We start from the raw sequence: 144,179 nt of genomic DNA, 5'->3' as shown, positions 1-144,179 counted from the left end.
TTCTTCTGGAAAGGTCAGTTGATGCCTCTATTTCACTGAACATGGGAGCTTAAGTGCTGGAATTAATGCATCTTAGGAGCAACTGTCCTGAAAGAGGGCCTGTCAAAGCTGGAACAGCATAAAACAAGGGGATTTATCTGTTTTCAGTCTGCTACACAGAATCATAGCATCATAGAGTGGCTTGTGTTGGAAGGGACCATGCAGCTTTTGCAGTCACTACTATAATGCCCTTTTGTAAATCCCTTAGTAATAGCACACTGCATTTAGGGTACCACTTCTCAATGCCTAATATGGGGGCAAAGAGGCTTTTTATTTTTCAGCTACAGAAGTGAGCAAAGATATTATGGTGCTACAGAGCAGCTCACATAGTGTCTCCCCACTTTATTCTTACAGCAGTATCCTGTATTTCTGGATATAAATAAAGCTTTTATTCTGATATTTCTTTTCTGAATTTTTGAAACACATTTTCAACCTTGGATATGCATTTCTTTACAGAAATGGACTTTTCTCACCCAGTGATGGTCTTATATTATGCCATTAGCTTTTTGCTGCTATTAACAGCATCAAAATTTAGCAAACACCCTCCAGGTTTGCCAGCAATGGTGTGTTCAAATTGTGCTCTATGGCCATTATGGGTTTGCACACTTAAGAGGCTGTAGTTTTAACATGTAGCCAATGATGATGATGATGATGAGCAGCTGAGGGAACTGCGGCTGTTTAATCTGAAGAAGGATGAGGACAGATCTTCTCTTAGGGAAGAAAATTACCCTAAAGGAGGTGGGGTTCAGTCACTTCTACCTAGTAACAAGTGACAGCAAGAGAGGAACTAGCCTTGGATTGCAGCAGGGGAGGTTTAAGTTGGGTATTAGCAGAAACCCCATGACTGAAAGGATTATAAAATGGTCTTGTGAATGGTCTTCACAAAGACCTGGTTGAATCCCCATCCCTGGAGGTGTTTTAAAGACATAGAGATAGGGTGCTGAGGGACATGGTTTAGCACCAACCTTCACAGAATTAGATAATGGTTGGACTTGATTAACTTAAAGCTCCAGTGTTCCTATTAACTATAAAAAAGATCCTAGGCTTTTAAAACTGCTTGAAAAGTTTAAGGTAAAAGTGACAAAGAGGCTGTTTATCAAGAAGAGTGGGTAATCTGAATTCCTTGGGATTTCTCTCCCAAGGAAGACATGGAGATCAGGCTGTGCTCCATCCGCAGTGCCCTGCTCACAAACCAAGGATCTCAGCATGCAGGAGGAAGAATGCATTGATTGCTTTTCACGAGTGATGACAAGAAGAACAAGAGCTGGATCTTTACCAATATTTGAAATTAGAGAAGCTTCTCCCTTTCGATGTCACTTATGAAAATGCCTTCTCACCAGAGGAAAGCCTAGAAAGAGGTAAATGAAAATCCCAGTCATTTCAAAGCAAGGTAAGTTTTAATTGTTCTGAGAAAGTAAAAGCAGAAGTCAGTTAACAAAGAGGGAATGTATATTCTTCTTTTTTGAATCTAGCTTGTATTAGCCCACAGACAAATTCTTAAGCCAAGATATGTTAAGGTCAGAGAGAGACTTAAGATATGACCAAGGCTCTGTCTGAAACTCAGAGGCAAACTTAAGAGTGATTTGGGACAAATGAGAAAAAATTATAAACAGAAGAACTCAAAATGAGTCAGAGGACAGAAAAGTACTTGACCCTGTGTGTTTAAAACTATGGCAACTGCACACAAGGAAAAATTTGTTGTGAAAAAAGATTTTACATGCTGACAAAAGTTTAAAAATTCTGAGTTCTCACTGGACAAGTAAACTAAATAATTCAAGGCACTTTCACAGTTACTGAATTATGAGCCTAGATTACTGATATTGCATATGGTTCAGAGAAATCTGCACCAGTCCATATCATTATCACCTTCGATTCTAACTCTTACAGTTAGAGCAGTTTGGGAATGATCACTGTGAAAATTAAATTCCTTACAAAAGCAGAGCTGGTGAGATTTTGGCTTTACACTTGATTCTTCACTTTTCCTTCACTGCTGCCTTTATTTCTAATTATCTCACATTACAGAACCACAAAAGGAATCCAGAGGCAACTGGAAATTCACTGTGCCAAGCACTGTACAGACAGCTAGAGACAGTCCCTGTCCCAAGCTGCATGAGAAAGAGCAGCAAGGTTCTAAAAGGTAAGAAAATAGCCACTGGTTAAGAGCATTTTTCAGGGCTGGAGTGTTGACAGATAACATATCTTCTGGGGCTGCATCATATTCAGTTAACAAGTTTACAGTAAAATGAGTCCTAGTATCACCACTTCTGGAATAATGAAGGGGGTGAAAGGCAGCAATGCAATGGCTAACAAACAGCATGTAGCTATTGGAAGGTAAATGCAAAATATGAGGGATGGTCATCAAAGGTTGTGGTGGGTTTGAGAGAAAAGGCCCAGCTTTCCCTCCCCCACTAAGAAGAAGTAAGGGGAAAAAAAAAACAAGCCAGAGTGTCCCTTCCTTAAAGGCACAGCCTCAAATGGTCACAAAGGTCTATAAATATAACCCAGAGAAAACTCAAGTAACTATAGCTTCAATATATAAATACCTTTAAAATACAAGTATAAATGAAGGGAATTACTCAATCTTGGTAAAAGCTGAGACACAGAGGCAAGCTGTTGCAGTTTAAGGGTTAACTGGTGGGCAGATGGAAGCCCGACCCCGGTGGGGTCCCCTGGTCCTTATTCCCTCTCCTTTCCTGCCTATCCTCTATTTAAGAGGGCAAGAAGGTCCTGTGGACTCTCTTCCCTTTCACCTTCCTGCCTGGTGGAGAGCTGTTTGCTGGCTGGGAGCTACTGCCACACGGTCAGACATGCTTCCACATGGTCCAGCTTACATCCATGTGTTGTAGGGGAATCCATTGCCATCTGAGATTGGGTTTTGTATAAATCTGTATATACCCCTTGCCTCAATCTCTCTCTACATCCCTTTTCCCTTAATGCCTTTTATCATTTGCTAAAATTACTTTCTTAACTTCCAATTCTGTGCAAGTCCTTTTGTTTACCCCTTACCTCCTCTGCCTATCTTTTCCCTGAGGGGAGAGAAGGGAGAGAGGAAGTAATCCTGAAAACCTTAAACAGGTACACAAGCTAACAAAGAAAAGAGTTGAGACTAAGCTGAGAGTATATTTCTGAATGCTAAAACCAGTCGGAGTCTGAAAAAGACTATCATCCTCGTAATTCTCAAAAGACATTCTTGGTGAGGCATTCCTGGGAAGAAATGCAGAGAGTACAAAGGTAAGTTGCCTGACCACACAACATTTCCAGTACCCACATCTGTCTGGTGTCAGGAATGGCCTGAATAGATTCAACCCTTGGGACAGATGTTTGGAACATAAGCCCTACGAGGAGAGGCTGAGGGAGCTGGGGTTGCTTAGCCTGGAGAAGAGGAGACTCAGGGGTGACCTTATTACTCTCTACAACTACCTGAAGGGAGGTTGTAGACAGACGGATGTTGGTCTCTTCTCCCAGGCAAGCAGTACCAGAACAAGAGGACACAGTCTCAGGCTGCGCCAGGGGAGATTCAGGCTGGATGTTAGAAAAAAGTTCTATACAGAGAGAGTGATTGCACATTGGAATGGGCTGCCTGGGGAGGTGGTGGAGTCACCATCACTGGAGGTTTTTAGGAGAAGACTTGACGGGGTACTTGGTGCTGTGGGTTAGTTGCTTGGGCGGTGTTGGATTGGTTGATGGGTTGGACGCGATGATCTTGAAGGTCTCTTCCAACCTGGTTTATTCTATGTATTCTATGTATTCTATGTTTACAACACTCAGGTTCCTGCAGTGTGACAGTAACATAGTAGCTAGAGAGCAAAGAACCACAGTGGTAACAAACCAGACATGAAGCAAGACCATTCTGAAATCAAAAGCCAAACAAAAATTGTATTAACTTGGAGAGTTCATGAGAGTTTTTAGGTCAACCTAACCCCAGAACATTAAGGCTTTTGTCTTTCCTTTTGATGAGGGGAGACCTGTCAAGTACCAATGTGGCCCACAACTGTTCTCACATGGAGCTGCTGTCCTTGGAAACCTTGGCTCCAAGGATGCACAAGTCAAAATGCAACATTGCACATAGGACTGGCAGTCCCCTAAGCCTTCCTGCATGTTATGTCTAAAGGCAGCTTATTTTGTGCACCTTAGTCAGCGACAGGGGACTCTAGGGGTGCCAATGTAGCATTTGTTTGGGGGAGGAGTGTGAGTTTCTTTTGAGTTTCTGTAAACCTTCCCTAACGCTGTTACAATTTGGTCAGAAGGAAGTTGACGCTTTGACTTTGTATGGAAAAAAACTTCACACAAGAGTATTGTCAGTGCAACAGCTGTTAGGAAATCACATAGTTGTGGTTCTCCACAGTATTTTAGCTTCATTCTTTTAAACTTTAATTTCTTGTTTAGAGGTAGGGCTAAAATTACCTGTTATTATATAAGCAAAAATGAGAACATTAAAATCACTATGAGACCACTAATTTGTCCTTGGGTTTTTTAGATCTATATTGGCAACAGCAGCATTGCGGAAAGAATCCTGAACTACTGACTTTATTTTAGATGTGTCACTGATAAACAATGTTTTTAACAGTGCAAAATGCCAGGCTTGATAGAGGGTGATACAGCAGTTGCCCTTGCCCTGCCAATTGTGAAGCACTTTAGCGCCTATCATCCTCGATGATTTGCTGAAGACCAAGTCTCTCTTAAAGGCTTTGGATCCTTTAAAGCCCAACTAGCTATAAACAGCATAGAAGAAGGAATAATTCTCCCAGTTAAGCCTCCCACAGAGACTGTTTTCTGTGCCAATGTACAGATGAATAGGCTTTGAATGCTAATTGTAACACTGTGTGTACTCTTCCTGAGCTAATCAGCTCACAGGGTACAGACAACTTTTATTATCAATTCCATTCCACTACACAAACCATCCTGAAATGCTTTTCCAATAGCTAATTTAGAGACCTCCTGCTGGCTTAGTTCAGGCTGTGGAAGGTTTGTAAGCAAGCTGTGTTATTCAAGAGGAATTTGCTCTCTCCCTCAGCGCCTCTCTTACTTTGTCTCCCTTGCCTAAAGTATTAGTTAGGATCTAATGGAAATAGTTGCCTAAGAGTGCAAAGCAAAGCATGTTAATACCTACTGGCAAAGGCACATGCTCAGTGTCTCGAGGGGTTTCATGTGCGACAGATAAGAAAACTCACTTGCAGACCTAAGTGATGGTGTACCATTTGGTTTACATAATTAAAAAAACATTGCAAAAAGATATTTTCTCCTTTTGATAGTGGAATAGTTTTTACCCTTAGAAGTTACACACAACTTTGGAATGAGATACCATATATGTGATCAAAAAGCTAGCAAAGATAACCTTCAGATATAAAACCTCTTCTGGGAACTCTGCCAACATGAACTGCAGACAGCATCAATAAGCCAAAACCTAAGAGCTTACCCCACACATTGTATGGCTATTTAGATCTGCACTGAATAGGTAAAGAAGTGCTGCTGAAAGTGAGGTTTTTTCCATTGGTACAAGTGAACATGACAGCAATGTAGTGAAAATACCTTCAGACTAGGTATTCTCTGCTTTAATATCCCCTGTGTAAATTTCCTTCAATCTGTTCAGAAGTCTGCTTTGTTAAAAGTGCAGTTTCACAGGAAAACAAACCAAACCAAAACACAACAAAACCCCCACCAGAACCAAGCAACCCGTCTAGTGTTTCCATCACTGCTCTGTTTTAAATCTGTAGGAAAAGAGAATTCAGATTGTGGAGAAACAGGCTTTTTTAATAAGTTAAAATGTGCTAATTAGCTGGTAGCAGTCCTCAGGGGAAGAAAATAACCAACAACTCTCCCTTAAAAAAACAACAACAACCACCAACAACCAAAGACACCACACCAACAAAAACAAAAACAGAAAAGACCAACCCAAAACAACAACAACAACAAAAACCAACAAAGCAACCCAAGACAGAACTCCTTATTTGACATAAAGGGAGTTTTGTAATTTCTTAGTATTATTACTAAAACTCAAAGCTTTTAGTATAGCACAAATGGACTTTTAGAGTCTCTATGTAATTGTTCCCTCCTTGATCAAAGTCCATTTGTTCCTTTTGTGTCCATATTCCACTGTAACAGGCTGTACATTATTGTGAACTGCACCAGGGAGCTGCTGCTGTTTTATGGTACAATCTGTTGAGAGAAGCTATTTGTAAGCCATTAAAAATCCACACGGAATTTGAGTGTGGGCATACATTCTCATGCTATGGAAAATAAGATGCAAGACTAATGGGACGGCAATGGAGATTGGAGTCAATACAGCTGACCAATATGATCGAGTATTGTTCCTTTATTGTTCCAGTATAGTATGAGTATAGTGAGTACAGCACAGTAGTGTAAAGCAAAGAAGATGGGAAAGGAAAGGAAAATGTGTAGCAAGGGAACTTCTACAACTTATATAAACTCAGAGAGCCTCGTTGGCATGGCTTCATTGGTTCCCTATGAGTGACCACACATCGCACTATTATAGATTATTGGTCCAACTACTAATGACACGCAAGGTTTGTTGATGCAGGTGCATGTCCTGTTGTCCCAAGATAACTTTCTGTGTTTATAGCTACCAGTGTCCTATTTTAGTTACATGCTGCAGGCACAGCACTGTTGCTACACTGCTAGCGGGCTCTGCACTTATGCTGAGCATGGCCTACCACCATGTCAGGCTCTAGGCCTACACTGCCAGATTGCTCACACTGCTCGTCGCTGGCATTGCCACACAAGACAAGGACCTTGTCTTCAGATAAACCACTCACCAAAACCTCAGTTTATGCTGAAAGCTGGAAGAGGAAAACCACTGAATGATGTGGGCTCTTACAGCTGAAAACACGTTTATGAAAGTGACTTCATTCTTCAGCCACTCTCTGTAAGCTATTTTGTTCAGTACTGGGGCCACATTTTTCTAAAGGCTTAATATCTTTCTTGACCAGCTTTTGAAATGGGAAGTGCAGACTAAACTCCCCCCCTGTTGAAGTCAGTAGCAGGATCCCATAATCTTCAGCCAGTGAGTAACTGCATTTCCCACTGGCAGTATGAGTACCTCAGGAAATAGTATTCATGTCCCACATAAATGATGCCTTTGTTTCTCCACATTGACTGTATGCCACAGCAGCTTCTTATACAATGCAAGCAAAGAATCTGCAGAGTATTTTAGAACTGTGTGAAAATGGCATCTTGTCTTCACTTCAGGCAAGGATCTCTTACATATGTTTCCTTTGGCTTTTTCTGGTTAGCAAAGAGCTGAAAATCTGCAGCATCTCATAGCTCATTATTAATACATAGTCATTCTTTGCTGGATGGAAATATTGACGGCAGGCCCCTGAGACAGCAGCACGATTATACAACCCCTCAACACAGACAATTCCTAGTCATTGCTTAGAAGAAAGGACCAGTTACAGTTGCTACCAGTATTTGTTAGGCACCAGTAGCATTTGTGGTGCTCTACAAGCCAAACACTGTTCTACTTTATCCTGAAGAACAACAGATGTCAAAAAACTCTTTTGGAAGGTGCAGCAAAAGCGACTACTTACAACATTCCCATTACTTTTCTTTTTGCTTTCTACTTTTTCCCTTACCATTAAAAGGCCTGTAAAAGATAATAAAATGGTGAGGGCAGGCTAGTGACAGCAGCTCTGATGAAATGCAGTTTGAGGAAGAGTTTGAATGAGAAAACGGTGCTACCCACAGGCTGGGAGCTAACACAGCAGCCAGCAAGAGTGAAGGAGAGACAGTGAACAGAGCACTGGGATTGGTGCTGATAACTACACAAAAGGAACCAAAGTCAGAGATTTAGTTTGGTAAAATGTTGGGATGAAGCATTTGATCACAGAAAAGAGAGATGGAAGATTCAGTGAGACATCATTTGATTGTCAGGCAGGAGAAGGTGGTTGTAGTAGTTGCATTTCTGACACACCAATAGGAACAATGAGGATATGTAGAAGGTGGGGAAAGGTTAGAGGTTATCATCAAACAATACTCAAGATGAAAGATAGTAGGATTATTATGGTATTACTTTTAGGTGTTTAAGTACATGGAACATTAAAATGCATTTAGGACATGAATAGAAGGAGGCACCAGACAGATGGAGAGGAATTAGTTCAGTCATGTTGGCATGCGTCACTGAGGAAAGAAGCAGATGAGGAAAAGACCAGGAACAAAAGCTGTTTGAAGAAAAGAAGGTAAAAATTGGTGCCAGAGCCTTTCCTCCTTCTTCTTGAAGTCAGTAATGCTTGTGATATTTAAATAAAGAATGGCAACAAGAAGGCTTAGGGAAGGAAATTAAAGTCTCAGAGAAGGATTTGATGAGAGAAGTGGGATTTCTGCTTGAGAAAGATTTGAGAAGACTGTTGGAAATAATTCAGTACAGTTTCTCTGCTTCTGAAATGCCCTTTCAAGGCACTCAGAAACAGAAGAAAGATGTGACTTGTGGTTGGGTGTACATCACTCAAGTACAAACAGAAATACAAAGTAGAACCTACAGAATCAACTTCAGCACCTGTGAAAGTAAAAAAAAAGAAAAAGGAGAAAAAGGAGCAGGTGGTAATGAGACCTGCAGCTGAAGACCTGAGACTTGTCAGTAATTTAGAGGGTATAGCTGAATAGACAAGGAAAGAGGAAGGGACAAGGAGACCCGAAGGAGCAAAGGCTGGTGACCTCTGAAAATTTAGAGAATGAATAGTCAGATAAGGGACAATTAGGCATTTATATTCAGTTCAGTTTCTTGGCAAAGGAGAATATCTGATGTTCCAACATGCTCTGGGGTCATGGTAAGAAGATGTCACATTGGTGCAACTCTGAATTTAAAAGGAAGGGCAGTGAAAAAGAAAGCAGCCTACAAAACTGTATTTACCCAGAGATAAGGATAAATATAGTTTGTTCTGGTATCAGAGCTGAGAGGCTGCATGGTTAATCTCTTTCTTTCCATTTTGCAGATTTTGACTAGAGTCAGCACTTGCTCAAAGTAATAGATGCATTAATACTGGATGCAACAAAAATACAAGTTCATGAATTTGTTGAGATTCATTCCTTATTTGATCATGGAAATTCTTCCTTAAAGCAATCTACAGGGCAGTATTCTGCAGATGCCACCTTGGTTAAAATCAGCAAGTGTGGAATCTGGTAATTAGAGTATCTCTGTTACTTCACCCTGTGGTTTCTGGATCTCTAAAGAGGCATGGCTTACTTCTAAGGATAAAAGGAAAGTCTAGATTCAGTAGGTTCAGATTAGGATCTGTATCTCCAATGATAAACTTTAAGCAATATCTAAATTAAAAAGGAATATCCAACTATATGGTAGCTTTCAGTTCCTTCTGTCCCCAGATTATATGGTTGATTTAGAAAAACATTACAAAAGGTAATTAAGCATGCAACAGCTTCTGCTCTTCTAGAGTTTGATGAAGATTTTCCTTCTTTCCTTTCTGCCCTCAAGGGCATTCTGTTTAGGAAGTGTTTGTTCCAAGACAGATTAATCTGTGTAGACGATCCTAAGGATGAGATGTGTAACTGAGGTCTCTCCATTATTCTAGGAACTTACTGTACTTATTTGTAGTCAAGTGCTTCAATTTTTCATAATGCGACAATCACATTGGAGGATAAAGAAAGAATTTACACTTTATCAAAGTAATGAGCTCCTTTTTCTTTCCAAAACCCAGCTGATTTTATCCCAGTCTTTTATAGAGTTCTCTCATGTCAACAACTCCAAGGTTAGTTTTGACATAGAATGAACTGAACCTGGACACTGGGATTTGCTTTCAGAAGGTCACCTTACCCATACCACTAAGTGTTCCAGTACTTCCTTTATTTTCAGACTACTAGTTAGCTTAATGAGAATGGCAGAGTAAAATCTGGAGTTTTCATCTGACTGTTAATTTCTATTCTGCAAGCAAGCAGGAGCTCACTTTTCTTGCTCCAAGCCAAGCAAAAGCCATTAGTTTCTCAGCAGGACATACCCTGAGCTCAGTGCCCATCTATACAACTGCTAGAAGTCTTGCAGTCTGAGCAAAGTGAGCTTGCACCTGCCTTCAAAACACAAGGGAAATACACTCTTTTTGTCCATGATCAGAACTACTGTATCCTTGTTTCTCTGATTATCAAAAAGCATATATGTTACTTTTCCTCTGAGAAGTTAGAGAAGGCATTTAAAGATAAAACACCAGCTGGGTGGCTGGGGCCAAAGAGTGGTGGTGAATGGAGTTAAATCTACCTGGTGGCCAGTCACAAGTGGTGTGAGCCTATGGGCTCAGTATTGGGACTACGTCTGTTTAACATCAATGATCTTCATGGATAGATAGAGTGTTGATCTGCTTGAGCATAGGGATTTTCTACAGAGGGACAGATTGATAGGTTGAGGGAAACTGTATGAGCATCAGCAAGGCCAAGTGCTGGGTCCTGCACCTGGGCCACAACAATCCCATGCAACACTATAGGCTTGTTTTGCTTACTAAAGTAAGAGCCTAGTATCTGTAATGTTCTGAGTGCACGACTTCATGATTTGGACTCCAGTGCCAATTGCTTCTTAGTAACACAGCTATAGTAAGAAGGAACATTTTGAGACAGTGATGCTGTTCAAATCAAAATAGGAAAGATGATAACCTTGCAAACAAAAGGGCATGCAAAAATGTGTGTTCATTTTGTCCCTGTAAGTCTCTGCATTCATTATGACAGACTTAAAATACTTGCACTGAGGAACCTAAACACACCCAATCATGCTACACAGAAATCTGTGGTTACAAAAGAGTCGTGCCAGAAACCACCTCAGAGTTTTCATACCATCTTGCTAAGCCTTTGCCAACAGGCCTCAAGGAAGATCTTCAGCAAGAGGAAGACTTGTAAAGGGTGCCTTTGATGATAGGCACATTACAGATACAGATATGATTTGTCTGGATGGATGTGACCTATCTGGACTTCTGCAAGGCCTTTGACACGGTCCCACACAACATCCTCCTCACCAAGCTGAAGAGATATGGATTTGATGGGTGGACTGTACAGTGGAATTGGCTGGATGGTCGCATCTAGAGAGTAGTGCTCAATGGCTTGTCCAGATGGAGAGTACTGACAAGTGGTGTCACTCAGGGGTCTGTACTAGGACCTGTACTGTTTAATATTTTGATCAATGTTATGGACAGTGGGATTGAGTGTGTAATGGATTGGGGCAGATCCCCTCCCCACCACAGGCAGAAATAACGACTCAGGCAAACGAATTGCAAAAGTGATGGAAAGTTTAAATAGGAAAACAATAAAAAACAACAATGAAATTTTTACAGAGAACCACAAGCACTGTGACAAAAGAGAGAGATCCCAGAACATACCCAAGAACATCCCATCCCCACCTGGGGGTACACCCCCCCTCCCCCCCCCCCAGGCTCTTTCCTCCCCCCGCAACCCAGCCTTGGGCCTGGGCAGGCCCAAGAGAGGCAGCTCATGCCATTTTACCTAGGCAGCAGCAGGGGATGAAAGAGGAAGTGAAGACCCTGCATGGACATTTTATAGGGGAGCAGGGCATTATGGGAAATGGAATACCTGGTTCCCTGTGACCACCCCCTGGGTTGGGCCCACCCCTTGGGACCTCCCAGGTGTGGCCTGTGCAGTGGCATCTGGGCCAGCACCCAGCCTAAACCACCACAGAGTGCACCATCAGCCAGTTTGCTGATGACACCAAGCTGAGTGGTGCTGTTGATACACCAGAGGGATAGGATGTCATCCAGAGGGACCTGAACAAGGTGGAGAGGTGGGCTCAGGTGAACTTCATGAGGTTCAACAAGAGCAAGTGCAGAGTTCTGCACCTGGGCTGGAACAATCCTTGCTATCAATACAGACTAGGGGATGAGGTGATAGAATAGAATAGAATAGAATAGAATAGAATAGAATAGAATAGAATAGAATAGAATAGAATAGACCAGGTTGGAAGAGACCTTCAAGATCATCACATCCAACCTATCAACCAATCCAACCCACCTAAATAACTAAACCATTGCACCAAGCACCCTATAAAGTCTCCTCCTGAACACCTCCAATGATGGTGACTCCACCACCTCCCTGGGCAGCCCATTCCAATGGGCAATCACTCTTTCTATGAAGAATTTCTTCATAACATCCAGCCTAAACTTCTCCTGGAGCAGCCTGAGACTGTCCTCTTGTTCTGGTGCTGGCTGCCTGGGAGAAGAGACCAACATCTGCTTGTGCTGAAGGACACGAAGCTGGACGTGACCAGACAGTGCACTTGCAGTCCAGAAGGCAAATCACATCCTGGGCTGCATCAGAAGAAGCATGGCCAGCAGATCGAGTGAGGTGATTCTGCCACTTCACTCTGCTCTGGCAAGACCTCACCTGGAGTACTGTGTCCAGGTCTGGAACCCTCAATACAGGAAGGACTTGGACCTCATGGAGCAGGTCCAGAGGAGGGCCAGGGGGTTGGAACACCTCTGCTATGAAGACAGGATGAGGGAGCTGGGGTTGTTCAGCCTGGAGAAGAGAAGGCTCCAGGGAGACCTAATAGCAGTATCGAGTACCTGAACGGGATGTACAAGAAGGATGGAGAGTGACTGTTTACAAAGGCCTGTAGCAATAGGACAAGGGGCAATGGCTTCAAAATAGAGAAATTTAGATTGGATATTAGGAACAGGTTCTTTAACAGGAGGGTGGTGGAACACTGGAAAAGGTTGTCTGGGGTGGTGTTGTGGCCCCATCCCTGGAGATATTAAAGGCAAGGCTTGACAGGGCTCTGGACAACCTGATCTAGTTGAAGATGCCCCTGCTTACTGTAGAGGGTGTTGGACTAGATGACCTTTGGAGGTCCCTTCCAACCCAGACCTATTCTATGATTCCATGATTCTATGAATCATGTTAGAGGACACAGTCTCAGGCTGCGCCAGGGGAGGTTCAGGCTGGATGTTAGAAAAAATTTCTATACAGAAAGAGTGATTGCACATTGGAATGGGCTGCCTGGGGAGGTGGTGGAGTCGCCATCACTGGAGGTTTTTAGGAGAAGACTTGACGGGGTGCTTGGTGCCGTGGGTTAGTTGTTTGTGCGGTGTTGGATTGGTTGATGGGTTGGACGCGATGATCTTGAAGGTCTCTTCCAACCTGGTTTATTCTATGTATTCTATGTATTCTATGAACAATTCTTGCTCTATGCAGTCATCAAGAAACACTTCCAATGTAGTTCTACTTTCTGCTGCCTTTAGTGCCATCTGCAAAACTCAACAAAAAATGAAGTCCTAAATTAAATTACTTCCTCCAGAGCATCTGGGTCAAGAACTTTCTTGTTGTCCATTGTAACTTTGTGCTGACTGCAGATTAGCAGCAGAAAAGAAAAAAAAAACCAACCAAACAACAACTCTATTTGCAGTCTATCTGTCTAATGCATTGATAAAGATACGACTTTGGAAAGTCCCAGAAGGTGCAGATACAACATACGGGCGGGCAATGGCCCCTCTGAGCATTGCTTGCCGTCAGTGGTAACAGGGCTATTTAAACACACTCTGCTGAAGAAATAAACAGCATTTTTATTCAGATATCTGAGCAGCAAGCAGCCAGTCATATTAGCACTGAAAGAGGGAGTCTAAGGTCTCATTTGCGGGAAGGTTGTCTGTGTAACAGCCTCTATGTCAGAGGAGCAATATTTAGTTGACACAACAAAATATTCTTGAACTATTAAGCTGCAGGCAAAGACTGCAAATCAAAATTAATTACAAGTGTGTCTTGGCTGCACAGAGACAGAAATGCTGCAGCACAGTAGAGAAACCAGAAAAACCAACCAGGGCATTGATGAACTTTTAAGGAAATTTGTATTTTTTTAAAGCATGGAGTACCTCAGTGGGTGGGGGAATAGCATCTAGTGGCTTTCCCCTTAATTTGGGTACTTTTGTTACTGAGACTTTTATCACTTCTGGATTTTTTTGAACATAAAACTATAGGGCATTTTCATAGTGAGGATGACAACTACCTTTTTTGCTTGACATCTTATTTCAGGCTAAGAATCAGTCTTGCCTTGCACCAGGAATAACCTTTGCCCTCCTCCCATTCCCAACTGTTTATTCAACCATGACAACATTTTGGGACAGCATTATCAAATGGCTAAGATAAATTTCACTGTGATTTAACTTGGCACAGCCCTTGAAGTGAAAGCATTTGCTATTACAGACCTTGATAATGGCACCCCTAGGTACCATACCCTATTCCAGAAGATCTGTGTTAAATATTATGAATTCCAAAATAGTTACCTCCTCTGGAACAAAATCATTAAGCCAAGTAGCCTGACTTAATTAGACTTAAATGTCATCAGTGATTCACTCTGTTTTAATATACTCATCTGTTTTCATGTCACTTATGTAATTTATGCCATAAAAAGTCAGTCATGTTGTTCCAGTGCCTCAGGAGCACAGTCAGGAACTATCTGAGAAAACCTTTAAGTGTTGCCTTCTCAAAAGTTTCACGCCACTGTAGCAAATGCAAATGGTGTCTGTGAAGGTAAAGCCTTTCTGGGGAAAGGCATCACAGAGCTTTGGGGCCACTAGAAAATTTAGAGCAAAAACACCAAAAAAAGAGCACAAGTACATCAGAGGGGGAGCTCTGTTGAGAGCTTTTCTGCAGAGCTCTGAAAGAAAGTAGACTGAGAAGCAGAAAACATAAAGAAATGGGGTTTTATAGGACAATTATTTCAAAGTGGTAAGTCTCAACATTTCCTTAGTAGCTCAGCAGGTTCACTGTTTTCCCTAATTATTTTGGAAAGAAGTGCCAGAGCTATGTGTCAGAGACAAAGAAAAGGTTTCTTCAACATAAACAGTCGATTCACCCTGATCTTCAGTTACAGCTGGACATTAAAGTTGCCTCAGAAGATTTGTGTAAAGACACTATGTGCAGTCTACTGGCAATTTAAAAGTTAATATATGACTTACCAATATATTCCCAGTGCACTCTTACATCCAGGAGGGCAGAAAAGGAACTGTAGTAAGGATTTCACTTAGTATCATAGTATCAGTCAGTGTTGGAAGGGACCACAAGGATCATCTAGTTCCAACCCCCCTGCCATGGGCAGGAACACCCCACACTAGATCAGGCTGGCCAGAGCCTCATCCAGCCTGGTCTTAAACACCTCCAGGGATGGGGCCTCAACCACCTCCCTGGACAACCCATTCCAGGGTTTCACCACTCTCATGGTGAAGAACTTCCTCCTCACATCCAGCCTGAATCTCCCCACCTCCAGCTTCATTCCATTACTTCTGTGTATTGAACTGAGTAGTGCACACATACCATCCCAAAGGGAATTTAAGCACTCTGCAGTGGAACTGCACATGATAACCTCCAATCCACAAACCCTATGAACATGCTGTTGAGCTCTCCATCTTTTTTGATGATGGAGAGGGGCCAGAATATGTATAAACAACTATAAGTTACCTAAGTTTCATAAGGCTGGTCCCACTGTGATGGATCCAGTCTAGGGAGAGAGTTTGCTGGATTAGAAGTCTGCTCCAATCTACTTCAAAGCACAGTTGGGAATAAACAGGTATGATAATGGAGACATTACATATACCACTCATTTACTAGCTCTCAGAGGAGCTTTAATAGCAGAAGCTGATTACACATGCAGGAGCAAGAAGGTCCCATACCTGATTAAACACATTTGTACGGCAGTCCTGTCTGTGCTAGAAGCATACAGGACAGGCAATACCAAAGCAAAACTAATTGTAATGCCAGATTACAGGAACAAGTGCTTGGTATTTCTAATTAGAGACTAAAAGACACTACTTGGTATCATCTGAGATTAAATTTATAAAAGCCAATTAAATGAGTGTACAAATACCCTATGTATATTTTGTTTGTATATACTTCTTCCTCTACAAATAGTGTACAAATGTGTGCACGAGTTAGTGATGACTGGATATTGCTGAAACTGTGTTTGCTTTCCATTTTGTTTGAAGGAGCTCCACTGGAACCAAGTTTGTTTATTTACCTGGTGTTTGACAAATGGTCTCTGACACTCAGTTATTCGGGATTTATGCTCACATCTCTTACTGGAAACTACATTCTCCTAATTGTTGCTGTAAGCAGAACATTTCAAGAGGTGCCTCGAGGTCAATTGCACATGGGTTTGGTATCAGCCATGTTTTATTGCAACTTGTTATACTGGGATCTCTTTGATTGTCCTTCCTAAGAATTACACTTTTTTTAAACTTTTTTTTTTTTTCCCCCTTTCAGATACATTCACAGACAGAGGGTACATTTAAAGGAATATGTCGATCTTAATGACCTCTCAAAATTTATCCTGAGGCTAATCAGAGGCTTGCTGTGTTGTGCTGGCTAAATCTATCATGGTATTGAATAATTCACAGTCTGCCTTAAAGGCTCCAGACTAGGTGATTTACCCCATATTAATGCAATGCTTTTGCATTTTAATAGGCTTATGTTAATGACTACAAAATGATACAATATGCTTCTGAACTCTTCAGTGACAAGAGATGATGATATGAACCACATAATTCTAGCAAAAGACAGCCAATAACGTCAGATTTATGAGTGTTACTACAGCATCTGTTGCAAGCTTGGGCAAAATCAAACCATTTTGTGGAGTCTTACCCCTATTCTGCTTGCAGGAGTGGCCTTTTCCAACCTGTCTGACACTTTAATGAAAGCAGTCAGACATAAGAGAAAAGGCAGGACCTTCTGAAAGCAGAGCTAAGCTTTCTAAAACTGTTTTAGTACAGTTTATCCTTTGAGAAAACACTGAGAAGAGAACAAAAGGTATTTCATTGCTCTGAGGCTGGAATTTCAGAGAGGAGTGCTCATGAGTGAGGTCATATTTTTCCATTTGAAAGTTCGACAGCCTGTCAGCAGGGCTTAATGTGTTAGCCATAGCTTTGGTATTGAGATTTGTAGAATGCAGGTGATGCGAGCACTCACACCCCTTCCCTCCAGCTGTACCGTACCATCTCAGCTACTCAGAAGATCACACATGTGCTTTTACTAGCCTCTCAAGAGAACAAATTAATGGCATTTATATCTTAAAATCTATGTGCTTGCTGTGAGAACAGAGTTGGGAGTGGGGGGGAAGCTACAGTGTCTCTTCAAAATCTGCTTTGTGTACTTCATTGGTAATGGTGTCTTGGTACCCACACAGGACAGAACCAGAAGGGAAATACTTCAGTCCTGGACTTTCCGGTAGATAGCAAGGTGGCAAATGAACTCAGTTCTGCTAAATGCAGCCTAATACATATGGGAAGGAACAGGGAGAATAACTGCTGACCTATCTGACACTGGTTGGCTCAAGCTTTTGAGAATGAGACTTGCTGACAGCTTTCATGGAAGATGGTGGCTCTCCATCCTCATACAAGGAAAGGTTAGAGAAAGGGGGAAAAAACCAACACCAAAACCAACGATGGGAATAAAGAATGGACAACAGTACTGAAACATAACATAAACCAGAGTATGAAGCATTATCTGGACCACAGTGTGAAGCACCATTTCTTATCACCAACAAGCAAAACAATTGCAATTTTAAAAATAATTTTTTGTTCCAAAAGGAAACCCAAACTAAACCAAAAAACCCCACTAACCACACTTTTATTATCCTCATGTGATTTTGTGTTTCATAATTCTCTTGACAGGGAGGGCAGCATTTAACAGAGTAGACTGTCTGGAAATGCTAAGCACGTGGATGCTCAGATGCTCACCTAGTAAACAGAATATTAATTTCCTGGGGTGCAGCAGAGACCCAAGCCTCCATTTCATGTACTCCAACCCAGTTCTTAAAATGCCAAGGTGTAGAAGCCATCTCTACCATATGAATATGCAATGCATTATGGAACATCTGCTGTTAGTTTTTAAATGGACTGCAAGCAATTATGGAATTCACCTGGGATACAAGAGACCCAGGTTTTCATTCAGTAATGATTTAGATAACTACACTAGCCTTTGGCTTACTGGCTGTTCCGGGGTGGGGCTGCTTGTTTCCAGAAAATTCAGTCTGCACCTGAGAGATGTTCATGACAGCTGGCATGTTTTGTTAAGACATGTCACTGGTAACAGCAGCAGCAAAAAAGTCCACCAGTTCTTCTAGACACTTCTAAAAAGATATTACAGAACTATTTTTCACAGCGCACTTGCAATCGAACTGTGGAGACCATGGCTACAGTTCAAAACACGATATTATAAAAAGTGACTGAACATTTGAAAGGATAACACCACGATTTGGAACTTAAGTGACTGCTACTAATACACAACCTGGAAGAAATACCCAACTGTGTGTTTGAGAGTTTAAGCCAATCTTTGATACTGGGTATTAGAAAGAGATCTGTTCCAGATTATCCCATCCTTGCTGTGCTGGTTTTGGCTGGGATGGAGTTAATTTTCTTCACAGTAGCAAGTAAGGAGCTATGATTTGGACTTGTGGTGGAAACAGTGTTGATAGCATAGGGATGTTTTAGCTATCTCTAAGCAGTGCTTACACAGAGCCAAGGCCTTTTCAAGCTCCTCACACCACCCCACGTGTGTATAGGCTGGGAGTGCATAAGGATCTGAGAGAGGGCATAATAGAGACAGTTGACCCCAACGGACCAATGACTATACCATTCCATATGACATCATGCTCAGCATAAAAAACTGGGGAGGAAAGAAGGACATTCAGAGATACAGCATTTGTCTTCCCAAACCATACCAAACATACTCATACACAACACACAGATTTTTTCATTCTTTTGCTCATTAAGTACTTGTTTGTTACAGTGAACAATCAAAAAACTCAAGCATTCATCTCATTCTAAAATCAAGCTGAGTTAGTGTCAGGAGTAGATGACATATATTTCTGTTTTAGCACTAGTCAATTTAAACATCAGTCACAGAAGAACAGATTTACAGCTGAAATAAGTTTCCTCCTCTGAATAAATGAAGCAGGAAGCCTGTTACTTCCCCACTCAATCTTTTGCATATAGCAGATGTATTGTAAGTATAACCCATGTATTTCAAGGTCTGCAGAATTTAAATGCATCTGTATCTTTAAACTTATTCTTAAGATAGATTATACTGGAGCATGATTCAATTGGGAGTGTATTAGATAATACCCTTCCCCTGCAGTGGGGAAGAAATTTTATTCCATAGTCCAAAGACTTTTTTATCTTTACAAGTATTAACTATGGAACTAGCTCTTCTCCTTGTGCTAAATACAGGTATGTTACTTAACAACTCTCTTTGACTTTGGAAAAAAATTCATATCCCTATACTTAGACAGGAAATGACAGCAGAACCAGTTACTTCCCTGAAAGATTAACCATTTCTGAAGTGCAGCCACTGCATATCATTGCTATCATCTGGTCACTCACAAATCCTCTCCACCAAGTTGCGTAGAAAGAGTGCGATATGTTTCAGATAGAATTTCATGCATTAGTATAACAGCAACCACCTTCCTGAAAGAAAAGTCAGAATGATGCGAATTCAAGAATATAAATGAAAATGTTCTTGCTGGATCCTGTGTTCCTCACTGATCAGAACATGTGTATGAACTTGTTTGTGTGTGTCCCTACAAGTTCTCTTCAAGGCTGAATATATTTGGTGTCTCCATATTAGGGGAGATTCTTAATATCCATGTATCTTGCAGGATTCTTTGAATGTTTTTTTCAGCACTTCAAGAATGCTGTAGAAGTGGAAAGCTTAAGAATGGCAATTTAAAAAAATATCTCAACAATGCTGGCTTCTTGCCATTCTTCACTCAGTTTCTTAGCCAAAGCACTTGTCTCCTGCAATCATCTATACAGTAAAATTCCTTATTTACAAAAATAAAAGACTTATCCTGATTGAATTGTCCCTCTTTAAACAAAGATGAACAATTTTCACTGTGAGTCTTCAACACTTAGCTGAAATATTACCAAATAGCTGTCAAGAAATTGTAAGCAGCATCCTAAGAAGCTACTTAAATGATGAGTGGCTTTGTGTAATTTAAAAATTTCCACTCTGAGTGGCATCAGAGTGGAGATTTATTCTTGTTGTAAACCTATTTTTCACAGGGTTGTCCAAAGGAAAAACAACAAATTAATTGTTTTAAAGGTGTATGGAAGGCAAAGCCTGAAACAGGTTCAGAAGTTATTAGAACCACATTGTTCTACTTCATGAGCAATAGTTGCTTGAGAAACTGAAGAGATTTGTACTATATCATCACAGAGCAGAATGCATTTTAGCTGCAACACCCTTGGATATTTGTGATGGTCAGGCATGTACTTTCTGTCTCACACAGAGGAGTTGAAAACATGTCTGGCATTTTTAAGTGCAACCACAAAGCAAAAAATCAATGATAATGGTTTTTAATACTCTCCAAGTTGTCACTTCAGGGCAAGGACTATTTTTGTGCTTATAGGACACCTAATAAAACAGGGTCACAATTAAATTAAAAGGTCAAAGAGCTCTAAAATTGAAACAATACTTCAAAAAAATACTATAGTAATGTATTTCACAGAAGCAGCCTGCAAAGAACCTGGCTAGAATGGTGAGTCTGCACAGAGCAGGTGATAATCAACTTCTTATGTATACCAATGTCACATTAGGACTTCGAGTAAATCTCCTTGCTGCAGCTGTAGCTGAGTATTTTTTTATGTATTCATCATGAAGAGAGAGAATGATCATTCTTTTTCTTTCTGAAGCAGCCTTTCATGTACTTGATGATTTTTAATTCAACTCTCTCCAGACTTTTGTTTTTGACTCTCAGTAATACCACTTCACAGTTTTTCTTTGAAGGTCACCTGTTGTAGATTTCTGCTCATTCTCATTTCTAACCCCCAATGTACATCCAAAGTGTCCTTCTCCCCCTCCCTTCCCGCCCCCCCCTTTTTTGTCTTGAAGGGCAATGCTGTCTTCTTGTTCTAGCAGGAATATTGGAGTATACAGTTAAATACAGGTTTCCAGAAAGCTGATAAAATGCCATCCTGTTAAAGTCAGTGTTGAGTGCCAAATAAAAAGCTAGAGGAATGATAGACCTATAGTGCCTAGAGCATTGTTTGCTAATGTTAACATAATGATAAGTGCATGCTTGTGTGAGAACTGGCAGGTAGACATATTGTCTTCTATGAACAATTTCAAACCTCCTGGGGGCACTGCAGATAAGAAACCACCACTTCTACCCCAAAACCAGACTCTAGATAACTCAGTTTAATAGGTAGATGTCATCTCTCCAGCACTGCATCAGTTCAGAACTCAGTATAAATGAAATGAGTCATCCCATTATCTCTTCCTACTCCTAGTGCTGTCGGCAAACTGCAACAGCTTAAGTATCTCAGAGAAAAGGTGTCTCTGCTGTTTTCTAAACTTAACCCACTTAGAAACCATGCACTAGGGAACAGAAGTACAGACTGAAGTCTTCCTAGGAGTATTTCAGTGAATAACAGAGGGAATTACTGTTATTTCTGGGAGAAGAAAATGCGAAACAAGTTTAACAAGATACAATGAGCCTGAGGAGAGTTAATAAAAGCCATTCCAGAGAGATTGAAAGTAGTTTCATAAAGAATATTTTTGATTGCATGCCTACTGAACAACTTAATAGCACAAAAGATGTCTGAGGAGAGGAAATGAACAGAAGATTGAGACCAGTTTGTACACAAGCCAAAAAAACCCCACCTGTATCCTGGTGAAAAAACAGCATGCCAGTCTGCTTTCAAATGTGCAATCAGAACATTTGGGTTTGGTGATGATAGGGAGGAAAGTGGGTATCCAAGTTCCAGTTAGCCCAAGTGATTGTGAAGTGATTAATTCTTCAGATACCTGAGGCAGAGTAACTAGAAAAGCAAGATGTAATTAAGAACTGAAAGGACATGAATAGCGATGCTCTTTGCATCTGGTGGGAAAGAGAGCATTGCTGACATGGTGTGATAGCTACAGATGGTAACTGAAGTGGGAGATGTGTGAGAGGTAGTGAATATAAGGATCTGTAGGACTCTTCTGAAGGCTAGATTTTCAAAAGTGCTTTCAGGTCAGGAATACACAATTCTATAAATTGATTGGAAAAGCTGAGAGATGAAATTTTGTTTGCTAATTACAGATAACGGTAGCAAATGGGAATTCAAAAATTACTTAATAGAAGTGACTGTAGGGTCTACTGTATGGGAGTAGACCCTACACATATAGGAGTGACTGTACTACATATGAGTGACTGCACATACTATAGGAGTGGCTGTAGGGTTTACTGCAAGACTGTGTTGGGCAGTTCTTTTGCCTTAGAAATGAATTAGTAGTAAACTTTAACTACTCTCATACTTTACTTCACAATTTAGGCAGATATTTATTGATGTACAGATAAATAATTGGAAATATTGAACAAATTTAATTAGGAACTTAAAACTGTCTGAAGGCTGTGCTGCCTTTCAGTGAGACCCAGACAGGCTGGGGAGGTGGGTGGGGAGAAAATTAATGAAATACAACAAGGACAATTGTAGAGCCTTGCATCTGGGAAAGAACAGCCCCATGGACCAGTACGGGCTAGAGACTGACCTATTAGACAGCAGCATAGGGGAAAGGGACATGGGGGTCCTGGTGGACAGAAGGATGAACATGAGCCAGCAATGTGTCCTTGTGACCAAGAAGGCCAGTGGCATCCTGGGGTATATTAGAAGGGGTGTGGCTAGCAGTTTGAGAGATGTTCTCCTATCCCCTTACTCTGCTGTGGTGAGGCTGCATCTGGAATATTGTGTCCAGTTCTGGGCCACTCAGTTCAAGAAGGACCTCAGTGAACTGCTTGAAAGAGTCCAGCACAGAGACACAAAAATGATTAAGGGAGTGAAACATCTGCCTTAAGAGGAAAGACTGAGAGAGCTGTGCCTCTTTAGCTTGGAGGAGACTGAGGGGTGACCTCATTCATGTTTATAAATACATGAAGGCCAAGTGTCAGGAGGATGAAGCCAGACTCTTCTCATTGGTGAGAAGACAAGGGGCAATGGGTGCAAGCTGGAGTATAGGAGGTTCCATGTGAACATAAGGAAAAACTTTTTCACTGTAAAGTTGACAGAACACTGAAACAGGCTGCCCAGATAGGTCTCCTCTGGATGCGTTCCTGTGTGACTTACTCTGGGTGATCCTGCTCTGGCAGGAGGGTTGGACTAGATGATCTTTCAAGGTCCCTTCCAACCCCAACTAACATTCTGTGATTCTGTAAATTGTATCCTCAGCTGCACAGAACATGAGCCAAACACAGGGAAACAGTTCATGTGTAACATTTATCAATGCATGCAACCAGGGTTCCATATTCACCATGTCTCTGTGATTCCACTTCAGTTTTGATTGCCTTGCAGTTAACAAGTAATTATTAAATAACAAACTCAATTACAAAAACAGTAAAAATTACTGCTCACATGTTTATGTTAGCAGAAAAGGCTTTTAGCTATTTCTAAGGAATTAAGCAACAACCTTGATAAAGCAGTAGGCACTGTTTTCATGTAAAAAAATGGCAGCATTTAGTAAGGTAATAAGGTCTCCAGACAGCAAAATGTCTTAAAATATTGCTGGCATAATGCAGTCACTTTCAGCAATGCTTCCACCACTGTCTCAATTAGCCAGCATCTCAGTTATCTCCCTCATGTATTCTAGTTCCCAACAAGCAAGCAGCCCCGAAGAACATATCACAGTCCATGCTTCCTTTTCCATTTTCCAAATAATTCAGAACCAGGTATGACAGAATAGGGTGTTGTGCATGTTCCCTTCTCAGAGGAGGGGTTACATGCCTCAGAGAGGCAAAAATGCCCATGAGAAATCATGAAACTTGATTACATTTTCTTCCTGAAAAGTGAATATTTTGGTGATTTTATGGACTTCTTCATCCAGGGTTGGAACACCTCCTATGAAGAAAAGCTGAGACAGTTGGAGTTATTCAGCCTGGAGAAAAGGAAGCTGTGGGGAGACCTTATTGCACCCTTTAATACTTAAAGGGAGCCTATAAGGAAGATAAGGAGAGTCTTTTCAGCAAGGCCTGTTATGACATGACAAGGGATGACAGTTTCAACGTAAAAGAGCAGAGATTTAGACTAGATAGAAGGAAGATAGGAAGATTATTTTTTTTGTACTGAGGGTGGTGAAACATTAGCAAAGGTTGCCCAGAGAGGTGGTAGGCGCCCCAGCACTGGAAACATTCTGGGTCACGTTGGACTGGGCTCTGAGCAACTTGATCTAGTTGAAGATATCTATGACTCTATGATTGTAGCCAGGAGGGGGTTGGTCTCTTCTCCCAGGCAACCAGCACCAGAACAAGAGGACACAGTCCCAAGCTGCGCCAGGGGAAGTTAAGGCTCAAGGTGAGGAGAAAGTTCTTCACAGAGAGAGTTGTTAGCTATTGGAATGGGTTGCCCAGGGAGGTGGTGGAGTCACCATCCCTGGAGGTGTTCAAGAGGGGATTGGACGTGGCACTTGGTGCCATGGTTTAGCAGTCATGAGGTCTTGGGTGACAGGTTGGACTTTATGATCTTTGAGGTCTCTTCCAACCTTATTGATTCTATGATTCTATGATTCTGTGATGTCTCTGCTTACTACAAGGGGATTGGGCTAGATGACCATTAAACGCCACTTTCGGTCCAAACCATTCTGTGATTCTTAGTATCAGTGTCTCAGCCTTGATCATACACAAGATCATACTCCCATTTGCTCCTGACTGTTGAGCATGTAACAGCTTAGGGACAAGAAACATATCCTCCTTGGAAAAAAATTGTCTTAGGTATGCAGTGGGTTCTCTGCTCCCACAGTACTTCTAACCACCTATAAGAAGTGAAGGTCCTGTGTTTGTACCTATGGGAAGATCTTATCTGCACCACATTCTCTACTCTGGAAGCAAAAACTAACCTGTAGGGTCTAACTCTCTTCTCAATAAATCAAGATGGCGATATTCAGTTCTATTCCTTTTACAGCTCAGAATGCAATAAGCTGTCCTTCAGCAAAAGGAAGGAAAGACATTGGAGTAAGGAAATTGCACGTGTCTTTTTGATCTCTACTATGTGACTGGGGAAAGAAGAGGAGACTTTCAGGGAACAAAGGCTGAGATAGAAAGTGAATGCCAGCATCTTTTGGTTTATTGCAATATGGGAATTTAAATTGTTGATTTCCTGGGCTGCAGATTAAAAGGTTACAAAGCATGCAGGTAATCTTTCATGCAGAACATGTTGGAGGCTTGTAATTCACTTTCAAATATTTGTCATTGAAATTTTAATTCCCATGTTAGCTCTTGGGAACTATCTGACCTCAGGTAAATAGCCAGCTTGTCTATTATTGAGCATCTGGATAACGATTTACAATAACCTTAGGTTTGTATGGAAGAGATGGTGCTTAAAATATGTGTGCTACTTTCTGCATGGGACATTGGAGCAAACTTAAGTACATTAAAATGTACATTTTAATGAATGAAATTAAACAAATGTTTTAATAAAACTATAGAACTAGGCAAATAAGTTCAGCATAATCAGATAACCTTCCCAATCGATCATACACTTGAAATTGTTTTTCTGCTTGGGCAAATCTGCATTTATATGTTCCAGGTGCCAGCTTAAGCAGGAAATAGATACTATAGTCCTACTGCATAAGTGACCATATTCATTTTTCCAGTATTTTTAGAATGGCCTAGTGCCAATTATTAACAGACACATTCCATACAAAAAGTATACATAGAATACATACATAGAATAAACCAGGTTGGAAGAGACCTTCAAGATCACTGCGTCCAACCCATCAACCAATCAAACACCACCCAAACAACTAGCCCACGGCACCAAGCACCCCATCAAGTCTCCTCCTGAAAACCTCCAGTGATGGCGACTCCACCACCTCCCCAGGCAGCCCATTCCAATATTCAGATGTGAATGTAACTTACCCTATAAGTACTGTAAACCACTATGACTATGCTAAAAGTATTTAGTCCCCACTTCTTCAAAACCAGCTTTTAAAATGACACTGTTCATACAGACCTTCAATCATGGAGTTGCAGCTCTATTCAGACTTAATAAATAAATTAAAATATTATTCTCAGCCTGAACTCCTTTGCTAGGAATGAAGCATAAAATGGATGGTAAATGAGCAAACCATATTGGTGTCTTTCCCATAGGAAATACAAAAATGTATCCTGATTTTTGATAAATCACTGTCAGTTACAGCATGACTGTAGTTCTATGGCTTACACTAGTAGAGAAATAAAACCTCTGAAGTCTTACCTAACAAAGTGATTTACCCAGCAACTAGAGACCTTGTTTTTCTCCCTTTCCTTGCAGATATATAGATACTTCCCCTGCCACTCTCTGGTTGGTATGCATTGTAGTCTAGTAGTCTTCACTCACTTTATCCAGGCAGCAGTGGCCCCAAGAACTAGCATGCTCACAAATCCTCTGCTAGGATCATATTATACCACTAGAATTTTAAGCAGGACTTGAAAATGTTCTGTGTTTTAGAAAAGAAAATAAAAATCAAGGTTCAGAGCCTCCACTATTTAATGGAAATTGGAAGCAAGCAACATTCCTAGCAGAATCCCACCTCACTTCAGGAAGATGAAGTTCAGCAAAGACGCAGTAAGAGGTATCTGATGTCTATATTTATAGCCCAAACCACTAAAATTACATTCTTGCTGCCTTTACAGTAGGAATCAAGTGAACAAGGATGGAAACATATGCCCATATCCTTTTTAAGGACTGAGGTTAACAGTAGTTTCCAGGGTTTCTTGCTTCCTCTTCACTAGATTATCAAGTGAAAGATGTCTCTCTCATTTTAATTGGCCAAAAAGGAAGATGTATGACCAAATATTTTTTCCAAACCTTAAGATAAGTAGGGTCAGGAAACAGGAAAAAAAAAAAAAAAGTCGAAGAAGAGGAGGAGGAGTATGAAGCAATGTTTAATGCCTTTGGCATTCTTTCTTGTAGCAGTGAATGCTAAGCAATGCTTCATACTGAGATCACACTTGATCAGGCAGAAAAGGAAAATATCACCTTGTCTGTGAAGTTCTCAGAAAGATGAACCTGTCAAGAGGTAGAGAAATAGGTCACATGAAAGTTAATGGAAAGTAATAAATGGAATACATAGTGCCACAAGGCTTCATCTCAATTAAAAGTTCACATGCTGAATGCCATTTAAATTGACAGATACGCAGCTCTTATCAGCCTGCTTATTTATAGTCTTTGCAGTAACAAAGGCAGTTGTTTATTCCACTGGGTAGCCTCTGGAATCCTCCTGTTGCATTTTTTTAGTGAAGAATAATTGAAGTGTAAAGTAGTGAAATGCCAGGATTCATAGGAAAATGTTTCATGGGAGAATGTTTCTCTATTACAGATGTTCAGGTGCTTCAGAATAAACTAATGATAAAGACTGGATTTTTCCCTTTAGCAGTGTCCAATACTAGACTGACATGAACTAACCAGTGCTCTTTGACTGTAGAAATGCCACCACTTCAAGATGCAGCTCCAACATCCCTTTTTAGCAGTTCAAGACAAAACTGAGTTATTTGGATAGTAATATAGCTTCCCACACAGAAGTATGATGAGAACAATGAACCTGCTGAAAGGGCTACAAAATGCTAATTGGTTGGTTACAGCTTCATCTTTGCACTACTGTGTTGCAAGAGGTGGATAACAGTTTATAGAAATTACTTGAGCTCCTTGTAGATGAGACAAAGCATTGTAGATTTATATAAGAGGGATGCATTAAAGCTGAAGGTGATACACAGAGAGGTACCATAGGTACTACTACGATTGCTTGAGAGAAAAATGTTATGCATCAGAAGGGTGCAGCTTTTGAGTTGTATGTATTCTTTCCAGGTCATCTGCTTGAGTTAGAGCTCCCTGCTTAAGTACGTCATCCCTCTTGTTATGGCTGGACACACTTGTCTCAGTGTGATAGTGGGATACATTGCCTGTGTAATTGCTTGCCGCTCCTTGAACTTGCTCAGGAAATGAGAGCTCCGGTTTGTAGCCCTCCTTCAGTGAGGATCCTTCACAGGATCTCTACCATACTTCCTCCAACTCCACAATAAATGCCTGCATTGTGTATGATCTGGGGAGCACCTTTCACTTGCCACATTACAGCTGTGCCACTGGGCTGCTTAGATTGCCACAGGCAGCCAGCAAGAGGGAACCTGACATTGCAGGAATAGCCCAGCACTACAAGCTGGGAGGGATCAGTATGGCTCTCTGTTTTGTGATGAACAGACGGATGCCAGAGTGTTACAAACACACTGAATACAACAGAAACACAAAGGGTGTTGGTAACTTTATTGGCTGAGAGCAGAGCTGAGACAGAGATTAATTACTTCCTTGCTCAGACTGGGAGGTTAGTGTGAATGTACAGAAGCCTAAAGGTAGGCATGAAACACACTGCCAAAGTGTTAGTGGGATGCTTTATTTTAGGCAATGATGCTTCTTAGTTAAATCAGCTAGGGTTTAGCTCCTTCTCCCAGGACTTTTCTTTTTTTCTTTTTTCTTTTTTAAATCATAGCCCTGACAGAGCAGTGATTTTTGGAACAAAGACTTAATCAAATCTACAAGCCTGCAAGTGTTCCAGGCATGGTGGGAGGCTAGTCTCTATAAGAGATATCAGCGTAGCCTTCTCTGGAGGGAAGGGGACAATGCGTCTCAGCGGCTAAGAATGAAACAAAATCCAAGAGATTCATCAGTGAAACAAAAACAAACACATAGGGCTGTGGCTCCAGTTTACAACAAGTCCAAGACCTGCACTGCTCTGGCAGTCAGGCTGGCAAATATTGAAGCCAGGAACAGGGCTTGTTTGTAATTTGATATGTTTGTAATTTGATATGTTCGTGATTTAGATATTTTGTTGTTTGTCATTTGAAAAATATTGTACTTGTGTCTGAAGTTCTGATTCTGAATTAGCTGCTTGCATTTAATTCTCCCAAGTTGTGTATGCTCTAAGGACCTCGACACTAAGGATTTTGCCCTGAATTTTTCCTAATTGTTACCTGTTTAGCATTGTTGAGAGACTAAGCACTATCCCTCTCCTCACCCAAACCCTGTTGTCTAAAGCCTGAAAAAGAATGCATCAGGAGTTATTTTCAAAATGCTTCCAAGTGGAATTTGTACTCAGTTAATATTTAAGTATTGCCTATAATGCATGTAATAAAATGGAAGTATGCTTTGGAAAGCCCTGACTGAATGTGCATGTCAGCCAGTGCTCTGCTAGCCTAAAGCAATTTGATTTTAATGTAATGTAATGGAGCACAGTGATGAAAACCAGGCTTCTCTTTTCACAGCTTTTATTTTGGCTGCTGACTTAGGTGCCTCTCTACCCCTCTCCCTTTCACAGCCTGTAAGATCGAAATAACTAGCTAAGGTAACTTTTGTTCACGTCATAAATTAAATCTAAGTAACAAACTATAACTTTTCTATTGCAAACTTCCAACTAGTATATCCAGGCAGCACAGACATCAGCTGAAGAAAAATCCTGCAGTAGAAACAACTTTACTCGTGGGAGTAAAAGGACCAAACTGCCCTGTAGGTAGAAGAGAGCTGGCTGCATTCTGTGCAGTTTCAGTCTCCTACTCATTAGCATCTAGGCAGATCAGACTGTGCTGTGACTTGTACAAGGTACATTAATGTTCAAAAGAGAATAGTATGAAGCTACCAAATTAATTTCTGTCTGATTCTGGTTTTGAATGCAGGTTTCTAGGGTGAAAGGCTAATGCATTAACTCCTCACGTCAAGCACATCTCATTATGCAGAAGTTAATGCTAATACTCTCCATTTCCTACATTTTTAAGAATCTGATGCTTTCAGGGACTTTCTTTCTCCTTATGCTAATTGTACTATCTGCCTCTTTTATTTAATTTAACATGTAGTTTGTGTCAAAAAACTCCTTTGAGCCAAACAACACCCAGGCTTTCATGAAGCACAGATCATCTAGGACGCAAGGGAAGTAAGCTGTGGCAGAATAGAAAAGGATGATATTCTTAGTCCCAGTGGGCAGCAAAGCTAAGCAAATGAGAATTACCAGCTGAATTCAGCACATTGACTCTTGGAAGAAAAATGTTTTTCCACTTTAGAAGTATATGCAATTATCCTCTTTCTTTCCCAGCCACATGCATACACATCTGGTGCTATTTCTGGCCTTTACAGGATGCTTTTTATGCCACTGTGGGGAAAACTTCAAGAAAAATAAAAAGATGTACATGTTCTGAACAAGCACTCCTGGCATAAAAGTGCTAAGTCGCCAGCATGGAGAATAGTCTGTGACACTTAAGCCTCAAAGATTTTGAATGATGTATCCAAGGCCATATCTGAATTATGTTGTGCTGAACTGAGATGGCAGCAATAACTTCTCTTCCCGTCTTGCAAGGGGATTTAGGATGATGTGTATGAAACCTTGATGAAGTCTGTTGTTGACATTTAAATAAATTAATGATGCACTCTGTATACAAACAAGAGAAGCTGATGTTTCAGCAGTGATGGGCCTGATTAGTTTTTAATGATGATGAAGCCAGCATTTTAATGGTTTGTGTTGAGCTTTTAAAGCCAAATTTTTGAGGAAGCCTGTTCATGTGAAAACATAATGCTTTTATTGGTATATTTAGCTAGGTGAAGGTATGTAGGTAACAGCTAACTCTAAACTGTGCGTTAAACACATGTTCCCAATTGTCTCAGCAGCAGACTTTGTTCAAGGAATAAATGTGTCTCTCTTCACACCTACACACCTGTTTCCTTTCTGAGCCTCTCACAGATGCATCACTCCTATGCCTGTACATAGGAGCTGAGAAGCACCTCCAGTTCAGTTAAAGGCATAGCCACTGCCACTTCCCTGTCTGCTGCACTTCCAATGAAGGGGAGTTTCTGTCCTTCTGTGATGGTAGCTATGAGGCAGCTGCTGTTTTATAACAGCAACTAATGCAAAATATTAAGAGCATTACATTTCCTTGATTTGTTGCTTTCCTAGATCTTGAGATTCTCAGTCTGAACACACTTTTCTATACACTTTTTGTGTATAGAAAAAAGTTAATCTCCATTAAGAAAAGGGAAAGTGGGAATGTTCAACTCTGCTTGGTAGCTTCAAGAAATTAATTCAAATTCATATTATTTTATAATGCTGTAAAGATATGGTTATTAGGAAATCATTAGTCTTGACCAAGCCTACAGGACTGATTTACATGTTCTTCTTAAAGCTTAAGTAACTATTACAATGCAGGTAATTTCTCTGAGTTCCTCTGAAACTTGAAGTAATCTCAAGTCCTTGAACAAGAGATGTTATGCCAGTTAAGGGAACATGTGCAAGTTGCTCAAAATATACTGGAACAATAATGCTGTTCTCTTACTTCCCTTGCCACTCAAGTGGTGCTTCCAGCCTGTCAACATGGCCCAGACAAAAAAAATTAGATGGTCTGTCATTAATATATTCTTTATGCTTATTATTTATTAAACAGCAGATGATAATGTGGGATTTTAGGGTTTTATTTCCTCATTACATCAAATGAAGGTTCTGCAATGAGAAAATTGCCAATTGAACTTCCTGTCTGTTGATAGGGGAGAAATACTTTTTCTCACCAACCTGATTACAAAAATCTCAAAATTGTCCCCATATGCCCCAAAAAGACATCTAACCTCACTTTAAGGCATTGTGATAAAGCAGACATATGTTACACATCCCAAATGATCCACTTTTTATCTAAAAATGTATTCACACTTTCAACATAAAAGTTTTCTTGAGCACAATATCCATGAATGCTGACATAAGTTAAGGATATTTAATGCCATACTTGGAGACCACTTCTGTGGGAGATTTTGGTTAAAAGTTGAGACAAAATGTATTCTGTACCAGTTCAATGTCCCCTATCTTAAAGGCTGTGCTAAAACTTGACAGAACTTGCATTTTGTTCAGCTCAGGTGAGGACAGTAGTATTTTACAAAATTCCTAAGTAACACGAGTAATGAAACCTGATTTCCTAAGGATATATCTTGTGACTGGATTCACCAGCACTTCACATGGTGTCAGTTTCAGCTGAGCTCTTCCTGTTTCAAATGCTTGTAGCATATAGACTCCTGTGCCTTCTAGGGACATAGCTCATGCTACAGCAGATACTCCCTTTACAAGTCTGCTAAGCTGCTGCTTCTTTGCGCACTGGAAATGGTGTTGAATAGAGTATCTTTGGGACAACTAGCTCTTCCAAATTCTGAATAATTCACACAACTTCTGCTAAAGTCATCAGGCATAGATCAGACAGGTACAGAGGGAGACTGTGTAACCCTTGTTTACTTCTGAAACCAGTAAAAAGAAGCTGCCATGCATGCCCCCAGTAGGACTAAGCCAGTTCTATGTCCGAATCAGCTGCTGCTTAGCTCCCACCAGTTCCTGTCATAAGACAGTTAATTATAGGGAATGAAAGACAAAAAAATGAAAGAAAAGAAGTCCTTATATCTGTTTAGTATGGTTTCCATTTTCATTTCCTTAGCAGAAAGTGAGCCAGTTGACACTGACTCAGTCTCACTCTCAGTCTTGGCCTCACTCTCAAATCCTGTAGGAGAATACATTGATGTTTTGAATAGTTTGTTAGCTCAACCTGTTATTTCACTATCATGCTGTCTCCACAGCTGACAGAAGGATCACTTTACTGTTCTCATTGAGGCATTAAGACATGTAGTATTAATTTGCATTCCTTGCAGATTGCAGTCCATTTAGTATGTGGACAGAATAGAACCTGTGCAAGTACATCACAAATGATGTGACAGGTATTTTTTTAAGAGTACTATGTAACAGTGCACCAGAAGAAATCTTACCCTCGAACTGCTGAGAAAATAATTTATCCTGATTTTTTTAAAAGCCTGATTCAGTCCTCTTAACATAATTTCCTGAGCTTTGAACTCATTGAGTCTTCTAATAATGTACTTAAATGAGGGAAGGAGGTAATTTTCTCTTTCACTGCCTTTGGGGGATCATCAATCATGCATCACTCATAAGTGTTAGCATTGCAATATGGTTGCCACCTTTTTTTTTTTTTCTTCTTCTTCTTTAAGAAGCCTAATCATGCATGGAGAAAGTGCTGGAGAGTAAAAGTTTCCATTTATAAATTGCAGTCTTTGTGAAGAATTGCTGCACCTCCTGCAAGGCAATTTTGCTGTAAAGCCCTACAGTAATTCAGCTACAATAATTTTTTTATAACCTTTCCTTCACCCGCTGCCACAGCACATTTCTATAGCAAGCAAATTCCATGGATGTTATAAGGACTGATTTATAAATGAGTTGTACTGTGATAGGGGCAAAGAAGATATGCTTATTAAACCAAGGGATGATGCAAATATTGAACTATTTGAAAAGCCAAGCTACTTTTGTTTAAATCCCAAGAAACAGGCATGAAGATCTGGTTTGACTGAGCACTTCTTCTCAAATATTTGCATATTCCATTAATTTTAGTATTAAAAGTATCAAATTAATATAGTAGTCTTTTCCACTGGAAAAGCAGACTAGATCACACAAAATGTGATGGCCATCTGAGCCCTCAACTGGCTTCCCACATTACAAAAATCAATATCTGCTTTTCCAAAAAGAATTCCAACTGGTAGTAAGAGATTAGGAGAAATTAAGCCTGAATACTAGCCGCACCCGGTGGCGCTAAATGTACAGAAGGACAGCATGAACTCTTTTGTGAAGTTCACTGTTTGTTGAAAACAAAAGGCATTTCCATATTAGACTTTAACTTCTTTCAGGAAAAAAAAACAATCAGAGATGAAACAAAATACCCCTGGTGCCCCCTGCTTATTTACAAAGCTGTTTCCTAAATACACCAGTGCACAGCAAGAGATAGCAACTCTGCTCATTACTCCATGACCCCACAGCATGATAAGCATACAGGATCATACTCCCAAGGACTGATTTTTGCTTTTGTCACCCCCTCCACTTTCTTCTGCAGTTAGTTTCACTTTAACTCCCACTCCTTTTCATTCAAACAACATTATTTGAACTCCATTCAATCCTCTAATACACATTCCTAAATGGCCCTACACGAACCTTTGCTGTGAGCAGCTGCATGCCCATGTTTTAACAGAACCACAGAATGGTAGGGGTTGGAAGGGACCTCTGGAGATCATCTAGTCCAATCCCTCTGCTAATGCAGGTATGCCTAGATCAGATTGCACAGGAACACATCCAGGTGGATCTTGAAAGTTTCCAGAAAAGGAGACTCCACAGTTTCTCTAGGCAGCACATTCCAGTGCTTTGTCACTCTCAAAGTAAAGAAGTTTCTCCTTCAGTAAAACCTACTATGTTCTAATTTGTACCTGTTGCCCTTGTCCTATCACTGGCCACCAATGAAAAGAGCCCAGCCCTATCTTCATGACCTCCACCCTTTAGGTAGTTACATGCATTTGCAACATCACTCTCTGTCTTCTCTTTTCCATACTAAACAGCTCTGGGTGTCTCAGCCTCCCCTCATAAGAGAGATGCTCCAGTCCACTAATCATCTTTGTGGCTCTCCATTGGACTTTCTCCAGTAGTTCCTTGTCCCTCTTGACCTGGAAAGCCCAGAACTGGACACGCAATACTCCAGTGTGGCCTCACCAGGGCAGAGTAAAGGGGGAGAAGAACCTCCCTTGACCTGCTGGCCACACTCTTCTTAATGCACCCCAGAATATCATTGGCCTTCTTGGCCATGAAGGCAAATTGCTGGGTCATGGTTAACTTCTTGTTCAGGTCTTTCTCCACAGAGCTGCTTTCCAGCGGGTCATTCCCTAATCTGTACTGATGCATGGGGTTATTCCTCCCCAGGTGCAGGACTATACACTTGCCCTTGTTGAATTTCATGAGGTTTAACTCACCCAACTCTCTGACCTCTCCAGGTCTTGCTGAACTGCCACACAGCCTTCTGTTGTATCTACCACCCTTCCCAGTTTTGTATCATCTGCAAACTTGCTGAGAGTACACTCTGTTCCTTCATCCAGGTCATTGATGATTATGTTGAACGAGACTGGACCCCATTCTGAACCCTGGGGAACAATACTAGCCACAGGACTCTGGCTGGACCCTGCACAACCCTGTGTGCTCTGTCATTCAGACAGCTCTCAATCCATCTCACTGTCCACTCAACTAACCCACACTTCCTAAACTTATCTATGGGAGAGACAGTGTCAAAAGCCTTGCTGAAGTTAAGGTAGACATCCACACCTCTCCTCTCATCTACACAGCCAGTCACACCACCATAGAAGGCTATCAGATTGGTCAAGCATGATTTCCCCTTCATGAATCTGTGCTGACTACTCCTGATAATCTTCTTTTCCTCCACATGCTTAGAGATAACCTCCAGAATGAGCTGTTCCATCACCTTTCCAGGGATGGAGGTGAGGCTGACTGGCCTGTAGCTTCCCAGATTCTCCTTCTTGCTCTTTTTGAAGACGGGAGGGAGATTGGCTTTCCTCCAGTCCTCACCTATGGTACCTCCTGTGAAGAGCTAGCTCCTTCAGCACTCATGGGTGCATCCCATTGGGAAGCATGAATTTGTGGGTGTCTCTGTTTTGGCACATGAGACATTATTGTTTCATAAAAATGCCTATTTATTTCTAACTGCTTGTGAAAAAGGAGCACATCTTTTCCCACCATGGTTTCATTACATTTTACACCAGTCTTTCATGAGGTATATATAGTAGCAGCAGCAGGAAGCAGCCTACACTTGAGGCTAGCAGTCTCACAGAAATACTGTACAAATATGACTTACTGCTTTCTCCTCTTTCATGCAAGACTTGAATAGCTGGCACTGCCTCATGCCTGTCAAAAGACTGTGCTGTAAATCCACTCTGAGCAAAAAAAAAAAAAAAAAAGGGAAGTGAAATGCACATGTTCACCAAATCTGTTTTTTCACCTTTTGAACTCGAGAAGAGCTTTTTAAAGCAATCAGCTGTAAGTGCAAATGATACCCTGCTGCCACTTAGCCTCCTTTCCTAAGAAACCCGTTTGCAAAGTATTATTTGTTTATTCCTCTCAGGACAGAAATAAGTTTTAAACATGGGAAAGTTAATACACTTCATAATGATAAACCAGGGGTTTAAATGAGCATGAAAACTTGCTGAGGCATAGCCTTTAAAATGATATTAAAGCTCTAATAGAATCCCTTGCATGCATTTGAATCACAAATGCACACAAAGCCCTGACCTAGGACATTGTCACTGCAGTTTCTATTACCATTACGACTTTCCAAGCTATGTATTATTAATGAGCATTTAGTGCAGTGCTTTACCTGTGTGGGAACCACTGTGTCTGTGACATGTCCCCCTTCCTTTTTCTGAGAACCCTCTAATTAATATGAAACTGCTCTGAAATAAGGTAATACTGCATGTAACACAAACCCAGAGTAGATGATTTGCATAGTGACAAGACAGTGTAGTGTAGCACAGAGATACTTGCACTACCTGAATGAGACAGCAGTAATCCAGCATTGGCCAAGTGTGGTACTTCCCCACACAAAGAAGGAAGATGTTGAACTACACCTGCCAGCATTATATAAGACTCACCTCAGACACACAGAAAACAAAAGAAGTGAAGAATTGTTGGTTTTAAGCATGCAAAATTTTGGTAACGTTTTGCTTTGCAGCCAGCCACCCAGTCATGCACAGGAAGAGCACACACACACAGTTTTTCCTCCATGAAGGAGAAACCCTGGGCACTGCACCAGGCCAGGGCTATGGAAGCACTAATCCTGTCCAAGAGAGATAGGTAAAGGAGAGTCATGAAAGACAGCCTTGCTTCTGTCAAGAAATGCCACAAAACTGCACATACAGAGGGTAAACCTGATTTACAGGTTAGATGAAGTACTGCAGCAGGTTTTGTGTCCTACTCAATTCTTGCTGATCCAACTTAATTCCTAGGATCCCTGAGGAGACTAGAGCTCCTATGCATCTGTCTTTTCTCATCCCAGAGGCACATATGATGCAAAGCTGTATGCATGAGCAGCCTGGGCTGGGCTATGCTTTCAGAGGCACAGACCGTTCTACCTCCCGCAGCACTCTCAGTCTCCCACAGGAGGGCTGATGCCACTGGCACTGTTAATGTGGTACCTTGCCTGAATATGTGTTGCTTTTATGAGAGAGCACAAGTTAGGGAGGTTTCCTGGAAGGCCTAGTGTATCTTTGCAGAGACATGCATGCCTGGTCCCTCCATGCAAGCTATTGCATGGGCTCCTTATCATGCACATCTAAGATCTGGATCGTTTTTTCATGGAACTTTCTCAGGTCTTCCTATCAAGACTTTGTAATTGACCCTGCCAGCCAGAATTGCAAGAGTTGAGGTTTCTTTCTGGTACCTTCAGGTTTTGTTTGGCTCCAAATTCATCTGTCAGGCAAATGAGGATGAAAAGAAATACAGTGTGATCTGCTTAGCAGGAAACCATACCCATTTGAAGTAAATCTTCAAATAGCTGTTAAAATGCTAGCTTAGCTCTCCTGCTGCTGCTCTGAAGGAGCCTCAGTCAGACAGTCATGATGGCCTGTTTACAGAGCAGATTCCTCTTGCTCTAATGTTTGTTTTAATAGCTCTTGCAAGTGCAGCATATAACCAGTGAGCAGTTAAATTTTGTGCTGTGAGAGAGCTCTTACATGTTGAAACGCTATGTTTCTAGCCTTCACTCAAAATCTGATATTCTTTGTTTTGGTCTCCATAACACAACTTCTTCGAGTGTTCTACACAAACAAATGCCAATTGACTACTGCCTAACCCCAAACTCATGCACAACTGCAATGCACTGACCTCATGGGTCAGAATTTGATGAACAAAACCACCTCATAATGGTAGACTCAGATACAAAAAAATCTTTTCTCTTTAAGTAAAGTGAATTTCTTTTTTTTTTCTAAAACAATTCTCTCTCAGTTCATCAAAAGAAATGTTAGACTTTTAAAAACTTTCCTAAACAAATTACACACATTCTTTTAAAAATATTTGCCTTATATCAGGAAACATCTTCAAAGTATAACAACGCTCCTTTGAAGTACCAAATTAAACTTTTTCCTCCTGAGACAATGTCATTTAAAAAAAAAAAAAAGAGCCTTTTCAAGGTGGCCAATATTCTTGGAATATCTTCTCATGAATATCATAAGCAGTGAACCATCATGCTAGCCAATTTTACTGAAAGGCTCAAAATATGCAGGATGATAGCTTTACAGACTTGTTTGTTGGCCACTAGCTTAACAAGATGCTAGGCTGATAGCAGCCACACTACTCATCTGACAATTTACAAACCATTTCTCCTAAGAAAAGGAAACAAATTAAAAAGGCTGACTGCATACCTAATAAGGTGTTGCAGATACAGGAACTCATAAAATCATGAATATGTACTATGGGAACCTGAACAACTGTGTGATTTTACTGTTTCTTATAGGTGAATCTTTTACTGGAATTAGCAAGACCACCACAGACTGAAAAAATGGTTAATTAATTTGTGTTGCAATTACTCTTCTCATTTGTATATGCTCCCCACAGTTTAGGAAAAAAATACTCAGAAATTCAATAAGAAACATTTCCTGTATTTAAAGTTCAAATAATTGTTGTTGGGGAGGAGACAACGACCAAAAAACCAAACAAAACCCAACCAACCAAACCTGAAAAAAGCGACACAAATTAAATCTTTAGGAAAAAAGCCAAACTAGGATCTAAATAGGAGCTATGCTCATGTGGAACCTCATTTCATAATGATTGAAGAGGTTTTTACTTCCAGAGAGAACACGGCATAAATGACCTCTTCCTATGTGTCTACTTTTGTTTATTGGTAATTAACTGACTGATTCGGCTTGACCTCCTTTATTCCACTAGCATTTTAACTACTTATTATTTCAGCTTGTTTAGTTTTTCACTAGATATATCTTTCTGAAAATGTGTATAAGTAGCATGCCCAGACTGCATTTCAACATCTTACTCTAAGGCATGATACTGGCATCCACAAATAACGAGCTTCTGTGGGAATCTGTTCCAGTCCATGTGGCTGCACTAGCAGGAACTTTCTGTTTGCCTTTTTTTTTTTAAAACACGAATCAAGTCATTCTTCTCAAAAAGAATCACAGCCTTCTGTGCTAAAATTTCAGAAATACAAAGCTAGGTACAAACAGAACGTTTCTGGATGACATTAATTCCTTTACCCAGAAATATAGTGACTCTCTGCCTTGCACGGCACGGCTTGGTGTGGCTTGCAACTACCAAGCTAACCTATTGGAGAGAGCTTTCATTCCCTTGGTGAACAAACCCAAATCTTGCAGTGTACCACTTTCCTCTTCCTGCTATCCAACCTCTCAACTCTATTTTTTTCCTGAGTAATGTTTTAAGAGATAAAAAACCCCTATCATCTCACCCATCCAGGTGCTCATTCAGTCACTTCATTGCACCAGTGGAGAAGGAATGGTTCACTGCAAACTACAGGTACAACATGAAATGTGAGGGGGGAGCAGAACAATAGGAAAGCAGGGCTCTGCCTACAGCCTGGCTGCAAGCTAATTACAGCCTGGTTATTACTGATAGACAATTTCAGCCTTGATTTGCAACATTTAAGTTCTGTGCTGGTCAATCTTCCTATCCAGGATGTTTTCTGAGCAGTTAGAAAAGACTCTATTCTGTTTCCTACACAGTTGAAAGTATATTCAAAAGTATGGGCTGTGCAGCCTTTTGCTGTTGATGTGAAATAGCATTTACATGAGCCAGGATTCAATCTCCAGTGCAGAGATCTCTGTATCATTACCCCACAAGCACAGCTTTTCATGCCATCTTTTTCAACATAGCCCCTTTACAGTCTTATGCCCATTTTCTATTCTATTCTTCACAATTGGATACATAAAGTCCTGCTCAACAAAGATTTCCACATGGTACATGATCCAGCTAGAAGCCTGGATATTCTTGCTTTCCAAAGCCACCAATTTTATCTAGTTCAACACATTTCTGCTATCTGTTTCTACTGTTGTAATCTGGAGCCAGGCTTATTTCTTCACGCTTACTACTCATCTTTAACCTGCCACCTAAAACAGATTGCTTCTTTCTCTCTGCCTCATCAATTCATTCCCTCTTCTCAAATCTCAGTCACAAGCATAGATATTATCCCTGCCCTATGTCTTTAATTTTTTTTCTTTGTGTTATTGGCTTTATGCCTGAATGCCTTAATTAACTCACTGTAGAGAGTCATTACACAATTATTTCCTATTATTTATAGTCCTCTGTATCTTTGAGGGACATTTCAGAGGATATTATTCATGACATTTTCTGTAAAACTGAGCACAGCTGTATTCCTGTGGTCTAGCAATAAATCAGTCTTATCTATAACAAAATTACATCCCCAAAAGAAAGACAGTATATCGTGTCTGTACAGCAGAATTAATGAATCAGCTGCTTTAGAGTATATCAAACTACCTTGTCTTTTAAAATTTTCAAATAATATTTGGATCATCAGAAGTGTAGACCTATTTTCAGGTAAAAGTAAGGCTTTTTGACCAAATTAAGTTAGTAAAATTTGTATAAGTTATGACCAAAGACCTCTGCTTATTTTCATCAACTACTGATATGTGTTGGAAACCGTATACACCTGCCCCAGCATTTTAAATTTACTGTAGGTGCAAATCCAGTTACTACTGAACACATGACAACCTCACAAGTGGACAAAAAGCAAATGACAATCCAAAGCTAATGGTGGAAGACATGAGATGCATCTGACCCCGACCATCAGGGAGTCCTGGTCCTTGTCACACACCGGCAATTTTCATGGTCAATGCCATCATGTCCGTAAGTTGCACAAACTGTAAAAGTTCTGTCCACACAGATATGGGACAAAGATGTTCATGCTGCTCTTGCCCACACTCAAATAGACACAGGGATAAAACTTTACTTGCTAGTTTCTGCATTAATTAATCCAATTTAATTTTTTCATGGAAAGCTTCAAAATTACTAAACTTTTAGACAGTAGTATTTATATTTGTATTCTACTGGATTTATTTATGCCTGTGGCTTAGTAACTGATAAACTAAATATTATTCTAGGTCATATTCCTTTGCAATAATCTTTCAAGAGTAGGGAAACAATTCAGGAGAAAAAGAAATCAGGTCACAGTGTACCTAACAGAGACAGTAAGGTCAGATGTCTGAGCAAAAAAATGCAGCAGAAAGAAGTAGGCATTAATGAACTTGTGGTGAGGAGAAAGGATGCTGTAGGAGAAGAAAACCTAATCAGGTCCTGAAGATTGCTGTTAATGTTTCTCAAATGGAAAAAAAACCCACCAAACAAACAACCCACAAAACCCCTCCCCCAAAACCAAACCCAAACATCCCTACTCATCTTCATTTAGATAAATGGGATAGATATGCTTTAGATAATGCTTTTAGAGATTTTAGAAACACATTAGATAAAATAGGTAAGTCTGTTTATTTGCCTTCTACTCTTTTTTTTTTTACCACATCATTCATTAGGACTCTACCGAAGCACTTGCAAAATCACAGAATTACCGAATGGCATGTGTTGGAACTGACTTCTGACCTTCAGAGGTCCCTTCCAGCCCAGGCCATTCTATGACTGTGTAGATCATCTAGTCCAACTCTTCTGCTAAAGCACAGACACTGTAGTTTTCACAAGAATGTATCCAGGTGGATTTTTAAAGTCACCAGAGACGGAAACTCCACAACCTCTCTGGGCAGCCTGTTCTGGTGCTATGTCACCCTCAAAGTAAAGATTTTTTCTTTAAGATCAAGTGAAAATGCTCACACCATTTTTTTAGTGCTTGGTTTTGGTTCTATTCTAAAGTTGTTTTAATTCTATGGCATCAGTTACCATTTCCCATGACACAATTTTTCATTCATATGTTCAAAATAATAACTTTTGCTTGTCATTTCAGTTCTAGGCTCCCATCTGCCCCCTCACTCACATGAAGCATGATTCACTGTCCCTGATGGCAGAGGTGTAGATACATATCACTGAGAGTATCTATCAACATGACATTATGGATTCTGACAAACATGGATGGTTCAGCAGCTGCAAGAGCTCAACAGAGAGACAGATATAATGCTATACAGGATCATTTCAACCCAGCAGTCTGACTTTTTGTCATTCACAACACTGCGTGTTTTTACCTCTGCTTGCAATTTTATCGTAACACATCAGATATCAGCAGGCATTTCAGGGTAGTTTGGACAAAGTACATGTTTATAAAGAGAGATGTAACTCTTTAGCAAGGAACTTGTTTTTCATAGCTTTGTTTCCAGAATTCAAAAGCGTTAAGTGACTGCTTAATTTTCTGCAGGCAATGTATTGTTGACTTTCCCAGCTTTGGGGACCTATAAAATCCAATGGCCAGAGAGGGTGGAAAATGATAAGACACTTTTCTCTCCACCCTTCAGAATGCTTCCAAATATACTGTAGATTAGGGAAAATTGTTGTGGTAGCTATGCACTTTTTGCAAGCAATCTCTTCATCCTGCCTAATGACCTTCTTTCCAGTATCCGTGTTTTGAAAGCAACACTCCCACTCTCTGTATGGCAGGGACTAGAACAGAGTATAAGGACAGGAAACCAAACTGTAAACAGAGATGGTAGGGATTTCCACACAGAAAAACAAAACTGATGCAGGAGGACACCAGCCCTTGGTCCTCCCAATAACCACCCACAAGCAGGACATTAAAAACAGCAAATGCAAATAATCTCAGAATGCAAACAGCCTCCTAGTATTTAGACCAGAAGGTAGTTTTGAAGGTAGTTTGATATTACATTTCCTCAGTTCTTTTATTGGTTGAGAATTTGCTACTTCACTATTTCTAGCCATTTGTACCTGGGAATAAATGAGTGAAAACAGAGCAGGGAGAGGATGCTCCTGTCCTCAGGACAGATACATTAAATCACACTCCTAACAGGATGGAAGAAAAGAAAAAAAGTAATGAAACAACAGTAAAAGAGAAATAACATGATCCTAGTCCTATAAGCAATAGGGTCACACCAAGTGCATTTATCTATGCACATTATACAATTACAAGTTTCTAGTCACTGGAGGACATGTGTGGAGACCAAATGGAGATTCTTCACTACTCCTCTGAAACAATACAGTATCCCTTTCCCATATTTTTAGTGTGGAATATCCATCTCAGCATGACAGTTTTACAGAAACAGAGAGAGGTGAAAACAGTCTGCAGAACAAAAATGAAATTCAGGAAGAACTACTATTACTGAGATAAAGGGATGGCAATACAATGTAAACAATTTCTGAGAGTTTTGAAAGCAAGCTCCCATCTGTTCTGGATATGCAAAAATTTTACAGAAGGGACTATAATTTACAGCATAAATGGTAGTACTGATAACCTCCATTTAACAGGAGAAGGAAAATTGCTATACACGTCAAACACCACAGCATTATGGAAATGATCCACAAAGAGCAGAAAACCAAGACAGAAATAACCTGAGCTATTCCGCAAGGAGCTATTCCACAAGGAAGCCGGAGCCAGAAACCCACATATACAGGTATGCCTGATACACATTGTCCAGTGCTGAAACATAGTCCAGGATAATTAAATTACAATAATTCTCCAAATTCTTCACATCTGCTGAGAAAAAAATAGACCCTTTAAATATCTGATACAGTCATTGTGACACCAGTCTGAGTAGTGTAGTTAACTAGGCAGAGGGATGGAAAGTCATCCAGAGAGATATGGTCAAGCTCAAGAAGTGGGTCTGTTGAATCTATAAGGTTCAACAGGGCCAAGTGCAAGGCACTGCACCCGGGTCAGGTCAAGCCCTGGTATTAATACATGCTTCTACAGTGACTTCCAGGTATTCAATGTCACACATGAAGTTGTTCAACACACTCAGCACCTAAGTACATTGAAAGATATAATGTCCAGTAATCAGCAACTCATTACTGTCAGTGACAAGCTACTGTTAAATAACAAAAAGCTTGTTAGGATCAAAACATCCTCCAGGAATTTGGATCCAGATCTTAGAAGTGCATGATAAGGAGCCCATGCAATAGCTTGCATGGAGGGACCAGGCATGCAAGTCTCTGCAAAGATACACCAGGCCTTCCAGGAAACCTTTCTAACTTGCGCTCTCATACAAAAGCAACACATATTCAGGCAAGGTACTGCATTAACAGCGCCAGTGGCATCAGCCCTCCTGTGGGAGACTGAGAGTGCTGCAGGAGATACATGTTTCTGCCACAACACACACACACACACACACATCCTGCATAGAGAACAGGAAGATGCCTGAGATAACTTATTACATGAGACCAGACTTCAGCTCAGACTTTAAAAGGTGCTTGTGAAAGCTTACTGGGATGGTTTTTTGTTGGTTAGAATGGTCAGATAAGAAAAGTGGGGAAACTGGATTGTAAAGGCTGATGCATAGGTGAAAGCACTGGGAATGACCAAGATGTGGTGGTGCTGTGAAGCCAGGTGACCCCTGCCATGAGCAGGAAGGGGAGGGAAGGTGCCTGGGGTAGCCACCATTCACAGGACAGTTACAGGACACTAGGTAGAGGAGGTATGAAAGAATATAGCTTCATGCTCTTTCAAGGGTGTCAGGAGAGCTGCCACAAACTGAAACAGGTACTTTCACAAGATGCAAGCACATGATTCCTAAAGACATATTACTGCGCTATTACATATCAAGTAATTCACTCCTTTCAATACAAGAAGCCATTTCTCCTAGACATCTTGACAGTGAGAAATAATCACCTGACTGTGAAATGACTAGTGCAGGCCCAGTGCATTCTGATCAACACTAGATAGCTCATGTGCTATACTAGGACGTAAAACTGATTCAGAGAAGTAGTCATATAAAAGAATGAAAGTAATAGATACATAAAAGACCAATAAAAAATAGGTGCAGATATTTCTCTAATGTTCCCTTCTTGTAAGAACAAACCAATCCAAATTGTTTAGCAGAAGGCACGTCAGGCTTTATTTTAGCAGACAATGGTGGTGCCATTAGTACAGGTAATTCCTATGTATAAGTCACGACACCTGCACAGCCTAGAATTTGCATACTCTAATATTTATATATTTGCTTAAACTATGCTAAGGCCCTTAACATTGTCAGTGTGGTGTAAGCTTGCATCTACACAAATGAAAGCTAAACCCACTGCTATGTAATTTGCTCATTCAAACAAGATGTGCTCTCAGATATTTTCTATGCAGTTAAGGTCAATATACATTTTGGGTCAAGAAATATTTTTCTTAGGTCATACTAACTGAAAATGCAGCCATTATTTTATCATAGGCAGAATTCAGAGACAAAATAAAGCCTACATGAAAAGAATATACACCATACTTACTCTGCACTGTTGTCCTAGCCTGAAACTTTAGCACTTTGGTTCATTATTCATGACTTATCTTTTATGTGCAATGCAACACAAAACCATTGTATTTAGAAGCAGTTCCTAGATTCAAGACCTGATATCTGCTCTGTGAAACTTGGAGTACCTTAGCCGAAAGAAAAATCATAGACTCAATCATAGAAACATGGAATGGCTTGTGTTGGAAGGGACATTAAAGATCATCTAATTCTAACCCCCCTGCTATGGGAAGGCACACCTCATCCTAGACCAGGTTGCTCTAAGCCTCATACAGCTTGGTCTTAAAAACTTCCAGGGATGAGGCATCTACAACTTCTCTAGGTAACACTTTCCAACGTCCCACAACCCTTGTAGCAAAGAACTTCCACCTAATACCTAATCTAAATCTGCTCTGCTCTAGGTTAAAACCATTGCATCTCTCTTGATCTGCTGCCCACATTATCTTTTGATGCAGCCCAGGGTACTGTTAGCTTTTTGAGCCACAGGTGCACAATGCTAGCTCATGTCAAGTGCCTCATCAAACAGTATCCCCATGTCTTTTTCTTGCAGGAATAGTCTCAAGCCACTCATCATCCACCTTTTATTTGTACTTGGGATTGCCTCAACTGTGGTCAGATTGTAGAAATCAGTCACCGAGATCAGGCTCTGAAGCTGGAACGCCCTTGCAGCAGTTTGGCAGAAGGGCAGAATTCAGCATACAGGTTTTTCTTTTCCTGAAGCTGGTTTACACATGGTGAAAGGAGCAACATCATGGTCATCAAGCTGGCTTCTCTTTAGTGAGAGAGGCTGGAAAAGTGTGGATGGAGTTGCAGCCTCAGTGGGCTATTTAAAGACTCTCTAATGTGATAGTACTGTTCAGATCATAGAGACCAGCCTCCAAAGCCAGACTGTCCCTGTGGCAGTTTGGCAGAGGGGCAGAAGTCAGTGTACAGGGTCTTTTTTTCCTGAAGCCCGATTACACATGCTGAGCAGAGTAACTGCCCCATCATCAAGGCATCTGCTCTTGTGAGAGAGACAGGCAAAGTGTCAGCAGAATCAAAGAATCATTATGCTATTTAAACACCTTCCTGAGCTTAGTAGTCAGACCATAGAGATCAGACAATGAGATCAGCCTCTTAAGTCAGACCATTCCTTTAGCAGTTCAGCAGAAGGGTAGAACTCAGCATACAGGGTCTTTTTTTTCCCCAAAGCCAGGTTACACATGGTGAACAGATCAACCCTTCACCACCAAGTTTGCTACGGCCAAGTGAGAGGCAGGCAAAGTTAGTCAGTGGGCTATTTAAACATCCTCTAATCTGTTCATAATGGCCAGATCGTAGAGATCTGTCACTGAGGTAAGTCTCTGAAACTGGACCATCCCCACAGCAGTTTGGCAGAGGGGTGAAACTAAGCGTACAGGGTCTTTCTTCCTGAAGCCAGGTTACAGGTAGTAAAAGTTGCAACTTCCCTCCCACAAACACAACCACCCTATTGAGGGCACGTCACACAGGAACATATCCAGGCATGTTCTGAAGATCTTTAGAGAAGATGACTCCATGACCTCTCTGGGCAGCCTGTTCTGGTGCTCTGTTACCCTCACAGCAACAGAGGTTTACCTTCACAGTAAACAAGTGTTTTTTTCATGTTGTGATGATTCTTTGGGAGTCCCTTCAGGAGGACCAGAATCAGTATCAGTTTGTTTGCCCTTGTTGGGTGATTTTTCCACTGTAAATTGAGGCAGCATTCTTTGGGGGACAATTCCCCTTTAACTCATGTAGTCATGCAGCTAGGACTGAAGTGGGTTTTCCATCCCACTTACTCATGTCCTCCCCATGGCCACACAAGTAATACCACAGGTTATGGTGGGGTGGGTACCTCCCAGATTCTCTCCCTCAGACAGGGCAGCATCTGTTCCTCATGGCTGAAACACAGGCCTGTAGAGAGGAGAAGATATTTTTCTCACTTCCCTGAGGCCTTTGATAGGTCTATCTACTGTCCTTGGCCATTTTCTAAAGCCTGATAAGAGCTGAGTGAGCAAACAGCAATCGACTCTCTATTTTTCTTGTTCTCTTGCTCCCTGGTTCATCCTTATCTTTTGTAGGACAAACTACTTTATGCTTCTTTCTCCCTACATTTCACCACTGTCCTAAGGTGACACACGTCACCACTGCAAGCACATACAGGACCCCAGCACATCAGCCCCTGGAAAGGACATACAACATGCCACAGAAAAGGGAGATGAGGGGGAAAACATAAAAGAAAACTTACATAATACTCTCTTAACAAGCTTCAAGCCTTAACTGAATCCTCTTGTTATCTTGCTTCTCATTTACTCATTTATCTCAACCCTTTTATCTCCTGCCAAAACTGACTGTTAATTAAGTCAGCTGCTTTTGCTGCCCCATGTTTGGCATGAAAAATATGCTAAGGTATTGTACATTCAGTCCCTGGGAAAGTTATGGAACAAATCCTCCTGGGGACTGTCACAAGTCAACTGAAGCACATGACTGGGGGGCAAATCATGCTTGACAAACCCAATCACTTTCTGTGACAAAGTAACTCGCTTGATTGATGCAGAACGAGCAGTTGACATTATCTACCTGGATTTCTCCAAGGCTTTTGACATGGGCCCTCACAACTTCCTCCTAGAGAAATTGACACATGATGGCCTAGATAAGTGGTCTGTGCCATGGGTGGGAACTGGCTGATAGACTGCACCCCGAGGGAGGCAGTAAATAGTTTTTTCTCAAACTGGCTAACAATCACAAGTGGAGACCCACTGAGACTGATATTGAGCCCAACACTGTTTACCACCAGAGATAAAGAAGTCATTATCTGACTCTACTCAGTGATTGTCAGACCACACCTGGAGTACTGTGTTCAGCTTTGGTCCCTGCTGGAAAGTGTCCAGAGAAGGGCCATGAGAATGACAGAGGACTAGAAGACTTACTATATGAAAGGCTCAGAGAACTGGGCATGTTCAGCCATGACATGAGAAGGCTTAGGGCAGACCTTATTACCATGTACCAGCACATACAGAATGGCTACAAGAAGGATGGAGACTCCCTCTTCATAAGGAGTCACACAGTAAAAACAAGGGGTAACGTGTATCTTCTCCACTCTCTTGAGACCCCACCCAGAGCACTGTGTCCAGCTCTGGAGCCCCCAACACAAAAAAAACCAGGGAACTATTGAAGCAGGTCCAGAGAAGGGCCATGAGGATGATCAGGGGGCTGGAGCACCTCTCCTATGAAGACACACTGAGAGAGTTGGGGTTGTTCAGCCTGAAGAAGAAAAAGCTCTGGGGAAACCTTATACCAGCCTTCCAGAATTTGAAGGGGGGCTGGAAAGGGACTCTTTACAAAGACATGTAGTGACAGGATGAGGGTTTATTTCTTCAAACTGGAAGAAGCTAGATTTAGATTAGATATTAGGGAGAAATTTTTTACCATGTGGGTGGTGTGGCACTGGAACAGGTCACCCAGAGAAGTTGTGGGGGCTCCAACCCTAGAAGGATGCAAAGCCAGGCTGGCTTTGAGCAACCTCATCTGGTAATAGCTGTCCCTGCCCATGGCAAGGGAATTGGAACTACATGATCCCTTCCAACCCAAACCATTCTATTAATTTATGATTACACACTAGGTGGGAAGCATTTTCTAGAACCCAAAGGGGGGAAAAAAATCTTATTGATTTAAATATGCAGTTATTAAATTGCTGAGATGTGTTTGTGTTTTCCAATTATGTTGGACAGAAAAAAAGAATAATTCTTTCTATAAAACATAAATGGCATTTATATTTTCCAGGCAGGAACACAGTATTAACTGACATGATTTCTTTTTTGTAGCTTGTTATATTACTAAAGCCCTCCAGTTCTTTTGCTCCAAGTTGAGACCATCCCTCTGTTATTAACTCACAGTTGGCATTCAAATTGTCATTTGCATAAACTTTACTGGCCTCTGGCAAGAAGGCAGGACAAATGCCTTTCATGAAATCATCAAACAATTACTTCTCCAAAACCAAATTGAAGACTGCAGCTATTTTTTAGTTTCTGAATTAAATGAAGCTTTCAGCCAATGGATCAAATTCATATATGTAAGAAAAACTTCAGAGAGTGAACTATTATAAATACAGCACATGCTAAAGTGTTGGTAGAAGGGATTGGAATTGGCATGTTAAGCTGAATTAAAATGCAACAGCATCCAGACATAGGAATAATTCTTGGTAAGGTATTCTCCAAGGACTGCTGCAGGAAGTAAGCTACCAGAATAAACTTGCTGATGGTAGTATTGCATTTTATTCTATCTTCATTTTAAAAATGATGTTAAATATGCAATCTTGCCAGACTGATCTCTCATTCTAAACTGTATGGGTTTAACTGAGGGAAAATAAAAGCAGAATCTCTGCACATATACTGACAAAACAACTTTGAAAATACATACATAGTTGTGTTTTTGTCAGGTTGGAAGATCAAGATCAAGTCTAACCAGTCACCCAACCCTAACTAATCAACTAGACCGTGGCACTATGTGCCTCATCCAGTCTTTTCTTAAACACCTCCAGGGATGTCAACACCACCAGCTCCCTGTGCAGCCCATTCCAATGGGCAATCACTCTTTCTGTGAAAAATTTTCTAAGTTCAAACCTAAACTTCCCCTTGCACAGCTTGAGTCTGTGTCGTCTTGTTCTGGTGCTGGTTGCCTGGGAAAAGAGACCAACCCCCACCTGGCTACAACCGCCCTTCAGGTAGTTGTAGATGACAATAAGGTCTCCCCTGAGCTTCCTCTTCTCCAGGCTAAACAACCCCAGATCCCTCAGCCACTCCTCATAGGGCTTATGCTCCACACTTCCTGTACTACTCCTGTATAGTATCTTGTGCAGTATTTAAAACTTCTAAAAAGCCAATGACTTTTTTTTTCCTTTTCTCTTCTTTGCCCTTTACTTCATAACAATAATAAGTGCCTTTCATGTAATAACAATAGTAAGAATAGTAAAAGCTCTTATATGTTCTGGACTAAAATCAAACATTACAGGGTTTCAAGATTAGGGACAATTTTCATAGACTTCCAAACTGAAAAATATACATTTCTCTACATTTATACTGACATAATTGAGATGCTGTTCCATAACTAAAAGCCTAATTATGTCAATCAAATAGATCATCAGGAAGCTAGAAAGCTACATACAACTTGATCATCCTGCTAGGATTAATATATAATTAGTTAATAGGCCCCTACAGAGGGGAAGTAATTTAAAAAATTGTAGTGCTAGTTGTATTGCATTTTAAAGACTTATGTCACTTACAAAAAGGTGCACCTAACTAGGGGTTTTGGACAGACAGTGCATTACCACTTTACTTTGCAGCAATCTTAGTAATTCATTCAGGAGCTAAAAGAAAAAAAAAAAAGAGAGAGAAATTACAAGTCCATTATGTGTACTATACAAAGTCATTTGTCATCAAGGATATTTTATGAGAATTTTATGAAGCCATAACAGATGGTGAAATTTTTACTTGGGCTACAGAGAATTTAGGTTTCAAAAAGTAGCTCTATTTGATTTCATCAAACTAAGTTTTGCCACATGAAGCGATTACAAAACATCTTCATCTGAAATTTGAGAGCTCTTTGACATGTAATGTTTTGTCAGAAAATTGTGACATAGCATGGAAGCCAGCTGAGTAGAATCAGATTATGCAGAAAACAATGCATGGAATTTTAATCTATGAGAAAATCTGGACAATTGTGTAAACATAATAAAATAAATGATGGAATAAACCCATGGAAATTAGGATTTGTAGCTTATTGTGAAAGAAATGTATTTTCCTTGTAAAAAGAGGAATAATCACTTCTCAGTAAACACTTTCAAGCTTTGGATGTAGTACTCTATCCCTACTAACATGGATATTAATAAAAAATGGTGTAGCTCAACAATGTAGCTGCTGTTGAGCAGCATATTACTTAAAAGTTGTCTGTGTACACAAGGTGTCACCAATAGAAATTCACTCATCTGAAGAATCCTCCTAAGGGATTGGAACCATTTTTTTCCTGTGATGTGTTTGTTTCAAGAACCTTTCTCATATTTTCCACAGTTCTAGCAGGTGATACAATGGCTGTTGAAACAGAAATGGGAGACGTAGAAATGCCAAAATAGTCCAACATCAGTTCCCAAACAGGTCCTACCATGGGAAGATCTCCTCATATCTTCTCCCCTCTAAAGATGTGTTATGATTTCCCTCATTCTTGTACAACAAACATCTTGCAATTTTTGTATTAAAGGCTTCAGTATCATGTTTAGTAACAGCCTCTACTGATAAACCCTGGACAAATGAATGCACTCTCTAGACAGAAATTACTTAAAGCCAGGTCACAATAATTGAAGAAAAGTAGATTATAGGTTGAGGGCAAGGAGGAAGGGATAGTTAAAATAAAAGGAAGAAATCCCTAATGCACTGGCAATAGCAAACCCATCCTCATTTGATGTATGCATGGATAGACAAAGTTCTGCTTTGTGGCATGAACAGTCCACTGGTGAGAAGCCTTTCAGAAGCCATTTCTTTGCCAGACCACCCACAGAAAAGCGAAAACCTGACCTAAATCAAAAGGCTGCAGTCCAGGTTTTTTCTGGGAGGGAACACCAACCAAGACAGCCAGCTGAAACACCTAATAGGTATTTGACACCATACTGATGTCATGTCCACTGTAAAAAGTGAGGGCTGGCTGGGGCAAAGGATGATTGGGCTTGGAGTTTGGACTGTGACATGAGATGCTTCCTATTTCTGGGTTTCACTCTCTTTTTCTACCACTTCCAGCTTTTGAGCCCTCTCTTGCTTCACCTTGTTTTGCCTTGCTTTTCTCTATGAAAAAATCTGTTATGTTTTGCATTATTTTAGTACACTCTCCATATCTCAACCCACAAGGCTTTTGTTTATTCTTTGCTCTTAATCTTCCTTCCTGTCCCACCAGAAGGCTGGTGTGCATGTGAGTTTTGCGTGAGCAGCTGTGTTGGAACTCAGCTGCTGGGTGAGTCAAAGACATACACTGGAGTCATTGCTTCTCTCCATCCTAAAGGCACAGGGTAAAGTACTTTCCTCTCCCCATTGTGTTACCAATAGGACTATTGATTCCCTTTGGCTTAGCAAGTAGATACTGAAGCATCAATGTATGGGGGACAGTTCAGAGCAGGGCCTTATTGTGCCAGACATTGTTCAAACATAATAGAGTAAGACTTTTTAGCCGATGATCTCAGGCTCTAAACAGGAAGCAAAAAGAAAGAATGAGAAAAAAGTAGTACAATTTATTACCAACCAAGGTGTGGCAGCAGACAACATGACAATTTTACAGTTCAGAGGGGATTTTCCAGTTAGCCTTTCAGGTTAAATTATCCTAGGAAGATTATAAAACGAAAGATGAGAGAATGAAGAGAGAACAGGATTAGGAATCAGGGGGGAAAGAGTATGTTTGAATGAAGGATATCACAAAGAAAGGATTTTGTTCAAAGCATTCAGCAGCATTCAGGAATAACAATATCCAGAGCAGAAACTCTAGTGAAGAATATGAGTTTCAGAATTCCCTGTGGCAACATCTCCTTATGGTGTTTTCTATTTGCATCTGCTAAGTAACCAGGAGCTTGTATACCTACATTTGAGAGAGGATTGAACCAGAAAAGAGAACGTGACCATAATCCAGAAGCAGAAATACATTCCTAAAACTAAACAAATGGAAAGGTTCATTCCCATAATAAATTAAGAGGAATAAATGCACTTCCCATTTCAGATAAGAGTAACAGAGGCATAAGGAGTTAACAAGGTTGTTATAGTGGTTTTCTATTAGTCCCATGCAGAGCACAGGGTGCAGTGTGATTGCTTCTCTGATTACACACTTGAAAATTCACAGATGTACAGCAAAAACTAAGCACAGACAAAATAAATGCCATTAAACCAGGAGAAGATCTGAAAAGGACTTCATGTAGGGATTGGGAGAGCATCTATTTAGATGCTTACTCTTTGTGTGAGACATCCTTCCTGAACTCATGAATAAGCATGATGTAAAGGCAGGTGTAGCAGTGTTTCGAAACCTTGGACAATATATTTAGAAAGTAAACTTCACAGGGAGTTTGCCAAGTTGAAATGTAAACATTGCAAGAACATGTGCAGGTCTGGCTACTATGCTGTTCTGGTTTAGGGGTTAACAGATGGACCATAGGGTGAACATTTTCAAGGGTGAGTAACTTTACCCATACGAATATTCTATTTTAGAAAGTTCAGAGAGTCTGTTTTACAAGAATAAGCAAGGGAATTATGCCTTCTTCTTTTTTGCTTTCTTTTCTAGTCTTTGAGTTTATTCTAACTCAGTTTTCAAGTCTATTTTTCCCATTAAGCTGTGGTATTTCAGGTGTTTGTTGAGATGCAGGCTACTGATGGTTTGCTCTAGCCTTGAGCAGTTACAAAGCAAGAAAGTTTTCAAACCCTATTGCAAACTGGACACTACTTTTAATATCAAAAGAGAGGGGGAAAAATACCAAGAAAACCCGACAAAACAAACCCAACAATGACTAAGAAACCAAAACCTGAACAAAAGTAAAATAGCTGAACTGAGTGTGATTTTAAAAGCTTTTATATTACATCTGAGTATATTTTAACCTGCCAGGGCAGGATTCAGGTCTCTTCCAAGATTTTATCATCTCCTACAAATTTGTTTTGAAGCAAGGGAGTCAAGTTCATGGAAATACTTGCAGCATTTTACTGGATATGTGAGCTGCATTGCAGAATTCCAAGGTCTGTAGGTTTACACGGCAATGAGAGAACTCAGCTGAGCCGAAAATAATTCCTTGGATCTTTCCACCTTGCAAAGCAGAATTAGAAATACAACATCCTACTGAACTGCTTTACAATGATTTAAGAAATATGACATCCTGATAAATTCTGTTATGAAGAGGCTCTGACAGTAACAATCAGAAAGAGCTTTAAACAAGATGCTAAAATACTTAAACACATCCTGCATGGCACAGCTTGAGGCAGAGGGATCTGACCTGGCTTTGAGTGGCTTCTGTGTTCCCTCAGAGGCTCTACCATGGCTAATTTCAACTCTTGAATTCGTTCTCTCTCTGCCATAACATTATGTTGTATGTAGACAAATTCTGAGTAGAGCAGTTTTTCTATATTACAATTTCTAATGTGGAAAGCAGTTAAAGTGTGCAGCCAGGTTTCATTTTATTTCAACATGTTTACAAAATCAATGTCTGCTTCAATTTAACTGCAAAATTGCATTAAGAAAAGGCAAAAGTAGCAAAGACAAATCTTAGTTTAGGGAAAATATTATCCTTTTCTCATTCTTGTAAATAGATGCACATTAAAGTTTCTGAAAGTGTATAGTCACAGTTGCAAAGTTATTCTCCCCTTTGCAAAGTTCCAAACTTTCAACATTGCTTCACATGTTTAACAGCTCTTATGGTTTTGACTCATCCAGCAGCCAAGTTCCAACACAGCTGCTCACACAAAACTCACGCACCAGCCTGCTGGTGGATTAGGAGGATTAGGACCAAAGAATAAACAAAAGCCCTGTGGGTTGAGATAAGGAGAGTTTAATGGAATGGTAAAAATATACTGTGTTTTTTCATAGAGAAATTGAGGCAAAGCAAGACAAAGCGAGAGGCAAGAGAGGGCACAAAACCTGGAAGCAGTAGAAAAAAAGAGTGAAACCCAGAAATAGGAAGCATCTCACATCACAGTCTGAACTCCAAGCCCCATCATCCTTTGCCCCAGCCAGCCCCTTCTTTATACAGCACGCAAAACATCATCATAGTGTCAAATACTCATCAGCTGTTTCAGCTGGCTGTCTTGGTTGGTGTTCCCTCCCAGATGAAATCTGGAGTCTTTTCTTTTCCACCAGTTCCTGTGTTTCCCTGAAGAGAGGCTGCTTTCTTGAACCTACCTGAGCAGTTGCTTTTGTAACAGGTAGTGACAGATAAAAGAGGGAAGTGCATTTTATTCCTGCTATGTTTTGTTTGTTACCTTGAGAGACAAGCGTAGCTAGAGCAGTTTAATATCATGAACCTCTTCCTGACCTGGGCCTGACATTCTTTCAAAATTCTGCTCATTTGTAAGTCCCCTCATTGTGGAGTTTCACACGCTCTGCAATTGGCATCTTTTACTAAGCAAGCACAGCCATCTGGTTTAATTTGTCATCATACCAGTCAGCCATTCAAAACACCACAGACAATTTTTTTTACCATTAAAATGCAAGGACTTGCACACAGCAGTAAGGAGGAAGAGAGAATGAATTAGGCAATGCTTAGAACAGGAAAGAGAACAACCCTCAGATATTCCATAGATACTATGTTATCATTTGAAGGTTAGCATGATGCTAAGGATATGGACAGGAAGATAAATTGGAAGGGGTAGCTACCTTAAGGAGCAGGTTGAGAGAAACAGGTTTCCAGCTTCCCATCAGCTAGATTTCAGTTCAGAAATGAGGACAAAATCCAAAATACTGTTTATCTCAGTCCTCAACTCAAAGCATCTGCCATACATACTGGGAATCCTAAGTAAGAGGGAATGAAGATCTGGAAGAAGTTCAATTTTTGTGCAAACAGATATTAAGATAGAACTGAAGAAATTGTTCAGGTCACCCATTAGGTCAGGAGATGCAGCAAGGCCTTTCTGATCCAAATAAGCCACCATGTTGAAAAGCTGCATTATTAAATTCTTGCAGGACCAGACTCTGCAGTCACAGAAGCAGAGTTGTTCCACCAGTATTCCACAGATTCTCTGTTACTATGGTTTGCTACTTCACTAGAGGCACAAATTAATACCAAAAATAAAGCAAACAGCAGTTACAAGAAAATATGCTGAGCATTCCAGACTAATAACTTAAGCTCCCCTAAACACAATTCCTTCAAAATGAAGATGTTAAAATCATCAGTCTAGCAGTCTTAAGCATGCTAGCACCATCACCAGAGTGCTTCATCCTCTGGAGAACTAGAATTGCTCATCTATGATCCCTGCATTATGATCAGCCAATCTTGTTATGCCTTCCTGCTTCATAATTATAGATCTTATTAAGAGAGATTAATTTGATAAAAGAATAGGCATTACAAATTGCACAGTTTTCAAAAGAAGAAGGAATCTCACTGGATGCCAGTGAGAATGTTTCTTTACTTACCCATGTAGCAAACACTTCTATTATTGTCCCTATCATTAAATTAGATTATTTAATGAGACTGTCATTAGTGCAGTGAGAATTTCTAACACAGAAAAATGTCCAACCAGCTAGAAAAAATCAGTTGGGATCGTAGTCTTTCCTAGACAACACTGACCTCAGATGAGTTGTAAAAGTTCCTACTGGTTGAGTGTCAATCTAATACCCAGCAACTTTTGGATAAATTTAAGGTTTTTCCATAAAGTTTTCCCTTCTGAAAATAATTATAAATAGCAGGCTGCAGCTCATAGTATTCATTATCTAGTAGTTCATGGACTTTAAACAATTGTCTCTTCTAGCAAAAGCTAAAGCTAGTGTATTTCAGTTATAGAATCACAGAATTGTCAGGGTTAGAAGGGACCTCATGAATCATCTACTTCCAACCCCCCTGCCATGGGCAGGGACACCTTCCACTAGATCAGGCTGCCCAGAGCCACATCCAGCCTGGCCTTAAGAACTTCCAGGGATGGGGCTTCCACCACCTCTTTGGGCACCCTGATCCAGTGTCTCACCATCCTTACAGTGAAGAACTTCTTCCTAATGTCTGCCGTAGAGACAGAGCAGCTCCACAGGCCAAGACTGCAGACAGGGTTGTTCAGTTTAACTATATTAATCTAAATGTCAAAAAACTGCTCAAAACTATTTCCCTGTAGTGTTTGCAGTTTGTACCTCACTGGACATTCTTATTTGGGCTTGCTTTGAAAGCACTCCCCAGAGGGAGAATATTCCTAATTTCCAAAATCTTTCTTGAAAGTGCAGTTTCATTAGAAAGTTTAGATTTAGTTAATCACCACCTACTTAGCCTCAAATTCCTTTTCCACTGCTTTGTTTGTGTTAAGCAGGACTAGCAGGGATGCTAATTACAACAGGGGGATTCCCAGGTGACTAGAGCTCATGGTGTGTGAGGTAGCACCACTACAGTTACATTGAATAGCCCAGCCTGTGCCCAGAAAAGCACAGTATTTGCTGGCAATCTGTACTGAGCTGGAAAGTTTGGAAGTCCCAATCCATATGCAAAGCAAGGATTTAATACATGTCCAATAGCCAGGGGGTTTATCAGGCCTATGACAAGCAGGTCTTGTTCTGCTGCTTTTTTGCTATCATAGTTCTCTTTGAAGACAGTGAGAGCTGTGCTTGTGTCTGTGACATTATAATTTCCCTGAACTCCCCAAAGAATTCCACATTCAAGTCTGTAGGATGGAAAGGGATCATCTACAAAATAGCTGGTTTAAACCTGCTAAGGAAATGAAGTGGTAGAGCTGGGAACTGACAACAACTTGTAGCTGTGTCCCACTTCTGAAAAGGAGCATCACACCAAGGCTTCATCCACAATGAATGGGACAAAAGGATCTGTGAAGTCTCTTAATGTCATTTTGGAGTGACTGCCTATTATTATTACAGAGTCTTGAATATACCATGTATAATACTGAGATTATTCTCATATAGTACTATTATTCTTACACAGCACTATTATTCTTATATACAGTTATGATCACTGGTATTTTAGTATTGAAGGAAGGAAAATAATAAGAAACTGCTTGGTGTAAATGAAAGGCTTTGGTAGCAGGAGAAGTTGCAGAAGTGGTCTCTGTGTGAAATGCTGAGGGGCTGCCCTTGCTGGATGCAGCCTTTCCCAGCTGGCTCAGCAATAGATTCAAAACAGGTCAAAGCTGAACTCAGCAGCAAAGTTGTTTGTGGTGCCTCAGTGAAAACATGTTTAACAAAGCACAAAAAAATGCTGGAGAGGCACAGGAAGAGGTAGGAAAAAAAGTGAGAAACAGAGGGGACATCATAGTTAGAGAAGGGGAAGGAAGAGACGCTCCACAGTGCAGGAGCAGATATTTCAAGCAGCCTGCGGAAAATCTTATATCTGACAAGATTTTACTGACAGCAGCTGCAGTCTGTGGAGAATTCATGCCAGATCAGAGGAAAAGTGGGAGAAGGAGAGAATGGCAAAGAGAAATCACTGTATACAGACTGTAGCACATCCCCTCATTCTCCCCTGTGCTTCTCTAGGACAGTGCAGAGGAATGGGATGTAAAGAGTGGAACACAGGAAAGGGGAGAAAAGTGTAACATTTGTCTTTGTTTCTCACTACCCAAACCTATTTCAGTTGGCAATAATTTACATTAAGTGTTACCAAGTTGAGTCTGCTTTGCCCATAACAATAACTGGTAACAATTCCCCTGCTTTTACCTTGACCCATGAGCTTTCTTGTGCCTGTTGTTCTTCCTATTTTCTCCCCTTGTTCTGCTGAGGAGGGGAGAGTAAGCAAATGGCTGGGTAGAAGTCTGGCCCTTGGCTACAGTTAACCCGCCACAGAAACACAAGATTAAGCCCTTTTTAATTCCAGAAATCAGAAGGCATCTATTACATCAGCTCTGATAATTTCTGTATGTCTCCGAAAAGTTTTCGTAACAGTTACTGTACCTTAAACTCAAGATTGCTCTGATGAAAGCAGTCTAAGACAAAGTGTAGTTCTCTCACAACCAACAAGGAGTCTTGCTCCAGTGTACCACAGGTAACTGCTACCCTTAATAGACAGTGAAGTAATTTTGTTGAAATGTTTGGGAATCCCATTTCTTCTATCAAGTAACTTGGACTGTTGATAAATGCAATTAACACAACCAAGCTGTCTGAAAAGAATGAAATGAAACATGCATTTTTCAAAAACAAGGCACCACAAGAAATAAGCAAATTAAAGAATATTAATATTCAGCTCACTCTTCTTGTTTACAAAAGCTGCTAAGAAAATGCCTTGAAAACCAGGCGTCAAATGCTAAATGCCAATTTGATGGAATATAACTGATGGAAGAATGCATCTACTCACTGAAATTGCTCAGCAGGAACCTTGTTCACCTGTCAGACTCTGCAGGCTGATGGATTTCTGCTAGATGGCTCCTCTTCTCCAGGGAAGATGAGGAGGTCTTCAGTGAGGCAGCAAGAATTACTTCTTTAATGTATGGAATGGAGCTCCTTGAAATCACTTAACATGAGTGCTGTAATGGAAAAATAATAATAATAGCCACACCTTATAGACACAAAGACACACTAGATGCAAGCTGGACCTAGACAAAAATGTGTACTGTCTTGACATTTCAGGTCTAAATGAGTTCCTTAATGAGAAGAGCTTTAAGAAAAGTGGGATAACCTGCCTTGTGCCTGTGTATCAGTGGATCTGACCATAAACCACTTGTTTTAATTTAACCTTGTGTAGCTTCAATAATCCCTTGAGAGATACAGCTGTTATTTTACAATTTGAGTATTTTGCTTTGCTGCATCAAGATTAATCTTTCACTTGCTCTGGAAAACACAGTAAAAGAACAGTTTCAAATTTTATTTCATATAGTATAATAGTATTTCAAAACTACAGCCATTATCACCACCCCTGGAAACAGTCCAAGTCAGTTTGGATGGGGTTCTGAGCAACCTGGTGTAGTTAAAGCTGTCTCTCTGCTCACTGCAGGGAGGGGGTCGACTGCATGAGCTTTAAAGGTCCCTTCCAACCTAAAGAATTCTATGATTCTACAACATTACACTTAGATAACCTCATTAATTTCAAAAGGCACTAAAACTTCACAAGTGGCTCTCCCTTTAATAGCACTAGAGAATTAAATGTAATTCTGTTGGCCTGAGAAATTTTAGTTAGAACAGATAGTTCTGATAATTTTATTAACTTTGGACTTCCAGATTCTTTTTTCCTGAGAGGTGAGTACAATATGACACTAAATTTAAACCTGATCTCCCAAGAAAGTAAGCCTTTACACAACCGTACTTCAACAACTCTCCATCTAAAACCTAAGTCCATTGAGCATTTCAGACTTCAGAGAGATACACAGTGCTCAAAGTCAGCACATTCCTATACGTTTTGTGGAAACTGATTTATAGAGATGGATCAAAATTAGTGCTACCTCTAAGGAAAAGCCAGTTGCAGTTCAGCCAGTTGGCCAATCACCGTGGATATAATGAAGAGGCAATCAGCAGAGGATTATTTCAGCAACAGCATATGTTGCCACATTCTCAGCCAAACTGGCAAAAGACATGAGAAGGAGCTGGAAGAAATACTTGAACACTGAATCACAGAATCACAGAATTATTGAGGCTGGAATAGACCTCTGAGATCATCAAGTCCAGATTGTTGACTAGACCATGTCACTGAGTGCCACATCCAATTTTTCCTTAAACATCTCCAGGGACAGTGACTCCACCTCCCTGGGCAGTTCATTCCAGTATCCAATTACCCTTTCTGTCAGGAAGTACCTCCTAGCATCCAATCTAAACCTCCCCTGATGCAGCTTCAGGCCATGCCCACTCATCTTGTCACAAGCTGCCTGGGAGAAGAGCCCAATCCCCACCTTGCTACAACTTCCCTTCAGGTAGTTGTAGTGTGTGATAAGGTCTCCCCCGAGTCTCCTCCAGGCTAAACAACCCCAACTCCCTCAGCCTCTCCTCATAAGACTTTCCCTTTCTACCTTTACCAGGGGACCCTCTGGACCTGCTCCAGCACCTCAGTATCTTTCTTGAAGTGAGGGGCCCAGAACTGCACACAGTACTCAAGGTGAGGCCTCACCAGTGCAGAGTACAGGGGCTGAATTACATGCTTAGTCCTGCTACCCACACTATTCCTGATACAAACCAAGATGCCATTGGCCTTCCGTGCCATCTGGGCACACTGCTGGCTCATGTTCAGCCAGCTGTCAACCAGCACTCCAGGTCCCTCTCTGCTAGGCTGCTGTCCAGCCACTCATTCCCCAGTCTGTAGCGCTGCATGGGGTTATTTTGGCCAAAGTGTAGGACCCTGCACTTGGCCTTGATAAACCTCATACTGTTTGGCCTCAGCCCATCAACTGTCCTGGTCTCTCTGAAGTGTCTTCCTACCTTCCAGCAGATTGACATTCCCCCTCAACTTGGTGTCATCCATGAATTTACTAATGTTAGACTCCATCCCCTCATCCAACTCAGCAATAAAGATGTTAAAAAGAACTGGGCCCAGTGCTGATTCCCAGAGGACACCACTGGTCAACAGACATCAGCTGGCTGCCACACCATTCACAACCACTGTCTGTGCCCAGTCATCCAGCCAGTTTTTAACCCAGTGAAGGGTGCACCTGTCCAAGCCATGGGCTGCCAGCTTTTCCAGGAAGATGCTGTGGGAGACTGCGTGAAAGGCTTTGCTGAAGTCTATGTAGCCTGCATCTGCGGCCCTCCCCTCATCTACCAGCCAGGTCACCCAGTCACAGTATGAGATCAGATTAGTTAGGCAGGACCTTCCTTCCCTAAACCCATGTTGACTGAGCCTGATCCCCTGGTTGTCTTATACATGCTGCTTGATGGCACTCAGGATGAGCTACTCCATAACCTTGCCAGGCACTGAGGCCAGGCTGACAAGCCTATAGTTCCCTGGAAGTTGCATCTTAAAACTGCAAGTTTGGCCTTGCATAAAGGCAGATGATGTATATGTACTTTAACATAAGTTATTCTGCCTTTTAGTCTGTTTTTCTTTAAGTGATGATTTATTTATAAGAAGATGAATTTCACTGGAGAGAAAAGAAGCTATGCTTCATTTGGGAATGGAATGAAAAGCAAGTTGTTCTGCTTTTATAAGACCAAGTCAATGTAAAGCAAGAGCTGTTAGATTTTTAAACAGAAAGATGAATGAAGTAGGCATTCTTACTCTGGTAATGACAGAATGGACTAATGGCATCATCAATATCTTTATATAAACTCAATTCATATGAACTCAATAAAATCCCTAAATATTAGTAAACAAAGCTGTGTTGTTTTTCATCTCCCAATGTCTGTTCTGACAATTCAAAGACACTTAATGGTCTATTTAAAATGAAGTAACTTTTGAAAAAAAATAATTTAAATATCTAGTGTAAATTAGATAGCAAAGATTTTCCTCTGCCACCACAAAAAGTGAAAATATTACAGTCATTACATTAATTTATACATGCACACACCTACACAGATAAAATATGATGTATACCACACCATTTATTTTTTTTCTCAGACGTATTTAAGCTCTTAATAGAAAAAAATGCATGGAATCTCATGCTGAAATCCATCTTTGGACTAACATGAATATTTAAGACTGAGAACCTTGAGAAGACCTGATTTCTAGTTACACAATTCCATCAGTAATTGCTGAATATTTAAAATCTTCTGCTTGCATGTATTTGAGTCTTCAATTACTGATAAAATATTTTTGGAATCCTCAAATGAGCTAATTTGAAATTACTGAGTTGCTCCTAGAGACTGATGATTTAGTGGAAACAAAAAAAACCCCAAAACCTAGCATTGCCTGATTAAAGCAATACAGCAAAGGTATTGCAGTAAGAATGAAAGAATCACCATTTTAGCCCAGTCTTCCACATAAAATGCAAGGCAACCTCCACTTTCAAAGATATGTATCCTCAGTGTACAGGCTACTTCCACAAGTTGTACGTAAGAATGATAAGGAAGTATATATACAGTCATAGATCATCATAAGCTGAAAACTTAAATACAGTATTTCAAGCAAAGAAGATTATATGGACATCACAGAATCAAGCAGGGCCACCAAGAGCCAGCTGGCCTGGATCATGTCCAGACAGCTTTTGAATATCTTCAAGGACAGAGACGCCACCACCGCCTGCCAGCACTGAGCTTCCTTCGCAGTGAAAGTGTTTCCCAATGTTCAGAAGGAAATTCCCATGCTCGTTTGTGCCCATTGCCTCTGTCACTGGAAACCACTGAAAATATCCTGGTTCTGTCTTCTTTACACCTTCTCTTCAAGTATTTACACACATTGACATAATTCAGTATGTATCTCCCCTGAGCCCTCTCTTCTTTAGGCTGAACAGCCCCAGCTCACTCAGCCTTTCCTCATAAGAGAGATGCTCCATTTCTCCATCATATTTGTGGCCCTTCAGTGCACATCCATATCTCTCCTGTACTGGAGAGCTCAGCACAGGACACAGGCCTCACCAGCGCTGAGTAGAGGATCAGCTCCTTCAACCTGCTGGCAACAGTCCTCCTAGTGCAGCCCAGGACATCATCATCCTTCCTTTGCCACAAAGGCATAATGCTGGCTCATGGTCAACTTGATCTTCACCAGAACCCATCATACAAAATAATATTCACAAAATAAACTTTCTTCATGTTCAACATATTATTTACATACACATGGTGACTTTGCAACATCAAGGTAGATGCATGTACAGTCAGAGCTAATACGTGCAGCAGTGATTAAGTCTGTTTACTGCTTGCTTAGTTAAAATAATTTCCTAGTTGAAGTTGCTGGCATATACCTATGAACACAAATAAATAAAAACCTGGTATTTTCTGAAGCTAACAGAGATTCAGAGATGGAAGAGCTAGGGACTCTAAGCTAGACATTTAAAGCCAGACCTCAAATACATTATCTTCGGACTGAAACAAGTTTCTAGTTTAAAAACTCTTAGCAGTTCATAGTCCCTGTAGCTCTCTATCATAGGGCTGTAGTCCAAAATTAGTCTAAAAAATAAATTATGCTGAAATTCTTAGTTTATCACACAATTGCTGGAGGCATGTGTCAAGGGTTTGGGCTGGGCTGGCTGCTGAGTGGCAGACTCTCTATTAACTCCTTTCCCTACACAAAGGGGAAAAGAAATGCAGTAGAGTGCTGTATGGATTGGAAAACTAAAATTACTGTAATTAAAATAATAACAATAAAATAAAAACTATACAAATATACAGAAAACCACTATCAAGCACAACTGCCTAAGAGCAACTACATCACTGTCACCACTGATGTTGTAGCAGTCTGGCCTCTGCAGCAGACACGAACTGGATTAGGAGCTGGATTCTGGAACTGAATTGAGTTAATGGATTGGGATCAAAGGCAGAACAGTCCTCCTCAGACACTGGCCATTGAAGAAGAGGCTTGACCCTCATGATCCCTCAGCTTTATAATGAATATAATGTAGATGGAATGGAATTCCTTGTTGGTCAGTTTAAGGTCACCTGAACTGTCCACTTCTCCCTGCAAGTACAGCTTCTTACCCCATACCCCTCATGTGGTGCACAAAATTTAGCAGTGACTTTGGTCTGCACACTAATCCTTGGTACTAACTATAAACAGGGAGCATTATCACTGCTAGAAGCAGACGCTGTCTGCAAAAACACGTCACTAACTGCAGAAATTGCAGGTACTTCAAAGACACTGAACTGAAAGTAAAATCACTGAACGGAATTAGCTCTAACTCAAAGCCAGAGAGCATGCTGCAAAAATGGATGTTTGGCTACTAGACATATATATCATTGCTACATAAATATGCATGTAAGATTGGGTGTTTGAAAGTTGAATGCATGTATTACTGAAGCAAGGTTCAATACACAGCACTAAAAGAACTTAAATAATGCTGAAACAAGTACAATTCCTTGTTGTAAGGGAATGCTAGAAACACTCTGTCTGGGTTTATTTGTATTGACCTTTTCCAGAAGAAAGCATGTATGATACTCTTAAAGCATTTGAAAGCTTGGGACTCTCTTAGAAAAGTATATATACTATGAAAGTTTTCTGATTATGAATAACATTTACAACTCTTCTGAGAACAAAAATTGTATTTTCAAGCCTTATCTACTTCCTTTACTCTGCTGCAAGTGTTGTTTATTTCTGCTACTGGGAAAAGGCAAGGTTTCAGATGCATCTCTAAATGCAACGTATTTCTATTTCTCAAGTTAATACATTTTGCTGAAGGCTCTTTAAGCCTCTCATATATTCCATGTCAAAGGTTTGGCCCTAACATTAACCTCACTCTCTCATTCCTGGAGAGTCCATGCTGTAAAGACTTCCTGTCGAAGCCAGTGCTCTTAATGTCATAATGTGGCAGAATGGGCACATCCTACTTTCAATTACCTCAGAAGTCAGTTCTGTAACTGCAGGCCCCTAAATATGAGCATTTGGTCTCTCTGCTTCATATGAACAATATGTGTCAATGCAATGCACCTTGATATGCAGCAATGACAGCTACTCTGCAAATGAAATGTATATTTTAAAGAACAACAACAGCAAAACCCAAACCCAAATCAAATAATGCACAGAGAGAGCAGATGACACTTTAAATCAAAACTCACCTACACAATTCTCAGGTCCACCCTGAAGCCAGGTAACTTGAAATATGGAGTACTTTCCAGGAGGATGAGGTACTTTTGATGTAAAGCAACTCTGGTTGTCACAACAACTGTAAATAGATAAAATAAATCAAACTGCTAAATTGCACTGTGATAAGAAAGTTCTGCAACAGTACAAGAATCATTATGACTATTTCATTTCATTCAGATTGAATTATGCTCAATAAATAAAACATAAGACAATGATAAAAACCCTCTGTCTTGAAGCTATTTACAGCTTAAGTGGATTAGATTCTATGCATAATAGACTAGTAAACAGCAGACCCATAGTAACAGAGGAAAGAGAATTCCATTTCAAACACTGTAACAGTATGAAGTTGGCAATTGCACAGAATTATTAGCCAAATGCTAGGCAGGCAGCCAGAAGACTTCAAGAAAAATTGCCTTAAGCAAGAGCAGCAAACAAGAGGAGGAGTTAGCAGTTTTTTAAAAAAAGTAATTAAATTCACTTGTGGGATGATATTTGTCACCAGAAAGGCCACAATGACAGATGACTAAGATCTTGTTAATGAAGGGAAAAAACCCCATACAACCACCACTCCCCCAATAATTAAAAAAAAAAAAACAAACCCACCCCAAACAAAACCCCACCACACCAAAAAAACCCCAAACTAAACCAAGCCAAACAAACAAACAAAACCCCTACAAACAACAAGAACAACAAAAAAAACAAACCAACAAACACCAAACAAAAAACCCCACCAAACAAACCAAAATCTAATTTAAGAAGGATGTTGGTGAAATTAGCAGTTTACTACCAAATACAAATCTAGAAAACTCCATTAAGAGCAAAGGGACAGCCATTTTATTCTGTTAGTCTGTTGTAATTCCCCTCAGAGTTTATTTGGATAATGAGCGATTAATGTCTGTGTGTATAAAACTGAAACTATGTCCTAATTTGGTTTGGCTGGGCTAATTGCCTCTGATCAATAGAACTGACACATAATATGCTTGTCCTTTAAAAATACTACTCTGGGCCTCATTCCACTTCCCTCAAACCATGCTTCTGACATCAAGGGGAGCAGAAATTGGTCATATTAATAGAAAATTGAAAGTAACATAGACTAACTGAAATAGAGCAGTAAGCACTGGGGAAATGTGTGTTTTATTCGACTAAAAGCCCTTGTGCTTCATGACACATCCAATCGCAGCAGTTTCCTAGCATTTTTGCAGTCACTTTCGCTGCAAACTGCGTTTCTGCTGCTTCACTGACACCATCACAGACGCCAGCAGAGCCTCCTAGTGCTGACACCGCAGACAGCAAGAGAAGAAGAGCTCGTTTGGGAACACCTCCAAAAGACGCAGCCTTTGCTAAAAGCCTCTCCAGCACACCACACCTCCTGTAAGTGTAGCTAGTCACATCAGCATTTTTTGGCACCGCATTGACACGGAAAACACACGACTTTTTTCCTCCAACTGATTATGCTTTATAGCCTGGGGGAACATCTAATCATACAACACAATGCCTACTCTAACAAAATTAAACAGAAGAACAACAAAAAAATAGCAGTTGAAGATACAACAAGTACTTAATACTACTCCAAATATTATTGCACAGCGTTCATTCATACTTAATACATTATTTTAATTTCCTTGACAACAGAGTCATTAGTTATACAAGCTATGCAAGCTACACAAGTATGTCTTTTAATTAACAGGCTAAACCTGCCTGATAGAGGCAGCTGCCATCTGTGAGACCACAGGATCTTCCTCTCAAAGACATAACAGCAAGCACCTTTTGAAATCAATTGTTACCTAGTGCAATCTGTCAGATCATTTCAACAGAAGTGACAGTGGAAGAGTCATGGAAACACTGTAACTGAGTATTCTGCCAGGAGACAGGGACATGAGACTCTTGTCTCTGCTTTTTTCTCCCCAAGATCATCTGCATCACCCACAAAAATACAAGTAAAACAGTGTAACACAGATCTCCCCACCATACTTAACCAGGAGAAAGGAGCTTATGAAATAACCCTGTGACTATGTCAAGTACAGGGTAAGGAGTAATATACTAAGCATAATGCCATTCAAATCAGTAGCAGTTTTTAAGGTGTCTGAGAATAAGCCATGAACTGCACTTCAGACATTATCACTATTTTTTTGCTCATGTAAGATACATATACTTCCAGAGAAAAGAACACTAGCATCGATTTTGCTTTTCTATGCACAGCTGTGCCCTCTTGTGGCACCGGCTAATTCACTACATATTTTGTCCTCAAAATCAACACACTATCTGAACTACATCCCGTAGTTGGAGTTGGGAGGCTCACTTTCTTTTACGAAGCTGTTGTATTAAATTCAAATAATTTAATGCAACAGAAGTTTCAAGATACTGAAAATACAAAGTCATCCCACTGAATCTGAGTAGGTTTCAGGAAAGAAGAGGAACAGCTGCCATGCTGAAACAGTCACTCATTTCATGATGTGTTTTCCCACTACATCTGGTGATGTATAACTACAAGCTGCGCCTGGAAATGCTAGTCCCCATATATGTGCTCCTGTCCCTTCCTCAAGATCAGATGTAACAATCAAGATTCTGCAGAAGGGATGTGTTCAGCTTCCTAACTTTGCTAAGCCATCAATTCTTCCCACCCTCAATTTTTCCCTACAGATCAAAAGGTAGCAATTCATCACATGTTTAATCACCAGACAGAATGTAAAGAGTGGGAGAAGACCACAGAGTTTCACCTCTAATTATCTCTATGACTATGATATGCCTCTCTCCAAAGCCTCTTTCACAGAAACAGTGAAACTGAAGCAACATATATTTTGATTGTTTTGTAATTCTGTTCAGGCACACTTACAACACACCTATCTAGGCTCTCTAGGCTCCATCAACTCCAATGCCATTCTATTTTTTTTTTAATCATTATCTTAGTGCAGGGTACTCTGCCTAAAATCTTTTGGTTGGGACTAAGTCAAGCTTTATTTTTTTCATGGAAAAAATTATTATAAGAATTATAAATAGCTTTCTTTAATGCTGTTAGAAAAGTGGTCCATTAAGAACTTAAGATCCAAACCAGGTCTTTGAACTGGAGATTACCCTGGAGATTAGGACCCATATCTGTTCGTGGGTGAACTGAATTAAGAATACTTCTCCTTGTGGGACAGAATTTGTTCTTCCAGTTCTCGCTAGGATTGGCACTGATTACTGTTCATACATTTGCATGCCAGCTTCTGCTAAATGTAAAAAAACAAAACCAAACCCAACAAAGGCCAACTTTAATTGCAATAAAAATATATTCTCTACTTATATAACACAAAAGCTTTCTGTCAGCTGCAAAGACTTTATTACATTGCTTAAGCCCCAAGAGTTGGTAGAGGTAAGAACAGAAATTATCTTCTATTAGAAAGCTATAAAGGTTAATTTGAAAAGGAAGACCTTACAAGTGCTAGAAATGGTAATGAGGCCTCAAGACAGGCCTCATGTGATAGTTCTTGTGACATAATGCTCAAATTTAGTTTCTACTTATGTCATGTGACAGTTGCTGAAGCTTTGGGCACATAAAACTTCCACAAATCACAACTTTTCTCTTCAGCTTGCAGTGGAACTCCTGCCAGGAATGCTGACTCAGACTTTAACACACACTTTCAATTTAACTTTTATCAATTAAAAGGGTTGCAGTGGAGTTTTAGAACTTAATTTTTTTTCTGGGTATTCTCACAAGATTTAAGCTTTATATCAGTACAGAACAAGCATGAAAAATAACTATGTATAAAGAGTCAAAGAATTATAATGTCCACTTGACACCTTTTAACCACATTGTGCAGGTCTTTAAAAATAAAAAATTTGTGCCCAAAACCTAAAAATAAAGACAAATTATTAACGTCTCCCCACCTATCCCACTGCATGGGTAGCAATGGTGTCACAAGATTAAAGTACTGTAGCATTTGACACAATGGCTTTCTTGGGAGGTCCAATGATCAACAGTTTTGGTGTGTCAGAGACCTGAGAGTAATTAGCAGTCCTCATTAACCTCACTCTTGTGGCTTCCATCCAAACCTTTCATCCAAACTATCACAGAAATCCCTCCTAAGCTTAGACCTGGGCCTTTAGCCTTTGCTTGAGCTTTGTTGTAGGAGTAGTGGTTTACAGCAGTGTCCTTGCCTGACACCTTACACCATTTACAACTGCATGCAAAACATTATGGCATTTTGATGTGGGAAGTGGAACTTGGATTCAGACTTACGAGCTGTATTTCTGAAAAAGAAGCAGAGGAGCTGGTACCTGGTTCTTGGTATTTGGTTCTGACAGAAAATCTGAGTTTTGCTCCCTGCTTTAACCAAGTGGATATTCTGTGTTACATTGCATCACTTGCATTATTTTCAAAGAAATGGAAAACTGGACCAAGAATGGGAGCAAAAGTTTAATGACAGCAGAATTCTGTTCTGTTCAAAATATCTTCTAAGTTTAAGAAGGCTTGATACCACACTTCAGCTTCAAGCACTCAGAAATTAAAGCAGTTTCTACCAATGAGACTCTGAGGACAAAATTACTTCCACCAACCTGAGAATTTTTGAAGGGCTAAAAGTCCATTTGGGGATGTCATTGGAAGTTATCAAGCTAACTGCATTCAAAAGCAGAGACTGAGATACAGACCAGGTGACAGACCCCTAAACAAGCAAATTTCACATCAGATTGGCAGAATGGGTAAGTATTTAAACCCATAGTTCACTGCAGAGCTTAGTGGAGATGTGCTTAGTCTCTTTGTTGTATTGCTTCCTCAGAGCAGTCTTAGTGTAAAGTCAATTCAGATCATGGTTACTAAAGCCTAGGGAAAGGTGGAATCATGCCAAGGAAGGATTAAGGAGGACTTCAATTTGCTTAAAGGGTTACAGAAATGTAGCATAACATATGCTTCCAAGGGGTGGCCAAGATCTTGGGAGGGGACACAGCTGGGCCAGCTGACCCAAACTGGCCAAAGGGGTATTGCATGCCGTATGACATCAGCTCAGATATAAGAACTAAGTGAAAGAAGGAAGTGTGAGGATATTTGTCCATGGCATCTGTTCTTCAGAGCAACTGTTACGCATGTTAGAGCACTGTTTCCTAGGACTGAAAATTGTCTGCTGATGGGTAGTACAGAATAACATCGCTCTTTGCTTTTGCTTCTGCACACAGCCTTTGCTCTTCGCTTGTGCTTAGCATTATAAAATTGCTTCTACCTTATTCCCAGCCTTTTGTTGTCTTTTCTCCTCTCCCCTGTCCATCTAAGATGGTGAGTGACAGAGCGGATTTGGTGGGTGTTTAGCCCCCAATCAGGAACAAACCACCACAACAGGGGAGAAGGAAATTATAACAGAAGGCCTTTGAGACAAGATAGAAGCAATTTAGTAAGATGAAAAGCAATGGAAGCAACAGTAAAGAACAATGTTCAGTCACTTCCCAGGAAGCAGGGCTTCAATACACATAGTGGTTCCTCTGGACAACAAGAAGCCTTCAATGAACAACACCACACTTCCTTCTTTCACTTAACTTTTATATCTGAGCTGACGTCACATGGTATGGAATACCCCCTTACTCAGCTTGGGTCAGCTGGCCTGACTGTGTCCCCTCCCACAATCTTGCCCTTTCCTCAGCCTAGTGTTGGGTGAAGAAATGATGGAAAAGCCTTGACACTTGATTCAGGAGTAGCCAAAACACTGGCATGTTATCAACACCCAGCTACATCACTGCAAAACACAGCACTACAAAAGATGCTATGGCAAGAAATAACTCCAGCTCAGCCAAACCTTAGACAATCTCCACCCCTTATTCCTTGCCATTTGCATCATGCTCAGGTTCCACATAATTCAATACAAGTAATCATCTTGATTCTCATACTGAAATTCCCTCTTGCTAACACAACCTAAACTACACACTTAAAACATCTTAATACCCACTGTACAGATTGATACATTTTGATCAACTACTATCTCCAGTTCTTTAATACAGAGATGTTATTCTTCCTTTCCATGGGTTTCTTCCACTCATCCAGATATTACTTGGGCCGTCTGTACTGTTTAGGACATGAGAAGCAATAGATTCTACTATTGGGCACTAACACCAGTTTGGTTTCAGTTACTGTTGCATTCTTTTTCCTTGAGAAACTCACTCTTCATCAGTTGAGGTCATTCTTACCACATCACTCCCTGCAACACACAACTTACAGCCCACAATATTTTCCCCCCCAAGGTTAAATCTTGAGGTACACAGCGAGTCTCCCCATCCTTCCTCATTACTCACCAAGTACAACCAGGTCCTTGCCTCCTATAGAGATAGGAGGTGCAACCCACACTGCCTTCCCCAGCCACTTCTCCGTGTGAATTACAGGGACCTTATCGCCTTCCACAGTGTGTAGAAGTTTTGTGTGTGCAGAACCAGGATGGTTAGCAGATCCTCTAGAGTTAATCACCCAAGTGACTTCTGCTGATTTTGCATCCCAGTGTTTACATGCCCCATTACCCAATGCTCTCAATATAGTCTTTAACAGACCATTTTATCTTTCAGTCTTCCCAGAGGCTTGCAGGTGATGGGGATTGTGATATGCCCACTCAATGCTGTGTTTCTTGGCCCAGGACCTGATGGCATTATTTTGAAGTGAGTCCCATCGTCCAATTCAATTCTTCCCAGTGTACCACGTTGCCACAGGATTTGTCTTTCAAGCCCTAAGATAGTGCTCTGGGCAGTGGCATGGTTTATGGGGTATGTCTCCAACCAACCAGTAGCTGCTTCTACCATGTAGTGCTTGCCTTGGCATGCTTGTGGCAGGGATCTAATATAGTCAATCTGCCAGGCCTTACCATAGCAAAAACCCAACCACCACCCTTTGATCCAGGGAGAGTTAACTCTGGTGGCTTGCTTGATTGCAACACGTTTCACACTTGTGTGTAACCTATGTGATGGCCTTCACAGTCAGGTCTACCCCTCAGTCACAAGTCCATCTGTATGTTGCAAGAAGTATGGAATGTGACAAGGGGAAAAAAAAAACCCAAGCCACAACTGACTTGCTCTAGAATCAAAAAAGAAGATCAAGATAAACATATGAGCTGGTAAATTCGGGACCTTGCAGAACATCCTTCATTTTACATTCCTAAGAATTGGTTAAACAAAATTCTACACAGTGTATTTAGAATTCATCACAGCCCTTGAGCACAGCATGTGCTTTTAGAAGTCTCTTCCACTCCTGTATTTTTAGAATTACTGTGACTCTTAACGGTATTGTGACATATTTCTTTTCCCAAATTCTTCACAGAGGTGGCAATGAAATTGTACAAGGCAGCAGGCTTTGAATAGTTTAACTCCAAAAGAAGCAATGGAATCTGAAAGTGTTTACTCAATGTGAATTATTAGAGCCACCTCTGATAATAAGTAAGAGAGAAGGAATTACTGTCTTTTCAAAGAAAAGGTGAACATTAAAGGTTAAAACCTCTGCCTTGATTTCTGAAAAACTTAATTCCCATAACATGTATATTGCCTAAGGCCAGATTGCACAGCTTCTGTCAGCATATGTAATGCATGTCTGTGAATACATTAGAGAAAAACTTGTTGATTCAAGTCCTTCCTCTCTTAGTCTGCAGAGTTAGCTATCCAGGGAAGTGGGAAGTCCCCACTTGCAGGTATTGTTTTTAGGTCAAGCAAGAGAAAAATACTGTCTAAATGTCATATGCTTTTTTGCAGAACTTCATAGGCAGTCTGCCATGAAAACAGTCTTTCTGACCTCCAGACAAGGTGAGCTACATCAATTTCAATGCTTGCTCAACCCACTCATTTATCTTTTAGCAAGCATTTAACAACAAGCAGGTCCCACATTTTTCTGAAAGCACACAGCGAGTGAATGGGATCATGGTATCATTTCTCCAGTTAACTGAATGTATCTTGGACTGCTCTGAGTATACTTCTGCAGTACTGAACAACACGTCCATCAGTTCCCCTCTGCATACATTCACCTTGTAACAAATTTTTTTGACCTGTTAACAAAAACTGAATTGGTCAACAAATAAAATGTTTTGACTATGATAACTCAGCTGCTTCATGTAAAAACTGAACTCTCAGTTAATGGAAATTTAAGATTTCTCAGATCATCTAAATCCTGGGTCCATCTTCCTCAAATATTAATTGGAAACACACAGGGTGGGAGATTATCTTCCTATTATTGTGACTGTAAATATCCAGAAAGTTAAGGCAATTGTTCTGAAAATGTTTGACTCCACTTACTGTCTCAAGATTAGCTGAATGACCTACAACAGTTGTTATTTGAACAGATAATACCTAGAAGCTTAATTAAAACTTTTCACTGTGTTATTACTATTTGCAATAACTAACAGCTCCACCTCCTGCCTTTTTATTTTATTTTCCTTGTCATTAAGAATCCTCATTACCTCTATGTCTGGCAGTCTCCAAAGACAGCATTGGACCACACAAACTTACAGTTCAACTACAAGCTTTGAAGGGACTTTGAAACATTATCATCTATCCCTTTGTCTAAAAACCCAACAGTCCAAGGAAGACCCAGTGATTTTGTTTTCTCCACTTTCAGGACTTTGCTGCAAAGCCTGATTCCCTGAGTTCATTTCTACACTACTATCCCTGTTTCATTACAATGACAATCCCAACCCACCAAAGAATCACACAGCATGGTAGTGGCTCAGACTTCTGAAGGTCATCATGGATTAAGAACCGGATGGAGAGCCAGGCCCAGAGAGTGGTGGTGAATGGTGCCACTTCCAGTTGAAGGTCAGTCACTAGTGGTGTCCCCCAGGGATCAGTGCTGGGCACGATCCTATTCAATATCTTTATTAATGATCTGGACAAGGGTATTGAGTCTGTCATCAGTAAATTTGCAAATGACACCAAGTTGTGAGCAGGTGTTGATCTGTTAGAGGGTAGGAAAGCTCTGCAGAGTGACCTTGACAGGCCGGACAGATGGGCAGAGTCCAATGGCATGAGATTTAATGCATCTAAGTGCCAGGTGCTGCCCTTTGCCACAACAACCCCATGCAGAGCTACAGGCTGGGGTCAGAGTGGCTGGAGAGAGGCCAGGCAGAAAAGCTGCTGGTTGACACCAGCTGAACATGAGCCAGCAGTGTGTCCAAGTGGCCAAGAAGGCCAATGGCATCCTGGCCTGTATCAGGAACAGTGTGGCCAGCAGGAGCAGGGAGGTCATTCTGTCCCTGTACTCACCACTGGTTAGGCCATATCTTGACTATTGGGTCCAGTTCTGGGCCCCTCAATTCAAGAACAATGTTGAGTTACTGGAACACGTCCAGAGAAGGACAGCAAAGCTGGTGAGGGGTTTGGAGCACAAGCCCTATGAGGAGAGGCTGAGGGAGCTGGGGTTGCTTAGCCTGGAGGAGGCTTAGGGGTGACCTTATTGCTCTCTACAACTACCTGAAGGGCGGTTGTAGCCAGGTGGGGGTTGGTCTCTTCTCCCAGGAAGCCAGCACCAGAACAAGAGGACACAGTCCCAAGCTGCACCAGGGGAGGTTTAGGTTTGATCTTAGAAAGTTCTTCACAGCCTGGTTGCCCATTGGAATGTGCTGCCCAGGGGGGTGGTGGGGTCGACATCTGCGGAAGTGGTTAAGAAGACTGGATGAGGCACTTAGTGCCATGGTCTAGTTGATTAGTTAGGGTTGGGTGATCGGTTGGACTTGATGATCTTGGAGGTCTCTTTCAACCTGGTTGATTCTGTGTGATCTAGTCCAGCCTGCATGGTAGAGCAAGATCCCCGAGAGTGAATCACACAGGAAGGCGCTTAGGCGGGTATCAAATGTCTTCAGCGACGCAGACTGCACAGCCTCACAGGACAGCCTGCTCCAGTGCTCTGCCACCCTCAAGGTGCTTACTGCAGCATTTGAGCAGCCTCTAGCTGCACCTTCAGAAACGCACATGCTTCTCAAGAACTGTCCTTGAACCAGCCTGCGCTTTGCACGCAGTTCTGCCCTGCGTTACTGGAAACACACCGCATGAGCCCAGCTCCCCCCAGCCGCTCTTTCGCGCCCTTAACTTTGTGAGGAGACTCGCGCCCGCCCTGCGCGAGGCTCCCAACGGAAAAGAGAAGGCGGGCCTTCCGCTGGGCGCGAGAGCGGTGATTGGCACCACCAAGGGGCTGAGGTGGGAGGAGGGAGCCGATCTCCGCCCCACCCCGCCCCTTTCATACCCTGCCGCCCGGCGCTGGCCTCTGCCGCTGAAGAAGGGCGAGACGATGTTGGAGACGCTGCGGGAGCGGTTGTTGAGCGTCCAGCAAGACTTCACTGCCGGGTGGGTAGCACGCCCGGCCTGGCCCGGCAGGAGCGGGGAGGGAGCGGGAAATGGGAGAGTGACCGTGCGCCCCAGGCGGGAGAGGAAGCAGGTGACCGGGTACTGGAAGGGGGGAGGGAGGCGGGGACTGAGCTGCGGGCGGGAGGGAGGGTGAGGAGGCGGGATCGTGGTTTGGGGTTCTTCCCTCTCTTGGTAGGAGCCTGGTGGTGGTGTCCTCCTCCTCGGTGCTGGGAGGGAGTCCGTGGGTCGAATGCCTTCGTCCTGCCATGTCCGGGCGGCTGCTGGAGGGGTTAGCGAGCCCTGGCAGCGGTGTGGTAGCTTGCAGCTGGAGTTGGGGGTGGTGGTGCCTTGGCGTTTGCTTGCGGTCAGGGGAAAGGAAGAGAGGCCGCTGCTTTGACAGAGTGAGGGAGATGTGAATGGGCTCAATTAACGTGCATGAATATTTTATGAAGTAAATGACCTTCAGGGTTTTATGGATTAACGTTAATTGCTAAAAGAGCATCGCTGTGTCTTGTTCGGCAGATGAAAAGGCTTTCTTTCCTTGCAACATAAGTTGCTCTCGCTTGGGAAAGGAAGCATAGGATAAACAAAAAGAGTAGCCTCTTGCTTACATTTAAAAAGTAGAAAGGTATTCCTCTGACATTGACTTACAAGGTTTTAGATAGGCTCTGCGTCTGTCCTATTTTGAGGACAAGGCAGGTGATCCAGATGAGCATTACTGGAATCAGTGGATCGCTGGAGAACAAGGTCATGCCTGTGTTGCAAAACTGTTAGTTCATAATGAGTCACAGGAGAGCATCACGTTGTAATCAATTACTTTTTATACACGGCCTTCAGCAATGTTGAGGCAGCCTTATAGTACCCTTATAGAAAATTCATATATAGTGATGGATGTCTCTGTACTCCAGAAACTGAAGCAGTTTATAAAAGGGCATATTTGCAGCAGTGTATGATGGTCTGGAGCAATTGGCAGTATAAGCTAACAACAGTAAAAATTACTTGTATATTATCTATCTCAAAAAAAAAGCAATTGAATATTGCTGTCTTCCTTTCTGTTTTGTTATTTTTAGAACTTGTCACAGAGTTTGCTGCCTCAAGTACAGCGTAAGCTTCCTTTGAAAAAAAGATATATTTTTTTTTCATGATGAAAGGACAACTGAAAGGTCATTTAAGCCTGTATCTCCATGTATTACTGCAGTGGAGTCATTACGCTTCTATGTAGTTTCTGCTTTTCTTCCTTGTATTGCAGTGTTCTGAGAACAGCTTCTGATTCCATCATTTCTGTCTTTTGTGTTTTAACAGTTCTAGTAATATGCCCTTCTTGGAATGTCCCATCTTTAAAAGTGGTGTTTTCATGTGTGCTGTAATATTTGTTGCCACTGAGAACCTATATCTCACAGCTATAGTAGCAGAGGCTGTGAAAATCACCAGGGTAATTTCCCCATGGAGTCAGGCCAGAACATGACTTTTTTTGCCCTCTTTCTGTCCTAGACAATGCAACCTCAATGTCCTTCTGGATTATTTTGTTCCTTGTGCCACCAAAGTGGTAATAGGTACAATTTTACTTCAGCTCAAAATGGTCAAAATACAGACAAAGTATTTTTGCTGTCTAGAATGCTGGACCAGTTGTGGTTAGCTTGGTAACTACGTGAGTGCCTGTAAAGTGGAACAGCTGTATTTTCTGAAACACTGTAAGGGAAAAGGTTTTTCCAGGGCTTCTAAGGAAAGACTATCACTTCTAAAAGAATAAGGGAATGTTTATGTACAGCTGAAAGATAAAATCTTGGGTTGTGTAGTCTAAAAGAGCAGTTTAGTTATTAGTTATTTTTGTGTACAAAGGAATGAACTTCTGTTTCCCCTGTGCAGTTATCTGCTGCCTACTTCCTATGCAGCTTTCTAGAGTTTGACCCATTTACCTTTCCTGAGAGGAGGGAAAAAGAAATAAAGCAACCAAATACCCCCCAACAACAAAACCAAACAAAAAACACATCCCAAATCAAACAAACAAAGCAGTGAGCCATGTTTGTCTGTGTTCAGGTATTTGTGTGCTTCTGACAGCTTGAAGGATGTGGCTCATGCTCCCTCTACGTTGTACAGAGCTCACTGCTGAAAGGAAGCCAGTATTGTGTAGTGATAAATTCTTTAAACATTTCTTCTGACTACCTGGCAGATACTCTAGTAAGAAAACTGGTAGCTGGAACACAGTGTCCCCTTCTGTACCTGTATGCAGAGGAGAGCTGCTGTCACAGGCTGGGGAACATGACAGGGCAAATTGCAGAACTTTCTGCAGCAATGTTCTTCCTTCCAAGTTGCTGCTTGGCTTCACTAGTATGAAGAGCTCTAGCAGGGAGTAGAGACCTGCCATAGCATGACTTTTCATGTTTGCTGTAGAGCTTTGAGGTTTCTTTGCATGCCTGAAAATTGGTGATACTCAAGACTGAGGAAGTGATTTGGCTCAGCCTAGAAGCAGCCTGATTAGCTTTGTATTAAGGGTGTTTCTCAGTCAGTGGGTCATTCAGGATTCGATATCTCCATGTCATGTCCAGAGGATAACTTTGTTGCTTGTAGCTCATTTCTATCGTGCTCATACCTATTTCTTTACTGCTTCTTTCCTGAGCAGCTGAAACTCCAAAGGCCTTAGAGGTTGAGGGCATCCATCATCTTAGTGGTCAGAGAATAGTAGAAAATTTTGGTTCTCACTCTGCTGTGCCTACTCAACCAGCATAGATGGTTTGACTGAAAAAGAGTAGAGTTGTGTGGTTGTTTTCTGTTGCTTAGGGGTTTGCATTGAGTTGTTTTGTTTCTTGGTTTTTTTTTACGAGCAAGATACCAGTCAGTTTGAAATAGGTCATAGGTGAAACAAGCCTCAGATACAGTCAGTAGCAGCATGCAGTTGTGCTGCTGCTGGAGATCCTGATGGCTGACAAAATAAGTTGTTCTTACTGAAGTTTTTTGTTAGCAGACTTAGGACAAATGTCTTTATGTGACTGTCATACAAGAAAGGCATAGAAGACAAGGGATAGTAAGGGGTGTTTTTCAGGCTTGGATTGGTCATCTCTGTGCAGGTGTTTAATACCTGTATGCTGAAGAATGAGTATCAAGAGTTGGGTGTCTTGGATGTGTAGGTCCCGTTAAACTTTTCATACCCAATTGCTTTATCCAGTTGTAGAAAAATCTGGTAATTTAGAAGCAGTGTTGGTAGAAATTATTTCATAAGACAGTCTTCACAAAATGAAGTGAAATTTGGTTTGTGAATAAGCCAAAACAAAATTAACCAGTAGACTGGAATTAACAATTATGTGTTCATACAGGTTACCAAGTTACCTGTCTTTTGTTGGACATGTCTGATGGTTTTGTCTTTTTATTTATAGGTTGAAGACTTTGGGTGACAAATCAAAAGAAGCAAAAAAAAGCAGACAGAGGTACTTCTGAATGTCTTAGTTTGTAACATTGATCTGGGATGCTCATATTAGAGAGTAATTTGGAAGTGGATCATATATATAAGCCAGTTACAATAACATGTGCATATAATTTTACAGAACATTTTTTGGACAACTGAGAAGTTTAACCCTGTTACTGAGGAAATACTTTGCTTAACAGAACTGTCATTGATAGGCCTAAGTAATTTCTGATGGTGATGAATCAATTTATAAGAGACTATTTAGATTATGTGAATATTCAGTGGTATTGTAGTACTTTATTGCAGTACCTTGTGTGAATCTCATGTACTTAAATAGCAATTCAGTTTATTAGTGTAAGAATAGAAATATGTGCCTTTTGATTATGGAAAACATATGTATAATGGATAACTTCAATTATCTGTTTCAATTTACTCAGTTTGAATAAAACTCTTTTAGGCAGCTGACTTCTGCATTTATTACCAGTCCATAATATTTTGGTTTATCTGGTGCACTGTAAATATCCATCACTTATTGAGAAAAGCACTGGGCAAACCAATTGGATCATCACAAATAAGGAAATGCAGGTGACTTCTGCTTTGCTGATAGAGTTCTGGGACAAATATAGATTACTTTGATTTTAAGGGTGACCAAGGCCCTGTGAGTTAGGAGGAGAGGCCAGTAGAAGTGGTGATGAGATGGAAGTTTGTAACTAACCATTTCATCAAGGGGTGGGTGATGTCTTGTTAAACAACTTAAGGAATTCTCTGTATCATTTAACCCCCATTCTTGTGGGCCTCTTTAACTTCCTTGCAATATACTGAAAGTACAACACAGCAGGATGCAGTCAGGAGTAATTTCTTGATACCCTCTGTAACTTTTGCCGTGCAGGAATCGGCTTAGGAAAGCTAGAGCTCACCTAGACACTGGGGCTTGTTTAGCCTGGAGAATAGATACCTTTGCAGAAACTTAACAGCAACCTGGGAACTTAGAGACAGCAGACTTAGGCTGAAATGAGATATTCAGAGAGGAAAAGGCTGAAAGAAAAGCATTTTCCACGTGAAGGACAGTCAAGCAGTGGAACAGGTTGCTCATGGAGCTTGTGAAGTTTCTGTCTTTAGAGGCTTCCAAGTTGCAAATCAACAAGGCCGTGAACAAGCTGGTCTGATCCCATAGCAGATCCTACTTGGAACAGGAGGTTACACTAGTGACCGCATGAGGTCCCTTCCCATCTCACCAATTCTAACACTTTTCCTTTGGTTTAAGGAAAAAACTTTATGGTATTTGTTTTTTCCATTCAAATTGTTTTGATAAGTGCAAAGCAGTCTGTGGTAATCTTCGAACAGACAAGTCTTGGATAACACTGAGATTTTTATGTAAGATATCCTTTGAAGTGCTGCATTGTTAATTTTAACTTACCCTAAGTTGCTTTTATATTTCAAGGTGCTACTGATGAAAATGTATATGCCCCTGATAGTCATCAGAGCATTAAACAGGCTAAGTATTTTTTTTATGTAGAATATATTAAACACGATCTTTATTGAGATATGTAAAGAAGTTGTGTAGCAGTCTTATTTTTCAGAGTTGTTTTGTCCACTGGTCTGAGTTAAAGCAATGTTCATCCTGTGTGTTAACCATATCTCATTAAAGTTGGTTTTAATGGATGTTGTCAAAAAGAGGTAAAGATGGGCTACCATAAAATAACAAGGGGTAACAATCTTAATCCTAGTTTTGGAATATCCTCATAAGATACACTGTGAAAGGCATTTGTAAGTCAGAATTGACAAAATTGTGACAGTGAACAGCAGGGAATATTTCTGTGCTAAGCATATTGTCAAGCATGGATGTATGTGCATACTTTTTTTTTTTAAATAATAACATTCTATTCCTTAACTTTTTTATATTTACAATTTGTTTTGTAGAACTTTTCAGGGTTTGCCAGAGTTTTCTGCTGGATTGGAATTACTGAGCAGGTACGCCTTTCTATTTCTTTGTGAATGTCTGATTCCTATAATTTCAGAAGTAATTTTATTACATTAAGACAATAAGAAGAAAATTGCAGTGTTAATAGTAGTTTATTCTGGATGTTTTCTAGTTAGGAGAGTGGGAATGGTCACTAAATAATAAATATGTTTAAAACTTGCCCAATCCTCACGTGCTGTCATGTTAATGAAACAACTTCTGGAGGAAAAGACTAATTTATGGCCTAATGCTCAGGGATACAAGAGACTGGCACTGAGGTACTGGCTGTCATTGCCATGAAAAGAAAGTATGCTATGTGTGTTTAATCAGTTTTTTGCCCTGAGCAAATGAAGCTATCTGCATGATATATTTCCTTTGTATTTCTATCTTTTAAAAAAAACAAAGGACAAAACAATTCTCTATCTTTGGATGGGGATATGTGATTACAATCTTGTTAATTGTTTTCATTTTCTTAATGAAAACTTGAGTTTACCGTAATGCTTAAGGCTTTTATAGAATTATAAAGAATCATAGAATCAACAAGGTTGGAAAAGACCTCAAAGATCAAGTCCAACCTGTCACCTAAGACCTCATGACTACCAGACCATGGCACCAAGTACCACATCCAATCCCCTCTTGAACACCTCCCTGGGCAGCTCATTCCAATGGATAACAACTCTGTGAAGAACTTTCCTCACCTCGAGCCTACACTTCCCCTGGTGCAGCTTGAGACTGTCCTCTATGTGTAATCTTATAAATATTGCAGGGTCCATTTAGCTCTTAATGTGAGCTAGTAGGTTTAAAAAACATGAATCACTACTTTGAACAAATTATTTCTTACTACATACTCATCTTGGTAGAACAGTAAATATCAGAAAGAACTCTACAGCTCTTTTTTAACTGCTTCTGGTAGTCTCTGTAAATATAAGCACAGTGGCATCTGTGAAATGCTCTTCCCATGTCAGGGGAACACACTAAGAACAGTAACACATTTTTCTTCTCAGATATGAAGATGCTTGGGCTGCCCTTCACAAAGGAGCCAAAGATTGTGCGAAAGCCGGAGAGGTGAGAAAACATAACAATGCCACTCTTAAAATTTGCACATTTGAAACTATTTCAGCATAAATTTTTAGTACCTGTATACTGGGTTGACCCTCACTACTAGGTAGGCACCCACACAGCCTTGTTCAGTCCCCCACAGGAAGAACAGAAGGTTTAAAAGAAATGGTTCAAGAAAAAGAGTTTAATAATTGAAGGACAGTGGGAAAACAAATGGTGGAAAAGGAAGTCTCTCAACATTCCCCAAGCAGACCCAATACCCAGCCAGTCTCAGAACTGTGGTTACCTTGGAAGACCAAGCCTTTTGTTTTTATTGCTTAGCATCTCATTACATGATATGAAATAACCCTTTGGCCAATGGTTTACTCTTCTGGCTGTGTCCCCTCACATACTTTTTCCCCATTCCAACCTACTTGATGGGGAAGAGGGAAAGCCTTGTTGCTGTACAAGCATTGTTCTTCAATATCTAAAACATTTGGTCTGTGATCAACGTGGTGGTGTTTTAGAAATGCAAACCACAGTACCATATGGGCTACATGTGAGCCGACAGACAAGACACAGCAAACCCACAAAAGCATGCATGAAATGCAAAGAATAAATGTGTTGTCATTACCTCATGAACCAGGGGATCTCTGCAGCAGCGCCCAGCCAGAGGCACACAAGTGAAGATAAAGGCACTGTGAAAGATGTTCAGTGCTAAAGAGTGGAAAAGCTTTTGAACCTGCTACTTTCATCTGTGGTTTTTTTTCAGGTGTAGTATTCCATGGTGCTTTGATCATTCCCACAGCAGGGCAAGAATCTCAAACATGTTTAATAAAGTACCCGAGTTCATCACAGGCCCGTTATCTAAACACAGACGTACTTACCAGGCACACAAAATGAAACAATATGATACATGTTCTTCAACCCCCCCAGCTGGAAGTCACTTAAGTGTGTTTACTATCCTCCTTGCCACCAGTTTTGCTTTATTTTCCCACAAATTGCTATGAAGAAAATAAACTCCATCCCAAATGAAACCAGTACAACCAGTATAATGAAAAAGTAATGCTCTGTGTTGCTGCTTGGGAAAAAATTGCCAAGTTGCACTGTTTGCCTTAAAACCACAGTAGAAATAAAAAGTAGGTAATGTTTGACAGGTAGCTGATGGAATGAGTCAGAATGTCCAGTTCCTCTGGTTTCCCACAGCTTTTACAGATTTGATGATACTCAGCCTACAATTAATATTCTTAGAGTCTTAAATATAGATATTGTAAAAATAGAAGTTTTCTGTGATCACTTCTCACAAAATATCATCTAACAAGAATTATCTGAAGTCCATTCCTCTGCTTTGTGATACTTCAGCATCGCCTGGGAGAATTTCCTAGTGCTTTTGAAGTACTTTACAATTGATACAACTGATTTGTTGTCTTGTCTTTCATTCAAACAGTTTCAATCACTACTTGTTAGTACTGCAGCTCTTTAAAAGCAGAGTAGGGGTAAGCACACTTGCTGTTTGGAGTTGAAGCCAGCTGGTGGTTAGTATCAGGGTAGGGCTGTTGCATTGGTTTTATATGCTGCTGCCTCCTGGTGAACAGGAAATGGCAAGATTTGACTTGTCTGGTTGACAAGGTCTAGAATTTTCCATGCTTTCTCCAATTGTCTTCTGTTTTTCTGCCTTGGAAGTAAAGTGACAAGTTGTGTAGTTTATTTCTGGAATGAGGGGAAAGAAAGCTTCCAGTGACTGCTAGCAATGCATTGCTCTGCTGTTCAGGAACTCTGTACCAGACTTGCCAAAGAGGATAAGCTGGGTGGCCATGATGCAGAACAGGACTGAGTTGTGGAGTTCTCTCTTCAGGTTGAAACCATCACTTTGACCAGCTGCATCCTCCCTGGCTCTTCTCATTTCTTTAGGAGGCTTTATAGAAGCATAGAATTGTTTGATAGGACCTCTAAAATAATTCAGTCCATTCCAACCATTGACCTAAAACCACTGTGTTCATTAAACCATGTCCTAAAGTGCTGTGTCTATGCATTTTTTTTGACCACCACCACCACCACCTTCCTGGGCAGCCTATTCCAATGTCTGACCACTCATTCAGTAAGGACTTTTTTTTTTTTTTTTTTTTTTTTCCTAAGATGCAGGATGAACCTTCCCTATTGCAATTTGGGGCCATTTCCTTTCATTCTATCACTTGATACTAGGAAGAAGAGACAAACAGCCACCTCAGTACAACCTCTTTCAGCAGGTTGTAGAGAGCAATAAGGTCCTCCTTCGGCCTTCTGTTCTGCAGATGAAACAATCCCAGTTCCTTCAGCTGTTCCTCATAAGACTTTTTGCTAGACTCTTCACCATCTTCATTGCCCTTCTGTGGACACATTCCAGTACTTCAGTGTCCTCTTTGTAGTGAGGTGCTCAAAACTGAACACAGTATTTGAAGTGTGGCCTAAGCAGTGCTGAGTACAGAGTCACAATCACTTCCCTACTCCTGCTGACCACACTATTCCCAATGCAGGCCAGGATGTGTGAGGTGTCCTTGCCCATGGCAGGGGGGTTGGAACTAGATGATCCTTGAGGTCCCTTCCAACCCTAACAATTCTATGTTGTTGGCTGCCTGGACAGACTGTTGGCTCATGTTCAGCTGTTTGTCAACCGGCACCCTCAAGTCCTCTTCTGCTGGGCAGTTTTCCAGTCGCTCTTTCCTAAACCTGCAGCATTTCATGAGGTTGTTGCAGGTCAGCTGAAGGATATGGCACTTGCCTTTATTAAACCTCATACAAATGACCTTGTCACATCAATCCAGCCTCTCTACAGTCCTTTGCAGAGTTTTCCTGTCTTCAAGCAGATTAACACTCCAACCCTATTTAGTGTTATGTGCAAATGCACTCAATTCCCTTATCAAGATAAATGATAAAGATATTACACAAGACTGGTCTCAAAAGTGAGCCTTGGGGATCACTGCTTGTGATCAGCCACCAAATGGCTTTAACTCGATTCACCACAACTCCGTGGGCTCTGCCATCCAGCCATTTTTCAACCCAGCGAAGTGTCCACCCATCTAAAACATGAGCTGCGAGTTTCTCCAGGAGGCTGCTGTGGGAGACGATGTCTTTTTCCATGCATCTTGAACAGATGTATTTAGGATAAGAAAGGAATTATTGTGTGTTCTTCTCTTATATAATAACATGGCCCACTTTTTCCACCTATTCCAGTGAAAACCTTCTGTTATTAGAGATGAGTTTCTCTCAGCCACCTTTGTAGATTTCCTTTGCCCATTGCTTAGACTTCTTCCATTCCTGCAACTAAATTCTCCAAACACGAAGGAATCCAGAACACTGATACAGCCATGGATTGCAGTTGTGTGCAAGAGGAAGAATGCATAATAGAATTTGTTACCTGTGGTCTCCTGATCTTTCTGGTTTTCATAGATACTGAGCTATACCAATAAAACTTTTAAGCAATATGTCCATAAAACATTTTTTACATTGATTATTATATTAATAAATAACTTTTTAGATTGTTTCGATCAATGTATTTTAGTATAAGTATTTCATAACACAAGGGCTTTCTTGACCACATTGTGTATTTACTTAAGAAATGCAGAAGTTAGATTACTATAAGGTTGCTCTGACCTTATACTTGCAGATGTGGAAATTCTAAAAATTAATTGAGATGCTTCTAAATAGTTTGATAAATTTTCAGGTAAAGTAAAGAAACTGTTTATTTCAGCTGGTGGATAGTGAAGTTGTGATGCTTTCTGCCCACTGGGAGAAGAAAAGGAACAGTCTGGTGGAACTGCAGGATCAGCTCCAGCAAATACCTGGGTTTTTAGCAGATCTGGAATGCCTCACAGCAAACCTAGGTAAGGATTTTTAGACATAACAAGCATTTGTGTCAGTACAGAGGATTATACACTGAAGTTCAGCCATTGAGAATGCTGCAATCATAAAACTTTGTTTTGCTTCCCAAACACATCCTCTCTATGGTAATGATTTTGTAAAAGAGCAAAGTCAGTAGCAGTTGCTTACCCAGCAATTAAAATATTTTATGTCAGTAATGGTGTGGGAATTGCATCTTTTGGTGTGAACAGTTGAAAATTATTCTTGAAGTCTTTGAATTCTTAAAGGTTTGTGAATATTGTGAGCACTCATCTATGTAGCTGCTTCATTTTGAGTCTGTGATTTTATACAGTTTGTTTTAAATTGTTTGATTGGGGCAGGGAGGAGCAAGAAATTGGCTTGAGACAATTTCGGGGCAGAAACTTTTCAGTGAGAAGTGATCACTTGGACTTGCTGATCTTGGAATTCTCTTCCAACCTACCTGTTTGATTCTGTGATTAATTGTTGGTTACCAAGCTAGCTCCCATTGTTTGTTAGTGTACAAGGTTAAGCTAATCTGAAGTGATACCGTGCTGGGCGAAGCTACCAATGCTACATGTTAAGGTTACCTAATACCTCATGTTTGCTGTATGGATTCTGGTTTTGACAAGTTTACCAAATGTTAAACTGTTGATTTAATTTAAAAGGTGAAAAGACAAACCCTCTAGTGCCCTCCTTCTGGAAACCTGGCAGACAAAACTGTTGATTTGCTGGTGAAAACTATATTGGGAAAAGTTATTCTGGCCTTAGTCTCTTAAATGCTGTTAGTGTTACTGAGCCTCAAACTGGGGGCACAGCTTTACACAAGTAGGAACCCTTTCTGTCAACAGCAGGCCTCTTGCTGCCTCCATGAAAATCTGTTCAGGTAGTATCAAATTAAAGTTTTGAAAAAAATGCTGCATGTGTGTGGATTTTAGTAGTCAAGTTCCCCAGGGACTTTGCCTACTGTTTTCCAACTTGAAAGTAAGCAGAAATTCTTCATGTAATTGCACCTTTTTTTGTGGGGTGGGCTGAATTTGTGTGCTGGCATCTGATACAAGGACAAGGGTTCTTTTCTGTGTTCAAAGGCTAGTTTCTCATTCTTCTATGCTCGGTGGATATGCACAAATAGCCTTCTGTTCCTGGGTAGGCTGGCAATTTCTTTTTGAACCAAGGAATGTATTTATTTATTACAATTTTATTAAACCACCTTAGTAAGGGTTTATCATGGGGTAACCATTTAATGTTGGCTTTTTTTAAAGCTCTGTTATTTTTGGAGGAAATATTAATTCAAATAATGATTTCTTTTAATACTGATTTCAATATCATCACACACAAAATGATCCAGTCCACCGGTAGCCCAGAGATAAACAACATAATAAAACCTATTGGAATTGTCTTTGTAGCTCGTAACTGTGAATGCTATAAAAGCTGATGAACTGGGGTTACCTTCTCATTCCAACATTACAGTTTTATGAACTAGAATTAATCTCACTCTGAAGAATTACTTGTAAAATCTCACTGTATCTAGAATATTTTCTGATACTGTACAAGCAGGATTTAAGTAAGTGTTAAGCATTCTGCATGGGTAAGCTAATGGATTTTTAAGCTTACTGCTAAAGTGGTGGGATTTGAACCAAATTTTCTAGCCTGACCGTATGTCAAATTTCAAGTAATTCACCTAGGGCTTTTTATTAGTAACTTATAACCACTCTGAGGGGTTTTTGTTTGGTTTTGGTTTCTTTCTTCTGATAAGTTTTGAAGAGAGAGGTAAAATTTGTACCAAATTCAACATCAACATTTCTGGAAGTGATTTAGCAGAAATTTCTGTGATACTCTGCTCACTGTTTTTAGAACTCTGAGCTATCTGCTTTCTGGAAATGTAAATGGTGTTCACTTTTACAATAGATGATTAATACTGTGGCTGTGAGTTTTAAAGATAAGTGAAACATTCTGGAAAAAAAACAAAAGCAAAAATTGAACTCTGAACCTGCTGTGTCCTGGATTGTGTGTCCAAGATGTAATTTGGCTAATCATCATTTTGGAAAAGTAATAGTTCTGTGTTGTGACATGATACATTTCTGATAAATATAGTAATGATTTTATTTTGAAGTAGATAGGGAACCCTGGCTGCTTTTGATAAAAGAAATTTCATATAGCAAAAGTCATGGAAAACATGAGGTTGGAAGAGTCCTTCAAGATCATCCAGTCCAACCCTTGACCCAGCGCTGAAGGGTCAACACTAAGCCATGTCCCTGAGCGCCAGGTCCACACGCTGCTTAAACACCTCCAGGGACAGTGACTCCACCACTGCCATGGGCAGACCATTCCAATGTTTGATAACCCTCTCGGGAAATACTTCCTAATATCAAGCCTGAACCTCTCCTGGTGCAGCTTGAAACCATTTCCTCTAGTTGTGTTGCTTGACACCAAGGAGAAGAGGCTGGCCCTCTCATCGCTCTGTCTTCCCTTCAGGTAGTTGCAGAGAGCAATGAGGTCTCCTCTCAGCCTACTCTTCTCCAAACTGAACAATCTCAGCTTCCTCATATGCTCTTCATGAGCCCTTTTAGCAACCTACTTAAAATTGGTATGAATCATGTACAGATTGTTCAGCTTTGGCTGTGTATTACAAGACACATTTTTATTAGTACTCTTAGAAACAGTTTTTTAACTCAGGTATTCACATTATCTGTCATCTCCCATGTTAAGTAAGGAGTCTGTGTCTTTGAATTTATTACACAATAGCTCATAACTACTGTTGAAAATATTGAAGAAAAAATTACTCTGTGTGAAAGTGAAAAGGACAGTTATTTCCCTGTCCAAGTTCAGAAGCTGGGTCATTGTTTGGGCCAGTTTTTGAGACACAGAAAATATGTGCTTGTCTATAACTGACATACTTCTCTCAGTATGAAATGTGCTTCGTATTTGAGAAGGAACATTTTTCTCAAGTATTGGCTTTGATTTCAGCAAATCAGTGTGCACAAACCTTGATCTGAATCCAAGATTCACTGTTTTTTCTTAAACATCTAGTGTTAACCATCAACTTGAAACTGCTTTCAGAAAGGCTGATCATGACATGTTCAGTGTAGGGTGAAAATACTTAGACTAGGGAGACTGGGAAGAAAATCAGACTGGAAGACAATAATTCACAGAGATAGGAGTCATTGTTTCCTAACTTTTCATTTATGGTGGGGGTTTTATGGTGTGTTTGTTTTTTTCTATATATGCATGAGGTGAGTGTGTAAATCCATTAGGGAAATAAAACTTTTTGCACTGCCAAAGGGAGGTATCCTTGTTTATACCTTGAGCAGAAAGACATGCCTTAGTTCCAGATTGTGCATCAAATATGGAAGTTGCGATTTTCCAGCTTTGTAAAATCCAGTCCGGTTTGTTCAGAGAAGCACAAGTCAAAAAAGCCATGTACCCTTTGTTTGAGAAGTGGGATTACAGTGATTTTAATGGCCTCTTCAGACATTAAGGAAATGCAAAAATTGCAATGTAGAAGGTCACAGTGATGATAATATCTTTTTCATTGCAAGATTTACAAGGTTATGATTTTCATTATGAGATTTTGAGTTTGGTAACATTTGAACTACCTTAAGAATTTAATAATCTGTATTTTGGGTCCTCATTTTGCAGTAAAAAAAAAAATAGTATTTTTTAAAATGACATATGGTTATTCTTTAATTTCTTGATTAATAATGACAAAGATCTTTCCAGTTTGGATAGTGCAATATACTTCCAACAACAGCTTGTCTTCTGAGATTATAGAATTTAGTTTACTTAATCAGTTTGTAGACAGCCTCTGAACCAGTACTTTTAAGAGGAAAAATGTACCAAATAACAGCCCATAGACTTGTCTCTTTGGGCAATACATGGATGGCTTTGAGGAAGAGAAGTCATTAGTTTACTGTTATCTGTTTATTAATTGTGGCTTGTGTCAGGGTTTAGGTAGTAGCAGTAAAAGGGAATTTAATACGAGGCTGTTTCAATTAAATTTTTCACAAGACCTGACATTTGAATTTGGACTTGTGAATTGTGTTTGGTTACTTAAATAACAGTTTCTTTTCCTTTGTTAACACCTAGCAATTAATAGCTCTTGAAAAAAAGCTAAACATAATCACCTAACTATAAGGAAAAACCTCTTTACTTTGAGGGTGCTAGAGCACTGGAGCAGGCTACCCAGAGGGGTAATGGGGTGATCTTCTTTGGAGAGATTAAAGTGCACCTGGACAAGATTGTGGGCAGCCTGCTCTAGGTGAACCTGCTTTAGCAGTAGGGTTGCACTAGATGAACTCCCTTCCAAACCCCTTGCACCATGCAGTGATTCTGTGATTTTGTGAAATGCTTTTTAGTGTACACTTGTAACGTGTAACACACAGTCCATTAAAAGACTCTAGTTTTTAGTGGGTTGTTTTTGATTCTAAAATTATTTTAAAGTTAGGAGAGCTATAAAAACTTCAACTGTAAATGAGTTATGATTTGGAGTTGGGAAAGTATTTAAAGAAAATCCTATTTTATTTATTAATAAGACATTTTTTCTATCTGGATAACCAGTTTTTTAAAAATGACTGATCTTTTCTTGCTTTTGTGAGTTTCGTTGTTGGAGATGAAGCAGCATTTATCTTTTTACTGATAAAATCAGCGAAAAGAGGGGATTTTTGTGTCTATATGGATAATGTAATCCTAGAATGCTCAGCTTGGAAGGTACCTTAGAGGTCATCTACTCCAACATCCCTGCCCATGGCCATCTGTTCCAGCCTGAGCCATTCTATGATTTTATAGAATCCCTGCCATGGACAGGGTCAACTCACAGCTAGGCTCAGCTGCTCAAGGCCTCATCTATCCTGGCATTGAACACTCCCAGGGAGGAGACATCCATGACCTCCCTGGACAACCTATTCCAGAGTCTCACCACCCTCATACTGAAGAGCTTCTTCCTAAGATCCAGTTTAAACTCGCTCAGTTTAAACCATTCCTCCTTGTCCTATTGCTGGATGCCTTCATGAAAAGACCCTCTTCAGCCTCCCTGTAGAATCCCTTCAGGCATTGGAAGGCAGCTATGAGGTGTCTCTGGAGTCTCCTCTGGGCCGAGCACCACCAATCATACATGTATTTGACAGGGAGTTTTTGCTTCATAGTATCCAGGGCAGAATGTTTCAGTGGAGAGGGCTTGTTACGCAAGATAGAGGCATAGGTGTATAAAAGGCACTTAGTTTGGTGCTGTAAACTTGAATGTGTCTGTAGAAGGAAAAATGAGCTAGTATACTATTATAAAGTAGATACATATTTTTTTTAATGCATATATATTTAATATTTTGGTGGTGGTATCTTCAGACACCACCATGACTTATTTACAAAGTGTATTTACAGGTGCTGTTATTTGGTTGTGGGTAATATATTCTACATACAAGGAATATGAAGACAGTTAGTGATTTAACCAAAAATTAGAGAATTTCCAATGCAGTGATTCAGACTGGAAACTCGGGTGTCATGACACGCAGCTTTCCACAAGAGGGATTCAGTAGCAAATTAGCCGGGTACTCACAGCTTGCTACTTTTGTCTGGATTAGAGCATGTTTTGGGGCTTATCCCTTCAGGACATACATGTGCTATGTAGTTCAGCTCTGTCAGCTTCCTGTGAAAGGTCTAATACTAGCTTGGTTTAAGATCTTTTATTTAAATGAATAAAAATTAAGCACTAATAGAACTGTAATTATGTAAGGGACTTACTTCAAAGTGTTGCAGCTGAATTGAGCTCTTCTGTATGTCTTTCACTGCTCATTTTATTTTTACTGATGTTTCCCCGTCTCACCTAGAGATGGAGAGACTATCTTTCATGTAATTGGTTCTATCCTTTCTGTTTTCAGCCTTTTTGGCCTGTAGTCAGAAAACTGATGGAACTTTGTAATAATTTCTTTCAGATTCTTGGTGGTTGGGACAGTGCGTGAAGTCTGCATTTGAAGTTATAATGGGGGGAAAAATAGAAAACAAGTATTTTCTGATGTAGATGTCATTTAGCTTCTCTGACATTTCTGTACTACTGCAGTACTTAAATCAGCTAGAATTCAGAAAGTGTTTCCAGGAACAAAACTGGGGGGTTGTGATTCTTGAGTTCTGAATAAATGCTTTAACCCACTGATCACAATTTAATTTTATGTTATTTGATCAAAGATTAAAATGCTTTTAAAAAGTAAGAAGTGTCACTTTGAAGGGGGACCTTTAGCCTAGTTCCTGACTGCAAAGACGGGGTAGTTCTATAAATTAGTTGGGAGGTAATTTCAACCCACCACAGCTGGTAATCATGTTGCTGTATCTGTAATAGTGTAAGACACACAGGCCTAACTAATACAATTGGCATGATGTCACCTGAAATGCTTTTTCCAGCTAATAAAAACTATTATTTCTACCAAGTGTGATATATTACTATATAGGAAAATTCTAAGTCTAAAGATAGAATGGTTTTTTTTCTGGCCTTCTAAAAACATTGAAAAGATATTTTTCTTCTTTACAGCAGTGCTGTTTCAGGGTGAGATGGTGACTGTTGCCTGACCACTTGGTTGTGGGATTTCTTGAAGAGATGGAAAAGATATTGCAGATATTCTTTAGAGCATTAGCTGACTTTCTGGAGCAGATTCACTTTAGGCAGCACTCTGAACTATAAACTCAAAATTAATTTCTAGATTTCTTAGGTTTTTAATACTTTTTTTTTTTAAGTGTGAGTTTATTTATCTTTGAATATAAGTAATATTATAGCTTGAGTTTCAAATAGATTAAATATGTAGGTGTGTTTGGAACTTTTTGTTGCAGAGTGTATGCATTCTCATAGAAGGAGAGGTGTTGATTCACCGGCACAGCTGGTGTTGTTGCTATGGAGCTGCTTGCACTTCAGAAAGAAAAACTCTAAAAGCTGTGTGGCAGTGAAGTAGAATTGTTGTCTTTTGGAGACTTCTTAAGTGTTCATTCCCGTTCTTCAGAAGCACAGTGCTTCCTGCAATTCCCACTAGAGGCTGCTCAAATACTAGTTCTGGGAATCAGTTGTCCTTTAGAATTCACTTCATCCTTTTTATTTTCCTGTTCTTTGTTGTTGTCTTTTACTATTATTTCAATAGCAAGTACAGCAAAGCAGGTGGTGTGGTTTTTATGTGGAAAAAACAGTGGTTGATAGGTACCTTCCTAAATTATCTTGAGTCCTGCTGTGTTTGTGAATTTTGCAAATTAAGAAGTGAGCAATCATTCTGAAATGCAAGTTAGCATAGTATAGATGTTTGGATTTCAATGTACCCAGGAAAGTCTATTTCTTAAGCAGAAAGGGACCATGCGTTGTAATTGCAATCATGATATTGCCCTTTGAATACAACAGGGTTATGTGAGAGAAAATTGAGTATGTGCTAAACAATGCATGTTCCACATCACAGTCTGTATAACTGAAAACCTTTTTTCCCCTCAAATTTGTTTCCACATTGTCAACTGCATGGGGTTTTGGGTTTTTTGGGTGGTGGGGTTTTTTTGTTTGGTTGTTTTTTTGTTTTGTTTGGTGTGTGTTTATTTCCTTCATGACCACCACCATCCACCCTTCCCAAGTGATCTGTATAAAGATGAATGCTTTGAAGAAATCCTTGCTGATTTTATGATTCACATTTCCCTTTTTGCCTCTTGTGAACCAGTACCTTACTTGTGGGGGACTAAAGCAACATCTTCTGAAGTAGAGCTGAATGTACGAATATTCATGCTAGGAAATTTGATAACAGGGTCTTAACTTTTGCTTTCTTAGTGGGACCACTAGGGTAGCAATTTCTAATGGAGTAGTAGCTAAGCAAATTGAAATGTGGTATACTCTGTAAATGGCCAAACCAGAATTACAGATTTGACTGATACCTTCAGCTTTCTTTTCTTTCAAGCATCCAAAATATATTAGATTACTTCTTTTCTACCTTGAAATTATTAGTTGTTGTCTTGCTTTATGAAGATTGCTCTGTCTGTTACAGGCAAAGGTGAAACACAGTGATTTGCCAAAACTCAGTTGCTTTAGGTTTTCTGCTACTTCATTCCATTATCTGTGTAGTTCTTTGTGTCAACAATCAAGTTCATACACAGATTAGTGTGTCTATCTCTGACCTGCAAATTCTGTTCTATTCTTTGCTATTTTATTTGCAAAAATGTCATCTATCCTACTGCAATCTACCTTCCTGATGGTATAGAAGTCCTGGCAAAAGGGTGAATGGTCATCCTTTATTCACATACCTCCATTCCAGGGTGACTAGGTCCGTGTTTGGGAAAAGAGTTTTTCTACTTTGGGATCCTGTGGAGGCACTTGGAGTTCAGCATTAATCATGCACAGGGACAGTGATCCTTTGATAGAAGATTCACATGAGATACTTCAGATAAGACCTCAGAAGATCTCTAGTCCAAATTTCTACTCAAAACAGAGTGAGCTATGAGATATGATCAGGTTTCTCAGGGCTTATCATAGACATGATCTAGAGTTGAGACTCTAAGCAATTACCATTGAAGAGGAGATTAAGAAGTTTTGCATGCTTTAAAGTGCATGGGTATGTAAAATAGCTAAATCTAGAAATCTGTGATGAGTCTGCCTTCAGAGCAAATTTTCTAAGTCTCCATTCTTTTATATTGTCACAAGTTCATGTAAAAGGTAAAATTGTCCTGGTATGCTTTAGTCTTGCTTCATATGAATAATTAAGGTTAGCATTGGTTTTGGCCAGCACAGCTTTATTCTATTTATTTTATAGGCAGGAAGGCCTAAACTGACAGTGTGCCCAAAAGGCAAATTAAATTTTGAGTTCTGGCTACATCTGTTCCTGGAGTATAGACCACAAGTATGAGACCGAGATGCTGGGGCATCTTACTACAAAGGGAACTTCAGATAAGCCACCCTTAACATGGCTCTGCTGTCACTCTTTCTGTGTGATGTGGACTGAGATTTGTGTATCTTTCTGGGCCATTTATGTATGTGTAGTTATCACTGTGTTAATTATGTACCTTTATGAAGTCCTGTTTCTGTTTAGGTGAGTTGTCCATCTATTGATACAATTTGATATTCATGTAAGTCTTTCTTGTAGCCCAGCTAGAGGCAGACTTTGAGGAAATGGAGAATCATCTATTGTGTCTTGAGGACCTATGTGAACAGTGTGAGTTGGAAAGATACAAATGTATGCAGACATTACAGCTGGAAAACTACAAGAAAACAAAAAGGTAAATAAAATAATTGCTATAAATATAAGATCAGCACATATATAAGCCTTTTGCTGTTATTTTGTGTCCTGTATATATTATAACCTCTTTTATTCTATCAGAGACTTGTTTCTTTAGAAGGAAGTTGCACATCTGTAATAATTTATTCAATGTTAGTCTAACTCTTGGTGATAACCAAAGAGTGTGTGTTGGAAAATGATCACTGCATTGTTACTAAAATGCAGTTATGTTTATTGGAGCAAGGGCTGTTGTTAATAAGCGTTGATACATTGCTTTCTTTTAATCCCAGCCCTGGTTGTTTGATTTTATTTGTTTGGGGTGTTTGGTTTGATTTGGGTTTGTTTTCTTTTTTCCCCATGTACCTGTAAGGTTAGGAACTGTACTTTCCTCCATCTCCTTTCAATTTTATCCTTTCCTATACTATGAGCTATTAATCTAACATTCTCTTACTTGAAAATCAGGGCATTACTAATTGGACTCACCTGACAGGTAACGTAGCAAGAGAGTAACTTAAACTATTGACTTTCTTGGGTTCATTACTAAAGTGCCAAAATAACTGACTATAGGAGATGAGGGGAAAATATTAAGTCCATTATATAAATGAGGACATGAAGAGTTAAATTGAGGCAATTTGTCAGACAGTTTCTGTCAGACTGTATTAGGGAGTGGTGGGTAGATGTGAATGCTGACAGCCTTGGTGCCAACACTGACATGGGGATAGCCAGGTTATTTGATCTGTCCTACAGAGTGTTCTCCTGTTAGACAGGGGAAGCACCCTGGTATCCTCCTCGCTTCTTTTGGTTATGGAAGCAAGTTTGACTCATGGTATGGTCAGAAGAACTGTTTTGGCTTATGGTCTTGATTAGGATGCGATGAGCAAGGGCGGGACTGTGCCAGGCAGCGCTGGTCACTTTGCATAGCACATTCATTTTTCTTTCTTGACTCTGTTTTGTCAGCCTTGTTGGTCTTTTTAATTTTTTGTTTATTGTGTTTTATTTTTAATCCCAGGCTCCTCCCAAATAAGCAATCCACCTCTAACAGTTTTTTTCCCCTATTTGTCCTAATTTTGCTACTCAAATTTGGTATTTCTGATACCATTATCTAGGGAATCTTGGCCTTCTGTACTGTTACCAAAGTACTGCTGGTATTGCAAGCTCCACCTCCCAGCAAGTCCTCAATACCTTATAGGTCCCCCTTCAATTTTTTGTGATGTATGGCTAACTCCTTGTTAACTTGTTGGTAAATCAGACCATTCCTCATGGTGCTATCTGTAGCTTTTGTCAGCGTCTTACTATGTCATCTGTCACATATGTCTCTCATTAGTTTTTCACATCCAGTTCAGTTAGCTTAACCTCAGGCCAGTGCCTCAGCAATGATCTTGTCATTTTCCTGCAGTCTGGATTTTCTCTTTACCAAACCAAGGCAACTTGGTTTTCTCTCTCTCCAGGAAGAGTCAACAGCAGTCAATATGATTGAATATTCACTTGTTGAGACTTAAGTAATGAAATACTTAATATAAAACATTCTAAATATGTGCTACTTAACCAAGTAACATGCAAACATAAAATGTGCATAAAGCAAGATTCATACCCCTCAAATATAGTAATCTCTCTGCTGCCCTTACTCCCTCTACCCTTCCACTAACCTCTGTTTTCAACATCAAAATAGTGTTCAGCTGTTGTCTACTCCACTTAGCAGCATCTAATCAGTTTTATAAATAGAATGCTAAGCAAACTACTTAACGTAATTATAAGCTGATTACATCTGGTCAGATCTAGACAAAACAGGAAAAATGCAGGTAATTTCTGGTTGATCATTACCACTATATTTATTTAAGTAAGACATTAACTCTAGCTTGTTAGTAGAAGAATTCTTACCAGTGTAGAGACTTGAAAAACGAACAGCTGTCTTAGTTTATGTGTGATTTGTAGTGTTATGTTTGGAATTTGTAGTCTGTCTTGATCTCTGGGGTTTTTACTCTGACATGAAGTGGGGGTTCAGGAGTCTGTGCTTTCCCTTTAAGACAAGAATTATTCTCAGGGGGTGTTTTTGTGAAGGAAAAAAACAAGACAAGAACTTTTCCCTGTGTTTTGACAATATAGGGATGAAAACAGAGATGAACACAAACTCTAGAAGCTGTAGTTATTTTAAGCATCTAACAAAGAGTAGTTTTATAATGAAGTCACCATAAAGCTTAGGCTACAAGCTCACATATTTCAAGTCTTTGGAAAAAATCTTCCTATGTGAAAGATTTAGAAGTGCTCTAGGTCAACATTAAACCTTTGAAACACAGCTTATGGTAACTATGGGAACTGATTTTCAGAAATAGGCCTCCTTATTAAATAGAGCAACTTTATTTCAGTTCAAACAGATTTCTTTTTTCTTCTTTTATCATTGTGAGTACTGGTTTCAAAGTAGATTCACCAATCCAAGATGTTTTCCACAATATTTATTAAAGCCTGTGTTTGGGGGGTAGGAGGGGACCAGGGGTTATTAATTGGTTTTTTCTGTGTCATATCTCTGGATTTTTAATACTTCTTTTGCTTTGTTTTAAATCCATTGATCAAGGTACAGGTATTGTTGTATGAAGTCTAGGTTCCACACTTGTGCCCAGTTAGTCTTGCTGCAATTGTTTGCATGTATGTTAGCACCAAATCCTGCTGTTTTGTTTCCTCTCCTTTTCTCAAGTCAAGCACAGTTCTTCCCTTCTCTTCACCCTCCTAGTGAAGAGGTACTGTTGCTGCTTGCAGAAAACTCTTTGTATCCCTCCAGTCTCCTAGGGCAGCTCTTGCATTCCCATGGCAGCGCAATGGGTCCTTTAGGAAGCACTGTCAGAAGGCCACCCAACTACAACATTTTGTAGGAATATGTAGGAGATAGCAAAGAATCCTTAGAATACATAGAATAGAATACATAGAATAAACCAGGTTGGAAGAGACCTTCAAGATCATCGCATCCAACCCATCAACCAATCCAACACCACCTAAACAGCTAACCCACGGCACCAAGCACCCCATCAAGTCTTCTCCTGAAAACCTCCAATGACGGCGACTCCACCACCTCCCCAGGCAGCCCATTCCAATGGGCAATCACTCTCTCTGTATAGAACTTCTTCCTAACATCCAACCTGAACCTCCCCTGGCACAGCCTGAGACTGTGTCGTCTTGTTCTGGTACTGGCTGCCTGGGAGAAGAGACCAACATCTGTCTGTCTACAACCTCCCTTCAGGTAGTTGTAGAGAGTAATAAGGTCACCCCTGAGTCTCCTCTTCTCCAGGCTAAGCAACCCCAGCTCCCTCAGCCTCTCCTCGTAGGGCTTGTGTTCCAAACCCCTCACCAACTTTGTTGCTCTTCTCCTTGTCACTGGAAATGAGTGAATACATTTTACTATGTGCCAATTGACTTTAAACATAGCTGTCTGAACGTTAATGTTTATTAGGATATCTTATTCAAGCACCATTTCTGGTTTTCACCATTTCTGTGCTTTGAGAGTAGACACAGAAAGAAAACGAAGAAATCTAAAATCCTGACTCTAAAGTATACCATGATGCTAGAATATACTTCAGCAAAGGAATATTTAGTAATATTTCAAACCTTAGAGGCACTATGTTGTGGTTTTTTCCTTTCTAGTGAGATTTAAAGAAATGCTTTACCTGAGCAAAAAGAGTGTTTGTATTTCAAATTTATTTGTTATCAAATAGTGTGTAAGGTCATGATTTAGTGCAGCAGATGAGGAGTTGCACAGATTGTCATAATTCTTATTAGATGCATTGTCCTGATGGAAGAGGAGAATGTTTGATTTGATTTCTCATTCAGAAGGTTATAAAATTTATGTCAAATGTGTTGTGCAGATTGGATATGTATATGTGAGAAAATGTCTTAATCAGTTACCACTCTTACTGTTCTATGTATCTTCTGTTGATTTTATCCCTTTTTCTAATTGCTTTGGGAGCATAAGGGGCAGTAAGGATTGTTGCACTAGAGTGGCTCATGTTAGGCATGTCCAACATAAACATTCAGAAAGCAAATATGAGAAACTTCCTGACTTCTTTAAGCAATTCAGACTAGTCTGGTTTTAGCTTTTTGTAGTTTCTTCTAACTTGGGCCAATTAAATGTTATTTACTTGCTAACATACAAAAATTCCCTTTTTTGTCTTCCCCCCCCTGTGCTTTGCTTTTAAATGTTCTCTACCTCCTGTGTATCAGTGTGAAAAGCTGCCATTTTCTGCTGATCTTGTTCGTCCTAAACTATTTTAATAATTTTTTTCTTCTCCAGCATCTAAAGAAAGAGAATGGGTAATACATTGCCATACAAAATTGTGTTGCCTAAAAAGAAGACATCTATGTCTGTTCTTGTTTAGATGCCATAGTGTTCCCCAAGTGATAAGCTAGAACAGTGGTTTGTACAGTGTGTCATCTTCATCGATGACTGCTTTCCATCTGGCAGAGAGAAGTTTAAATTGTACCTTCATAATCCTTTTCATCTTTATATGTCATTTATGAAGTGAACATGTGTAAAAAACCATATAATTGCTGCAAATGTTTCAAAGAAGTAGGGTTTTTTTTCCTTCCAAACCTAAATCCATTGTTCATTACTTCTAAGACTAAGTACATGTTTCATAGTTACCATCACATTGTTTCATGCCGTATCCTTCTTGATCAGTCTTGCAGTGGTATAGATTTTCAGATGCTGTACTTCTGTGTACCTGGGTGCATAAATAAAGATTTTGCAGGGGTGGATGCAGAAGCTTTACCTTCAGGACAGATTTCATGGGAGATGTACAGTGAATGACTAGCTTTGCACTTTTCATTACGTATTAAGGATTTGGCTGCTCATGGCTTGGATGGGTGTATGCTTTGTTGGATAAAAAACTGACTGGATGGCTGAGCCCAAAGAGTTGCAGTGAATGGCGTTAAATCCAGTTGGCAGCCAGTCACAAGTGGTGTTTCCCAGGGCTCAGCCAATTCTCTTTAATATCTTCATCAATGATCTGGACAAGGGAATCCAGTGCCAGGTCCTGCACTTGGGTCACAATCAACCCAAGGCAATGCTACAGGCTTAGGGAAGAGTGGCTGGAAAGCTGCCCGTTGGAAAAGGAGCTGGAAGTGTTGGTTGACGGCCAGCTGAATGCAAGACAGCAGCATGCCCAGATGGCTGAGGAAGCCAGCAGTATCCTGCCTTGCAACAGAAATAGTGTGTCCAGTAGAACTAGGAAAGTGGTTGTCCCCTGTTGTAAACTGAATTTCCTGTTGAGATCCCCATTTCAATGCCCTGGTTCAGGGGCCATTTGTGGCAAACGGATGCATGAACCCCATTGCTACTCCACAACAGAATTCCAGAAATGCAGAGTAGAGAATCTCAGAAGTCCTTTATTACTGCATTGCAGAATCCCCAGCATCATAATGTCTATAACAGAATCTCAGAGTGTCCCAAACAGTAGAAAGTCCCAGAAACCCTTAACAGAAGTCCCTAATAGAATCCCTGAAGTCTCCCTATAACAGAATCTCCCATTGCCCAAAGTAGCTGCTTATATAGTATTTATCTTGCACACTTAACCAATTCTTGCACGCAGAATTCAGCCCTGTACACAAGCTAAAAAATTCCCCTATTAAAGTACTAAAAATAGCTCTGTATAAAGAGAGGTCTCAGTGTGTCTGAAGGTCCAGCTTCTGCAGGATATTTTCTTTTGGCACTCATGAAAACAAGCTTGTAGGTGTTTGCAGAAAGAGCAGCTGCTACAGCCCCTTCTGCTCAGCACTGGTGAGGCCATACCTCAAATACTGTGCTCATTTTTGGGACCCTCACTGTAGGAAGGACATAGAGGTGCTGGAGCATGTTGAGAGAAAGGCAGTGAAGCTGGTGAAGTGTCTAGACAGCAGGTACTATGAGGAGCAGCTGAAGGAACTGGGGTTGTTTAATCCGGAGAAGAAGAGGCTGAAGAGAGGCCTTCTTGCTTTCTGCAACTACCTGAAAGGAGGTTGTAGTGAGGTGGAGTTCATCTCTTCTCCCAAGTAATAAGCAGTAGTGCTGGGTTGATGGTTGGACTTGATGATCTTAAAGGTTTCTTCTAATCAAAACGATTCCATGATCAATTGCATGACTAAGTTTCTGTGCTCAAGGCAGAGTTCACATTGTGGAGATGTTTTCCATCCCATTGTTCATGTGTCTGCATCAGTTATTCATTTCCTCATGCAGACACATGGAATGAGCATTCCTAATGATCTTGAAAAACTGGACTTAAACGAGCTTTGGAAATGTTCCCTTGGTAATTGTGGTTCCTTCTGTGTAATTTTAGTGGTCTGAATTTTCATTTGTTAGGACACTTGCAGTGCAGTATTCTGCATGCATCCAACCCAAAGGAGTCTGTTGCTTCACTGTTACTGAATTTTGCTCCTGTCAGTGCTCTGAGTATTTGAAAACACTGGGTAAGACTGAATACATAGCAGATCAAAAGATTGTAGGAGTTTTGGCAGATTTTATATTATTTGCAAAGTGTGAATATGCAGTATAATTATTTCTGTCACTTTTAAGTTGATTTAGTTTTGCTCAATGACATTGTTATAGAGAGATTTGTTGCTTAGCTTCTTCTGATAGTTTCATTTTCATGTGAATAGGAATATACAAGATTTCTTTCTTTGTTGACTTTTGTGACCTGTGATTGATGTCTGAATGGTTGTATTGGTTCCTCCACATCTTACAGCACCTCTTACTAATATTTTCTAGTAAATGTTAAACATTGTCAGTCCTGCATAACTTTACCTGTGTGTAGTGCTGGTTAATGGGTATAATCTACAAATCATGACAACCTGTTATTGTATAAGTAATAGAAACAGATGGTTTAGAACTGCATTAATCATTGTTTTGTGTGCTTCTTCACCTCAAAACTTCATTATTTATTGAAGTAATTAATAAATTTTTGCTAGTGGCAGGAGAACAGGGCTTGAGTCTTTGTCATTATACTAAGATCTGTTCTCTGCTTTTGAGCAAGGGTATTCTGCCATCTGTAATTCTTCATAATAAATTATTTTCCTGACATCTTAAAAAAAAGTCTTTTCACTTTCAACCAAAACAATGTTGTTTAAAAGTAGTTCCAAAAATGTATTAAATGCAATTATTGACTCCACCTCTCTGAGGGAGACTATCAGAGTGGCGTGTTGAAGAGGCCTTGAAGTGGTACGGGTTGTAACTTCTGTCTGCCACAAATGCATTCGTGCTGTGTGGAACCACATTCAGAATTTTAGGTAGAGTGCATATGAGGTTACAGGCTTTTATTTATTTACTTCTTTGGGTTTGTGGACTTCTGGTGAGTTATATGTCACTTTGTGAGTAAAGTTTGGCCAGGTTTGGATACTGTAATTATTTTTTATTAAATACTATGGGGAAATTGATGGCTGAGTTAAAAAGGTCTAGTTTTGATGCAAGGCATATTTTCATTAAGAATGTTTTTGAATATATATTTCTAAATATATGTTTAAGTTTTGTAGACTAGATAGTGTTGGGTGATAGGTTGGACTCAATGATCTTGAAGGTCTTTTCCAACTTGGTCTATTCTGTTCTGTTCTATTCTGTTCTAATCTATTCTGCTCTATTCTAAACTGCAGGGTGAGATTGATTAATTCATGTTGTCTAAAATGTAGAGAATCATCAGTCATTGGATCTGAGGATACTAGTAAATGCAGATTCTTTGATTTCAAACCTGTATTTTTACTGTATGCTAATTGTAGATATTTTTACTCTTTTTTAGAGGGATGTGTTCCAAAACAAGTTTGGGTAAATATTAATTCCCAACTTTCTTGATGGCAATTGTATATATTAATATTGGGACAGCATCTTAATACATCAACCTTAAAAATATAGGTGGATTTTGAAAGGAGAAATTCTGGGATTTCAGACAAAAGCAATGAGTATTGCTGTCAGCTAGGTACTGTATTATTATCTCGCTTGTTAATGTCTTTGAACACAAGGGCAGTAATTGTGTTGTCTTTCCTTTTGGAGACAAGTGGCATAAAACCTCCTGATTTTTAGACACAAGTGGTTTGGTTGGTTTGTTTTTTTTCCTTCTTACTTTCACAAGATGTTTCCTCAGTATGTTTTTGTTTCAGTCTGGGGAAAACAAGCATTTCCTGTGATTGTTGCTTTCTCAACTAGTTTGCCATTATTAAATATGGAGTGCAACTTGAGAGAATGGATAAGAGTTTTGCAATTATATTTAGAGTACACAGAGTTGGAAAAAAATGTGTTAGGGTACGAACTTACTTGATTTCATAGGTGGCGTGATTTTTTTCTCTGGTAACAGAAAACCCCAGATAAACTAGCTTGGGAAAGGGATGGAGGGGAAGCAGGAAGGGAAATAGATGCTCACAGGAAGTTACAACTTATAGAGTTCTCTGCTGTGAATCACACTGCAGCTTGATTTCTGGGAAAGCACTCATTCTTTCAAAAACTTGTGGCTGACATTTGTTGGGATGTTCATGAAAATGTGGAGGTAAATGTATTCTCTCTCTTCTTTTAGAATACTTTGTCCTGCTTGGAAAAGAAATAGCTTTTTTTGTTCTTGATGCAAGATTAAATGCACAGTTGCATCATCTGTTAGGGAGCAGAGGGATTTATTATAGTATAGTCTATGTATTGTGAAATAGCATATATATTAGGTGACTCAGTAATGACAGAAGCGTGCTTTAGTCTATGGATAATGAATAGAATCAGTTATCTGGTTCTGCACTATCAGTTACCTGCTTTTAGTTCAGTCTTTTTTCATTCTCTCTTTTTCTTATATTAATTTTTGCTTTCAAAATTTTGGCTCTAACCTAAGAAGTCTGCAATGCACAGACTGAAAAGATGCTTTCTGTAAATGAACATTTTGTGAGGAAAAGACCAGTATGTTGCCTTATCTAAGATACTACTTGGATTCTTCTTTAGCATCCAAAATCATGATAAATCATTACTTTGTAGCAATGGCAAGTGGAGGAGCATTTTACAATTTCTTGCAAACAGAGGAAATATTTCTCTTAGTTCTGTAGCCTCTGCATTTATGATTGGCATAGCTACTAAAAGTAGAACATGCCCTGGTATGATGGGGGGTGGGGAGAAGTATTATTGCTGTTGTTTTAATTTCTCGATTAAATTTCTTTAATTTCTTAGCTTTCTGGTATTGTGAGTATTGTAGGTTATCTCTCACTGTCTGTGCTTTAAAATCCTCTTCTCTGAGGAATGTGACTATATGCCTATGTTGTCTGTAAAGTTTGTTGTAGCTGACTGAGTGATACTATAATTTTTTTCTCCTTAACTATGGCCAAAGGGATTTTGAATCACATTGATAAAAGTGGAACACTAATTGTTATTCACAGTGCTATAAATTGGCAAAAGCTCCTCTAAGCAGTGCATGTTACAGCACCTAAAGCCTTCAGAAGTCTTTGTTATTTTTGCAAGAGTATATCCAGAAATTATGTGGCTAGATATAAATGTGAAATGCTTGTATAATTATATGTGTTTGTAAAGAGATGGTGGCCTAATTTATAAACAAGTTAGTAGTGTCTGCTTTAAATAAACACTCAGAATAATTTTACCTTTCTGTACAATGACAATAAATTATTTATTTATTTTTTTAATCTCTTAAAGAGTGTCAAACCATGTAAATTATCTCCTGTAGTTCTAGACATAGTATTTCTAATTTTTTTTTTATTGTTCTGCTTTTCTCCATTAGGAAGGAACTTGAGAGCTTCAAAGGTAAATTCTATTTTTTATTTTCTGCTTGAATGATTGCACAAGTTACCATAATTATTGTGTTAAGTGAAACTAGTAAGCAACTGTTCCAGTTCTGCATTTGATAATGTTAATTTTATGTTGATACAGTAGGCTGTTTATTTTTCAGTTTACCTTGTCTAACTACTAGTTTCTCAGAGTCATGAGTGTGGGAAGAACACAGATGGTTCTGGATGGATTGGATGATTTGACTTGATGATCTTTGAGGTCTCTTCCAACCTTGGTGATACTATTCTCTCATCTTAGCAAGGTTTCAGAGATTCTGGATCTAATTCAAACCTTTCCTGTAGTGTTCAATTTTGGAAGTCAAGGGCTTTGTCTTCAACTAGTCGATGTCTTTTCTGACATGAATGTGTTTTTGACATGTGTCCCAGGCTGTTACTTGTTAGACTTTTGCCTAGTTGTATCGAGGAAATATTCACAATATTGTGTTGCATCAGCCACACAGCTCTTGTAGCCTGTTGGATATACATGATCATATATACAAATGTACACAATGGCTTTGTCTGTGATGTGTAGATGGAACACATTACCATCTTCAGTAAATCTTGAACTCTGGCTACTGATACTGATGTTTGATCAGCTTGACAATTGTTTTTATCTTTTGCTTTGAATAAGGTGTGACTGTGGCTTTGTGACTAGTCTTTATTTATGACAGTGAAGTCAAGAGCATTGACTTATGTCAATTAATTGTTTCTTGCAATGGAAGAAGGCATGGAAATTTTGATCAACTGCATTCCTCTGTCTTTTCAGTTCATTACTATCTTCACATAATGCTAAAAAAAGGAAATAAAGCTAACACTAACAGACAAGCAACAAAAATGATGTAAAATGTCACTTTATCTGCAGCTTATCATAACAACCATCTTTTTCATTGATTTGACAGCTTTCAGCACAGTTGAAATACAGAAGCAAAGATAACACTAAGCTCATTGGTTCCAAAGCAAGGCAGCTAGTTTGTAGTACCTGATGCTTGTGAGAATAGTGAATCCTGGTGGATTTTTGTATTGATTTGGCATTCTAAATGAGTTCCTGGAATCCAGGAGTATGGTTTCCAAAGTTATTTCTGTCTTAGCGTCTTGTTTTTCCAGTAGAGATTGTAAGTTTATTTGACAGTAAGTATTTACAAAGACAATTACTTTCATTGAAGAGGAAGGCGTTAGCTGCGTGTTGACTGAAATTTATACCAGAGTAACTTGTCCTATAATGGATACAGGGGCATACAGATTTCCAGTGCAAGTTGGGAAAGACTTGCCTTGGGAAATCAAGATGTTTTTGTACAAAGAGAACAGTTGCAAACAAATGCCAAGTAAAACCCAAAGTCTTTGCACATTTTTTTTTTCTTCCACCAAAAAGTTCAACTGTAGTCTGTGGCTAATGCAGCCAGTATCAATGGGAAAAGAGCAGGATCTTGTGCTATAACAAGGAAAGACCAGGTTAGAGGATGCTCTAATTCTGTAGGGACTTTTTTTTAATCAACTGATGAGATTTATTCTACAGTACTCAAAATAATTGGCAAAAGGTGTGAAGGCTGGAAAAGCAGAGTGACAGATCATTAAAAATGGGTATTAAACACATCAGCCTAATTTCTTAATTTTTTTCCTACAATGAACTCCTGGACAGGCTTCCCTGACAAGAGGGAAGTTTATTAGCTACCACTAAGAATAGTCATATCAAGCAAGTCTAAATTGTTTTTGTAAGATGACAATAACATGCTTTAAGGTAAACAACAAATGCCATATTTTGACTTTGGTGACAACTTTCACTGGTTTACCTGGACATATTACCAGGAAATTGAGATTAAGCTACTAAAAAAAAGTGCATGGCTGATTTGGAAATACATACTTTGAGGAAATATTTTTATGGCTTCTTGCATTTAGATCTGAGAAAGAACAACTTTGTAAGCTACTTGGAATTTATGTTGTTAACCTGGATTGTGAAATCAAGGTGTTCGTTAGATTGGCTTCAGTCAGGGTTTTACCTGCCTTTGGTTGTTCAGCTGATTTCTGAGTATCTAGCATGTATTCCAGCAGCTGATTAGAAATACAGGAAGATCCTCCTTGTCATGCAGAATTCATGGTGACATAGTGACAAATGGTTCAGTTTTGTGGTAGCTTTGCCCAATCTGACTTGTGGCTCCTTCCTGCATTTTTCTGTTATGAGCTACTTCCAAGGTTCACTAGATTTGTGTGGAAAACGATCCGTTGTTTGGTTTAGTTTCAGTTGATGGAGCATGCTGAAATACCTCAGTAGATGGCCATAGAAATCCTGGCACAAAGCAGCAGTAATAGCAGGAAGCATGTCTAATTTAATGTAACACAGTCATCTAAAAATAAAATACTTCTAGTGGTACATAACCTAATACATTTTAAGGTTCAGGTGAGGAAAGCTTATATAGAAATTTTCATGATAGGATCTTACCATGCTGTTTTGCTGTATTCACAGATGTTGGTTCCAACTGAAATGTGTGATGTAGTTGGGTAAATAACTCTTTACGTTTTTGTACTGGAGGTATAGATTAAATCCTCAACTGTCCAAAGCAAAAGGTATTCATAAGTATTCAGTTCATAAAATACCTGGTGCAAGGGCCAGAAGAGAATAATTGTTTGAAGTACCTTTATGCACAGTTGCATCTTTCAATGCATGTGTGGCAGAAACCATTGTACATTAATTGTGTTTTAATGGAAAAGAACAGAAATGCCATAAGAAGCTTGATTTAGATTAGACATAAGGAAGAAATTCTTCACCATGAGGCTGGTGAGGCACCGGAACAGGTTGCCCACAGAAGTTGTGGAGGCTCCAACCATGGAAGTGTCAGTTGGGCTGGATGGGGCCTTGAGCAACCTCTTCCAGTAGATATCCCTGCAGGGAGCTTGGAGCTAGATGATCTTTAAGGTCCCAACTCAAACCATTCTATGATTCTATATTCTATAAGGATACAAGGTGTCATCAAGAAGGGGCTCAAACAAAGCTCAGTGTTGCACCTATTAAGAATCACTGATGGTCTTGCTGTCATAGGTTGATTTTAATCTGCTGCTGTTACTCAGAACCATCCTGTCTCATGCCAGCTTCAAAATGAAAGTGCTGGCTGGAGCAAAGTATTATAGTGTTTGCAGTTCAGATTGTAAGATGGGGAGTTTCCCTTTCTGGTTGCTGCTTTTGTGTTCTGGGTTTTTTGGGTGTTGACTCTTCTGGTAAGATGGTAGCAGGACAAGAAGGGATGGGCTTTTAGCTTGCTTCTGCTTGCTGCTGCTTTCTGATGTGCTGCTTCTGCAAATAGGCTAATGTAATTGTGCACTGTGTTCTCATTTATTCAGTAAACTCTTACCTTATCTCACTCTCTTTTGCTCATTACAGAGGTGGGGGTGTGTGTTTGTGTGTTTTTTTGGGGTTTGTTTTTTTTCCCCCCTTCACTTCTGTACCTCAAATCACAGAATTTCAGGGGCTGGAAGGGACCTCAAAAGACCATCTAGTCCAACCTCCCTGCAGGATCACCTACATCAGATTACACAGGAACACATCCAGGCAAGTTTTGAATATGTCCAGAGAGGGAGAATCCACAACCTCCCTGGGCAGCCTGTTCCAGTGCTCTGTCACCCTCACAGTGAAAAAGATTTTTCCTCATATTTCTGTGAAACTTCCTATGCCTTAACTTCCACCCATTGCCCCTTGTCCTGTCATTGGGCACAACTAAGAAGAGCCTGGCTCCATCCTCTTGGCACTCACCCTTTACGTATTTATAAACATTGATGTGGTTGCCTCTCAGTCTCCTTTTCTCCAAGCTAAAGAGCCCCAGCTCCCCCAGTCTCTCCTACAGAAGATGTTCCATTCCCCTAATCATCCTTGTGGCTGTGTGCTGGAATCTTTCAACTAGCTCCCTGTCTTTCTTGAACTAAGGGGCCCAGAACTGGACACAATATTCCAGATGTGGCCTCGCCAGGGCAGAGTAGAGGGGGAAGAGAGCCTCTCTTGACCTGCTGGTCACACCCCTTCTAATCCACCCCAGAATGCCATTGACCTTCCTGGCCACAAGAGCATATTGCTGGCTCACGGTCATCCTTCCATCCACTAGGAGCCCCGGGTCCCTTTCCCCTTCACTGCTCTCCAGCAGGTCCGTCCCCAACCTATACTGGTGCATGGAGTTGTTCCTTCCTAGGTGCAAGACTCTACACTTGCCCCTCTTGAACTTCATCAAGTTTCTCCCTGCCCAGCTCTCCAGCCTGTCCAGGTCTTGCTGAATGGCTGCACAACCTTCTGGTGTGTCAGCCACTCCACCCAGCTTTGTGTCATCTGCAAACTTGCTGACAGTGCACTCTGTGCCCTCATCCAGGTCATTGATGAATATATTGAACAGTACTAGTCCTAGTACTGACCCCTGAGGGACTCCACTAGACACAGGTGTGTTTTCTGTTATGTTGTGTCCTGGGTTGAGCTGGGACAGAAGATGTTTTATCCCAAAGGTGTAAAATAAAAACACTCACACAGAATTGGAGGTTAAATAGAAATACTATTTACAGAAGTATACAAAAGTACAAAAGATATATATATGTACACTTTCAAAATCAGCTTTGGCCCAGCTCTCCAGCTGGGCCCACCAGGCCTCAACCAGTCAAACCTCCTGCCCCCCACCAAACAGTAGTCCTCAGTAGGCCTCACAGCCCCCACAGCAGGATGGGCCCAGCAGGCTTCAGTAGGCCTCAGTGTCCCCCACCCTGTGCGTACCTGGCCTTAGCTTGCCAGCAAGGTCTTCGCTCCTACACAAACGAAAGCTACAACAGCAGGCACACGTGTGGAGGAGAGGCAAGAGAGGGAACTGGCTGTGAGGTATGCTTATATAGGGAGATGCAGGATTATGGGATGGAATAACAAATTACTATATCCTGTCCTCCCCTCTTGGACTCTTTGGTCTTCTGGAGGAATTTATGGTGGGACAGTTAGTGTTTAACCTACAACATGTTGTAAGCATGACATATTGTTTAATATTCTGTGATGCTGAGAAAGTGAAGGTTAGAGGTTTTCTTGCGTCTTTATTGTAAGCATCTCTCTCTGAAGAAGGCAGAGTATTTCAAATCCCTGTGACACTGGCATTTGTGTAGCCAAAGTGTGCCTGCACTAGGACACAACATCTTGGGGGTTGTCTGGTTTATTCTTTTTAATAATTATCTTTCAGAGAGTGAAACTGTCAAAGATGATAGATTTATGGATGAAAACATTGAGTATGCTACGTGAAATAGCCTGCAAATGTCTTCCTAGCATGCATCAATTCCAGTGTTTAGAGAATCACTTTCAGGAGCTGATTTATGCTGTGTGCTGTCCTGTCCTGGGTGAAGCTTACAAATCTGCAATTTCTTGCAGTAGTAGCATTGGCTTTAGTTGCTATTTGTGTGTGTGTTTGGTTTTAGTATTTGTCAGATTCTGCTGTCCCATGGTTTAGAAATGGTGTGTATAATCTTCATTTTTACAGCTGAGAAACTAGAAATTAGGTCAAAAATACATGCAGTCATGACTGAGATTTGAAATCCTTCTACCATTCTTCTTAAGTGCATGGTGCAATGTTATACATATATTTATATATGAATATATACATATTTATTATCTATTTATAGGCATTATAGATCTATTAATATACATATTACATATATGTGTACATATTGTATGTATACACACATACATATATACATACATTTAAGTTAACATTTCTTCTGTTTCAGCACAACTAGGACTGTGTAGTAGATATTTATGGAATATTAGTAATCTCAGTACCAGATGGAATGAAGCAGAGCAATAATGGGAGGAAAATAAGAGTTATAAAAGTAGCATAATGGCACAATATTTGTAACATATGCTGCTGAGTTTACTTTAGACTTTGTCCAAAGGGGAACTGTATACATGATAGGTTTAAAAATAATTTGTAAAAGTCTCTTTTTATTTTAATTGAGGTAATATATGAAATTCAGGCACAATGTTTTGGATTGATTTCTGAAAAGTAAACTAAAACCATAGATGCCATTTAGAAATAGCAACACAGCACTTTTGGACAATAAAAGGTGGCAGAAACTTTGTAAGGGCAGATCTGTGCGTGGCTTTGGCTACTGAGTCATGCATATTTCTAAGCTTTAATAGGATTAGTTTCATTTAAGCCCAGGGAAAGTGCTCATATGACCATTTTCAGTGGTCGCAATACAATATGTTTCCAGTTCTCCCAACAAGTCCTGATAAGTTTTTTAAGCTTTATTGAAACACTGTTTCTGAGGAGAAGGCTGGTGAAGTAAAGAGGTCTTTTTTTCTTGCCTTTCTCTTCTGGGTTAAGTCATTGGGTCTCATCTGATATGCAGATCTTTTGTCATCCCTCTTCATGCATCTAAGATGCTTCTGTTGAAATTGCAGTTTTCCAGTCCTTTTATCAGTAGCTTAAATATGTTTGTATCTAAACTTGAATTTCCTGGCTTTTACTATTCCATTCTCTAGGAGTACACAATATTTGGAGCAGTCAGTTACCTCCATCCCTTTGTTCTCTCTCTTCTTTTTCTTCTTTTTTCTTTTTTTTTGTTTTCAAATCTGCTTTCCTCAACAGATAGTGTCGAGCTGATTTTTTTTTTACTTCCAGACTAGGGAATCTTTTTATTGTGCTGCATTCTCATGGCTGTCAAAATAAACAACATTTTTCTATCTGTCATATTGTTTTCTAGACGCAGGGGTAATATGCAGGGGAGATCTTTACAGCTCACGTTTGACAACACTCATGCATTCAATAGTGTACCTGTTCTAGAAGTTGAGCTCTAATTTTGAGCATGCTGTCTTGTGTCTTTCTTTCTGACCATGAGTAGGTGACATTGTGTTTGAAAATCATACCGGCCTCATGGAGTTCATTTACTTTAACATTTCCAAATTACTGCCCCAGAGCCTGTCATGTTAGGAACAGTCAAGATGTTTCTGTGAAGAATTTTTTGTTGAGAAATCGTGTCCATAACCAATTAGTTAATAATGAGACTTCTAATTTAATGTTCTATTTTGTAGTTTTGCATTTCAGTGACTCAGTTGAATTTGTTACCTTCTAAGTTAAGGCCTGCAAAAGCCAAGTCGTCAGACTTAGATTTTCTCTACAAGACAGGCAGTGTTTTCTATACAAGAAATAGAATTTACATTTCAATGGAAGATGAAAAAAGGGGAGTCTTATTGTGTGTAAACTATAGAAACAATTTTCTATCATTTTATCTTGAAACAGAGCACTGTTTCCCACTATCATAGGAGGCCGTAGGTTGAAAGGGACCCTCAAAGGCCATCTAGTTGAAGCCTAAAATTTAGCTTTGCCAAAAGCTGGCAGGCACATTGAACTGCATTAATCCGATACGATGGGAAATTATTTCCCCTCTGCCCATTTTGTGATTAGCTATCAGTACAGAGGGAAGAACAGGGCTGCTTTGATGGTGGCAATACAGGTGAGTGGGGAAATTGGAGAGTAGGAACAGGTTGGGTTTTTTGTTTTGTTTTTCTTTTTTGAATTCTGTTTTATCTGCCTTTTTTGTTGTATTTTTTTAGAGAAACTTGTGAGGTTTTTTTTAACGTGGCACCCTTACGCTCTTTCATCCTGTCTTGTGTTGCTTTGTATTTTGAGGAATCTAGTTTATTCTCCCAACATATTTTAATATTGATGTATTGGTGCAGCTTTCTCTTTTTCTTTGAGTCTTACTCTTTCTTGCATTTTAGTGTTGCACTAAGTCAAAAGCCCTTTCAGAGGTCAGATGTATCACAACAATTTTGACATCACTGCAGCTAAATATAAGATGGCTCTAGGATGTGCTGGTACAGCTCCCGTTGCCTGCAGTAGTACTTGGCCCTATAGTGGAGTGAGCCTTGCAGAATCCTGGTTTTCTAAGGAGTGGAGGAGGCCAGTGTAACAATGGAAATTTTCTCTGGCTATTTTCAGGATGAATACCTAACTGTGTAGATAAAGGGGAAAAAATTTCATGGGAACATAAGGGCTGTCATACTCAGTTTATGTAGGAAAGAAAACATTTAAAGGTGTAATATTTTAATTGTCTGCAATGCTTAAATGACTCACGGAAAAAACCCAGAATTTTATTTTGTCTGCAGCTTTTACTTGAATTCATCCTTTGAATACCAAAGCTATTTTATTATTTAAATCTTTCCCACAGATAATTTTTGGTGTGATTTTCACCAGTGAAATATGGGCCAGTGAAACTCGGGTATACATTCTTGATATTTTTTCCTCTGATGATGACAATTGGAGAAGTATTTGTTACAGAGTTGCCTTTTGTCTGTACTCTCTGTTTTGATAATTGTCACCAAGAAGCTTTTCAAAACGTGACCTTCTTAAGTAAAAGCAAGGAACTGTTGTGGCTATCATGTTTTCTAGCAGCACTGCACACACTCCTGAACTGAAGATGCAATATGTGCTCCTGTTCTCAGTTCTGAGCAGTGTCTTAGTTTCTGAAACATAAATACACTGTTGTGTAACTGCAGCATCACCATAACCCAAGATTCTCAGTCATATGCTGTTTCTGTAATTAATTTTTTTATTTTTTTTAAATTGCATAACCATTTTTTCAATTTTGGATGAAAATGTAGTCTGGATATGTAATACAAAAAAAAAATAATCTAATTTTCAGTAGAGAAGACTGCTCCTAATTTATTTAAGAATCACATCCAAGATCTTTAATATTTCATGTCTGAAGTAAGAATAGTATGTATTCTGCTTTGTGGGGTTTCTGAGCTGAGCCATGCTAAAGAAAAATACTTTGAGGGGAGACCTTTATGAACATTGCCTAATAAAAAAAGAACTCAGAACCCTTCCCTACCCTTTCCTTGCATTGGAATAATTGTTCAAATGCTTACAGCTCTCTGCCAAATAAACACATGCTGTAACTGCATGTCATCAGATTATAACCTGCCGGGAAGATTTCTCTCTCTCTCTAGCACCCCTTTATTTAGCAGCATGTGGTACCTTCCCAAATACATGCGTGCATTTCTGGTATAGCCCAGCTGCTGATAGCTTGTGTGCAGGTTCTGGAAAGGCGCTGAGTTGAAGTATCCATGTGTATGCATCTGTGTGCGAGTGACCCGTTGAAAACTGGCAGTTGCGGTATTACTGCTTTGAAAAAGCAGCCTTCTAGCATCGGTCTTTGTTCTACATCAATGAAGATGCACATCAGTGGAGCTGCTTGGTAACTGGAGCTTTCACTTGACCAGTACTGTGTTTCTTTTCACTTGCTTATTTCTTACTGCCATGTCATCTCCAGGAGCCACTGATAATACTCAGAAGAATTCATGTAGGTGAAACTTCATTGTTATCCTCATTATTTATCAGCTGAATTTGTTAAGCTATTCTGAAATGCAAAATGAAGTTGGCTTAATTAATTTCTTGGGTTACCACAATTGCCTGATTTGTAAAGGGTATGCTGTAAATTAGAACTTTAATTATCAACTTGATTAAGCAAATTTGAAAGAATTAGGGACTTAATGTCTGTTTTGTCAAGGGCTTTTGTTTATTGCCTTGCTTTTTGTCTGTCGCTTTGCATTATTGTCAAGGTAAGATTAATAAGAATTAGTGAAAAATACAAATACACACTTACTTTGTTAGCTAAAATTCAAGCAGACTTGTCTAAGGGTGGGGTAATAATACAGGATAAGGCAAGGCAGAGAATTATTTTCTGAAGATAAAACCGAATTAGAACACTGAATTCATTAGTATATATGCAGTTATGCTAATTTTAGTTTCCTTCAGGTAAGACCATAAATGATAAAAATGTCTAATTTTAAATTAAGCTATTAGTGTGGTTTACATCAATATGACCACTCTATCTCATAGGAAACAATGTTCCTAATAATGCAATTAATAACATTTTAATGCTGTTAATTTGTAACTAACAATATTTAGACCTGTGAATTGATTGCAACAGCAATAAGGTGTGGATTTCTACTCTGATGCTTTTTATGGTTTTGGGGGGGGGGTGTGGGTTTGGTGGGGTTTTTTTAATATATAACCAGTGGAAGATGGTTTGTTTCTGCTACCATTCACATGGATATTTTTTTTTTTAGTTGATGACCAGGATCTAAAGTTAAGAGTAAAGTAAGATAATCAGAACTAATATAATATTTTTATAACCTGTTGGAGTATGCTTTTATCAAGGCTTTACCTGTGAGTTGTAATTCTGACCACTAAATTCACGTTAAACAGCAATATGAAGTTGAGTGTTTTGTTTTAAACAACCTGATATGGGAGACCTCTTTACATTTGTTTTCATTAGAAGTATTTCCTCTATCAACATACTGTTTTCCATAAATCTAGACAGAACAGTTGACTGCGTGAAGATGGCAAAATTTATGCTCTGTTCTGCTCAAAGTGATGTGACCACAGTGGACACAAAATTGTCAGTTTTGCAAGCAATATATATGTACGACTAATTCCTTGTTATCTTTTTATTTTTCCTTTCCCTTATTGCTGTTTTCTGAAATTGAAAGAGAAGTAGGATGAATTGAGGGCACAGCCATGAATCTTGCTCTTTTTTCCTGGGCAGTAGAAGAGCTATTCTCTCTATGGGGCAGGGCCCAACCTTGAAATTACACTTCCATATGCATTAGAACATGTAATTGGAGAATATTTCTGAAATGTGAGATTTAGTAATACCAGTCCTCCAACTACTGCTGGGAAGGAGTAGCAGTAAGTAGAAGCTTCAATATCAACATCAGTAAAGCTTAGCACCTCTAAGGAAACCTTCTTTTTTTTTTAAATCACATTTTGTTCTATATCTTGGCAACAGAAAAAAGGCAATCCAAAACTAAAATTTGCTTATTATATTCTTATGATAGTCTGTTTGTTTACCATCTATGTATGCTGAGGTTAATAGGAAAATTGGAAATAGTCATCTGCCTGCTTTTGAGAAGATTGCTTCTCTCTAACAAGGTCACATGTAATACTTTTTGGGGTGCTGAAAGACCAAATGCTGTAGGCTCTTGAGGCCTGTGACTGCATCTTGGTGTGAAGAAATTTTTGAACAGTTACATAATGACAGTATATTTTCTTTTGGCATGCCACTTCTATTTTATTGTATGTTGCAAATGTAAGTGCAGACATTTCATCAGTCTGATTTGTAGCTAAATAAGTGTACAGTAATAGGTTATGTGCTTTTTATATTCTTCCACGTGGCACTACTCTTTTCTATAGTGGTACTATAAATATGATACTATTGTAGCCCTTACAGTGTTCACAAATAATAAAATTGGTTTAAAAGCTGCAGTAGAAATTATTTACTCCTTCTTTATATCATGTCCTTGCATAAATCTTAGGCCCATCTTTCACAGTAGTGTGTTGTTAAACTGCTTGTTCTGCTCAGGTTTTAATGATGAGGTTGGAAAGGGCAGATGGCTGAAGTGTGCATGTGGGCACGTAGGAATTCCAAATATTTCTCTACTCCTGATTAGTAAATGGAACTAAATTATCAATATTATGGTAAACAGTTCTGCTCATTTTATTTATGAATGTTGTATATGGCATGGTGAATTATATCAAGCATTAGAGCTGGAACCGCACAGACATAATTCAACATTGTAGCTGGAGTGGCCTCCTTTTTGTGATTTGATTCTACTGAAGAGATGAAATAATATTCTTTTGGGAAATGGCATTGAATAATAAACAGAATCAAATACTTTTAAAGGTGTTTTAAAGGATTTTTAAAAATCAGTATAAAATTTTTGTATGTATGTAGTAGTTCTAAAATGGCTACTTCTAATAACTATGTGAGTTAAGGCAAAATAAGAATCTTGTGGAAATGTCATTCAGCCCTTCTTCCCTTTTATGTAGAAGCTGGCATGTTAACATTGCATAAATGAGACTTGATCAAAATGTAGTTGGCAGCGTCCCATTTTAAATCAAACAGAAATGGTACCATTTATAGGCGTAAGTTTCTGGCTTAATTAGATGATTATGTAATCACACCAGACCTCACACTTCCAACGCTTCCATTGGCTCAGGAGGGTTTTCATTTGGATCATAATCTTAAGTCCTCATAGATTTATTATCTCTTCTCTGGTTATTGAACATTAAAATAAAATGCCCACACTTCACAGAAAAGATGACTGACATAGATTGAGTGGTTTTCAGTGTATTTTGTGCATTCACACGGGTAGGAAATGGATCTGATGGTACTTGATAAGCTTCAGTTTTGTGGCTTGCTTGAAATGTGAGAATTGCAGTTCTGTAGTCCCAACTGTCCGAATCATAATCATGGGTATAATGCAATTTTGTTTTTGAAATCTGTTTAGCCATACAGTGGAATTAGAAGGGTGTCTTTTTGCTTACATGTTAAGGAGAACTATTTAATTGTCTATGTGATTAGTCTCACATGCAAGGTAGCTTCTGGCACTTGCTGGAGAGCAGAGTCCTTGGCAATGGCCTGCAGGTGCAGCTTCTGTCTCCACAGGCCTATGTGATTGAAAGAAGTCTATCCATGTTAGGCATTTGGGTGATTGTCTTGATTTAAAGAATGAGACAAATGCTCATTAACCCTTCTCAAAGGAGTTAAAGAAAACTGCTCCACACCAGATTGGAAAGAATTAGAAGTTTAAATGGAAGTGTTATTCATAACTACATATAACAGCACAAAGCATACAAAATACACAAAATCCATAGTCCACTTCAGCCACAGTTCTCCAAAACCTCCTTAGGCCAAAGCTTCATACAACTTCCCTCCAAACCAGGTCAAAAACCCAGGCCTCAAATGCCCACCCTTCCACCATGCCTCTCTTCCCACCCACCCTGCCCCCGCATACCCAAGTGATGCAGCTACAAATTCTGCTTGCCAGCAGCAGGGCAATCCAGGCTGCTCCAGGCCCCGGTTGGCAGCATTGCCAAGGCTGAACCAGGCCTCACTTCCCCAGATCAAACCCAAGGCAAAGCTCTGCGCATCCTTCCAGAAGCACAGAAGGAGGAAAAAAAGGAGAAAGGACAGCTTGTGCTGTCCGCTTATAAAGTGGAGATGCATAATGAAAGATTACACTTTCTGGTTCAGCCCTGCAACAATCTGGTCCTCCTGGAAGACTTCTCTATGGTTTTTAAAGGCATCCAGCCTCAAACCATAACAGTGATCCATATAGAATAGAATAGAATAGATCAGGTTGGAAGAGAACTTCAAGATCATCACATCAAACACATCAAACCCATCATCCAACACCACCTAATCAACTAAACCATACAACCAAGCACCCTATCAAGTCTCCTCCTAAACACCTCCAATGATGGTGATTCTACCACCTCCCCAGGCAGCACATTGCAATGGCCAATCACTCTCTCTGTGTAGAATTTCTTCCTGACATCCAGTCTGAACCTCCCCTGGTGCAGCTTGAGACTGTGTCCTCTTGTTCTGGTGCTGGTTGTCTGGGAGAAGAGACCAGCCCCCACCTGTGTACATCCTCCCTTCAGGTAGTTGTAGAGAGCAATAAGGTCACCCCTGAGCCGCCTCTTCTTCAGGCTAATCAACCCCCAGCTCCCTCAGCCTCTCCTCATAGGGCTTGTGTTCCAAACCCCTCACCAACTTCGTTGCCCTTCTCTGGACTCGTTCCAGCAAGTCAACATCTTTCCTGAACTGGGGGGCCCAGAACTGGACGCAGGACTCAAGGTGTGGCCTAACCAGTGCTGAGTACAGGGGCATTACAACCTCCCTGCTCCTGCTGCCCACACTGTTCCTGATCCAGGCCAGGATGCCATTGGCCCTCTTGACTGCCTGGGCACACTGCAGGGTCATGTTCAGCCTACCATTGACCAGTACCCCCCAGGTCCCTCTCTGCCTGGCTGCCCCTCAACCACTCTGACCCCAGCCTGTAGCGCTGCACAGGGTTGCTGTGGCCAATGTGCAGAACCCGGCACTTGGATGTGTTAATGTATTTTCACTTTTTGCTGGTTGATGTGTATTTAGAGGGTTGTGTTGTCATTCACTTAGTATCTGGTTCTCATCACACCTGAACATATTTTGGATGCAAAGCTGTGTAAAGGCTGACAGAACAGAAGTTCAAGTTTTCGATTTTCAGCACATTTGGGAAACCATAACTGATCTGGCATTGGAACAGGGAGGTGGCTGAATCACCATTCTTGGAGGTGTTAAAAAATTGTGCACAAGACATGGCACATTGAGACATGGTTTAGTAGATGTGGTAGTGTTGTGTTGATTGATGGTTGGACTTGATGTTCTTAGAGGTCTTTTCCAACCTTGATGCTTCTATGAAAAATTCTGCTAGTTAGAGATTGGGAAGAAGTGTGGCAGAGGTACTTCTCTCTCTTCTTGTTCTGTTCCTACATATAGTTCAGGGTGCTTTTGTGCCACTGAGGATTTTTCTTGCATATATTATTCAATCTAATTGTCATTAAATTAATAAAGTTAAAATAATCTGGTGTATGGAAATATTGTGGACTAACTACAGCAAAGGAGAAAACAGAAAAGGTTTTCTCTAGCATAGACCAAAGAAAATATATTTTAAGTCATACCTCATAGAAATCTGAAATCTTTGAGGATTTCTGTGAGACAAAAGAAATCCAATTATTTTAGAAGGGAAGCTGTATGGTGCAAGAATATCTAGAGGTATTTTAATACATTATTTAAAACATCATCAATTAATTTCAGAGAAGCCAGCATTCTTACTGTATAGTCCTTTTTGGAGTACTTCAAAGCTCAAGGAGATAAGATGACATTTTCATTTTTAAGATACTTAAAAATAGATGCTTTTTGACTTGACATTGAATACTATGACAATCTTAACATGTACACTGCTGCTTTTTGAATGAAAGAAATAGTCCAGAATGCTTCTGTGAGCAAAGTACTCTGGTGCTTCACTTGGATGCACATTATACATACGTTTCTGTAATATTAACCTTTAAGAAACACTGCTTCCAGTTTTAGCTTGGGTATTCTGTGTTTTGTTCAGGCAGCAGCATACATATGAAAAGGTTAAGAACAGGTGACTTGTAGGAGTTGTAAAACATGCCCCCCCAAAATATTTTCTAGGGTTTTGTCTTCTAGTAAGCCAAAAAGTTCTGCAAGTGACCGGTCACACTTGAGAAATTAACTATTGAGATTAATTCAACTGTGAACAGGGTAAGTAACATCCAGGGAGGAATCAATCATGAGATTTCCAGTGGACAGCTGCAAATGAAAAGGTGTTAGAGAAACAAGAGAGCTTATTTCACAAGACTCTGTGAGAGCTTTGCTTTATTGATGGAGAGAGAGACAAGGAGTCTTTGACATATAAATGTGTTGAAGAAATTAAGAAGAGAAATCCTGAAGAAAAAGAGTAGAATTCTTGAAAGGCCAGTGTGTGTTGGGGTGAGGTAGCTTTTTGGATTTTGTTTTGTAGTATTTAATATGCCTCCAGCTAATGGTTAATTGTGTTAAACTGTTCCAGTATTAATTCAGCAAAGAGGCTTTCTTAAATCCTTTAAGCACTTAAAATATTGTCTGCTTATGTTGTGATACTATTCGGTATCTTATTTTGTCTGGCTTTAGTCGTTTTCTGACTTACCCTAGTTATCAAATTACTGGGGAGGATGAACATTAACAGTATTTAAACTACTTCTACTGAAATCTGCTGGGCAGAAATATTAATATCTCTGTGGTATAAATTTAGTCATTGATGCCTAACTGAAACTTTGTTACATAAATGTCAATGTTGTCATATTCTGTTAATTGGATCCCCGTTCCAGTGTTGTCCTTACCCATCATTCCTAGTTGCTATTTTGATATAGAAGGCAATATGGCACCTGACTGCTGGCAAGGGCTACTGTTAAAGAGTTCTGTATAAAGCCACAAGATTTTATACAAGCATTAACTTTGTTCAAAAGGATTAGTCTGCGAAAAATGTGGGAAAGCTCTTTGGTTTCGTCATTGCCAGAAGACTTAGCCGCATCTCAAGTCTCAAACCCAATCTGGATTCCTTTATAGATGACAAAAGTGCCAAATATCACTTGCTTTAAAATGCACTGACCTCTAACTTAGTCTGCCCTTTCATAATCTAAGCATAGCAGACAGGATAAAAATATTTGTGTGGGTTTTTTTTTTGTTGTTCCCTTAAAACTTCCATTTGAAAACATCTCTATTTGCTAGGAATGCCTACTTGCCATGGATGAAGATATGCTGCTTTACCCTTGGTTTTCAGTTCCATTTTGTATGTGATAGTTTCTTATTTTTCTGTTTTACCAAGCCCTGTGGAAAGTGTTAGATAACTTGTGTAAACACAAAAATTCTGTACATCATAACATTATTTTTAGAAGTACATTCCCTTTTAGTTGCTGGCTTCCCTCTTGTAAATCGAGGGTCAGTGGACATCAGTGTGATCTCTTGTGTCATGACCTAAAAAGAAATTTTAAAAAGCTGCATGCCCTCCCTTTCAGATCCTTGGACAACTGCCAGAACTTTGCATTAAAGCCCACAAGCATTGGTACTAGGACAGTTTTTGCCTTAAAAGATGGGTGGAGTTTTATGTGGATCACCAAGCTAGCATCTCTAACGGGATGGAGACAGATTTGCTCTGACAGTATAATGCGCTTTGCAAGCTTCTATTTTAAGAATTCTTTGCACTGTGACTTTTTAAAGACTATATTGGACAAGTATTTTGTTTCTTTTAGTAGTCCTACACTTCAGAAGTCTCCAAGTTCATCCCAATATTGTTATATTCTGCAATTCAAGAAGTGCATGTACCTACGGAAGTATTTTTCATGCCAGCTTCTAAACATAGCTCTTCTATATTTTATAGCTCAGGTAATTCCTACTGTTCTTTTATACTTTTTACCTCTTGGCTAGGTGCAATCCAGTCTGCCTAATGTGACTTCCTATTTCATCTCTTTACAAAAATCCTGGAATGATCTGAAAGATCAGAGTTTTGTATTCTTCTTTGGGATGAGAGCAGCAGGGGCAGTGAAAGTGCAAATGGCAGGTCTGCAGGCTGCCTTATTTGATAAGCCTCAGTTCTGACCTGCATACCTCTTCTGGAATGAGAAGGTAGCTCAGTTTCAGAGCTCTGACAGTTATTATCCTAGCATTGAAACAAAGCTATCATTTGGAATGACTGAGTAGTTGAGTAGCTTGTATTTTGGGAGGCAGGGAAGGAATGGTGTTAGTTTGCTGTATCAGTTTATATAACCTTGGTGACTCAGTACATTATGCTTCCATGCCACCAGTCTGACTAGTTGACTTTCTCTCAAATCTGTCAGATGTCTTTCTTTAGGTGAATAAAGGTGAAGGATGAAATCTTTTCAACAACCTAGGAAATCTGCAGAATGTTTAAACCAAAAGTAAATGTGAAGTGCCCTACATTACAGTCTCACTGTAAATATATGTTCTTCATTTTACCTATGGGCTTAAGAATAGCATTTCTTGTTCTAATTTCTAAATACATTTTTATCCATGCATGCTTATAAAATGCAATCTCTTGGGCTTTTTACTGGTGCTTTTTTGCCCCCTAGGCTGAGATACCATCATTCAGTTTACTATTTAGAAAGCATTAAAGTAGTGTTAGAAAAGCAGGCCTTCACTCTTTAATAGCTGCTGATGTGATTACAGTTTTCACTTATTGTTATTCACGGATTATAATAGCAGTGTGGAAGTATATAATTTCTGACTTATTTTGAGTGATAAATAGGATCTGTTACCTTGCAAATTTGTTCAGCAAAACATGATTAATTCTAGTCCTCTAGTAGTTATGGTGTTCATATGTGAAATTATTTGTAATACATTGAGTACAATGCATTTGTACTTAAGTGTGCTCTTAACAGCTCTATGTTTAAAAGTGACATGGAGGTTTTGCATCTGTATGGAGAGTTTATATATTAAAATTAATTCATAAGAAAACACCTAATGAATAAATATACACATATATTTTATTTGAACAGGATTCATGTGAAAGCATCCCTTGCTCTGAATGTAATTAGACAAGTGAGGGTTTTACAGGGAACCTGGGTTTTTGAAAGTGAAGGGAAGAAGTTAATTAATGCTTCCTGAAAACCTATAATCGTGTGAATTTTATGCTTGGTTGAGAAGATAGTTTTGCTTTCTTGAGCAATGCACCACATTTACCAATTTTACTTTGAAAATGCAGTTTTGATGTACTGCTAAGGCTTAGTGCTTTTCCCTTCCTTCTGGGTGAGATTTCAGCACTTTATGGTTAGATTGGTCTCTGTGTGATGCAGCCACTGTTTGATGTTGATACTGTATTTATTGTATATATAAACACATGTATTGTCAAGGGAACTTGTTTAATAAATAAGGCATGCACAAAAAATAGTTTAAAAGGAATAATATCAGCAAGAGTGCACCAAAATAGGAGACTTTTAACCAAATGCCTACGGTTTTATAGAGCATGAAATGATAATAATGATGTTACTTTGATTCCTCATGCATGCCTCTCTTCTCATTACCCTTGAATAGTCACCCTTGTAAACAGACTTGATAGTTTGTAAACAGAGAATCACAATAGGTTGAAGTTTAACACTTTCTGCACACCTCTTGGTATATAATTCATTCAGTCCTGGAGAGAACAGGAATGCCACCACAGTATTTGCTGGTGGATTCCTACCTCAAGCCTCATTCATTATTTCTAATGTATTCAGAGACTGATACCCAGGGTGATGCACATACTAGATGCTGCTCCTGCTATGTTTGTCCTGGAAGACCTCATAGTCATGATGTTCTTCACATTCTAAAGGTCTGTTGTTAGCCAAGCCCCAGGACAGATCAGATTGTTTCAGGTTAGTCTTGTGTCTATTTGCTCTTCACGATCCCACCTTGTTGTCTCATTTCTGTTTTAAAAGGCATCTCAAAGTCTGAACATCAGATGCTTAGATAATGTTGTTTGTAACCACTTCCATCAAACTTGATCTTTTATTTAAAAAATAAATTTTGTTCTTCATGACTGTGGATGGCAATTTCCCTGTATGAAGCCAGTAAAATCAAATGTGGTATTATCTGTTGGAGTCTATTGCATCAGCTAAGAGATAAGAAATATTTTGCCTCAAACTCTGTTGCAAGTTTAAATCTCAAACTTAGGAATTTTGTTTCTGCGTTAGTGTCATATAAAAATACTGTTGGTTGCTGTGAAGAGGAGGCAACAAATCTCTTTGCCCATGCAAATTGGATGCTGTTGGGGCTGACAAAGCAGATGTATGGTGAGGAAAGGAGGGAGAAGGAAACAGGGCAGATATAATGATGGCCCGAAGGCAGTGTTTTCCCACTGTCATGCCAAATGTGTTGAGAACAAATAATTCATATTTAATAAAGGTCATACTGTGTTCTAATGATAGCCTTCTCTAAAATTAGTGGATGCTCAGCTTTTCAGAGGCACATCGTGCAAGCTTAGATATCGAATCAAGGAAGAATTGGCCACTGTGTAGGATTGGAACACCTCTGCTTACAGTTTACCTTAATGTTTTTACAATAAACAACTCTGCTTTCTTTTGCAGAATCTCTGTGCACTTCTTTAGGGGCTGTTTGAATTGGTACAGGTATGGGTGGCTTTACCAGTTGTAAAGGTATAGCATGTGAGTTTCATTGCTATAGAAAAGGACAGCAGAGAGAAGTCAACTGCTTATTTACAGTATGAAGGAAACATGCGTTTCGTGAAGTGTAAAACACTTGTGACTAAGTACTGGTAAAATATTTTAAAGAATAAAATTGAAAATTAATTTAGTAGAGACTTATACATATTCAGAAGATAAAGAAAAGATTATAAATCAAGTAGTCTGTATTTTTAATTCACCTGAGGATGAATGCTTTTGAAGTGCATACAAATTGCAGAAGCTGATTGATACAGATGTCAGGGGAATTAATTCCTCATTTTATACTGTTTGTAGCTCAGGCATAAGTGTTTGCTGTCCCCAGATCTTGCAGGAGATGTTGAAGTCTTGCATGGCATCCATGCAATGGAAGAAAAGAAAGTGGGGGAAGAGGGTAGGGAGCTATTTCATACATCTGTGTATATTAGAAGGAATGATCTCATAGGAAGCATATTTTGCAGGTTTCACAGTCCTTAATTACATTGACTTCCCTCTCCAGTCAGCCCCCTTCCTTTTTCTCTTCCCCTTTGTAAGTGCTTTTATCAGCTTCCTGAGTTTCTGCTTTTTATTCACTCTTCACTGTCACTTTGTGTATGCATCCTTTTGCTGGGTTTTCTTTGTTTGCTTGAATAAGATACTGTATCCTAGGTGTCATCTGTCAGATCTTTTTTGCTATAGGCATAGGGTTCAGTCATTGACGGTCATGCAGTATGTGCTTTCTCACCAGTAATTGCTCCTAGAGTCTTTTGGCTTTTTGTCTGGCAGAGAGCTTAAGTAGTGTGTATTTCTTTTGTTAAGGGCCGATTTTACTGCAGTGGCTCTTTGGTTTTGGTGTTTGGTTTCAGTGTGGCAATGTGCCTGTTGTTTTTTGTTATTGTGACTGTTTTTCCCTCCTGGTTTGTGTTGTTTTCCTTACTGCAACTTGTTTAATTTCCACTAGACTGGGGAAACGCAGAATCAAGTGTCATGTCTTATTTATCAACTCTCTTTGGCCATCTGAGTTGTCGGTTGCCCTTCCTTTCCACTCCTGCCTCAGCTTTATTTTTATTACTTTGTATTTCCTGTCATATTTCTGTCTGGTTTAGTGCTCCACTGATGTGTTAGTAACATCACACATCTGCACCACCCTCCCTGTGTTTTACTCTGGAGGTGTCTCCCTTTTTTAAAAATCTATGTGTTGAGTTGTTGGGCTAAGCAACTGATAGGCCTAGTAAGTTTTATATTGCTTTAGTATTAACAGTTTCTCCTAATAAGAAGCAGATGTAAAAACATGAACATCAAATAATGAAAAAGGCCTAGCTGTTAATTAGGCTCTTTTAATGAGGATACAGCTGACCTGGTTTAGTAATGTTAATCAGTGAAACTTTTCTAACTGTATTTTATTCCAATAAATTAATCTTAGATCTTGCACACATGAAAAGAGACCTGCTCGTTTTTGCACAAGATCTTTAAATCAGCCTTGAAAATGGGTACTTGAAAAATAAATATTGCAGTCCTTTAAATTAGTTTGATTTCTTCACTGAAAGGATGATCAAACATTGGAATGGTCTGCCCATGGCAGTGGTGGAGTCACCATCCCTACAGCTGCTCAAGTGGCATGTGAACCTGCTGCTTAGGGACATGGTTTAGTGTTGATCATTCAGTGCTGGATCAAAGGTTGGACTGGATAATGTTGAAGCTCTCTTCCAAGCGAGTATATTCTGAGACTAGTATAATAAATTTTAGAAATCAGTTTAGCTGTTACTGTAAGCTACATGAATGTGAGCACAGGTTAAAACTGCAGTTCATACCTGATTTCATCAAGGCAGCATTGGTAAATTAGTAGCTGAACTGCAAAAATAGTTTTGAATGAGCACAGTTGCCATTGTAGCTTTACTTGGAGCTGGCAATATCGTGGCTGTTGGTGCTGATCCTCATTTAAAAAAACCCCAGCCAAACAAAAATTACCAGAATTAGTTTGTCTGGAAGAGTTATTTTTGTACTCAGCCAGCAGCGCTTCCTTCGTGTGGCAGTGCTAATTTGATCTAGTACCATAAAATCAGGTTCCTTGTTTGGGTGAGTGATTTCCCTTGACTTTACCCGTATTGACACACTAGTTTAGTCTGGTTGTCTTTAAAGAGTAACCATAGTAAAAACTTGAATGTCAGCGTTAAACTTTGAGTGCTACTGGTAGTAGCCTCTCTTTCTATTAGTAGCTAATATTGGTTACTATACAGAATACTCAAATCCTGGGAAATACAAAGTATGTGACATTCCTCAGGGCTGAACTAAACAAAGAAGTAAACGCAACTGCATTCTTGTGTTGTAGTCTGTAAGGGAGGTTTGGGTTTTGCTTTTCTTCTCAGCTGCCTGTGGCTCTTCCAGGTCTGTCCTTAAATGCTTTAATATATACATGTATGTATGTGTGTATGTATAGACAGATCAAAGTTGCAGAAACTATTTGAATTAACAGAAAACTTACAGAATTGCTTTGACACTAGATGTAAGATGACTTTTGTTCTGCCTTCAGTATTCGAAGATGCAAGTTTGAACAATTAAGAACAATTCTGCTATAAGATGGCACACAAGTAGTTCAGGAAGTCAGTGGGAACAGATCATCTTTCAAGACTCTTTCTCCATAGAGATGTATCTAAAATGTTTTTCAAGATCATCAAGAGGATTTTATTCTTACCATTGAGCTATTTAAAGACAGTGTTCTGCACGCTGGAAGTTTTACCTGGGCTGCTTTTTCTGCTAACATCTGTGCTTTCTGAGCTGTAGACAATTTATTACTCTGTAAAACCCAAATGAAGCAAATTGAATGGTTTTGAGTATATAAAAACTAGAAGCATGGAAGATAGCTTAAAATGATTAATTAAAAATTTAAAACTTTATACTTTCTTTTTTTTTTTAGGCCTGGCACACCAAAATTTGCTTTATTTCTGAACTGCAATCTGTGTCCTAACTAAACTGGTTTTGGTTGGTTGGTTTTGGTTTTGTTTTTTTCTTTCATATAAGCCTTTTTTTTTTTCCCCACTGAAAAAAGCACACTGATGTTTATTTCTGCAGTTGTCATAAGATGCCCTCTTTTGTGTTATATAATGCCTTTCCATAACAGCAAATGCATCATTCTAACTGTGAAAATACAGTCATATACTCTGAAAATGTAGCTTTGTGTTCAACCACATTGTTCTGTTTGAAATGTAGAGCCATTTTTGTTTTGGTTGTCGCCTTTTATTGTGCCTGTGTAGTTGTTACTATCCATTTGGCTGAATTTAAAAGCAACCTGTTAATTGAACAACACTTTTGGAAGAGGATATGTAGTTTGAAGAGATCTTTCTTACAGTATTATAAAAGAGCTGTAAAAAAAGACAAGCCATTGCTAGTGTTTCAGATTAGCTTTACTAGTAAATAGCTCCTACATATGTTCAGTTTTTAAGAGGAATGATGGCGTCTTTGGTTTGCATTTGAGAATAAATGGAGATGTTAAAAATAAAGCTAATCTATCATATCTGATACTCCATATGCTATGAATATGCAGGACTGCATGTATTTTGAAATTCCTCAGAAGAGAACTCATCCCTAAACACCACCTCTTAGCGAATCAATCTCCTCTCATATTATTTTAGATGCTTTAGATGCTCAAGGAGTCAATGGTACTTCAGATCTCACTATGCTAATCATATCAACAAAAGTATTTAGCCATCACTATAATTTTTAAAGATAGTCTGTAGTGTGATTTGTTTGGGGACATTAACTGAACGGAGGTGCACTGGAGTGGATTTGTAGCATAGAACTTTTCATCATTGCATGATGTCATTTGCCACACATGTGTAAAGCACATCTGTTATCAAATGTAGCTTACATAATGCATACTGAATGTCCTACCACATAAAAGAGATGTCAAAAAATCAAATTCTCTTTCAACTGATTGCATGATTTTTTTTTTAGTGAAAGGTAGGATATTTCTTTTCTTTTTGATTGAGCAATCATTAATTAGAAAATCCTGGAATTGCTTAGGCTGGAAAAGACCTTTGAGATCATGAAGCCTAATATTAACCTAAGATTCCATTAAAGTATGTCTTAAAAAAACAAAAAACAAAAAACCCACAAAAAAACCCACAAACAAACAAACAAAAAACCCCTACAACAAAACCAAAACATGCCCCAAACCCCCAACCCTCTTTAAGTTTAAAATACATTGTCTATGTAAAGTCAGTCAGATTTGACTGAACCATGTTGAAACTGTGAATCTACAGCTTGTTTGTTTTGGCTCTGAAGCTTATAGGACTCTTTGACCATCTGTAGCCCTCCCTCTGGAGAGGGAGGTATAAATTCCATGTTCAGATCAGAGAACTGGTTATTTTGAAAACAATACATAGAGTAAACCCCTCATTTTGTTTTAGTTAGTAGGAAATGAGGCAATAATTTTTTCACCTCCCTTTTTTTAAGGAAAAATTTAATTAAGCCCTGGATTGTATTGTTCTGCTGGCCCCTCTGTCTGAGGATGGTTATAGTTTGGATGAAGAATAGTTTCACCAAAGCAAGAGTTCCATGCTTGGTGTTATTCCTAAGGACAAGTAAAAGCTGATATCTGCCAACTGATTTGCCATGTTGTGGAACCCATGTTTTCAACATGTGCACAATGTGTAGTGACAGCAAAACTGTATCTCATCATTTATTTACATATCTATGCATGCAGATAATTTGGTCTAGAGGACAAATATCTTGGGGTTGTGCAAAGGTTAAGAATAGCACTATTCTTGTAGTAGCAGAAGGCATTTGCCTGTCTTTGAGAGCCTTCCCATTCCAAAGCAAGGGTGGTTATCTTTTCAGAATGGAAAATAGATCAATTTGTACTCAGGTAATGGGATGCTATTAATCTTATTTGGGACAGTTTCATGGACTTTTGCAAACCCAAACAGAGTGCCGCAATGCCGCGGTTTCTATGTTAAGTGCTTCGGTTTTAGATTTGCTATCGATTAGTTCTTCCATTTAAAAATGAATATTTTTGAGTTAAGACAGAAAAAAAAGTACTTGGAGAGCATATGTATTAAATACAGCTTCTCATGACAGTCAGGTAGTGCTGAGTCATTTGAGCTGTTTTCAAGTACAATTGTTGTAATAGTGGGATTTTTCTAGGGTGTGTGGTTAGATTTTTAAAGTCAGACTGGTTTTGCTAATCAACCCATGTGTTCTGAAGATGTGTGGGACATTGTCAGGTTTATTTATAATGAAAATAAATAATTTGCAGCTTACTAACAGAATTAATTGTTCATACAGTACCATCAATGATGGATTTCTATGGAGGGAGGCAGGAAGCAAGCATGCAGGCTCAGATTCTTGTCATTTTGTTAATTTTCCACTTACTTTCTAAGCTAGGAAGGTTAAGCTTAATATTTTCTTTCCCTTGTCACCTTTTCCTCTCTTTTGGTAGGATAGAAATCTGCCTAGAGGAGGAATGAGGGAGTTAGAAGACGTTTTTCTTAACAGAGCCTGTCCTGGTGCAAGTTGAGGACAGTTTGTGGTACTTTCATCACACTGAATCCATATTTCTAAATCCTGTCCTCTAAAAAGACAAATATTGTTGGTTAGTGTTCCTGGGATCATACATTAAATGGAACCAGGAGACTTGAAAATGGTGGATTGTAGATTTGTTAACCCAGTAGTTGTCAACATGGGTCTGGAGGAGAGAATTCCCCCCTAAAGCTTTTGCTGTAACACCACTATACTTTGCCAAATATGCTTTTGCACATGTGAAGATGGGAAAACACTGAAGCAAGTGGGTGGGGGGGGGAAACCCTGATGTGCTGTAGAACAGTACATCCATGATTATTTTGCTTATAGCTAAAACTAATTTGAACAGTTCTAAAACTGTTTCTGTTAATCAAAAAAAAATTGTCAGCTCTTCATTCAAAATTCAAGTAGGTAAATACACTCAGATTTCAGGAAGCGTTCCTACTATTTCTGAACCACAGTAAGGCTAGTTCTGAAGCCAGAGTCCATTATGTCGCTGTGGACCACCTTGCAGAGGAGCTCTCAACCTGTTGTTCTTTTAAGCTTGCAGAGAATAGAGAAAGGTGAAAGCAATCTAAAGAATGTCATGTGACATATAGCTGCTAGTGTGAGGTAATGAAAAGTGCAGGTAGTAAAGGCGGGGTTTAAACTTTTGTATTTAACGTTGGATGTTCTAGGCTTGTCTGAAACCCTAAATTTGTTATGGGTCATATTAACAGTTTGATTACTCAAAGTGGATGCAGTCTGTCCATAGCTTGGGAATATTCTCATTTGCAGAAGCAAGCTACTGGTCTGCCTTAAAAAGGTCTCATAAATACTTTGCAATTAGATGGAAACCTTTTCCCAAGCTGTGTTTCAAGCCATGTTGGTCGGAAGCTGCTTCTTCCTCCAGGTGCTGCTTTAGTAACTAGAATCATGGCATACTGCGGAGTTTATTTTCAGTAGTTTATTCTGATATTTATTTAGGCTTACTCTTTATTTTCAAAGGATCTCAAGTAAGTTTAGAGGGAATTTCCAAGGTAAACCAACTTGTTAAAACTACTTATTGGGCAGCTTAAAGAATTTCTCTGCACTGGTAAAACCTCTGCTTTTCATCTTGACTAGCTTATTTCTGGGCTAATTGGAGTTTTCATACTCTGAATGCAATCCATTAGAAACACCAGTTAGAAATTATCAAGGAGTACATGCAGTCACTTTTAGTGACTTTTAAAATTAAGAAATATTGTAACAAAATTAATTTTGGTAGTTTAATTTTGGTAAATTTTAGTGAAATAGCTATTAATGAAAATGCAGGCTTTTAGAGAGTCCTCAAACAATAAATCTCCTTTGGAATAATTTCCAGCAGAGAAAATTCTTTCTGTCACCAAGGTCTAATGAAATCCTGTGAATTCCAGTGAAGTCAGGACTCAATTTTTTCCATTGGCAATTATTTCAATGTACTTTTGGAATTTTTATTTCTTCTTTTTTTTTTTTTTTTACTTTATCAAGAGATTGTTCAATTAGAGTTTAAAACCAATTAAATCTTATGATGTTCCCTCATTTTGTTTTCAATCCTGTTTGGAAGAAGGACTGCATGTACCTAATTCCCATATGTTACAATTTTACTTTTTTTTTTTCATTCATGTTTTGCCAAGAGTTTCCCCCACACACTTCTCAACAAAGTACAGTGCAAAAGTGCTCTGAACTTCATCCCATAGATTATCAAAGTGTGTTCTAAATTCTGTCAAGAATAATTTAAACATTTCTGAGGAAAAAAACCCTGTGTTCTTTGAAACGCTTCCTTGCATCTTGTCTTGCTTTGATATTCTTACTTGAAAGGGTATATAATGAAGCAATTGCAAGTATAAGTTACCAAGTTATAATGCACTTGAAAAGTTACTCAGCTGGCTGCCTTCCGTTGTCTGTCTTTGTGTTTATCATTCTGGTTTTTGAAGGCTTCCAGTTGTTCAGCGAATAGCCAGCTTGCTAATAGGTTTTGACAGTCTCTCACAATATTCTCATCGCCAAATTATGATGTTGCAGCTTGGATGGATGACACCAAACTGGGAGGAAATCAGTTGATGTAGCAAAGGCAGAGTTGCTGTCCTGAGGGCCCTAGAGAGATTGGAGGAGTGGGCTGACCGGAAAACGATGAAATTCAATAGGTACAAAAGCAAAGCTCTGAGCTCAGGCAGGAGGACTGCCAGCAAGGAGACCAGCTGGGGACTGACAGGCCAGGGAGCAGCTCTGTGGAAAGACCCTGAGGGTGTGGGGTGGGCAGGGATCTGGGCATGAGCCAGCGGCACGCTTGGCAGCAAGGGAGGCCATGGCGTCCAGGGCTGTATGAACGGGAACCTGGCCAAGAGATCAAGGGAAGGGATTATCCTTCTCTACTCAGCATGTCTGCATGCTGTGTGTCCATTTTTGGGCCCCCCAGGACAGGAGGGACATCAAAAACCTGGAGTGAGTTTAGTGAAGGGCTGCTTGAAGCTTTGATATCTCTAGTGAAAGTGGAGATTCCTAAGAAGAATACTTGCGTACATTTTATAGTCTGGTTGAATGAATCTACAAAAAACAGATGAACTATAGAAAGGGATAAAAGGGTGTTTAGTCAGAGCTCCAGTTTTTGTCTTTTTCTGTGCCATTCACTCTTCAGAAGAGATAGTTTTATCGATTCTAGGTCACATGAGAACTATAAAGTAACACAAGAAATTAATAGAAGAAAAGCAAACTGATTGCGTAACAGTATGAAAGCACCAAAAAGTCATCAATTTAGACAACTTGACATCTTCTGTGTTAGGTCCAAGGGATGTGTTAGCAATCTAAACAACCAGTGGTTTCAGCTGCTGATTATTGTGTTTTGTAGTTGCTCTTCTAATGTATTGTATTTATAGCCATATTTGTTTAGGAGATCTGTTGTGCATAAGTGGAAAATGTTTTATATTGAAGCATAAAACGATCACTTAGCTTGTTGTTTGCGTAGGAGTTTTATCTACTGTGACAAAACTTTAATTTGTAGGAGGTGTCAGTCAAGAATATGAATTATATCAGAAAATGGTGTCCTTTATACTTGAGGTGTACAGTTATAAGCTGTTGTGATTGGTTTCTTTGCAGTTTGGATTTTTCTAGTATCTAGTTCAAACACTTCAGATTTCCCAGAAATAGAGTTCATTTGTAATTAAAAATATTTTATAAAGTCATTAAGAAATTACCTCTCTTGATGACTCAGCTTTAATAAATTAATCTTGTAACAGGAATACAGGGTCTGGTGAGCACAGCTGCTGGCTGCAGAAAGATCAGAAATGTGAATCAAGATGTGGAAACATGGATGTTGTACCACGTACTCCTGCTCCTACCTTGATTTTCTAAGTCTTTGGTAATTGCATAACTACATGGTGATATTTTTTTTCCCCCAGTAATAAGGCTGAGAGGGGGAACACCTTTAAGAAAAATGACTGCATTAAGGACTAACCTCTGGGCACTGGTTTTTTAAATACTTATTTTTCATGGAGTTATAAGAGCACAAGGGCACTCTTTGATGACTGGGATTAGCTGATAGAGCTTTCCAGGTCTTGTTGGCTGATACAGGCAGCATCCACAGAGGCAGAAGCAAATGATGACTATAGCTTTTTCTCATACTGAGGTGTTTGGAGAAGTGGAGTTGTCCCCTGAAGCTTCCTGATAACCTGTCACCTAGCTGGAGGAGGTAAGGGCAATGTGGCATCTCAGCAGGCATTCATGTACTCAGGGACCACATCATGCTGGGGTGACTGGTTCCAGGGTAGAGGCATCTTTCGTGCTTCAGCACTTGCATAGCAGGTGCAGTGAGCAGCTTAGGTCAAAATGCAGGTGGCTTGTGAAGAGGAGTGAAAGTCCAAGGAGAGCAGTGATGGAGAAAATGAGATTTTGTACCAATAAGACATTCTGTGGATGAGCGCTGCCTCTGAGCTTGGCCTTCTGAGAAGACAGCTGCAAGTTTTACTGTGGCTGCAAGGGAGGGGAGCTATGGGTTGGCCATGGGGTTGCTCCTGAAGGCTGTATGTCAGCACTTGAGTTTCCAGTTTTTAAGAACTATCTTGCCTCTGTTTAGTTCTGTTCTCTTGAAAGCTGTGGCTGGTGTGGAATTGGAGTTGCCTCGTATTTAGGTTATCCTGGCAAGTCCAGTAAGCCTGCATCTAGTTGTCAATTAGAATTTTCTCTGTAGTATGGATTTTTTCTGGGCACAGCAGTGTGATTAAGAAATAGGTGTGGTTACTAATTCAGAGGTACAATTTTATGGTGAAAGGAAAAATGCATTCATATCTTAAGTGTGTGAGGTCTCAGTGATCCGTAGGAATTTGTGTGTGGACATGAACAGTGTGTGAAGGTATATGGATGATATTTTTGTCTGTGTTAGGACTCCTTTGATGCTGGTTCTATTCAGTGTAAAACTACACTTGGATTCTGGAACATGTAATTCTGAAAAGCTTTGTAAAAGAAACCACATTGCCATTTTTCTGTTGTTTCAGGTTTGGCTGTTGGTTTTCTCTAGCCATCCTTAGTATTTCTGACAACAAACAGAACCCCCACATGGAGCAGTTTGGGTTTGCTTAGCCAAGCAACTTTTATTATACCTGGCAGAGCATAAAATCGTACAGCAAGGTTCTTGATGTTAACTCTCTGTAACTGACTTTGAAGAGCACGCCTGACAACCTTTCAGCCATAGTGTTTTGAGTTTCTGTAGAGTATGTCAACACAGCAAACAGCTGTTAGCATTTAGTCTTGGCCAGGGACAGTTTCAATAGATAATGGGACATTTTAGGCAAAATGCAAAAACCCAGACTGCTATACTAAGAAACAGTTGCTTCAGTTTCCTACATTGTTGGGATAATGTCTCTTTCTGGGGCTAAAAATATCCTGAAGAACCAATATAGAGTGCAAAACTGTCAGACTATATTGTGAGAAAAGCAGGAAATGTCCATTGTCAGTGAGAGCCACTGGCTTTAATTAGTACAATTGAATAGCATTTCAAACTCGCACACAATGTTATTAATAATTGCTCATCATTTAGGACTGTAGCAGAGGAGCTGCTCCAAGGAGCATCATACCCCACAGTCTAACTGATAACAAAGATACATTGACCTAAAAATGCTTTTCTTACTACACACTGGTGTTTTATTCTAAAATGTGCTCTAAGAAAAATACTTCAGCTTATTTACTGATGTTTTCATGGACATTTGGTAGTCAGTGCAGTTTCATGGCTTCTTTTGGCAGCTATCACATCTCAGTTGCTTCTGCATCTGATCTATGACCTTGATGCAGGCAGCAGAGTGAATTAATGCTCTCTGATGTTCTTGCCTCGTTTAATAAAACATGTTCTGCATGATGATAGTAATGACCATAATGGTAAATGCTTTTAATGAATGTCTGTATTCTAAAGTATCATTAATGTAATATTTTCCCTGGAAGACTGACATGATGCTCGTTCTAGAAAACCTTATGCTCTTTCAGCATTTGTCTGTATGCATGTCATATTTTAATTGTCTGGTGTGTGAAAACCTAGACTTTTTTTAACCAGCAGTAGTTTTGGAGCTTTCCCTAATGGGCAGAACAGCCCAGACCAGCAGCTCTCCTCACTATCCCTGTCCTTTCCATCAGCAGCTCAGCTAGCAAATTCCTTTTTTAAATGTAAGCAGAGAGATCATGGTTTAGAAAGACAGAGAACTCTAAAGGGTTCCAGTTTTTATATTCCACCTGAAAAACATTTTTAAAAGCATATTCTAATAGTTGTCTGGATAGAGATAGTACTTCAACAGCTAACTCAGCCTTTTAATCTACAAGGTGTTACTCTTCACTAAACAGCACAAATCCTGTAGAGCAAACCAGGAGGGAAGGAGTTCTTTCTTCACTGCAAGAAGGACATAGAGGTGCTGGAGTGTGTCCAAAGAAGGCCAACAAAGCTGGTGAAGGGTTTAGAGCACAAGTCTTATGAAGAGCAGCTGAGGGAACTGGAGCTGTTTAGTCTAGAGAAAATGAGGCTAAGAGGAGACCTTTTTGCTTCCTGAAAGGAGATTCTAGTGAGGTGGGGGTTGGCCTCTTCTCCCAAGTAACAAGAGCTAGGATAAGAGGAAAGAGTCTCAAATTGTGCCAGGGAAGGTTTAGTTTGGATGTTGGGGGAAATTTCTTTCCAGAAAGGGTTGTTACTGCCTAGAACAGGCTGCCTAAGGAAGTGATGGAGTCACCATCCATGGAAAGATTGGAAAGATTTGTTGGCATGATGCTTAGGGACATGGTTTAGTGGTGATTTGGTAGTGCTATGTTAACAGTTGGATTTGATCATCTCAGAGGCCTTTTTGAGATTCAAAGATTCTGTGATTCTGATGATATTCAGTCTTATTTTGCTGTAGGAGGAAAGAGGAACTGTGAGAGCCAGCAGAGATATGTATAAGCAAACCTGATTGTCAGTTTGTGTCTGTACAAGGTATACAGGCTGGCCCTTGTTGCTGGGTGGCATTAGTAATTCATGACAGTTAGCTCTGCTTTTTTAGTGTCAGTATCATCATCTTCTGGCACATTCTTTGCTACTGTATACAGAGAAAGACCATGTATACTGATGCTCATGACTCTGGATATGTACCAGGTATAAATGTAGGATGCTCTTCAAAGGGTTTTTTCAGTCTGTCTGAAGGCTGACAAAAGGAGAATCTCCCCTGTTGTGCACACACACACGTGTTTGTGTTTTCCTGCACAAGCATGCACAAACATGTATCATTACTCTTGTGTTATGGTGGAAGTGTGCTGCAGCACTCAAATCCAAAGTGCTACTTTTGTCTGTATTTAGGTATGTATGATAGCAGGGACATCATTATATGATAGATTTGGGGGGGGGTGTGTGTGCAGAATTCTGAAATCCTGGTTATTGATGGATAGTGCTTTCAGTTGTTCCTGTTTACACAGTTGAAGAAATCTGCACCTTGCCTCAAGATAGTTATGATATCACTTTAATGTGAAGGTTGTGCTGCTATAGTATTGCTCCCCTCTAAGTTTTAAAGTAGAGCTGCAAAGCATGGAAGCCTTCTTTGATAACAGCCTGTGTTAACAGTCTGCCACAACAGTCTGGCAGAATTGAACTGGTTTAGTAGCTTTTAAAATCTGAGAGTCAGTGGGGATGTATGTGCAATATTTCATTTGTTTGTTTGTTTTATGCTCAGCTGAGCTAGATGCTGAACATGCCCAGAAGGTTTTGGATATGGAGCACACCCAGCAGATGAAGCTAAAGGAGCGCCAGAAGTTTTTTGAAGAAGCCTTCCAGCAGGACATGGAGCAATACCTTTCTACAGGATACCTGCAGATAGCAGAGAGGAGAGGCAAGTTTTAAAACCCCTTTTATGTCATCCACAAACTCCTAACTTGGAGAACATTATTGAGGGATATGAGTCAGCAGTGGTTTTAATGCTTACAGATGAAGCATTGCAGTGTTAAAATTCTTCCTTGGTGGAACTGAAGCTTCAGATAAGCTCTTTAAGCAAACTCTGGGTTCCAGGGGACTAGACACCTTAGAAAGTCAGACTCCCAAACACTGAAGTACATCTGGAGTAGCATTTTTCTCTGCAGCTGAACAGTGTATCCATTGGATGTGGCTTCTTCTGTCCACTGGAATTCCAAAGCCTGGGATTGTCACCATGCAGGAGACACCTCCAAAAAATATAAAAACTGCAGGTGAAAGCTCACTGTTGTATTTCAAAGCAGTTCCTAGATGGTAGCTATTCCTGTTGTCTATCTAACATAGGGAATATGTGACTGGGGCGTTGGAGATCAGATTAAGCTTTCTCCTTATGATGAGATGACTCAAGTCTGACATCTCTTGACTAGTTAAAACACAAATACTATGAACTACAGACACTAGATCCACATCCAGAAGTGGGTACCAGTGGCACCCATCTGTTAAGCCAAAATACAGGGCTGATATTACAGGACTGGAAAGCAAGCAAGTGGGAGATTACATCACTTACGTGGCAGGCAAGTGCAGAGGTTCTACCCCTGCTCCAGGACCACTTCTGTTACCATGGGTAGGGAGTACAATCCAGGATTTCCATTTGTCTGCATGAGAGCTGTAAATGCTCATCTGCAAGATGCTCTAGGTTGTTGTTTGCTAGGGTAGTCTACTGAGGAGAAGAATATGTAAGTTCAGATTCCTTTGGTCTAGAAAGGAATTGATTTTATCTCCTGACGCTGTAGATGACATAGTCCATTTAAGCTAAAAGTGGGCATTGTCCTGGCTCTGTTAGAGGGTTTGGGTACTGAACTTGCTGAACTTCATCTTTGCAGTATAATGCAGAACCCAAGTATAGGCATATTAAAGTAACTGTATATCAAGAACTGTTTTAATGAAAGATTTGATCCTGCAGTGCATGTAAAACCACAGAGCTATAGATATTTGGGGAAAACCAAACCAAAACAACACCCCCCCCAACAAACTATAGGATTTCATCACTGTTGACATATGAAGGTTTTTAATAGTTAAGTTTAGATAAATAATTAAACTGTTCATGGTAATATTTGATCTTCTACTTGCAGCATGGATTTAAATCCAAACTTGGTTGTTCTGAGTTTGCATGTTTTATTGTTCAGGGAAGAAGACGCTCATCCAAATATTCATCCAAATACTTAATTCCCTTGCCAGTTGTCAGTATTATATTGGACAATAATAAGTAACTTGTAAAAGCCCAATGCTGAGAGATGATACAGAGCATCAGCTAGGATTTACATATGACTGTCATTTAGAACGGTTGCTTTCTGTTAACATTAATCCTTAGTTCTGAGTTCTCATGTCCCCTTGTGTATTGACATGTAGGGATTGGGTCTTTCAATGCATTTGTTTTCTTTAGAAAGACTTCTAGTTGAGAGAACTGGAACAGAGTGTTACAAAATGGAAAGTTTCAATCTTTGCCCCTGAGGCCCATCCTAGCATGTTTCTGACAGTGCTACTGCTATCAATATTGTTGCTAAAAATGTTTTGCTTTACAAAACCAGTAATGGACATTAGTTTCACAACAAAGATTGCACAGAGTACTCTGGGATGAGCGTTGAGATTGCTGCTGAGCAGCTCCTGTGGGTGTGCTCCTTCAAGACTTGTGTTTGGTACAAATGCATAGAACTATAGCAGCAAATGAAGCCTTTATAGGCAGCAACATCATGTCCTTGACTGTCAGATTGCTCATTGCACTGTTTTTACTACAGAACCGATTGGAAGTATGTCTTCCATGGAGGTAAACGTGGACATGCTGGAACAGATGGACCTGATGGACATGTCTGACCAAGAAGCGCTTGATGTCTTTTTAAACTCAGGAGGCGAAGACAATAATATGCTTTCTCCCATGCTGGGTATGGTATTAGTAATTACAATGTGCTTACAGACAAGTGATAAATCACTGGAATTGCTCTAATTGTAATGGCTGACGTTATCTCGTAAAGCACTACACTGCACACAGAGTGAATGTTCTCATTAGTGGTTTTCAAAACACTAACATTCAGTTGCAGTACAGGAGAGCTTGCTGCAAAACTGCCTGATGTATTTGGGCTCTCTCTTTTTCCATCTAGTTACCACATATCCATGTTCCATTAGTCACAGGACTGCTTTTAAGGTGTATTTTTTTCTAGATGGAGTGACTAGAGGACATTTTAACAAACAACGGAAAGTTTGTGGCCGTGGGGGTTGTATTTTTAAGCTTGCTTTCTTATTTGTCCAGAAGCTTTGTGTTTTGAACTAAATTTGGACCAGTTGTATAGTGCAAGATCTTCAGTGAAAGATACTTGGAGACACAGTTCAACAAACCATCCATAGAGATGAAACATTCTGGAAGCTTCTAAATAGTGATTGTGTTGCTGCAGCTCTTTCATGTAGCTTTCTTACTGCTAGTAATGTTAGTTAAATTGGATTAAATTAATCTTAATCCAAAATTCTGTTTATGTATTCTGATGAGCAAAACCAGATTTATGTTTTGGCAAGTTGCAGCATGATGAGGGATCTGATTAGAACAGGAAATTGGTCATACTGGATACTTTATCCTCTAGGGGCATGTGCTTTCTTAATTAAAAACTTAAGTTAGTACTAAAATGCCTTTTCTCACAAGAGCCAAAGTCACTTTTCTTGGAGGAGAGGATGAAGCTTCTATAAATGTTCTCAGATGTCTTGTGGAAATACAGATTGAAGTATGTTTTAAAGCACTTACAGTGAAGAAAGAGTGTAAAAATTTGTAATTACTAAATCCTACCCTGTGTTTTGGGATACACAAAGGAAAAGGTTAATATCCTGGGGTAATTTTCTTCCTATGTGAAGGTGATTATTACCTGCTGTGAATGTGGAAAGTAGTAGTATACACTTCATGTTTTACTGCAAAAACTAAATTCAGGTGACTGGGTTTGGACAGGCATCCAATTCATGCATTATTAACTCTGATCATTGTCTGAGCATGCAAATTACAGATACGAGGGCTGCGTTCCCCTCACTGGCATATATTGGGCCAAGAAGTTTCATATCCTAACAACAAAGTGTGTAACTGGATTATCTAAGGAACTCTAGAAACTACTAAGTCTGGTTTTCTTTCCTAAATAGGTGTAAACCTGTTAGTGTCTGAAAAAAATTCACTTTTGTGCTGTAATCCAAGTATTACAGCATGTATGTATAGTGTAGATGTATTTCTTATGTAACAATAACACACCAGTGCTCCAATACTCTAGCACTGCAACCTTAATGCAGAGGTTGGAGAGGCTGGCAGTGAGACTTGAACTCCTCTAGAGTTCCTGCTTCTACAGTCTTGTGAATCTGGCTGTTGTGGTTCCAAGTGATTGATTTCCCCCTGGATCATAAGGGATTTTTGTGTTGGCTTTAAGGCCCTGGCACCCTTGTATCAAGCCAAATAGACAGTAGCCTTCATTGTCAGAAAAATTAGATGGTCTTAGTTTTGCTGCCAGTGGAGAGCTGGCTTGGCCAGGGCAAGATTGGTTTCACAATTCTACTGAACATCACAGAATGCAAGTAAATTATTTTAGTAATTGGTAAGAAGGAAAATCAGCTCAGGACATTAAAATGTTTTCAAATTTGTCTTCCTATAAATGCTGCCAGCTTATGGGCATTCGTTCTACCACATTTCATGATACTAGAGAAGGTGAACCAAAAACTTGCTTCTGCCACTCCAGAAAACTCCTCTGTGTGTTGTACAAATGAGCCTAATGCATGCCAGTGTGCACAACATAAAGATCGGTGTCTTTAGAAACATCTTTGAATCACTTGTGGTCAGTATAAATTCATGTCTGCCCAAGGAAGCACTTCAGCAGACCCTGCTAGACGTCCTGAGCTAACACAGCTGGTTCGAGTGATGGGGTGGTTTCAGTCCAGGCACATTGGTGGCTGTCAGGAGTTCTCTCCTACAACATTCATGTTTATCAACTTGTGTTGAAGCTGGAGGCCTGCTGAGGGCATGATTTTCCCCGGGAGTTCCTGGGTCCCAGAGAGGCTAGAACCATGTCACATACAGCGCTTAATTGCTGTTTGCCATAATTGTTTCATTTAGGTCCAGAATTTAAGGTTGCAGCTAATGAAGGCAAGAAATATGCCTGAGCAACAGCTACTGTACCTTGTAGTGTCTAGTAGAACAAGCTGCTGTTGCCTTCATTTTCTAGTTACATAGTAACTTCAATGCGTGACAAGACAGGGGAGAGCAGTCATAGAGCAGTGTGGTGGGAATTGCTCGGCTAAGAGCTTCAGCAGGGGTAAGGTGTAGCAATCAGCTCATTTCCATTCCACCCTTTGGAAACCTTTTTATATAAAATCCCACAGGACTTCAAAGAGTATTTGCTCACTAAGGTTACTCAGTGCTGAAACTGAGTACCCTGACTGTGGAGAAACCCTTCTCAGGTGTCATAGGGAAGGGGGGAAAAAGGCTTCATTTGGCAGATCAGAGAGCGTTTAGATACTTAACCTATTTTAACTTTTTTACTGTCAGAAAGTGTCCAGGAAATAAGTTTGAGATCTGAACTTCCAGACCATGAGCAAACACCACTGCACTGAACCTGCTTAAAAGAAGTCCTTTTGCACAGGGTATGGAGGAAATGGTAGTTTTTAAAGCCCATTGCTGTGCACTTGAGCTCTGATACAACTTGACCAGAGGAATTCTTTCGCGCTGTGAGCAAGAATTTATTACGCTTTCCCCATCTGGATTTTCAGTCGTAACTGGAGATAACCATCATTATCTATCTCATTATTTTATTAGATTCTTTTTTTAACTTCACCCTTCACTTCATTCTGACAGAGAGTTTGTCTGGAGGGTTCCCCTCTTGGTGACAATTCTCAGCACATACTGAAGTCTGAAAAGACTTTAGCAAAGTCAGAGTTAGGAGGATTAAGTGTAACAGGCTTGGCTAACAGGCAAGCTGGACATCAGCTACATCTCTTAACAGTTAGGACTTATCACTCCTGCAACCTTACCTTATTTGATCTCCAGTGTTAGCTGAGATGGTATGTTAGAGACATACACACCATCAGAATCAGATTAAAACCAGCCCATGGCCTCCAAAAAGCCAAAAGCAGCTTTTCTGTCGTGGGAGTGTTTTTCAATACTGTTTTGCAGAAGCCGCCAAAGAGCCTGAATGCAGCTCATTAACTTGTGTTGAGCTCAGCTAATACTCTGACTTCTGAATTAATTAGCTGAGCCACAGCTTGATTGTTGTTGTTTTTCCAACCACAAGGGCCCGACTCCAACACCTACGTGAATGAGATAAGTCTTCAGGTTCCAAGCCAGTCTGAATTACGACAGAAACTGTCTTCGTTGTCATCAACCTGTACCGATTCTGCCAGCCAAGACGCAAGTGAAGGAGAGTCTCCAGTTATTCAGTCTGATGAAGAGGAAGTTCAAGTGGACACTGCCCTTGCTGCTGTAACTGAAAGAAAGGGCGCTTCAGATGTTAGCGATGAAAGTGACTCTCAAACTATTTGAATCTTAAACCCATATCCTTTAAGAATGACTTCTGAATGAATGAACAAGTGAATGAAGAGCTTGCCTGTGTAACAATTTCCTAACCAAGCAGAACAGCCAGATCTTTCTACTTAGTAATACTGCCTTTTTACCAAATTGCCAGTCTTGTGGAGGTTGGTTTTTTTAAACAAAACAAAAACGCCTAAAGCACACACTTTACCAGTAGTCTTGGGGCTCAGGGGAGCAGTAAAACTGCTGTATATACTATGTATAAGAGAATTAAAGGGGAAAGATAGAAGTTACTTTGACCACTAACCTTTAAATGGCTGAAATACTTAGACTGGATGTGTAATACTGAACCCAAATTGTTTCTTGCATGTTTTCAGCTGCCGCAACCCGAAGATTTAGGATCCAAACCAAAATGAAGTTGTTTTCTACTCTTTACTACCTACTGTCTGCCTACTGCCTTTGTCTACTAATGCAGCAGTGTCTACTCTCACACTTCTTACCCAGGACCAACTTAGTTATCATAGGTGTTAAGGAAAAAAACCAACAAACTGATAGGGAGGAGAGATGCATATCGAAATGTTACACTCCTCATGGAGAAGATATCTTAGCATTGTATAAACTTACTCCTCTTTCAAGATAAAATAAAGTATTTCTATCCCAACCATGTCTTTTACTTGATTACCCAAATATTTCATCTATCACAGTGAAGAGAGGAGACTAATTCAGCAATCAGAAAAAGAATGGTTATTTATACTGAGCACCAGTGTAATTTACTGTTCCATGACAGTATCTGTTGAGTACACTGATGCAAGCCAGCGCTGTAAGGGAAATAAACCTGGACAAATTATAAATTAAGGGCATACATTCTATAAACCTTAGGACCCAGACTCCTCATCCTCTTACTGCCTTTTTTTGCTACAGTCACCATTTTCCCTCTAAAATTGCAGTCTGAACTTGTCTAACAGCTGTTTCTTGTCAAGTCTCACGCTCTATTTGCAGGGATCTGCTCTCCATTGAGAAGGCTCCTGGCTCCTGCTCTTCATGCAGAGGGAAGGAATGTAATCAGAAACAGCGTAAGTAAAAGGATGAGTTGTGATGTAGATCCCTTCCAAAGACCTGCCCTAGCAAAGC

General features: G+C 39.8%; 1 protein-coding gene across 1 annotated transcript; it reads left to right on the top strand.

The window, feature by feature from the left end:
- The first annotated feature begins 75,703 nt into the window (after positions 1–75,703).
- On the top strand, positions 75,704–143,912 carry DTNBP1 (dystrobrevin binding protein 1). The gene is made up of 10 exons (XM_009898099.2): positions 75,704–75,831; positions 79,203–79,253; positions 81,152–81,202; positions 82,196–82,256; positions 85,957–86,089; positions 95,165–95,297; positions 105,001–105,023; positions 137,277–137,432; positions 139,306–139,449; positions 142,813–143,912. Exons 1-10 carry the CDS (start codon positions 75,776–75,778, stop codon positions 143,058–143,060), a joined length of 1,056 nt encoding a protein of 351 aa, XP_009896401.1. The 5' UTR covers positions 75,704–75,775; the 3' UTR covers positions 143,061–143,912.
- Positions 143,913–144,179: the final 267 nt, after the last annotated feature.

The sequence above is a fragment of the Dryobates pubescens genome, chromosome 9, assembly GCF_014839835.1.
Source record: "Dryobates pubescens isolate bDryPub1 chromosome 9, bDryPub1.pri, whole genome shotgun sequence".
Taxonomy (NCBI): Eukaryota; Metazoa; Chordata; class Aves; order Piciformes; family Picidae; genus Dryobates; species Dryobates pubescens.
This window is presented reverse-complemented; position numbering and strand designations above follow the sequence as displayed.

What these genes read in the sequence shown, in the direction of transcription:
- DTNBP1 (XM_009898099.2), top strand. Translation starts at nt 75,776, where the DNA reads ATGTTGGAGACGCTGCGGGAGCGGTTGTTGAGCGTCCAGCAAGACTTC. An exon ending in GCAAAAAAAAGCAGACAGAG is followed by an intron (nt 79,254 to 81,151) that starts GTACTTCTGAAT and finishes TTTGTTTTGTAG; the next exon opens with AACTTTTCAGGGTTTGCCAG. An exon ending in TATGCTTTCTCCCATGCTGG is followed by an intron (nt 139,450 to 142,812) that starts GTATGGTATTAG and finishes TCCAACCACAAG; the next exon opens with GGCCCGACTCCAACACCTAC.